General features: G+C 53.3%; 4 protein-coding genes and 1 long non-coding RNA gene across 9 annotated transcripts; 3 read left to right on the forward strand and 2 right to left on the reverse strand.

Annotated features, from left to right (window-relative positions):
* Window positions 1-58985: 58985 nt before the first annotated feature.
* LOC128900283 (green-sensitive opsin) lies at window positions 58986-63536 on the reverse strand. Its single transcript, XM_054181226.1, has 5 exons — window positions 63176-63536; window positions 61180-61348; window positions 59683-59848; window positions 59330-59569; window positions 58986-59117 (listed from the first exon to the last, which is right to left on the reverse strand). The coding sequence occupies exons 1-5, from the start codon at window positions 63534-63536 to the stop codon at window positions 58986-58988; spliced, it is 1068 nt and encodes a 355-aa protein (XP_054037201.1).
* Window positions 63537-72413: 8877 nt separating this feature from the next.
* Window positions 72414-81290, reverse strand: LOC128900334 (uncharacterized). The gene is made up of 3 exons (XR_008463274.1): window positions 80710-81290; window positions 76254-76473; window positions 72414-72902 (listed from the first exon to the last, which is right to left on the reverse strand). It is a non-coding gene; the product is annotated as an uncharacterized LOC128900334 (long non-coding RNA).
* LOC128900332 (promotilin-like) lies at window positions 78367-82565 on the forward strand. The gene is made up of 4 exons (XM_054181351.1): window positions 78367-78483; window positions 79998-80120; window positions 81514-81622; window positions 82438-82565. The coding sequence occupies exons 1-4, from the start codon at window positions 78367-78369 to the stop codon at window positions 82443-82445; spliced, it is 357 nt and encodes a 118-aa protein (XP_054037326.1). The 3' UTR covers window positions 82446-82565.
* Window positions 82566-87309: 4744 nt separating this feature from the next.
* Window positions 87310-100509, forward strand: LEMD2 (LEM domain nuclear envelope protein 2). Of its 2 annotated transcripts, XM_054181017.1 has the most exons (9): window positions 87310-89063; window positions 90378-90418; window positions 91121-91196; window positions 92448-92524; window positions 93175-93254; window positions 95610-95755; window positions 96814-96915; window positions 97007-97109; window positions 98309-100509. In XM_054181017.1, exons 1-9 carry the CDS (start codon window positions 87356-87358, stop codon window positions 98457-98459), a joined length of 2484 nt encoding a protein of 827 aa, XP_054036992.1. In that variant the 5' UTR covers window positions 87310-87355; the 3' UTR covers window positions 98460-100509. The 2 variants fall into 2 exon arrangements, with proteins under 2 accessions (XP_054036992.1, XP_054036993.1); XM_054181018.1 differs by lacking the exon at window positions 90378-90418 and having other exon boundaries at window positions 88940-89063.
* Window positions 100510-100621: 112 nt separating this feature from the next.
* IP6K3 (inositol hexakisphosphate kinase 3) lies at window positions 100622-121613 on the forward strand. Of its 4 annotated transcripts, XM_054181021.1 has the most exons (8): window positions 100622-101085; window positions 101323-101380; window positions 102354-102570; window positions 111207-111533; window positions 116486-116708; window positions 117734-117906; window positions 118639-118814; window positions 120051-121613. In XM_054181021.1, the coding sequence occupies exons 3-8, from the start codon at window positions 102357-102359 to the stop codon at window positions 120519-120521; spliced, it is 1584 nt and encodes a 527-aa protein (XP_054036996.1). In that variant the 5' UTR covers window positions 100622-101085; window positions 101323-101380; window positions 102354-102356; the 3' UTR covers window positions 120522-121613. The 4 variants fall into 4 exon arrangements, with proteins under 4 accessions (XP_054036996.1, XP_054036995.1, XP_054036994.1 ...); XM_054181020.1 differs by having other exon boundaries at window positions 100622-101380; XM_054181019.1 differs by having other exon boundaries at window positions 100622-102570.
* The last annotated feature ends 283 nt before the right edge of the window (window positions 121614-121896 follow it).

Below are 121896 nucleotides of genomic sequence, written 5' to 3' on the forward strand. Positions count from 1 at the left end.
TTTTTAGCTGGCTCCTGACACTGTATGAGGAAAGTAGGTCCCGGGAGGCTGGTTGTATTGGGATGTCTTGGATTGCAGTCTGGAAACAGCCAGTGGATGAGTCTCACACCTGCGCTGCTGGCCTCATCCGCTTCCAGTCTGATGAGCACGTCACAGGGAAGGGAGGAAACACAGTACCCTGGCACGAAACGAGCTGAGAAGTGCCCGTGCGCAGTCTCTCCCCTGTTCGGGGATGAGATGATCCTCTGCTCTTGAGGAGCCAGGATCTGGGGGGGGTCATCTCAGACCTGTACCTGAGAGGTACAAACCGAGGGATGCCAACGCTGCGGCTCCTGGCGGGGCTCTGAGCGGAGTTCAGCGTCGCTCCAGACTTCCCCTTCTCCTCTGCGGGCTCTCCGCAGTCTTCATTTCCACTAAATCACCTAAATCGGTTTCACTCAGCGGTGGGAACGCCACGTTCGGAATAGAATGGTTGATCTTTTATGACATTTACCGCCACTCATGTCAGAGCGAGCGCCTGTTTAATTCACTTGTTGCTATGCCATCCGTCAATCACGATAAATGTTATAACAGCAGCGTGTCACCGGAGGGGTCTGTGCAGGGATTGTCTGCGGGGGGCGTTGCATGGGCCCGAGAAATCATGTGTCTCCTCTGAATTTTTTTGGGAGGGGGACATCCGTGGCTAACCAGCCCTGTTGGGTCCCCTGCCTCAGCACCGGGCTGGTGCAGCAAGCTTAATTATTTGCTTGAAGGTTGTCTGTTTGCTTTCTTGGCTGCTCGTCCCCCGACTCATCCCACGCCCCCCCTTCTTCTGGGGAGCAGGAGGCTTCTGATGAGATTCCAAGCGGTGAAAGTCTGCGTGCGTTCGTGGCAGTTTGCATCCCCAACGGCCCGTGTAACGGCAGCCATCAATGACAAAAAGCCCAGCAGCAAAACAAATGAAGACAAAGTAACCTTAGGTTTCACTTCTTGCCCTTTGCAAGAAATTATATTAATACATCCGCAGGCTTGTGTGTAATAACAAAGATGAAATCCCAGTGACGCCTTGTTTGGGTGAAGGCAGGCTTACCGGAGCTGTTTGAGCTTGCTTTTCCTGTGAAGAGTCAGCATTTTGATTGATCTTTCAGCAAAGATATGAAAATGCACCAACTTCGTGTGACTCTTTATTTTTTGTGGTGACATTCTGTACGGCTTCCATGCGTGCCGGGTAAGATAAATGACACGCGATGATTCCCGCTGCACGTGGCTATAACTCCATGGGGTGATGCCGCTGACATTATAAACACCTGCTTAAAGCTCAGTATTTCCTGCAGCGCTCGAATGCGGATCCCAGCTGACTACCAGTGCCGAGCTAACTGGGGCAGGGAGAAGCCCAGTGCGGGTGAAGGCAGGGAACTGGGCTTTCAGCCCTGGCAGTGGGACGAGGCGCAGAAGGCAGGTCGGAGCAGGGTCCTGCTGGCAAAGGAGGTGTTGGAGCCCAGCGTGAGAGGTGAAAGCCCGGCGCTTTCCCCTGACTTCAACACGGAAAGTCTTTCAAAGGGCTCCTTTTCCCCCTCGCACAGAGCTCTTTATTCATGACAACTGTAATTAAGAGCGGAGAAGTTCACGAAATACTGATTGCCCCCAAACTCACATCTGTGCCGGTCTCTCGTTGCCTGGTGAAGGGAGGAGTGTCCCCCTGGGTCCCCGTTCCCCAGGGAGAGCTCTGGCTGCTGCCTAGGGGTGGTGGGAAGCTTTTGGGTGACAGGCTGGGGAAATCCTGCAGTTTGGAGCCAGCAGGCTCTCTGGGCTCTCCGCTTTCTCCTCTAACCCTCATGGGTGTGATTTCTGGCCTGGATGGGTCTCAGATTCCCTGTCTGTGAAACGGAGTGAAATTTTCCTTCCTTCTGCTGCGGTGACACCGGCTCCTCCAGCCCTGCTTGGGTTTTATTCTCTTCTCTGCAGAAGTGCTTAAAGATGCTTGCCCGTGTCGCAGGCTGATGGCTGGCACGCTCGGTGAGCAGGGACAAGGCTCTTCCTATTAAACCACGGGAGCGCAAAGGCAGCTCTCCACTCCCCCGTTATTATCCCGTATTTCCTCCTTCCCTCTCTGCCCTCCCAGGTGATGCTCAGCTCTGCCATCCCTGCCATGCCCTTGCAGCTGTGAGCGAACGGAGGAGCAGGGCTGGGAGACGCAGAGCCCATGCAAGCAAGGAGATGCTCAGCCCTATGGGGTTGTGTCTGCACCCCAAAATCCCCCCTTGTGGGGGCTTTGTGGGCAGGTGGCTGAGAACTGAGCGATGCCCCTGGGATTCAGCCCCACGGGAGCCGCTCTGAAAGCAGGTGGGAGCTTTGCTGGGCCAGTTGCCAGGGCTGCCGGGCAAGCTCCGAGGCTGGTGTGTCGCTTTTGGGGCAGGAGCAGGTGTTCCGTGCAGTTGCAGATGTTTTGAGCAAATCTCTAATGCTCACATCTGGGCTTTGAACCTCGAAGGCTCTTCTTAGTCATTGGCAACTCAGACATGAAGGTGGCTTGGGAATGAACTAATCAGTGTTTCTGCTTGGTTTTGGGGTCTCGGGTTTTGAGCCTCTTTGGGCAATGGGTTCTACTTTGCTCCCCAGACCCAAGAGACAGGCTGACTACCCCTTCCTAAATGAAAACCGAGACCCTCGCGCCTTGTCTGAGGTTTTACACCATCCCGGTTTCACGTGCTCGGCCGTGTCAACGCAGCGCTGCTGGGCAGCGGCACAGGGCATGGGCTGCTCCAGCATGGTGCTGGTACGGGGATGCTTATGTCCCCTTGACCCATTGCCTTCAGGCCCAATCCGCGCGGGAAGCCAGGTAGCCAGGATTTACCCCGCAGAGCTGCCGATTTATGGGTGCAGAGTGTGCATACCGGGGAAGTGGGAGGATAAAAGGGGCAGGGGAGAATTTAAGGGAGCGAGGAAGCAATCGCCAGCCTGGGCGGAGGGAGGCAGCGGGCTCCAGCCGGGCAAAGGGGGCTGCTGGACCAAGTGCTCGTGGCTGATTCCCTAAACCCTTGAACATGAGGATTTATAACGGAAATGCTGCTAGAGCAGGAGCCTAGCAGGGTGAATGGAGCTGCTTTAATGGATATTAAGTGATTTGCAAGCCTGCTGCTTGCAAACACAGCTGTAAATAGAACAAGAGGAGGGGGGAGCAGATGAAAAGAGGCTCAGGCTCTTTAGCGGTGTAGTGTGAAAAATGGGGAAAGGCTCCTGTGCAGGGCTCGGGCAGCGAGAGAAACAAAAGCCGTGGCATCTATTTTCATATCTTTTATGTCTTCCTTGCACTTAATCTTGTTTAGCTCTGCAATTAAATTTTAAGATGCATAAGAGTGTTCGCTTACACACTTGGATTCTTCGCAGATTGAATTATTTAATAGAGTGTGGAGCGGCTCCATGATCTTGGAGCTATGGCACCAAACGCAGCCAAGCAGAAAATTAATAAACACTGCCTGCCGTCTCCGCGCCTCCCGCGCTCCCCTCTGCCATCCTCCTTCTCCGGCACGCTCTCCTCCTGCCAGCCGCCTCCTCTCCACCCCCTTCTCCAGCCTTTCCTATGGGGTTTGCTCTCTGCTGCTTTCTCGTTTGGTTTTGCCATTCGTCCTCCTGCTCCCCCCCCGCCTCCAGTGTCTGCATTCCAGCCCCTCGGTTGCGTCTAGGGGCTGCTCTGCCCGTGTGTCCCATGGGCTGGAGGTATGTGCAGGCGGAGAGGGGATGTCCAGCCCACGTCGCTGGGAGTGGACAGGCTGCCTTGGACACGTGGGCTTGTTGGACTCTGTCTGTGCAGGAGCTGAGATGGCTCCATCCCCATCACAGAATGGTTTGGGTTGGAAGGGATCTCAAAGATCATTCAATTCTATGCCCCTGCCCTGGGCAGGGACACCTCCCACCAGCCCAGGTTGCTCCAAGCCCCGTCCAACCTGGCCTTGAACCCCTCCAGGGATGGGGCAGCCACAGCTTCTCTGGGCAACCTGGGCCAGGGGCTCACCACCCTCACAGCAAACAATTTCTTCCCCAGATCTCATCTAAATCTCCCCTCTTTCAGTTTAAACTCATTCCATGGCTCCCCTCCCTGATCCCGAGTCCCTCCCCAGCTTTCCTGGAGCCCCTTTAGGGACTGGAAGGGGCTGGAAGGTCTCCCTGGAGCCTTCTCTTCCCCAGGCTGAACCCCCCGCAGCGCTCTCAGCCCGCCCTCACAGCAGAGGGGCTCCAGCCCTCCCAGCATCTCCGGGGCCTCCTCTGGCCCCGCTCCAACAGCTCCGTGTCCTTCTGTGCCATCAGCCATGGCTTCGTCTGCGCTGGGGAAACCCCTCCTCTGCGAGGAACGGGACTGGCCTGCGCCTTTCTGCAATTGCGTGCTGTGACCTGGAATAAATTGCATTTTGAATGCCATTGGCTTTCTCTCTCTTCGCCCTCGCTCCCCAGCTAACAAAGTTGTTCTTTTCTCCCTTCCTTTCTTTTTTGGTAACCTTTCCAGGCAACAAATTGCAGGGGGCAATTATGCCGTGTGCTAAAGAGAGCATTAAGCCAGCCACAATTTCCGTAGAGGATGTTGCTCAGCAAACAGCAATACAAAAGCAGTCTATGAAATTCATCAAATTGCCTGTTGGATAAAGGCATACATTTACAGTGCACTTGGAGCCCCTGCGAATTATCTGAAGAGAAATCTGTTCGTTATTTCTTTTCCTTTTAAGTTTGCCTTTTTACAAGGAACCAAATAAAAAGGTTTGAAAATTGCTGCTAAAGAAGGGGTCTGGCCTCTCCTTCCTCGGAGACGCCGGCGGTTTTCCTCCGTCGATTCTTGGCAGGGATGTGCTTGGGGTTTCATGCCTTTTAATGCCAGTCTCCATCAGTCTTTTCCGCAGAGCTTCCCCTCCCGGCTCCTGCCCTTCACGCTGCTCTTGTGACGGCTGTCGGACGTCGCGGTGGCATTTCAGGAGGCCACCCAGCGTGGGTGACGGCAAACGGAGGCACCGGCAGGTTAAACCGCGTGTGCCCACGGTGCTGAGCGGTCTCTGCATCCCAGCACCTCCTTGGAGCCACCGCTGCGCTCCCCAGCGCTGCCCTCCTCCTTCAGGGAGGTGTCTGCTGAAGAGCAGCCTTTCCCTCTCCATAGCCAAGGCGGGAAGCTTCCTGCTGGATTGAATCGAGATTATTTCTAACCCTTTCCAGAGCGTTTTTCTTTTTCCAAAAGCTGCCTTCCGCGCTCCTCCCCGAGGCTTTTTGGCAGAAGAGGACTCGGATGTAGAGCTGTGGGGTCAGGCGGTGATGCTTTTCCCGGTCCCGCCGCAGGGTAGAAATAGGTCTTGTGCAATTGAAATTCTGGAGGGAATAACAGGGACACAGCAGAGAAGCAGCTAAAACACCTCTCTAATTGCTAATCAATAACCTAAAGAAATGTTGCCCTGGCTGAAACCTGCTCCCGGGGAAAAAAAAAAAAAAAATCCACATGATTTGTTTCGTGATTAGAATGAGATTTCATTTGTCTGGCTTCTGGTTTGGTTTTTCCCCCCTATTCTGTTCTTCTGGGCCCTTCCCACCCCCATTACGCGCAGGTTTATGAAGTTATCACCCGCTCCTCGGTTCAAAACCTCACCGAGAAACTTTTGGCTCCGCAGACAGACCGACACTAATCTTCTGTGTAATTGAATCATCATCGTGGATATTATTTGGCTGCTTCAAAACAGTTCTGTTTCTCAAGAAATATTTTTATTAGCTTTCCATGCGGTTACAGAGTGTTTTGGTTTGGTTTTTTCTTTTTTTTTTTTTTCTTTTCCAGTAGTAATATTATTTCCTTGCTTCCAAATGCAATCTACGGGGTGGGTTTTTTTTATTGATGTGTTACTAGGATTTCTATCTGTCTTAAAAAATTCTCCGCAGGCCTGCAGAGCTGTGACTCCCCTCACTCTCTAATGGAGGGTTCATCTCTCCAAGGACAAGCAATTAAGGGACATGACCAAGGAGATGTCTCTGATCTCCTAAACCGTGAGTTTGGAGCTTGGTTTGGGCCAGTTTGCAGCTCAAGGGGGGTTATCGCCATTCCCTGGGTGTTGGATGGGATTTCCTCCCACCAGGGAATTTCCCTGCCGTCAGGGATTGCTCCTGGGGAAGAAGAAACCCTGAATCAACCCAACATGCTTTGAGAAGGTTCATGGCAGCTTGGAGAGAAGAGCGAGGGCAGGCGAGGAGCTCCGGGGGGAGTCGTGCTGAGCTGCTGGGGGCAGCGGGAGGGATTTGTTCAATCCCGCGATTGCCTGAATTCATTTCAATTATTGGCAGCGCTTTTCTACTGAACTAAATAAAGTAAAATAAATAAGGAAAGCAGAAGACAATATAAGGCAGTTAGAGAAGATCAGTGGTGAATTGAATAATTCATTCAGGAGAGAAAAAGAGCTATTTGCAATGTCAGTCTTATCTTGATTGTATTTATAGACAGGAACTTTTGACAAGGAAATTACCTGTAAATTCTTCTTCTTTATATATATTTTTTTTTCTTCCCTCATCACAGAAAATAACGGGCAGGAAGATTTCCTGCAGAGTTTTGGTTTTTTTTTTTTTTGTTTTGTTTTGTTTTCTGAGGCGGTTTGATGGATTTCTGTAAAGAACATGAAATCTTGTGACCTCCCTGCGAGCCCAGGGGAAACTGGTGCTTTGATGGAAACCGAGATAGCGGCAGCTGGAAACTCAGGAGGAAAAGGAGACAAAAGTGTACCTTGGTACTTCCAAAAAAGGGATGGAGGCCACACGTTTGTGTTTCTTAAGCTGGGTTTTGGAGCAGGAGGGGTCTCTGGGTCTCTGTTTGCTGGTGAGTAAAGGTCGCTGCTCTGAGTTTTCATCTCTTGAAAGTGGAGATTTGAGGATGGGGGTTTTGCAGCACAGAATCACAGAATGTCCGGGGTTGGAAGGGCCCTCTGGAGATCACCGAGTCCCACCCCCTGCCAGAGCAGGGTCACCCAGAGCAGGTGGCACAGGAACGCGTCCAGGCGGGGTTGGGATGTCTCCAGAGACGGAGACTCCACCACCTCTCGGGGCAGCCTGTGCCAGGGCTCTGCCACCCTCAGGGTAAAGAAGTTCCTCCTCATGTTGAGATGGAACTTCCCATGGTCAAGTTTGTGCCCGTTGCCCCTTGTCCTGTCCCCGGGCACCACTGAGAAGAGCCTGGCCCCATCCTCCTGACACCCCCCCTTTCAGTATTTATCAGCGTTGATAAGATCCCCCCTCAGTTGTGTTTCTTCCAGACTGAAAAGACCCAAATCCCTCAGCCTTTCTTCATCAGAGAGATGTTCCAGTCCCCTCAGCGTCTCGGTAGCCCTTGGTAGCGTTGCTGGAGGCAGGGATGCTCCTGGCGGAGCGCCCGAGCCAGCACCCATGGCTGCCAGTGGGACTCTGCCCGTGGTCCGGGTGCTCAGCAGAGGTGCCGGGGTGCGAGCGGGGCTCTCGGCTTCCTGCGGCCCCGGGGCTGCTGGCGGGGAGGAGGAGTGGGAGAAGGAAGGGCAGCGGGGCCAGCCCCGACCCCTCCGCGAGCACGGCTTCTCCTCCTGCAAAGCTGCAGCCTGCCAGAAGTGTCATTTTCTTTCAGAAGACATCATTTGGAGTGAAAGACGGCTTGAGAAAAATTAATCCTGCTGAGTTCCTTTGACAGAGATAAACCCAGGGGCTTTAAAAATTTATTTACAGCTCCTGTGCCTCATATTTGCTCTCCCCCTTCTTGAGAGATGGGGGACTTTGGGGATCAAACTCCACTTTTCCACCCTAAAAAGTGACCCTGGAGTGAGCTCACAGAAATCTAGCAGATCTAGACAGACTCTGCTGATACAGAAGCTCCAGTTCTGCCTCTGAAGAGACGTTGTTGTAATTTGTTTTTTCGAAGCGGTGTTGGGGAAACGTGTGTTGTGCGCCGAACCTCCCATTTGCATTGAAGGGAAGTTATAATTTGAGCGAAGCATGAAATACTCGCGGCAAACTTCTTGTCTCCGCGAGCGCGCTGGAGCTCAGCCTCGTGTATAATTGAGTTGTTGTAATGAAGTCTGGGTTTGGTTCTTCAAGAAGGAATTTGTTTCGAAAAGAGTCTCTCGACTTAATTTAGATTTCATGCTATTTCCTAGCGCTCGCTGTCAGGATTGTAGGTTTTAGGGGCCAATTTCTCCCTGGGGTAGTTCCACGGAGGTCAAGTGGTGCCGGGATGTGGTTCTCCGAGGAGCTTAGGGATGTAATAACCTGCAAGTGGTCCCTTGGCAGTAATCACGGTGCTGTGGAGGCTCTAAGCGCGGGCAGCGCTGGCCACAAAAGCGGCGTGCTGAGCTCCGGCCCCGCAAAGCGCCGGGAGCTCAGGGATGCTGCTGTGTCCGTGGGTTGGTGACAACCTGGGGTCCCCAAGCAAACCAGAGCTGGGGGTTGCACGTGTGTTTACCCGGTGGAGCACGCTCTTGAGACGTCAGGCTGTCGGAAAAGAAGAGTTTTTCCCTGTTGTGTTAAAACTGAAATGGAGGAAATACAGGGATGGAAGGAGCTGACCCTCCAATGCCTCCTTACCAAGGGAGGCAACGCACCACCTCCGAAGTACCAGGCTTTTTCCCTCTGCTGCTCGTCGGGGGAAGTCCCCCTCCTGCAGAGCCGGGGTGAATACTTTACAGTCTCCGTAACTCATTAGTGTCTCTGAGCAAACGTAAAAGCAACAAGCAAACAAGCTCCCTTTCCTCCGTTTGTGCATTTTGGTTTTAAATATTACGTTTCCAGGGATAAACGTTGGCAGCACTTGAAATAAGATGTATTAATTAATGAACGGAGCACTTAATTTAGGTTTAATAGGATAATCCTTTGACGCATGTTACATAAATAGTAATTGAATATTAAGAATGCATTGCATGAGAATTAAGTACTAAGGGAGAGCGGCAGTTTCTCATATTGCATTCCTGTTAAAGGCGTAGCCCCAGCCTGGGTCTCCAGCATGGGAAAGCCGGATTCAAAGGCTCTGAAAGTCAATGCAGAAGCTGCTCTGAAATGTGTGTGGAGCACAGGGTGAGAAATTCAGGATTAGGCTTTTGTTCTTTACCAGTCAATGGCCTGACACGAAGCTCGGCTGAAGAGGAGGGACGTCCCTGCATTGACTTTGAGAGCGGCTGGGTCACTCCCCAGGTGAAATCTAGCCACCATCCTAAATACACGCCTAGGAGAAATATAATCACTAGTGGGGGGGATTAGCAGGTCTGGAGACGAAGGGCTGCTTCAGTGATTATCCAGAGCCGTGGGGCTTTCAGCCACATAGAGCTCAACAGCTTTGCCGGGTCTGGAAAGCATCAGACCCAGCAAGGAGAGGGTGACTGACCACCGGTGATGGGCAGGATGGGACCTTGACCCATCTCGACCTTCTTTGGAGCCGGAGCTGGGGAAGAGCTTTCCCTGGGCAGTGTGTCCCTCGGCCCCCGTGTCGCCCCGATCTCCTCCTCACCCACCGGCTATAGCAGCCACGGGAAGTGCCGTCCGGCATCCTTGCTTGCTCGCGGGGGGGAATCTGCCACTTTCATTTTATTCTGGGATTTATTTATTGCCGCTCGCTCAATTACATTATTGCAAAATGTGAGTGATAAAACCCTTAAATTACTTATAGCTCATCCTTGTTTAAGGGAATAATTAGTGTGCTTCTAAACAGGGAGCAATTCTTCACAATGGGAAATCTAGTCTTTAAGGCTATTTCCCCTGTAACTTATGCTACATAATTTAGCACGGATTACACAAGTATTTTATTCTGTCTAGCCCTAAAACTTTCCCTCCTCCCCATGCCAGTTTACCTCGGCGCTGCGGGTCACTGCACGCTCAAGGTGCTGCAGATCCTGCTTAGGGGACTTGCCGAGGGCTGTTCCAGCCGCTCGCGGCAGGGCAGGGAAACAATTTCAGGCCCCCTGAATTCTCCACTGATGGAGCAGCAAACCCCGAGACTCATCCCTGTGCTGCGTCCCCCCTGCAGCAGCCGTGCCAGCTCCACCAAAACCCCAAATGCGTCTTCTCTCGGCTAAACCTTAGCCTGGCACTGGAAGTCAAGTTGATCACAGAGTTTTTCTGGCTCTTATTTTAATTATTTTTATCCCTGGCCAGAAAAACTGCCTCAAACCTCAGCTGTTTGCCTGTGTCACTTCAGCCCGTCCGGGTGATTTATGCAGCCGAGGAGAGGGAGGTTATTTAGCAATTGTTTCAAAACCAGGTGCAGGGGAGCGGGGGGAGGCGGGGGGATGGAGATGGAGACATATTTCATTTGTGATTGGGATCCTGCCACCTGGGAGAGGCTGGGTGACAGGTAGGGAGAGCTGGTGTAATCCATCTCCTGGGCTGAAAGGAGCTGGAGCCCGAAAGCAAATCTCATGGCAGGAGTTTGGAGCTATCTCGATTCCAGCTGGAGACCACGGCTCAGCTGGCACGAGGTGGGTTCGGGGTGGGAGGAGAGGTGACAGCCCCACAGTGAGGGGGGACCGAGCGGGGGGAGCCTCTGCCCCGACCCGATGCTGCGTTGAAGCCGGGAGCAGGAGACTCACGGCAGCTTTCTGCGATGTGCGGCGAGGCAGAGCGCGGCGATTTCCAGTGCAACCCAATTCTCCCTCTATGTTAATTAAATGGGACAGGAACACGGACCTGGCTTCTCTGAGTAAGAAATCAACTGGAAGGTGGCTCCTTTCCCCAGCCCTGCTGCTTCAGCGGCCGGGCTCGGGGGGAGGCAGGAGGAGAAGAATATCCCTGGATTAAATCTAATGAAAATAAATATATCAGCTGTGCTTGCAGCAGACGGGGCCCCGTTTAGGGAACAGCAAGTCCAGCTCATTCTTCAGGAGCTGGAACTTTTTGCGCTGGCTCAGAGCCCGTTTGGTGGTTTTGCACAAAGTGTTTCGGGAGGTGCAGGAACGATGCCTGGGAGGTAGGTGAGACAGCCTGGGAGACAATGATAGATGAAGTAATGCTTCACGAAGCTGGCATATGCTTGATGGCGAGCCTATTATGCTGGATGCTAAATACCTAATGGTGATTAAGTGGTGGTGGTGCGGAAGGAAGGGGGCGGAGGACGGAGAGGTTGACTTGTCTGACAGCTCCCAGGGTTGCACAGAGGTGTGGGGGCTTCACGGGTCCGTTCGGTCCTTGGCTTTGTTATATGCGTATTTTTAAGTAGCCTAAGCAAAACAAGTATTTGCATAAATAGCTGAAAGTAAGAAAGTTGTTCTCCTGTGGTGCTCTCCCAGGTTTGGTTTCTTTAGCCTCCCATAATGGCTGGCTCAGGCTCCTCTCCATGGTGAGGAGACCAGGATCTGCCTTCTCTCCCCCATCATAGAATGGTTCAGGTCAGAAGGGACCTCAAAGATCATCCAGTGCCACCCCCTGCCCTGGGCAGGGACACCTCCCACCAGCCCAGGTTGCTCCAAGCCCCGTCCAACCTGGCCTTGAACCCCTCCAGGGATGGGGCAGCCACAGCTTCTCTGGGCAACCTGGGCCAGGGGCTCACCACCCTCACAGCAAACAATTTCTTCCTCAGATCTCAGCTAAATCTCCCTTCTTTCAGTGTAAAACCCTTCCCCCTCATCCCATGGCTCCCCTCCCTGATCCCGAGTCCCTCCCCAGCTTTCCTGGAGCCCCTTTAGGGACTGGCAGGGGCTGGAAGGTCTCCCCGGAGCCTTCTCTTCTCCAGGCTGAACCCCCCCAGCTCTCTCAGCCTGTCCCCACAGCAGAGGGGCTCCAGCCCTCCCAGCAGCTCCGGGGCCTCCTCCGGCCCCGCTCCAACAGCTCCGTGTCCTTCTTGTGGTGAGGACTCCAGAGCTGGACACAGTCACTCTTCCTACAAAACATGGAAGAGGTGACCAGGACGGGAGCCAAGCGTGGTCAGTCCCTGTCCCAGTGGTTTTGGAGCAGGGAGTTAAGACGTACCTGGGGCTGCCCCTTCCTCAGGTCATTAATTAGAAGTTTGCTCGTGCCCTGTCGTCATCTGCCGGACTTTGTTTGCTTAGCTGCACCCTGCCAACGCTCTGGGCTGTTTACATGTAGGGATTTGATTTCGGGTCCATCTCTAAGCCTCACAGTGTCTCGTGGTGACATTTCCCTTGCTAAATATCAGAACAGGGATATTTGAAAGCCAGAGCGAGGAAGGACAGAGCGAGAGATGCAGGGTGAAGGATGGGAAAGGGCTGGAGGAGAGGATTAGGGGAACAGTAATAGGAAGTGAAAGGAAAACAAAGTCCAAATCAGGCCCCGTGGAGGAATAAATACCAGGATGGTTGAGTGGTCAGGCGAGGCTCCTGCAGAGGCTGTGAGATCATTCAAAAAGCAACTAAATGCCTTCCTGAGGGATCCGGCTTACTGGAAAGAATGAGCCACTTTGGACCTTTTCCAGTCCCTGCTATCTTTAATAAATCTTCCAGCAACTTGAGCCAGCTGGTGGCTGAAGGCAGCAGCCAGGACTTCCTAGAAGAGTTGGGCAAAGCAGCAAGGTGTGGGGTTCCGAGCGGGTTGTTCGGTATGGCGTGGCTCTGCAAGGACGGGGTGCTATGGGGAGACACTCACTGCAAGGGAGGATCTCCCCATGAATCTCCGCCTCCGTCCCTAAGTGTCCCAAAAACCCAGACCCCATGGTGTCCCAGTGAAGAGCAGGGTGATGGCTGTGCTTGAAGCCATATGGTGAGTGGATGGAGGGTGCCGTCTCCTCCGCCGCGCCGCAGTGGTTCCTGGTCTGGCACTCGATGGTTGTGGGTTTTACCCTCCCTCTGCTGTGCTGGGACTAAGGCCCTGGTTGCACCCCACCGCAGTGGGAGGGTAACTGGGGGAGCTGGGCACTGTGAGCCTTCACAAGCGTCGTGGGGAGAGGTTGGAGGATTGCAGGGGTCACTGCCGGTGCGTCATTGGAAATCCAGCGTCAGTGAGGCTGGAGGCCCCCACTGTGCCTGTGCAGTTCTTGCTGCAGGACCCGCATTAGGTGTTTGCTTGCCCCCCATCTCCCCACGGCTTTGCTGACCTGCGCAGGGCTGAGCCCTTTGGGTCTACAGGCTTCTTCCAGGGGTAATTTGTGAGCCTGATGGCTCTGAGATAGAGCAATCGTGAATCAACCCCAAGGTCCTGGTCGCAACCCAACCTTGCTATGAGATGTGAGTGTCTCTGTGCATCTATCCTGGTCACCGTTTTGTTTTTTTCTTTCCCCCCCTTTTCTGCTCCCATAGGAACAAATTATCTGAAAAGATCTCAGGAAATGTGAAAACAATAATTATTCACTTCAAAATAGCAGTTCTGGGACACCTGATCTCCCCATCTCCTTAGAAAATGAGGCTGTGGCGGACTGACACCTTTCACAGCGCGGAGCTCGCAGGGAGGCAGTCGGGCTGGGGAACGCGCCCTGTGCTGCGGCGGCTCTTTGTGCCACCTTCCCCGGGGCTGCTGGACTCCTCCAGAACGGCCGGGCTGTGGCACTTCATCCCCTCGGCTTGTCCCCTTGTCCTGTGCCGAAACGCTGGGGCGGTGGCATGATGCTGTCAGCACCTGGGAGTCCCGGGGCTGCGGTTGGAGCGGCTGTCGAGCAGCCGGGGAGACGGGCAGGAGGCAGCAGGCTTGAAGTGCAATTTGCATTTTAATAAAGAAAGTTGTATTTTTTTCAGTAATTTGCATTTGAATCAACCGTGTTTCATAACTGAGCATCCCTCTTAAAGGGACGCTCTGAGCTTTACCTAACTCAGGGGGGAGGTTAGAGGAGGCTTTTACTCAGGCGGCTGAAACTGGGGGCTAATGATGTCACTTTTTTGCTCACAGGTGGTACCTCCTGACCCTCACCCACGTATTTCAGTCTGCTGGAGCATCCTGGAGTCATCGATGGTACTGACAGCACCTGGCAGGAGCAGGCAGAGTGGAGGTAGCACAAGGGAGAGGAGGGGATTTGCCCGGGCGCAGGGGGGGGGACGCTGTTTGCAACCTAAGCAAAAGCAGAGTTGGTCCAGGCATGCCCAAACCTGGGTGAAACTGTGAAACAGGAGCAGAGGGAAGCATTTTGAGGGAAACGTTCTCTGCAGAGAATGTAGGGAAATGATAAATTTTTAAAACTGTTTTGGATGAACTGAAGTATTCTGTTCGTAACGAACGCGACGCTTTTCTCCTTTCAACTCCTTTTTGTACTAAACCCGTTCACGCTCCAGCACAAAACGCAGGATCTTGAGAAGAGATGGCACTTCTGAAAGCAAACAAGAAGAAGATGTTCCGTTCTGAGCGTACTGGAGAGCTTCTCCCCTCCAAACGTAATGAACTTTTACTGCTGTTGAGAAGTTTCTATAAAAAGCCATTTTCCAATGGAAAACCCAGTGCACTGGAGGCCTGTTTTGCCGGGTCTCCGGGTGACGGAGCTGGAGTTACTCGGCGCTCCCTGTTCTGCCTCCTGAGCCCACCCGCAGCAGCATCTCCCCTCCCCATCGCCCGGGGGTGCCCAGGCCCCCCCCAGCACCCCGAGGAGAGCACTCTGCACGGGGCCCTTTGCCTGTAGTCACTTGTGTTTGCAGACAGTGAGTTTTCCATCAAAGCCGCTGCTGCCTTTCATCCCAGGGGAAAGCTGCTTGTGAGAACAGCCTTTTAACCACAGCTGATTTCGAGGACGCGGAGCCTTTCATGGTCCTACTTTTATCTTGGGAATGGGATGGGTCTCTTTGTAGGACGTGGATTCGAGTGCTTGGAGAGGGAGAGACCCATGGGGTGTGAGCTTCATTCCGCCCCCCCTGGATGCTCCATCCCTTGGTACCACGAAGATGGGCTACAGCACCTTCATGCTCTTCCCTTTGGAGCAAAAAACCTGCCTGCAAAGAGGGAGCCGGAGCTGCCGCTATTCATTCATTGAAGGGCAAAAAGCTCAAACGTTCATTTTAATGTTTAATGCTTTCTGAGGAGGTGAAAGCAGAGGGAGAAAGGGGATTGCTTCCTATTCAAGCACCTCTGTCAGATGCCGGGGTGTTTAGTTGGGAGGGTTGTGGGCTAAATCCCACCCCAATTAACTTCCGCACTACAGAGTGAGCCACGCACCCTCCAGGGAGATGGGTTCAGAGGAGGATTAGGCAGTGCAGCCGCTGAGCCGAGCACAGATATCGCTCATAACACGACTCGGGCGGGGGATACACATTGCTGCCGCCAACGCGATTGCTAGCCGAGGAGCTGCCGGGTCTCTCTCCAGGAGGTGATGGCCACGACGATGGGACCTGGCTGTTCCTGCTGAGCCGGGAGATGCCGAGGTGCCGCGGGGGTGCTGTGCCACCACCGCTCCTTTCCGTAAAGGATGGGAGAGGCGCGAAGGGGAGGTTGAGTAACAGTGGGTATAATTCACGTTGATTTCTTCCCAGACTCTTCATTTGCTGAACATGTCACCAGCCGTGTAGTATATGGGGTGTTTCGTATCAATTTTCTGCGATGCCAGGCCATAAATAAAGAAAATAAATGTTGCGACTGTTAATCAGTCGCTGCTCACCCAAATGAGTTCCCTATACATTTTCCTGTTCCATAATTACTTGTCACCTATTGCTAGTTTGTAACTTTTCGCTCTGTGATTCTGTTAGGTGGCTTTTTCCCCCCTCTTTTGACAGGATTAATCTGTTAGTTGGGCGGTTGTTTTTTGGGGGTTTTGTGTCGGGTTTTTTTTTTTCCCCCCCCTAGGCGGAGGGAGTTAAAAACCTATTGATTGGCAGCGGAGGTTTCTGACAGGTTAGAGCTGAGGGAAAACAACCTCCGATCAGAGCTATATTTTTAACGTCCAGAACAAATATTCGATGATAGCTGGCGCTGGCACTGAACAATTCATGCCGACGGACTTTTTGCGAGCACGCGTTGATTTAAGCCTGGCGTCGTCGCTGGGAGGTGGCTGCAGCGATGCTGCAAAAGCAAGAGCAGCTGCTGAATACTCTCCCCTTTTTCTCTCTGTCTTGTTTTCTACAGCTTTCCAATGCTCTGGAGGCGCTACGTCTTGCAGCACTCACCTCCTTGCCCTGGTCTGCCTTCACCCTGTGCCGGGATTTGAGTCGGTTGCCCCATTCTGCCACTGGGGAAGTGGAAACAAGGAGCCTTGCTCGCAGCCATCCTCTTCATCAGCCTCCCAGACGGGAATCCTGACTCCCCATCCAGCAAGCTGGGCCAGGAGGCGGAGGAAATCCCCCATGAGCGATCGCTTCTGGTGAGGACCGCTTGCAAATAGATAAGGTTAATGGATGAGAGACAGCTGTGAAAGCGTAGCGTAATTTTTCAGCCAGGCCCTCCAAGCCAGAAAATAGAACTAACTTCATCTCCCTTCCCCTTGCACCGGAAATAATTGTAATTTACACACTAAAGGGACAGATACGCTGGAACGTCTTGTGGCAGGAAGGTATTAACTGCAGCTGTCACGTGGAGCCGCCCCAGGGATGGGTATATTAGGGGGGAGGCAGCCGAGATGGCTTTTTGGGGAAGATTGTAGGGAAAACAAGCGCAGGTTCGTGGGGAATGTGTCCCTTGTGCCTCTCCGGGCTGCCTGGCAGAGCTGCCAGCTGCACGCGGGGATGCCTTGTGCTTTATATCCATCGAAACCTTCCCGTACATTCATTTGCCTGGCAGCCTTTGCTTTGAAGGCAGAATAAAAGACTAAATTTCTAATGCAGTAAAGGATAAAACACAATGGGGAAGTCGGTCTGCTATACAGGAGGAATAATAGGTCTATTAGGTGAATACATTTTCTGTGCACCCAGCCAAAACGTTTCATTAAAACAACGGGGCTCCTCCCTCCCCTGCTAATAAATTAACCTCTGCGGAAGGGATGGATCTGCTGAAAGGATTCATTTTCCGAAGCAAAACGTGAGCCTGCATCTCTCGGAGGGAGCGCTGCCGGGTCCTCCCGTTCGGGGGAGAGCTCGGGTCCCAGCTGGAGCCTCCGGCACGGAATGCTGGGCACTGGGATGGAGGCTCATCTCTGAGCCTACAGTAATTCATGTAGGGGAATTCCTCCTTCTTTTTGTCTCCTTCCTCCCCCACTCCAGGTCTGCGCTTGGTTTCAGAGAGTTGAATAGCTCTAATCTTTGCCCTGTGGGTCTGTCCGGGGTCCGGCAGCAGCCCCGAGGCAGGAGTGCGAGGGACTGCAGAGCCCACCCGAGCCTCCGGCAGCCAGCCGGGACAGCATCCTTCCTCCGGTGCCTCATAGTCTTGCGTGGTCCGAGGATGACAGATGTGGATTCGGGGCCTCTAGTGGGACTTGGAACATCCATCTGGCCACGAGCTTGCCACCGTTGACCGACCCTCAAAACGCCTCCGGGCCTTGGCACCTCCGAAAACAAGGCATTTTTGTGAAAGGCGCGTGGGATGGAAAATTGTTGTTTGTGTTCACAGAAGCCGGAGATCAGATGCTCTGAGCTGTAAAGCTGCCTCATCGCTTTAGGGCAGCGCTGGCAGAGGGAGAAGCGGTTGCAAAAGCATCTCCTGCAAGGATTCAGGGAGCTTTCCCTGCTGGAGCGGCCGCTGCTGCAGGGGTTTTGGTAGCTGAGCTTGATGTGGCAATTCCTCTTCCTTCCCGCACAGCTGGTCCCGGGGCCACCAGCGGCTCACTGAAGCCAAAATGCACAAACAAACCAAACCTCCTACAGGAGTTTCCATCGTTGTGAACGTCACCGAGGTCCCCACGTACCTGGGGACAGCGGCTGGCCACCCCCCTGGCGGGGGGACTGAGTGGTTATAAACAGAGACAAGGCTTTGCAGAAAGCAGACTCAGGCCGGTTGTTGAAATGATCTTATTGCAAGTCTAGTGCAGCCTTACATTTCTCCACAAATTATTTATCAGGATAAATAATTATATATTAGGGCCATAGTGGATGCAAATGATTTAATTAATAATACACGCTTCAAGAGTAATTTGCAATTTAAAGTGCTGTATAAAAGCCTGGTATTAGCAATACTTATTTTTATTTATTAATTGCTGGCTCTCAAAATCTCCGTGGTGAATAATTTCCCATCTTTTTCATTTTTTATTTGTTTCTGTGGCTCTGGGGAGAGGAAAGGCGACCTTGCAGTGACCTTGTATGGAAGGTGGTGGACCGGGGGTCCCTGGCCCTGGCGCGCTCTTGGCTGGGCTGTGACTTACTGGTTTTAATTGTTGCTGGAGACTTGGGAATTGGAGCCCGTGGCCTTCTGAATAGTTCTGGTTCACTGTTTTTAGCTTGTACCTCTTACCTGGGAATGCCCCGCTGCTCTCTTGAACTGCGCATTTGGCTAATGTTTGGTGAAACTCTTTCCAAAATAGGGACGCGGTGCTTGTGCCCATTCCTTCAGCACAGCAAAAATGAACCCTGGGTGGGATTTATGGCCTCGGAAAGCCCCGCCGCCTGCCTCGCAGCAAGTGCAGTGCTCCAGAAGTTCAGCCTCAGCTTCCCCCTCCGCTAATGCATGGAGACCAGGACTCCAAACTCTGCCTTTCTGGTCTGGGAAATGCAGCTCTCCCCAGGTATTACATCTGCCTTTGGTGCTGGAAGGGTCTTAACTGGTTTTCTTACGGAGGCAGAAAGGTGCTGAGCACTGGGAGGGCCATGATGAGGTCAGAAGGGGCAGGAATGGGTGCTTTTTCCCTTTGCAAGGCGTCTGAGAGCCATTCTCTCTCCTGGCATCCCGCGGGCAGGCTGCCGGGAGCTGCGTGGCAGCTTTGTCCTCTTTCTGCTATGGAAGCGCTTGGTGTAACATGCGCGTCCTGACACTTTGCTGCCTGCTTCTCAAAAGCTGGCAGAACCTGGTGGGCGCTGGGATCCGCGGCATATGGTGCGAGTCACTCCCAGTGCACCCAGCAAAAGCAGTCCCGGGGAAATGGGTCGGGGAGCGGAGGAGGAGGGGAGCGGTGCCAGCCCTGCCGGAGCCGACCCGTTGGCAGCCGCCGCCGGGAAGCCGTGCAGTAACCGCGGCAGTAACGCAGCCAGGCGGGGAGCTGCGGGGCGGCTTCGTGAGTGGGTCTGGCCACCGCTTTTGCTGTGGGGCTGCCAGGGGTTTTGCCGAGTCCCTGGGGTGGGAGCCCACCTTGGCAATGGGTGCCAGCCACCACCAGGTGCCAGGAGGTGCCGGTCCCTCTGGGTGCTGCAATGTCCCTCTGCTTGCAAGGGTGGCACCCGCTGTTGAGGACTGTGCCTCCGAGCATCCCACCCCGCGGGCAGAGCAGCAGGCTGAGGATGACCCAGCCTTTGCAAGCCGTACGTGCAACCAAGACCCCAAAAAAGTCAGATCCAGGTGCTCAGTGTGTCACGAAGTCCCACAGCCTCTGCAGCACTGCTCTCTGCAGGAGCCGTAGCTGCCGCTGTGCGGAGGATCGGTGCTGGCTCGGCGTGGGAGCACGGTGGGACTGCTGGAGGGTCGGTGCCGAGCACGGCGGTGGCGGCGATGCAGCTGCCGGCCCATCTGGCAAAGCAGCTGCCAGTGGGAGCTGGGGCTTTGCATGCAGACGGCTGGAAATAGAAACTGGGGAGAGAGGAGGCACCCGGCGGCGTGAGGCCGGCTGGGGAGCTGGGGGGAGGCGTGTGGACATAATCCAGCCATGCTTCATGCTGGTCTGGTGCTGGTGATGTGCTGACCAAGCTGGTGGCCGTGGGGGTGAGCGAAGTCACCCCAGGACAAGCAACAGCAAAAAAACTCTTGGAGTTTTGGCAGATCATAGGGTACCTGGCTGCTTCTCGGTGTCCCTTGGGTCTTCTTGGTGTCTCCTGGTGGGGTGGAGGGGGATGCGATGCTCCAGGCAGGGTGATGGTGGGACCAGAAAGAATCTTTGCAAACATGTAGCTTGGACCTGGGGCATACCTGTGCGCCCAGCACAGCACGCTGGGTGAACTGGCCTGCCCGAGGAGCGTATGGCAGGCTTAACGAACCTGATGTGGGTGCATGGGTTAAATAGCCCTGGTCTGGCATAAAGTGTTTTAATGCTGTTTCTGTGTTGGCAAGTTAAAAATGGCGCATCCTCGTGTTTCCAAAGCCCTGGCATGGACACAGCGCTGCCACTCGTGCCCTGTTGGGGGCCAAAAACCATCCCTCACAGGTAAAGATTTCCACGCGAGCAGGGTGCAGAGCTGCAGGTGTCTCGGCAGGGGCTCTGCAGGAGGCACAAAGCCTCGGGGAAACACGTGCATGGCGCACAGTAACATCCCGGCTTGCTAACGAGGATGCGGGACTGGCAGCGGACCCAGATGCCCGACACCAGCCCGTTCATCCCGTCCCCTCGGCAGCTCCTTCCCCTGAGCCGCCGCAGCGCGTCGGGGCACATGTGCCGTATCACGGCATGACGAGGACCCCCGGCTCACCTCCACGGGGCACAGGGGGAACATGGCGGGCGACAGGCCTGTCAAAGCGCTTGGGGTTAGGGCCCGTCACAGCCGGCGCGTTGACGTTTTCATTTCAGACAGCCGCCTGCCGCTCCTGCTCACGGCGCCGGGAGCTGGGGCTGGGACGCCACGGGCTGTCCCCGCTCGGGGCTGGGACGCCACGGGCTGTCCCTGCTCCACAGCCCGGCTGCCTGCGGGGCGCAGGCAGGGCAGGACCCTTCTCTGATCCGAGTCCTCGCGTTTCTCAGAAACTCAGCTCTGTCAGCTCCTGTCTTACTGGGCGATTTTTTTCCTGCTGTCGGCAGGTCCATTAATCCTCCAGCAGCTGAAGCACGGTGTCATTTTCCAGGCGGAGTTGGGGTTGTGAGGTCCTGATGGAGCCTGGAGGGATGTGTCTGTCCAAGACTATCCAGATCCAGAGCTCCAAAATTCCAGAGACCATCCCCAGCCATTTTCCAGGCAGTGCGGAAGGTGATTTGCCTCCTGCTGCCGCTCCAGCTGCTCTAGGGAGGCCAGAGATTAAGGAAAGTCTCTTTTTTTAAGGTAAGTTGGCTTTGCCTGCCCTAACTTTCCAAAGTTGGAAGCTCAGTCAGATTTTTATAGGGATTTGTCTTCTGCAGCCTGTCTTCTAGGAGCTGGGATCTCTTGGCTGGATCCTCCTTGCAATTTGTCATCCCAAGTATCATTTACCCTCCAAAGCCACGTCTTGTTTTTAATCAGTCTTTACCATTCAGGCACGCTGCAAACTGCTCCCTGGGTGGCAAAGTGTTATCCTTCTTAATGAGCGGGACTTGGGGGACACGGGAGAGCAGAGCAGCCCATTTCTCTTCATCACCATCGATAGATCAGAGCAAATCAGTTTTGCAACAACTTTAATAAATTGATTCAATTTGGTGAGCCAAAAAAAAAAAAAGAAAAAGAGGGAGATTAAAAAGAAAAGGAGGAAATAACACGGGATGCTTCCAGCAATTGTGGTGGACGGTAAATCTCTTCTTTATTACTCCTTTATTATTTCTAGAATCTGAAGTTTAAATAATTAAGTAGAATAAATGGTGGATGAGTATTATTTTCAAGTTTTATTTATTGGTTCGCAAAGGACAGATGTGCACAGAGACCCAGGCGTAGAGGAAGCTAATTTCTCCAGCGGTGTAAATCAGGGTGAGATCATTAACGTGAACACCATTTAAAGGAGATTTACACCAGCTGAGCATCCAGCCTCCTAATTTTAGGTGGAAAATATGGAAGACTACACAGATTGTAATAATTTTTTGTCCTGTCTTCTGTGCGATTCATTTATTTTCCAATTTAAAAGCGCATCAGGTTTGGGTTGGTTTTTTTTTGTAATTTAAATACATTTGTTGACAGTGCTGCTCACGCTAAAGGTCTTTTCGGGAGCCTGAGACTGGAAAAGCTCCGTGTGCCGGCGGGTTTGTGCTCGCAGCATCCGTGAGCTGGTGCCCTGGCAGGGGAGGAGGTGCTGCATCGCGGCCGGTGCCGGACTCCCGGTAGCCACACGAGCCACCAAATCCCGGGGGCTGCTGGAGGCAGGTCGGGGCCGGGAGCGCCGGGGGCTCTCGCTGGGGCAGGCTGAGAAGGTCGGGGGCGTTTGCAATGCCTGGGCAATGATTTCCCAGCGCCAAAGGCTTAATTCCTGCTCAAGTCTGATGTGCAGCTTCTTGATAATACCCACCTTAACAGCATATTCGTTCTCTTAAAAACCCCAGCGCACCCTTCTGTGCAGTCCCGAGTGCCAGACTCCCGAGGCACCGGGTTGTGTTCAGGGGTGAACATCTCATCGTGCCTTCGCTGTTCTTAATTGCGGCTTCAATCTCAGGTCACCACCGATCCACCGCACGCGCGGGGTGGTCTCGCCTTCCACAGGAGATCTCTGGCACAGCGATATTTTTGGCAGGCGAAAGAGGTAGAGGCAGTTACAGCAAGAGCAAGAGACCTCAGAGGAGCAGAGGCATGCAAGCTGGTATAACAGCGGGGCCAATTAAGGAGACCAGGAATTAAGTCAGTCTGACACCTGCAAGTAAATTAACCCAAAGGAAATACGACGTTACATAAAATTTCTGCTACGCGGGGAGTGACATACAGATAAAGCAGCCCTGTGAGCAGATAAATAGGTGGTTCTCTTCGTTATCCAATGTTGCCCGTGTGTTAAAACCAATTAGGACCCACCACCGGTGCAGTTGTAGCTGGTGGTGATGGGCACCGGGGCGGGAAGCACTGTCAGTTTTCAGGAGTCCCCAGCTCAGCTCACTCCGGGCGAGTTTCGTCACGCCAAGTCGCGGCATCACGAGGAGGAGTTTCTCGTGCTCGAGAGAGTCCTGAAACACAAACGCCGGGAAGGCGAGGCTGGGTGTGTGGCTCCGGCTTTTATGGCTTGATTCTCCACTGATGAGCTTGGATGGGGTTGTGGGAAGTTATTTTGTTCCAGCGAGATGGGGAGAGTCTCAGGCGTCGGGCGCTTGGCTTGGCTCCCTTCTCATCTATTACCAGCCTGGAAATGAAAAACCTGGCTGTGATTTGTAGCGACTGCAATGGAGCAGAAAAGCTGTTGACACCTCTGATCCATCGCCGTTCTTCCTTTTATTTCTGTGCTCCCCGGCAGGACTGGCAACGGGTGTTTGGGGGGTGCGAGAGAGGTGGCGGTTGTGGCCTTTTCAGCTCCATCAGTAGCGCTTGCACCACGCTGTGCTGCGAGGTTTGTTTGGGCAGAGTGAAGAAAAATTCGGGAGTTTATAAGATGTTTCAGAGGAGCGCCTGAAATTTGGGAACTGCCATCGCAAGGGTGCGTTTGCTACCAAATGAAGGAGGATGCATTATTGCCCTCGGAGATGTGTGGGTCTCGTTATCATCCTGCCTGGAAAGCAGGAGGGTGGGCTGCGTTCCTGTCTCTGCCAAAGTATGTCAAATTAATCTATCTAGCAGCTTCTCTGCGAAAATTTTTACCCAGCTTTGAAATGGGGACAGTCATCACCTGCCTTTTTTTAGAGGAGGTTCATGTGTTTAGGAGGAACTGTGCGGGGGACTGAGTTTTGCTCCCACGCTCGCAGCATGGGTGAGATTTGGTCCTTCAAAATGTCACTTGATAAACAACAAGTAATGATAAACACTTATTGTTATTCTCCCCCTTTTTTTTTTTTTTCTCCCCTCTGTGGGAGTAGATGATATTGCTAAGTGACCGAATACTCATTTGACCCTTGAAAATGCAAGAGTCATGTTTAATTCATGTCTTTTATTTATAGGTTTGGGCTCCTCCGGTTTCTCTCCTGCGATGCGCGGTTGCTGCTCCGGAGCAGAGGGAGGATGCTCGGCCGGAGCGTCTCTCGAGGAACAGCCTTGGGGATCACACCGCGGCAGGAACGCGATCGGGCACTGGGTCACCTCCCTGCAGGCTGATGAGGGCTTGTCAGAAGGTAAACGTGGGAAGTTTTGCAGCCAGATCGCATGGTTGGTTTTGGTGGAGCAACCGCAGCTCGCTGCCCACCCGCCTGCCATCGAATCGAGGGTTTTCCAGTGGTATCGCCATCAAGCAAGTCCCTCCAGGAGACCAACCCAGCAGGATGGGGAGGAAGGGGGCCGCGTCTCCCTGTCTCTCTCCCCACCAGCCCCACGGTGTCCTGCTGAAGTGGGTTGGAGCAAACTGTGCTGGGGGGAAGCTCTGCCCCGTGACCGCGGCCCAGCACAGCCGCGCAGGGAGCAGAGTGTGGCGCACAGATGCGTCAAGCTGGGAGACCATTAACCAGATTAATGAGGACGTGGATCTAAAAGCCTCATATCGATGATAAAAAGGATTGAGAGGCACTGGACAGAAACGACGTGGGCAGGGCTGGCTCTGGCGCAGCCCCTGGGACGAGCGCTTGTTGGTAGCAGGGAAAGACAGTCCTGGGACGTGATGCCAGGGGCACCCGAGCAGAAAGCAGGGAAATAATCCTTTCTCCCAGCACAGCGCTGGTTAAACCACTGTAATGCAGATAGCTGTGGGCAAAGCATCGCAGAAAGGAAATGGAGAAGCAGCAAAGGGAGGGAGTTGCAGCCTGGGGGAAGATAAAGGGTTTAGAAAGGATGGCTGTGAAGAAAGCGATTAGAGGAAATTAAACATGGACAGGCTGGAGGTGGAGGCTGGGGAGGGGGAATCTGGCCACGCTGGTGCGAGGGCACATTGTGGAGCGGGGAAATCGCTCTCATCATTGAACCGTGCAGGCACTGGGAAGAGAGAACGGCAGTAGACGGAGCAGGAGGCTTACGTGCGTCAAAGGCCAGCCAGGCGCTCCGGCACTGGGACCAGTTCTGGGCTGAAACCAAGCAGCACAAGAGCAAAGGGGTTGGAGGAGGCAGGAAGGTGTTAATTCCTGCCTGGTGAAGCCCTAATGTGTACACTTCGTGAATCCAAAGGAGCTTTTTGTAGAGCTCTTCTGCCTTTGGTTTTTCAACCTAGCGATTAAACATCCAGCATGGATGTGCCACTTCCCTTGGACAAACCTCTTGCAAGGGACAGACAACCTGAGGCATTGTTAGTTGCCTTGAACTTGGCTTCTTCAGCTGGGAAAAGCTACGGGAGATGGATGTATCGTCCCCAGTACTTTGGTGCGCTGGCTTGAAGCTTGCCTTGTCCTAGAATATCGGAAGATGCTGGAGAACCGATCCTTGTCGTACAAACATTGAGGGCCGGACCGGGGTTTGGGGACAGGTGAAGGTGCTCTCGCATGTCCCAGCAGTGCTGTCAAATGTGCTCCTGTTGCTTTGAAGAGGGAGAGGATGAGACTGGCTCCCGCATGCTCTCCGGCTCACTGCTGCTGCTCCTGGGAGGTACACGAGGGCACGATCCTAAAACTTGCTTCCTAGAAATTGCTGCCAGCCTGTGGGAGCTCTGACAGAGGCAGCGTCCCACCGTGCTGTTGTGCTGATCACCGGCGGCTGTGCCACGTCTCAAGAAGGATGAAGAACAACAAGGAGAGTTGAGAAGTTCACCGCGAGCCTTGTCTGAAAAAGATGCTGCTGGGAGGGGAAAGCGCCAGATCGTGGTTTGACCCCTGGTTCTCCTCTCCCACTGCCCCTTTTCTTCTTAAAAAATAGGAAAGAATTAAACCCCATCAGTGGCTTTTAAAAGCCAACTGAAAATGTCCTTTATTAAATTACCACCCTATTGATCTAGCAGTCATCCGAAAGGGGATTGATTGAGAACTTAAACAGACGCGCAGCCAGGCCAGACGTTCAATTAATGTGCATAAACAGGCAGTGGAGAAGCAATTTTCAGAATAAGTCAAGCAAAAGATCAGTCCTGTTTTGCCTTCCATGCCAAAGTTGCTTCTGTATTTATTTTTATGTTATTTCATCTTTTTTTTTTTTTACCCCGTCCCTCTTATGATAAGCATGTCGTCGAGAGGCAGCACTCAAAGCCCAGCTCACACCACGTATGGAGCCATTGCTCCCTTATTTCGGGCCTTGGAGAGGACATGTTTGCAGAAGGGTCGAGGAAAGCCATGTCGTCTCAAAGGACTCACACCTGAGGGTGTTTTTAGCAATGTAAATCCCAGGTTCTCCATTAAATGCCTACAGAGAAGGCAGTATGCAGGAGACCCGTCACCTGCTTTGAGTATGCACGTGTCTGGTGAACCTTGAGTTCTTCTTTTTCCAAGTCTGGGGAAGATTTGGGGGAAAAAAACGTCTTTATTGATTGTTCCCTTCCACCTCTTCACCATATGATAGTTCCATCTGGCTGCCAGGGGCAAAGCAACTGTGATGGATCTACAAATGTTCAGCTTCGCCTGTGGACATGGCTGAAGCATGGCACAGAGGAAACCATTTGAAGAAAAATCACTGCTCTGTGTCTGGTTGCTCTGTGAGTAAACCGCAAGAAATACTCTGGGTGTTTGTTTTTTTTTTCTCTAGACTCAGCAAAAAATCCTGATAAGAAATTCTGGTATCCGAAGGCCTCCAGCCCAGCTCCGCTGGCTCTGCTTCTGATCTCTCATAAGCCAGAGGTAGGTGGCATCACCCCATGCACATAAAGGGGGTCACCTGTGGTTTGAAGCGGCCTAAGGGGACCGCAGAGCCCGGCTGCCGAGTCCCGGCGTGTGGGGAAACCTGAGCTAAAGCGTTTCGTGGCTCCAGACAGACCTGAATCACGGACCTGGTGAGCTGGAGGTGCTGAGGTTTCCCTGTGCCTGATGCACCATCAGTGCAAACCTGCCGGTCCTTCCCTGGGGAGCCAACGGGACTTCGCAACAGTGACGCTGGGGACCTTGGTTGTACTGGTGGACACACTGGGGCAGAGCTGGATCCCAGTCCCCTCCTCTGGTTTCTGTTCATTCAGCCTTTGCTAAGCAGCGGCTGATACTCCTGCATCTCTGTCAAGCAGTAGAATGGGAATTTGCTGGGGTGAAGGACTCTTGATCTACTGCACTCGGGGAATACGGGCTCAAAAACATCCGTGTGAGCTCTTCCACCTTTCACTCTTGTCTTTGTCCTCTGCTCCTCCTGGTTGGGCAGATGTGGGGTCCCCGAGATGTCCATGGTTTGGGCACACGGAGAAGGATGCTTTCCCCTCGCTGACCTGTCTCCTCCTGCCCTGCCAGACTCAGCCGTCCCCTCGTGCTGCTGCTGCGCCGTGCGACAACGTGACTTTGTGCATCTCCTGCGGGAAGGGGGGACCGTGTCCTGACCTGGCATCACCGGTGAGTCACCGTGGCAGATAGCCTCCCCTTTCCATAACGGCATGGCCCCGGCGCTCGCAGCTCCTTCCCCAGTGCCGGCGGGAGGGAACGCACTCCGAGCTAAAGCCATAATTAGCAGGAGCTCGTTGCAAAGGCTGGGACCGAGGCGCTTTTCCTGTCTGTTACGTCTCGGGAAGCCTTTCATTATGTGGATGGAGAACTGTTATTCCTCTTCCCCTTTGCCAACTTGGGGATTTCCTCTCCCGGCTGGACTGTGCTGGTCAGAGAGCTGTGCCGTGCGGAGGGGTGAGGGTGCCCTGGGGTTTGCTCTCCTCCTCCTCCTCCTCCCTGAGGAAACACGGTTGGAGCCGCTCATGGCACGGGGAGGAGAGGAGAGGAGGAAGGACGAGGTGGGGCCCATGGGAGGAGAGTTGAAGGGATTCGTTCGGTCCATATTTGTTCAAGTCCAGTCACTTAGGAGCCAAAAAAGAGCTGGTGGGGCAGCAGGAGCGCAGCCCCTCACCAAGGGCTCGGGTCGGGGTGGAGGGAGGGTGAGCGGAGCGGGGGGCGCGGGGGTCCCGACCCATCTCCCCTCTCCCACAGGGCCCGTGGGGAGCGGCGGAGAGGAAAAGGAGCTGGCGGCTCCTTTTCCCTCTCTCATCTGTTTGATACAGTGACTTTTGAGGAAGATAAATTATTGAATGGGTGAAATCTTCTGTGAAGAGTAATAAAAATGTATCTTCAATTAGAATGTGCTGGGGCTTTTTACAGCACCTGAATGGGAGCTGCTCCTGCGGCAGATAGAGACCTCTCATCTCCTTTTCCTTTTCTTTTCTTTTTCTTTCTTTTTTTTTTTTTCTCTTTTTTTTCTCCCCAAGATCGTTGTTCCTTCCCTGCTCAAGAATGAGCTGTACGGGAATAGACCCGCACCCCAGCAGCAGGCAGGAGCCGTGCCAGCAGGGGGGAAGGGATGATCTCTTTTAAACCAAGAACTGGCCAGCAGTGAAAAAGGTATTTATTTTTTTGGGGTGTTTGTTTTTTAATTTTTAATAGCTCTGCTTTTTTCATTTTTGGAGCCAGTATTTTGGTTTAGTGCATTGCTTTGTCCCTCGTAGTACAGGCTGTAGCTTAATGGGATTCTGTGTTAATAAAAGAATATTCATTCTCTGTCTCTTACTTCTTCTTCCTTTGGTCATAGTCAAATGAGTAGAGCATGTCATTAACGGGCTGGGGGCACCGGAGCGTGCCTGGGTGCGATGGGGCCCCCATCGCTGGTGCGATGGCTCACTCCGACCGATGCTTGCATTCCTTTTCCTTGTGTCTTTACAGCTGTTGGGTTTTTTTTCCTTCCCCAAAAGGTGGTCCCTGCAGCGTTCCCACCCTTCCGGGACAGAGATGCCGAGCACTTGGCTTTGTGGTCTGCTGCTTCGCCAGGCGGCTCCTGGGATTCACCCAGTCACCTTGGGCAGCCCGAGGCGTGGGACGGTGAGTTCTGAGGCGCTGGTTTCGATGCTGCCCATCACCCAGCAGCCCGGCAAAGGTCTGTGGCTGCAGGACCACCAAGAAAAGTCACTGCTGGAGGCAAAACCCTCTGCCAGGGTCTCCTTGGGGTGCTGAGATCATCCCAACTGCTCCTGTGATGGCGAACAACCAAACCGCTTCCCCTCCTAAGGGTAAAAGCACCAAAGCTCGTCCGGAGCGGCGTCACAGCCCCTTCATGACTGTGAATTTGGGGGGCAGGGGGAAAGAAGTGATTTATATGTATAGTTGGGATTTTATTTGCATTTTAAATCACACTCTCTGCTAAACTAATGGACCCCCTATTTATAGATGACTCCAACATAAAGTGACTGCTAATTACTACAATTAATATAGCGTTAAAGGCTTGCCAGCCAACTCCACTGCAACTTGTATCGCCTACTCATTTTCAATTAAGGCACATTGACAAGTAAAATACGCAGTTATTAAGAGCAGAGCCCTGTTGTGTAATTACATTTTTTCTAAGGTCATCAATCTCCTGCAATATTCAGTTTTGCTCCCGATGGCCGGAGTGGAGACAGTTTTGAGGACAGCCCATCGGGGGACATTTAGGGAAAGCAAAAAAAGGTGGGCTTTTTTAGTTTCATTGTGCCCTCAGGTTGAGGTGTGCCCATCCTTGGAGGGGCATCCTTGGATAACCCATAGGACCGTCGCATCTGTGGCCAACGGGTGCCCTGCTAAGCACGTCCCTGCCGTGCTGCACCCCTGGGTGCTCTGCCTGCCTGCGAGATCTTTCTGTGTTAGGGTCAGGCAGAAAAGCCCCATGTTTGCGGAGCTCTCAAGTCAGCACTATCCCACTTTAATCAAGTTTCTGCGGTTCATCCCCACATTTATTATTATTTCCTGAGCTCTTTGGAGACACCCAGGCTGGGCTGCCTGTTGAATAGGGCTTTTTCCTCCCCCGTGACCAGGGCGCAGGACGGGAAGGGCTCCGGGCCGTACCCTGTGCACTTTTTGGGGTCAGAGGGAAAGCAGAGGAGCTGGGGGGGATGGAGTCCCCCCTTTGCTTCCCTCGCTGGGGAGCCAGAGTCTCCTCCTGGGCCAGGGATTACGGCGAATGCCAATAAAAAGGCTGAATCCTCAAGTTAGGTCTGTGTACATTAACACAAGCCCCCAGCGGCACCCGTCTCTCCCGCCCTGGGTCCAGGCCTTGCTTGTTCACTGGTTTGTGTACTTTTTGGCCGAGTGTTGGTAAAGGCGCTACCAGGCACGGATGGGGCAACCGCTCTGTAGAGCAAAAGGAGAATAAATAAAGAAAAGTCAGTATAAAAAGAGGCTTAACTGCGAACAAGCAAGCAAACACCCAGAGCAGCGAAGGAGCATCGGCTCCCTAATGCCTTCAGCAGCAGCTGGTGAAATCATGCGCAAAATATTGCAGCATTAGGGCACACGCGGCGACAAGGTGTAGCGCTGTGATTATAATAAAGACAGACACGGGCCTTTAACACTTTCAAGCTGATGCTTTGATTGACTGCCTGCGACGCGGTGCTGGCAAAGCTGCTGGAGCCTGCTGATTGCCGGCGTCTGCCCGCTGCGGGCAGCGGGGAAGGAGGGCTGGGGCGGGGGCCGGTGCCTGCACGGGGCTCCCCCCATCGCTGGCTGCCCACTGGGTGAGCTGCCGGGGGGAGCTTGGATGTGCTGTGCGAGGCTCAGGGTCTAACCCAGCTCCCACCCATCCCATGGGTGTCCGGGAGCTAAAACTGTTGAGCTGTTCCTCACCCCCCTGCAATAAAGTCCCTCGAAGGCTTTGCGGGTCTTGCCTGGTTTACGGGTGGTTTTTGGCATTCTGGGAACTGAAGCTGCTTCTCTGAGCTCTGTCTCCTCCCTTTAGTCCGTGGTTTGGGTTTTGTCTCTGGACGCTGTGGAGTTCTGCATCTCCTCCGACTCCCTGGGCGCTTTCTGAGCCAGAACCGTTCGCCACAGCAGCTGCTCATCTGTGTCTAGCCGGGTATTATAGCACTCCGCTGATTCCATAACTCCAGGGTTTAAGCATCCAGCATGGCCCTTAGCACTGAACAGCATAAATCTCCAGGTCCTTGTTTGCCTCTGGCTTTATTGACACAGGGAGGAACGGCCGGGGCCACGTGTGAGGAATAAAGATGTCTGAGGAGCCCTGTGCGGAGGGATGGCCAGCAGCACATGGTGTTTGTTTGGGCCTTGGGACACCTTTCTGCTGCTCCCTGGAAGGGGATGGCTTCTGCCTCGGATGGCAAATGCAGGAGTGGGACCTCATCCAGCCCTGGCTCACCAGATGGGGATTTTTGATGTTTAGATCCTTGCAACGCAGCGGGAATTTGTAGGGACTGCACCGTGGGGTAGGACTGCTGTACGAACAAGGCTGGATGTTCTGGTGTCTCCCCTGCAAACGCCGTGTCCTGCAGAGATGTCCCGCGAGAGCCGGGCATGTGGCTGTCAGCACAGCTCAGCAGAAACTCCCCCAAACCCCGTGGCCCTTCCCAGCCGGCTGCCCCCTCCGCTCCCCATCCCCAGCGCAGTCCTGGTGTTCCCATGGGCTGGAGCAGCCCAGCGGTGGGCACACGGGCTGTGGCCGTGGTGGCCATGCTCTTCCCTCGTGCCCTCTTGAGGTTGCCGTGAACTATGGATGGGCCCCGGAGAGGAGCAAGACGGGCCCGGCATTCCCCGTGCTGGGACAGGTTGCTCTCTCGTTGGTTTGCCCGGCGTTTTGCCTTCTGCAGTAATCCCCTAGCTCCCCTCTATCCCTCCCGTACACACAAGCACGTTTGCTCTTTCATAGACGGGAACGGAGCCCCTGCATGGGCTGTAGCAAGCCTGGCTCTTGAGGTGGGGGCAGCCAGACCCGAGCGAGAGGGGCAATGCCACCCGGGAGCACGGGCACGGATGAGGACCGTGCCCTGGTGCCCGAGGAGGCAGAAAGCCCGTCCAGCAGCCCAAGGGGTGGTAGGGTGCCCCATCCCTCCCCATCCCTCCTGGATGTGTCCCTTTTCACTGCTTTGTAGTAGCTATGGATAAGGTTTTCTCAGATTTATGGCGCTTTTGAGGAGGTTTCTAGGAAGAGATGCCTTGTGCCCGCTAAATTACCAACATCTCTCTCTCCTCTCCCCAGGGCTCAGCTCCATGGCTTGACTGACACAAAAGCGTTCCAGCGTCAAAGACTGAGAGAGACAAACGAGCAATTTGCCAGGAAATTATCCTTTGGGATTCCTCGTCTCTCCAGTCGGTTTAATTGGGTGAGCTCAGGGTGGCTTTAATTGCTGTGCTCAATGCGCAGCTTCACCCCCTCCTCTCTTTTATTGTCCCCCATCTCTCTCCTTCTCCCTCCTCCTTCCCGGCACCATTTATCTTCCTGCTCCTACAGTATCTCCCCTTCTTGTTTTTTCCCCAATATCTCTTGGAAATGGTGACAAGCTGAAAGCTGAAATGCAGTTCGAGTCCCTCACGGCTGACAGGTTCTTTAAGACTTTCATGCTTCCCAGAGGGTGATGAACTGGCGCAGAGGTGCCTTGGATTCGCCTGGGGGATTTGCGATGGCTGCGGCAGTGAGCGGCAAAGCATCTGTTGTTGGTTGTGTGCCGTTTGGTGAAGGTGGTGATGTCCGGAGGGGTTGGGGGCTGTGTTTTCACATGAGTCACCCCTCCTGCCCGTGTCCTTTGGGGCTGGCATCTCCCAAATGTGCCCTGGCATGGGCTGAGGTTGCAGCAGAGGTTGTAACAACCCAGTATGGGACTGGGAGCCCCTGGCTGTGGCTGGAGCATGGAAGATGCTCCCTTACCCCTGTTCCTGCTTCCCAGTTGCTCATAATATTCTCAAGGGGTTGGAGACCACGTGGGGTTGGTGGTCATCAGGTTGGCATATGGCAACTGCGGTGCACAAACTACACCCACTCAGTTGGTCTTGGCTTTTGCTTGGTCTCATCCCAGAATTACCTTCAGGGCATTTGCAGGGTCAGATTCTCAGCGGTGTGAATCAGGAGCATCCTGGAGCGCTCCCTGCTACGGGAGGGTGGTACAGCAAAGGGCTTGCCTAAACGGCACTGGGGAGGCCCGCAAGGACATGGGGGGATGGAGGCAGTTGAAGTCCATCTTCCCCTCCTTCCTCTGTGGCCTGGTGGCCTTCTACTTGTTGCCAACATCTCCCTCCTCTCTCCTTTGCCTTCGCCAGAAGACCCCCCCTGCTCCCCCCGCCCAGCCTGGCTGCAGTGCTCCGCTGCCCATGAAGGCAAAGCTCATTGCCGGGGAGTTCGCAGCGCGTTTCAGATCCGTGTCTGAATTTTATGTAGTGTTTGGAAACGAGAGGGAATAAGCAAGCCCACTCCGTGGCCGGCAGACGCCAGATTTGTGGCTTGCTCGTGGTCCCCAAGGACACAGCACGAGCATCCGAGCAGCACATGCAGCACTGTGATGAATGAGGGATAATTTAAAATGGCAGCTGAAGTCCAAATTCTGTTTGTAATAAATACATAAACCAGTTAAAAATAAATTGATTAGCCAAGGATATCCTCTTAACACTCTTTAAACTCTAACATCTGTTTGTTATAAATAATTCAAGCGGTAGATATTAATGAGGAGGCCAGGCACGGTGGGAGAGAAGGCTGCTCAGAAGCTCCGCAGAGACGCGGGGCTGCCAAGAACCAGGGGCCGGAGGCGCGGCGGTGGCTGCGGCCACGTCTGTGTGCTTTCCTGGGGGCTCGCCCCGTGCGTGGCAGCAACACGCGTGTCCAGCCGCGTCCCTGTTGCCAGGGGTGTGATGGCAGAGCAGAGAAGCTGCGCGGCCGGATGCGCGCGGGGTGGCACACGTGTGCTTGGCGTGCTCCCGCCCGGCACGGCACAACCTGGTCCTTGCGTGCGGCCACACGCAGCCCCGGCCTACGTGGTGCTGTGTCCCTGCTGATCGCGGAGCTTGTTGCATTCGGTACGTGCGCACTGTGGGCGCGGTTGGTGTGGAAGTTGCACACACATGTGTGTTCTGGCACATCCCTGTCCTGCTGTGGGATCCCGGGGAGCAGGGGGGTACCCAGCCTCCCTGCCCGGGCTGGCCGGTCCCCACCGCTTTGCCTCCGGCAGCCCTGGCTGCGGGCAGCAGAACTGGCTGTCACAGCCTGATAATTGCCGGGTTTCTCCTTTTTTAATCAGTGCTAACAGCTGCTGTGCCCAACGCACGAGGGGCTGCTCCTGGCACTCATCGTGAGCCGTCAGCCCAGGAGCGTCTCCCCGATGAGTCGAGGAGCCAGCTGGAATCGGACCAAGGCTGAGAGTGAGTAACGCGCTGGGGGGAGTGGGGGGCACCCGCAGCTCCAGATTGGAGGGACGGGGATGAGGGATGGACCCTCTGGTACCCAACCAGGCTGCTCGTGGTCCTCCAGCTGAGCCAGTGCTGATGGCGTCGCTCTGTCTGTGGGAAGAGCAAATCCTTCAGCGTGGATACGTCAGGAGAGGCTGTACAGCTCCCAGTTCAGCCAGTTCTGCGCCGGTCTTGCAGGCAGGGCCAGAGCTGGATGGGACCAGAGGCAGGCGAATGCTGGAGCATCAGCCCAGGCAAGGAGCCACGTGCCAGGGTGACGGGTGCCCTGGCGGGGTCTGTCCTGCTGCAGTCTCCGGGGCTGTGTTTCAGTTCCCCCTCTGCAGATGGGGAGCAGGCGGGTGCCCGTGGGCAGGGACGTGCTGCGGGTCGCTGGGGCAGAGCTGGCTCTCGGTGTTAAGGGTCTGAATCGCTGCGGTAATGAGTTGCTCAGTCTGACAGTTGGTTAGGCTGGTGGTTCCGCTGCTGTCCCACGGCTGTGCTGCGGTCGCAGAGCCACATCCCGCCCAGCACCTCCTGGACATCTCCCATGGGGTCAAATCGAGTCTTGGTGTAAGTTTTTATTGCTTCCTGCAGTCCCTGCTCCCATGGGCTCCAGCTGCTGTTGGCTTTCAGCTGAATGAGCAAGAACCAAGTTTACTGCCCTAAAAACTTGGTTCCGAATGCATTGATTGCCCTTTCCCTCTCCAAGCTAGCGGATATGTTGCCCGTGAAGAGAGGACATCCAAGGGCTCAGCGCTCTGCCATGGCTTGTGGGGACAGGACTTTCCCAAACTACCTCTTGGCGATGCAGTGGTGCTTGCACCGAGGTTTCCCCCTTGCGCACGTGGACCTTCTTGTGCAAACCTGGGCATCGCTGCACTGTGAGGCCACCCAAACCCAGCAGCAGCTGGGGCGGTTTATTGTTACTGTGAAATAGCGGCCGATGATTGCAGTGTTAATCAGGCTCTTTATGGCCCTCTGTGAAGCTACCCGCATGAAATATTTTGCCTCCTGTATTTTCTGCTGCTCTTTCAAGCTGTTCGGCTTCAGCCGTAGGGCCAGCCAGCAGCCTCCCGCGGGAGCAGGCATCCCCATCGCTTTGGGTGGCTTGTCCCCTGGCTGGCATCTCCCCCAGGGAGCAACAGGGTTCCCGGCAGGAAAAATGAGTGAAGGGTCTCAGTCTTGCCCCTGAGCCTCTGAGGAGGACCCAGGCCTGGCAGACGGTCAGAGGGACAGAGTGGGCGGGAGGGAGATGGGCTTTGTGCGTGGTTGTCACCTCCTTGTCCCCCAGGTGTGAGGCTGGTCTCTAACTCGGTTCCCAGCCTGCCGCCTCCGAGCATCGGTCCCTGCCGCTCCATCCTCCACCAAAACAGCTCCCTGAGCTCCCGAGGCTGCGACGAGGTGTTCCTCCCATTAATCACCCCCTCCCATCCATGTCTGCCCAGGAATTAAACTCATTTGTCACTGCTGCCCTGTTCCCCCCAGCCCTCTCCCAGCGCGCTCGTCTCGCAGGGCCGGCTGCTTGTGGCAGCCCCACAGCCTGTGTGTCCCGATGTCCTCAGGCACCGCAGGCGTTATCCTGTCTCCATCTGCTTAGAAACATCCTAGGGCATGCACGGAGCCATTTCTTCTGGCCCCCACCTCCACAGCCCCATCACAAGTTGGGACCCCCCACGACTGGCCGCGTTCAGAGGCAGCCCCTGAGCCCGGCGCTCGCTGACGCCGATGCACCAGGGCTGAGCGAGCCTGAGCCGACCCATTTCCTCCACAAAAACCCACTGGCAAATGCCAATGAGCCTCTTCTATCCTCCCTTTCCCAGGGCTGACGTGGCAATTTGGCCTGAGTTGTTCTTATAGCCCAAGCCTGAGCGTTTCACCCCCCCGTGCCCCACGCCGAGCCTCGGCCGGGAGCGTCGCCGGCAGAGTCACGGGTTCGTTCCCGGCCTCCTCCGTCCCCCCGTGCTGCGCTACCCCGCCACGCTCGCTCCAACCCGCTCTCTGCTGGCATCGCTCTCTGCCTTGCAGCACAGCCCCTGGGAACGTTCCCCCGGCAGCCAGCAAGAGCTGCTCGTTAATTAGCCTCCCGTTACTCCCGAGCATCCCCTGCAATAACACACAGCTCCTGCCTTTTAACTACCTACAAGTAATCACTCAGTCTCCAATAAAAAGGGAAAGAACAAGCCCCTGGTCGTGTTGTTAGCAATAATTTTCCTGGCTGTTAACCTGCTCCCGTACTCTTAATTTTTCTCTGCGAAGCCCCAGATGCGGTGGGGAAGGACGGGAGCCAAGCGTGGCTCCGATCCTGCCGCTGACTTGCTGCCAGCCGGCCATCCCCACGCATTTAGCAGTTCCAATTCCTCCCTGCCCATCCCACGGACTGATTTTTAAGGGCACGGAGGGTGCATCCATGTGGGTCTGTGCAAGGGAGACTCCCCGTTGCCGAGGCTCCGAATTTCTAGGAGAAAAGATGGAAAATGTGAATGACTGCGATGGAGGTTTTTTTTGCATTAGTCCTAGAAATCCCGTATCGGCCTCAGAAAGGCAGTCGCTGCCCCTAAGCATCATAGAGCACAAGGAAAATACAGTCCTGTCCGAGATGTCAGCCTTGCCGGGCTGTTCCTAACGAGCTGGCTGTTTTCTTCTCTTGTTGCCTGTAAATCCCCGACACGCTTAAAGCTTCTCTCCTGATAGGGAGCCTAACGCCTGAGCCCTGAATAAACCTGCTCAAACTCTCCGGCTTAGCACGCCGAATGTAATGTTCTTAGCCAGCCTCATCGCGGCAAATCTCCATATTTCTCAGGGATAAACACTCACCTCTCTCCTCCCTCCGTCTTCTGCTTTAGGACTGATTTTCCCGGCGCGGGTGCGGCGTCGGGCTGTAATTGCTGGAGGGATGCTGAGGCCACCAAAAAAGTCTCTTTGTTTCGCCCTACCCCCTCTCTCGCAGGGGGGTCTTTAACGGGAAAGGGTTTTACAAAGAAAAGAGCCGGGGGAAATACCCCGGAGCACCTTTCAGCGGGGCTGGTCCCGTCCGGCGGTGGAGGTGGGAGGATGCTGGTGAGCCTGGCAGCGAGTGACGGCTGCTGAGGTTGCTGCACCGTGGACACGGCGATGCTGAGCCCAGGACTGGGATCTCCGTGGGCTCCCAGGCATCGCCGTACCAGTAAACAGCCGTCGGTGGTGGTGTGACAGTCTGTCCTGGGTGGGCTGCTCTCCTCTGAGGTTCCTACCAAGGGTCTGGGATCACTTGTGCTGGCTCAGGCAGGAGCTGCTCAGTTTTACATCAATTCACCTGCATTGCTGGTGCTGCCTTTTGAATTTCAGATACAAACGGAGCTGAAATCCCCACCCTGGCTGATGCCACTGCATTTCCCCAAGCTGCTACCGGTGTGGAAAACCAAACAGGACTCAAAACCCGTGCACCATAGAAGGCTGCGTCGAAGCAGGGCCCAGCTGAGCAAGCTCGGAGCCATTCTGGTCTTGCAAACATCTGGAGTTGTGCTGTAAAACAAGGTGTGTTGGGGCAGGGTTCATCTGAGGCTGTTTCAGCAACCTGGGTTTGTCCCAAGAGAGCTGCCGGGCTGGCACGGTGCTACCGGGGGGCCAGTAGTGGTCTCCCTCCTGATGCATGGGGGCTTGTGCTGCTGCGTGGCTGCAAAAGCGGTGGGTTGGAGCTGTGGCCACGGGCTACATTTGCCCATGGGCCAGTGATGCTCACAGCTCTCCAGCCCCATCCCAGTGTGGAGCATGGGTGGACAAGGGGGAAAAGAGCTGCTGGAAGGGGAGAGACTGGGGGGGCTGGTGGGAGGAGGAGAGAGACGGGCAGGGATTGTTCCTAAAGCACTGGGGGGGGGGAATGAGGATGTAAATCACCAGAATTGGCAAGGGACAGGCCATAAAGTAAAAATAAAAAGGTATTATAATTTATGATGCACAGTAAAAATATCCTGGGAACTGGGTTATGAAGAAGAATTCATTCTCTCGCCAACTCTGCGTATCTTTAAAGATGATAAACGACATTATGATTCTTCCTTATATCTGAGAGCTGGAAAATTCACTCCACCTTGGAGCTCTGACCACGTCCCCTCCGTGCTCCTGCTCCCCAGGTGAGACAGGCTGCTGAGCCCTGACCTGGCACAGTCACCCTGCGGGGAGCACGCAGGTCCCCCAGAGCTGGGCTGGGGACGCCGCTCTTGGAGCGCCGTGCCTGGGGTGCCAGAGCAGAGCAGCCATCCGCCCACACAACGCACTGAGTTGCGTGTGGCCTCGGCATTGCGTGTGTACCTGTGTCTGTTATAGGGCTGCAGCCAGGACTTCTGCCAACGCGTCTGGGGGCTGTGTGTCCCTCCCAGCCGCAGACACAGATCCTCCTGCCCACCTTGAGCGGGTGCTGTTGTCCTCTGCGTGGTGCAGATGGTGTCCAAGTGTTTCCAGATACCACGGCAGAGCTGATCAGAGGAACCCCTGGATCACCATCCTGTACAGGGTGTGAGTATTTGGGGTGAGTGGGGGAAATTTCCTTTACCCCGTAGAGCCGTGGGGCCTTTGAACCCAGACCCTGATCCAGAGGGAGAGGAGGGCGAGGACCACTTCCAGGTGATGGAGCTGCTCAGCCACGTGCTGGGGCTGGCTCCGACTGCAGCGTCAGGAGTTGGCCTCTACCCAGCTAAACACTGTGGGGCAGCATATAAATGTGGATTAGTTGTTCACAAGGTGGATTTAAAGAGTTAGGAGAGGAGAATGAAGCCAAAACTTTCGTTAAACCGGCACAGGCAGCCTTGGCATCTCTTCCCTCCCCTCTGCACAAAGCCAGCCCGCTGGATTTCTTCTTTGATAAGAGCCCTTGATGCCTCCGTGCCTCCAGGCACTGAATAAAAGGCTTTAATTACCCACTGCCAGGCACCGGCAGCGCTGCTGTCAGCAGGGAGGTGCCTTCTGCCCACACCTTGGGAAGGAAAAACTTCCTACAAAAGGAGCCATTCCCGTTTCATGTGCAGAAGAGTCCTCTCCTCCGCCGGCTGCTCTGGAGCTGGTGGGCAGAGCCCCTGCTCGGCCCTCCACACCTCCAGGATGCATTTTTCAGGGAAGTGGTTTCCCTCTGCTCGCTTTCTTCCATCTCTGGAGTAATTTCTTGTCCTTCCTAAAGGATGTGGCTGCAGCAGAGCAGCTCGTGCGAGCTCCTTGCATGGCTGGGGCATGGGCTCTGTGGGCTTCCTGCCTGCGGGTGGCTCTTTATGGTGGGGTTTCAAGGCACCACCTTGCTGAGTCCACCAGTACCGACGCCTTCTGCGCAGTGGTGGACACTGGACCTCTCCCGGCGGTGCTGTCTGCCCCGGCACAACGCGGCTGCATGGCGCTTGCAGGCTGGCCGTGCAGCAATGCCTCCCGCTAACGGGTGGGCATCCCCATGGATGGGTTTTCAGTGGGATAAGCGGGATGAGATGGAGCCTGCGCCCAGCAACTGCATCACCCCAAACTCTCTCGCTGCCCCAGCGCAGGGAACAGCAGGTCGCTTGTGCCTGGCGAGGCAAGCGCTCAGGGGACTCCCGTCTTTCACCAAAAATTCTTATTAGGAAGGAGATAATAAATGTCATTTTTATCACTCCAGGTGAGCGCTGCGAAGGTCAGGAGCTGTCAGCTCAGCTGCCTGCCGACCGATTCACCCGCTTGGGCTGGCTGCGAGGCTTCCTCGGCACCTGGAAATTTCCAGCCTTTCCCAAGCCCATCGGCAATGCAGCCAGCTCCGCCGGCGGCGGCCGGCCGGGAACACCTCCCTGGTGCTCCCGCTGAAGGCCTGCTGAGGGATATGGTCTCCATCCCTGCAGGGCGGAGCGGGGCCGGGAGCGAAGGCAATCGCTTCCAGCAGCAAATCCTCATGGGGACCCACAAACCCCGCTGCTGCCAGGCGCCCTGGTCTCTCCTGGATCCCCTCGTCTGCTCGTGCAAAACCTATTAAGCCAAGAAGAGCCTCGAGTATTCCCCAAATGAGTCATTAACCAGGTCCTGGTAACAGGTGTTCCTTTAAAAAGGCCTCCGAAGTCTTCAGAAACAAGGGGAGCGGGAGTGCTTGGCTTTAATCATACACCAAAAGCAGATTCATTTTCACAGCGGGATGGCAAGCTGCCTCTTCCGATAAAAACACACAGTACCGTGGGGAGGTGTGTGCTCCGGTTCCAGCTGCAGAGGGACCGTGTGCCCAGCCAGCGCTCTGCCTTCACCACTTGTAGTTTCTTAATCTAGTTTTGGAATATTTTATTACTGCCGGCTCTCATCTGCTTTTTGTTTGGCGTGGCGCTCCTTCTTCCCTCCTCCCTTCTCGCTCCAATTAAATTACGTGCTGCAACCCATGGCTTTCACCTGGGGCTGCTCCACCTTCTGCTCATCCGTCTCGGCACGCGATGCCAGCCAGCGTGGCGTGCCCGGGGCTGGGGGGCAGAAAAAGGGACTGTGTGGCATCCTCCAGGCCATGGTCCCTGATGGAGATGCTCTTCTTTTAGGCATTCCAAACCATGAGAGTCCCGGTGCTGTGCCTGCATCCCAAGCCCTGCTCTGATGGGCACCTTCACCCCCCTTTGGGTTCCCCGGCCCAAAGTCCAAGCACGGGGGTGAGTTCAGCCCCGCCGGGGGAGTAGCATGAGCCGTCTGAAAGCAGAATCGGTGTTTTCTAAGTTGTATCAGAGAATCTGCTCCTGTCTCTGCAGTTATCCTCTAAAAAAAGTCGTTATTTCCAAGCAAGTGATGGATGTGACAACAGGAATGCCCCCCGCCGCCGCCCCTCCTGCTGCCTGGCTCTGCCTTCCCTGCCCCAAGGTTTTCGCCTGCTTTTGTCCATCTGCCGCAGCGAGGACGCTGTTGGGGACAGGCAGTGACGCTGCTGGGGCTGCGAACTCAGCTTTTGATCAAACACTCCCCATCTTCCCGGTCCTTCCCTGAGGACCGCAGCCCACTGAGCACGAGGGACCGATGTGGTGTGCTGGCTCCGGCTGCTCATTCCAGCAATTACCGGAGTATCCGTGCGGTGGGGGAAAGATTTAGGAGCTACAAGTGAAGAGGGGAGGGGGTGGCTCAGGCAGGGAAGGTGGATTTGGCACCGTTCATGCCCCTGCAAGGAGGTGGTGGAGCCAAAATGTCCTTTGAGCCCTGCATTTAAGCCCATCCGGGCCATCCCAAATGATATTGGCTCTATTCCCCATTTCCTGCTAGCCGGGAGCCCATCCCCAAGGAGTCATGGCTGGGCTCTGCTGCCTTCCAGCCATGCGAAGGGGCTGGAGGTGGCTCCCCATGCCACACTCCCGTCCCCATCCCCTGCACTGCTGCTCCCTGTCTCCGCCGTGTTTCCACTTTGCTGCTCGGCATCCGCAGGCGCGGGTGCACCCATCGATTCCCCGACGGCTGCGCAAGACGTTCCCATGCAGCCGGTGCCGGAGCCGCCCAGTGAGTCCCCCTGCCACCCCCTCCTCCGCTCTCAGGGCCGTATCCCCGTGGGATGCACCCCTTGGGGGCTGATTTAAGAGCCACGAGGCTGCCTTTGCATAGAAGTTATTAAGAAGTCACCCAAAGCCACCCATCCCGCAGCCTGTCATAACCCTGGGGGTCCCTTCCCGGGGTCTGGATCCTCTGAAATCGATGTCGAAGGTGCGGAGCAGCTGAGGGAGGCGGCAGGGAGAGGCTGTTGCGATGCATCGGCTTGTTTTGGAAAGGGGCTGTGGCCACTTTTCTGCAGAGAAAGATGGAGAATTTTCCGCATTTTTATTAACTTGAATTTTAGCTGAAGAAACGAGAGGGGGTAAAGACACTAAGGATGTTTGGCAGCTGAGCGCAGACCCCTTCCTGCCTCCCGATGGCTTCTCAGCCACAGGGATTCGAGCTTTTGATTTCATTTTGCTGCCACCAATAAAACACACGTCGAAGGGGAATTGTGGGGCAGAGGGAGGGAGGGAAGAGGAGCATCACGAGCTGGGAACCAGTGCAGAAGCGGAGGGTGGGGACCAGTCCCATCGGTAACGGTTAAAGAGGGAGTGAGTAATAAACAGGGGTGGTGGATATTTGGCAAGATAAATGGTGCGCAGAAAATACGCTTCTTGCAAACTTCATGGGGATAAAAATGATTTAAAGAGACGCCGTCAAGATAAAAATCATATCTATTCAAGAACAGCTCCTTACAAGTGTTATTAATAGTACCCGAGATATTGTTACGCTGGGAAGGACTTTAAAATATTGTGTTTGCTTTCTGCTGTCGGCGCTGCTGGGTTTAATTTCTGCAGTGCGCTCGGCCGAAGAGTGCAACGCTGCCTGGGCTGCTCGGCGGCGGGCGTTGGAGCGAAGGCGAGATGGCAGGGTCACACAAGCCCTGGTTGCCCTGAATTCAGCTCCTCGGCATCCCTGGGGACATGGTTTTGGGGTGCGGATGCATTTCTGTGCCCTGTGCTCCAGCCGTGAGCATCTCCTGCATCCCGAGCCACCCTTGCACGGTGATGATGAGGGCTGGGTAGACGCAGCGGGTACTTTGCTGTGTTCATCCTGATGCTGCCGGACCCTTACATGGAGCCTTTCCCCCCTGGAACCCCATAACCAGAGCCAGGCTGGGGGGAGACATCAGTGAAAGCCTCCGAGCACCGTTGCCTTCCCCGCATCCCTTGGGAAGCTGCGCTTTGACTGCTGGATGAAAGGCTTCTCCGGCATCACAGACCTCCTCCCGGGGTGTTTAATTACAGGCTGTGATCCACTTGTCTCCTAATCTTCTCTTCGCCAACATCAAGGCGCCGCTCATCCGGGTCCCCAGGCCCCACTCGTCAGTGCTTGCGGGATCTGTGTCTCCATCGCGGTGGTTCCTCCGACGGACAGGGAGCAGGGAGTGGGGCAGGGGAGCTGGAGCTCCTTTTGGAGATGTTGGCTCCAGCACAGGAGTGGGGACAGGCTGATGTCCCACTGTGTCCAAAGAAACGTGTAGGGGAATCTCTGCTGCAGTTTGATGGAAACTTGGCAATAGGGGAAACCGAGCCGTCCCCAGTTTCTCCTGCTTCCCCCCAGCCCGGTGGCAGGGGTGGCTGACTCCACCACCCCATTTGCAGCTCCGGACTCGGAGGCTGGGAGGGAACGCGGGGGTCGGAGGGATGGGACGAGGTTGAGCTTTGCTCCTGCCTCTTCCCAAAGAGCCCAGACTTCCCCCTCTGCCTCCCTCTCCGCTCCTTAACCCTCTGCAGAGCTTCTCCTCCCGCCCAGCCTAAATCGCTCCATCTCTGACCCCCCCGTTACTCCTTTCCTTGCACCCGGGGGACGGATTGTACCTCTCCTCTCCCGCAGCCCTCCTGCGTCTTGGAAAGTCGTGATCGTGTCTCCCCTCTGTCTTCTTCGAACCGCTCAACTCCAGTGCTCTCCATCCCTGCCCGCGGGTCTCCCTGTGCGTCTGTCCCCCCGTCCCAAATCATTTCTGTTGCTCTCTCTGGGCTCGTTCCCAGCGCTTGACATCTTTCAGCCACGTGAAGATTCATTTTTGCTGCCTGGCCCGCTGGTAACGCCGGGAAAAGGGGGATCGCTGCTGTATTTTAAGCCGACTGGCTTGAAAGCTGTGAAAGCAGAACTGAGAATTTAATGGCACGTTAAATATACGGCTGATTGTTAGGTACAATTCTGATTTCAAAGCAAATATGGGCTTGGGAATTAAGGATGAAGATGAGTTTCACTACAAGGTAAATAAAAATTAACTGATGGTGATATAAATATACCCGCGGATTAAAAGCGGGCATGTGTTTTTTGAAATACACTCAATTAGAGAAGTGAGAGTTTGGGGTTATTTTTAATAAAAGCTTCATAAACATGGCAAAATTTCGAGGACTTACAAACAATAAAAGTACCCCCAGCTCCAATATCTAACTCTGGATGTTTATGACTGTTTAGTGCTCCTCGCATAAAATAAAAGCACCGCCACAAATTAAGCCGGTTGCTTTTGCTGCCTCTTGTCCCTGATCTCTGCAGGCGGCTCTAAACCCTGCCCGGGAGCGAGGAGGCAGCGAGGGGACACCGGGACACCCCTGGGGACGATGCCTGGCTCGCTGCGAGATGGAGAGGTGGCCCGAGCTGGGAAATGGGGCAGAATGGAGTAATTGCAGGAATTAATTAGGCAGGGCCACCCCTCGCATGCAAGTCCCTGGGTGTGGGTGCAATTAAGCATCCCCCTAATGATGCTCTCGCGGGGTTTATTTATACTCGAGGGTGTTTGGAGTGAGGACTGACGGTTTCCAGCCAGCCCTGTGCTGGAGCATTGATGTTACTGTAACATAAACACGTGGAATAATAAAAATGGCCTAAACCAGCTTTTTACCAGCTAGATTTGCATGTTGTGTCTGCAGCACTTCTGGAAACGTGCTTCTGGTTTGGGTGCCGAAGTGGTACCCGGCCCTGGCTCTCCGGCAAGGAGGGCTTGGGGCTTGCAGGGTCTTGCCCGGCTGAGGCTCTTTCTGCAGCTCGCTTCGGTCCGGAAAAAAATCCCGAAGATGAAGCAGGAGGGAGAGAGAAAGAGAAAACAAGAACAAGAAAAACTCCTGCTTCAGGGAACTGTCGCTTCTGATTGTTACCAAACTTCCCGCAAACACAAAGCAACAAAGAAGTGAAACGCGGAGATAATTAAGGACGTAATTGTACACACACAACTGCTTAATTAAGCTTTTCCTCTTTAAACCTGACAGAATCTGCTTACAAGGTGCGAGCGCGAGGGGAGGCTGCCCATATGCTGGGCCATCTGCACCGCAGGCGGGGGAGGCGAGACAGCCCCATCCGGGAGGAGGTGGCCCGAGAGCCGGGGAAAAGAGCATCACGGCCCCGAATCCAGGCACATACCAGTGGCTGTCCCTTGGGAAGGACACGGAGCTGTTGGAGCGGGGCCGGAGGAGGCCCCGGAGATGCTGGGAGGGCTGGAGCCCCTCTGCTGTGGGGACAGGCTGAGAGAGCTGGGGGGGTTCAGCCTGGGGAAGAGAAGGCTCCGGGGAGACCTTCCAGCCCCTTCTAGAGCCTAAAGGGGCTCCAGGAAAGCTGGGGAGGGACTCTGGAGCAGGGAGGGGAGCCATGGGACAAGGGGGAACGGTTTTAAGCTGAAATAGGGGAGATTTAGATGAGATCTGAGGAAGGAATTCTTTGCTGTGAGGGCGGTGAGCCCCTGGCCCAGGTTGCCCAGAGAAGCTGTGGCTGCCCCATCCCTGGAGGGGTTCAAGGCCAGGTTGGACGGGGCTTGGAGCAACCTGGGCTGGTGGGAGGTGTCCCTGCCCGGGGCAGGGACATAGAACTGAATGATCTTTGAGGTCCTTTCCAACCTAAACCATTCTATGACTCTCTGCCTGCCGGGGATGGCACTGGCAGGTCGCCATCTCCTTTGGCTGCTGAAAAGCATGGAGCCATCCCAGCTCCAAGCTCCTCTCCCCCTTTACCCCCACAGCATCCTCCTTCGTGGGATGTGGGGGATGAGGACAAATGTACAGCAAAGATTAATAAAGAAAAAGAGAGGGGGACACCTGACCCGAACTCCCTCTTTCTGAGAGGCAAATTGAAGTCGTAATGCCGTTAGGAACATGATTCAGAGTTTATGAACATGTTTAGTTATATTGATTTATCCCCGCAGCCCTCAAGACTTCTTGAAAATAATTAGGGTTGACATTGCCAACGCTGGAGCTAAACGTTGATATCATATAATGAAAATTGCATGCCTTGGCTCCGCCTGGCAAACGCAGCGCGTTAAGGCAAATACCAACATCTGCAGATTGCGCCTCGCACGGCTCCTAAATCAGACGCTGCAGCTGCTGGTGGCACCCAGGAGGACACGTGGCCATGGGACAGGGCACCTGGAAACCCCGACCTGTGGCTCCCGCTGCCTCCAGCCCACAGGAGCCGGTTGTCCGAGGGGCTGTGGTAGCCCCGTGGCCGCCGGGATGGCCCCACACCTCGTTCCATCCCGCTGGGATGCGCAGCCCAGCCCTTCCCAGCCCTTCCACCCAGGGCTGCACTGCCTGGGCAGACATCTCCGTCAAGCACTGCTGCTTTTTCTTTGTGATACAGTAGTTTTATTAAATGTTTTCCTTAGCGTGGCTCATAACAAGATAGGACACATGTACCCAGACTAGGAAGGTCTATTATGACCTAGCCTGGGGCCAGGATACGTGGCTGCAGCTTTAGCACACGTGCTCTCCCTGTTAGGGCAATATTTGCTTGAGCTGCCGGGGAAGTGGCTCCTCGTCGCCGAGGATGCCCTCCCTCGAGCTGCTCGGGTACTTTTAGATAAAACCCCATCAGTTTTCCAGCTCAGGGGTATCAGTTTCTTTCACCACCACCACTCTCAGCAATGGGCATCGTGCCTTAACTCAGCCCCCATGGAGGGGCCACCAGCGCGTGCTTTGTCCCCATGTTTGGGGTGTCACATCTCACTGTCCACCGCATCTGGGGCTGATTCCAGAGGTGAGAAGCCAGCTTTGGGATCGCTGGGATGCCTGTGCACGCAGGCAGCGGAGCAGCACGTGGGGAACGGAGACTCCGGCGCTGGCTTTGCAAGGCGAAGCCGGCAGGATCAGGGGAACAACTCAATTAGGCACCTGACGAGGCGAGGAGAAATGAGACAGGTTGTGGCTGCACCAGGTACGCGCTGGGAGAGGCAGAACTGGCATAACAGGAAAAAGGCCTGGATCCTGGGAATATGCATCTTTAGCGGCAGTAAGCATAGAAGAGATGACAAAAGATGCAGCTCCACTCGCCTCCAAAAAAGCTTGGAAGAGCCAGTGTGAAGCGGCTGGGGAAGGGCACGAGGAAGGCGAGGAGAGCCCAGCTGGGGGCAGGGGGGTGAGGGAGGGGGCTGGCAGCCCTGGGGGCTGGGGTGGGGAGAAAGGGGCTGAGCCCCAGCTGGGGTGATTTGGGGATTAGCAGGTGGCCGGGCACACCTGGGGCTTCCCCCTTCATAAAGGGCTGGTTGAGCCATGGAGGAGGGTTGCAGGGAGAGGAGCTGGTGAAGCCATGGGGAGACCTTGGGGATGGCAGGATGCTCATTTGGGTTGGCTCATATAGGACCCGCTCGGGAGACTCCAGCAATGGGGTTGGGCACTCGTTCCTCCAGCTGAGCTCTTTCTGTGCTCAGGGGCTGGGCTCGAGCATTTTGGTGTGGGCTGAGCTTGGCTCCAGAAATCGGTTTTAATTATGTGCCGTGCTCGGTGCCGTCCCCGCGAGCAGGACTGTTGGCAGAGCCATCGCTCATCTCACCCGGGTTAGTCGCGTCCCACACGCGCCTGCTCTTATCTTGCTGTTTATTGCTGTAAATTATTGAAGTCGGAAAGGCTGACTCAGCAACGGAGGCTGGAGGAAATTTTTACGCATCTATCAAAGCGCCACGTCCCGCTCCTGTCTGTGTTTATTGCTGGCTGTGTCACCTTGCGGTGGGCTCGTCCCTGGGCTGAGACTGGCGGTGGTGGCTGCATGAGTGACTTGTGCCTCTCTGGGGCTGCCCGAAGTGGGGTGAAATTTGATGTATGGATCCAGCTCCGCAGCAGGCAGCAGCCCGCGTTGTGCCTTGTGGGATGCGGTGGTAGACCGGTGCACCAGGGCCACAAGCGTGGATGAACTGGGAAGCCAGAGTGGGTAACCCAGAGGTGGGGGTGTTGCAGCTGGGTGGAGAGAAGGGGTAAAATTTTGTATTATTTCTGCAAGAAGAGGGGGAAAGCCTTGGCTGCAATGGGAAGTGTCTGCTGGAGACCCCCTGCACAGCTGGATTTTGGGGGTGCTACCGCCCTGAGACGGCGGAGGGCTCGGGCCAGGCTGGGTCAGGGTTGGGGCTGCCCCGGGGCTTTGGGGAAATTTTTTTGAGCCAGCTGCAAAATAAGAAACCCTCATCGTCTTGGGGAAATGCGGCTCATTCCCAGCACCACGGTGCCTGCCCTGTGCTGCTCTAATCCTGGCACTCAGCCGCGTGTTGCCATCGTGGAAGTGCTCCCCTCCAGGGATGCCATGGCTCAGTGTCCTGGGGGCTGGGGGGGTCCCGGCGAGGGGAAAGCTTTGTTTGTCTGCTTGTTCCACTTTAATTTATTGAAGTGGCGTGGGGACCTGCTAATGAAGTGTTGAAGATGGATTGTGGCCGGCTTCTGTTACATGGGGCTCGTAGGATAGTTAATTACCTTGGGAAGCTTGAACGCAATGAATACTTCATAAAGCAAAAGCCAACAGTGAATTATTCATTATCCATTTATCAGGGGCAGCTGTGATAAACCCTCTGGGACAGGGACTGAGCGTGGGGTCCCCTCCTCAGCCCTGCGCAGACATGGACCCGCTCATCTTCCCCATCGGTGTGGGACCCACGGGGTCAGGGACCCTATGGGCTCCTCCAGGGAGGGATTTGAGGGGGAATCTGTTCCCTAAAGCATTGCTCCATGTGTTCAATCAAGTGCTGAGACGCAGCAGGCACCCCAAAAAATTCAGCAAAGGGCTGGGGAAGGTGGGTTGGAGACATAGGGGGGGAGCAGGGTGGGTCATCTCCCTGCGAGGGGACAGGAGGGCAGGTCATCCACATCGTGTGTTCCCGAAAAGGACGGGAATTGTCCCCCCACCAACTTGAATTCAAGGTGGCAGCTTGGCTGCTGCTGGGGGGGGGGGTACAAGGGTGCCCCGCTCCGGGGGCGAGGGAGGGAAGGAGCCGGGCACAGTGGCATTTCTGTACAGCTGGCTGGCTCAGGGGGTGGCAGAGCCCAACCAGGGAGAAATTAAGATCCGTCCTGAGCTCTGAATCATGCTTAAGGAGAGAAACCTGGGGAGAAGGGGCCATGGTGGAAAACTCGGGGGGTGGGTAAAGCACAGGACTGGACCCCTCTGTAAATACCCGCTCGGTGCCATGGCCCGCACGGCTGGATGGTGCCTGAGCGGGGACTGGGCTGTCGCATCCCGGCTGCTGCAAGAAATAGGCTTTGCTGCCATCTACCTCTCCTGGGCTCCCCGGCAGCCGGCCTGGGGCCGTGGGGAGGCTGCGGGTGCCGTGGGCTGCTGGTGGGGCTCGGGGCTGCCCTGCTGCTCTTGGGAGTCCCGAAACGTCCTGACCTGAGACTGGAATGGTGCTGGGGAGGTTTACAAGGGGCGCGCTTTGGTTTCTCCTCTCCATCCTCCCGCTTCGGTCAGCGGTGGCTCTTGCACCGTGGTCTTCCTCCAGCGCCAGCCTCAAGGCTGCTCGCTCCCCTCCAGCGCGGGGTGTGCGTGCCTCCCTCGTCTCTGTGCCTCGGGGGGGGTTTCATGGGGGACAAAGAGCAAGAGGAGGGGGAAACATCCCCTCGACATCCCATTTCATCAAGCATCTGCTGCCAAATTGCCGTGTCCTTCCAGCCTGGCCCCCAAGGGCACCAGGCTGTGCTGGGCACGTTTCGGGGCTGCTCCACACCAAGCTTCAGCGTCATCCGAAGTGAGACGTGGCTTTGCTCCAGCCCTGCCAGGCGAAGCAGCATCCCCTGCCTGCGCGCCCTGGGTGCGCTTCTCCCCGTTCTTCCCTCCCTACTTCCCGTTTAATAAATTTTTTTGGCACAGGGAGGGCATCCCACGCTGCACATCTGCATTGCACAGCTGGCAGGGCACATCTGGGTGGGATATTCCCATCAAGCCCTTGGCTGAGCCTGCTCCCTGCCCTGTCTCATCCCGCTGGATGGAGGTGAAGCAGCGATGGGATGTCCCGGTCTTTCCCCTCCCGTGGCATCGTCTCCGCTGCTGCTTCAGCACAAAGCCAGTGGCAGTGCCCAGTTCTGGCCATCCCCCCCTTTTTTTTTGTGCTCAATTTGTAGTTTTGTGTTATCCCCGAAATCTGTGCTCCTGCTGATGTTCTCTAGACCTTAAAGAATATTTAACCACCTGTTAAATTATTTATCCCTCTGAGGTTTCATGCACCCGGGGCAGCTCACAGGCCTCCTGGAGAATTAACTAGAGCCATAAATCAAAGAGACAGTTGAGAAATTTCCCATTGCTCGTGCTGATGGCGGCCTGGCCCCTGAAATGCCGCTTGCAGGTTGGGAGCCAGGCGCTGCCACTTGCTGCTGTTACTTGTTTAGGAGCTTGTTAAATTTAGAAGTTAAATAGACTCCAGGAACCAGATGAGACGCACCAAGTGCTGGCGATGGGGGAAATTGGGTGGCTGCCACCCCCTGATACTGCCTTTTAAGGTGGGTTTTTTTCAGGCTTTGCAAAGCACCGCCATCAATCCAGTTGGGAGGGCGAAGGCACCTGAGGGTGGTTCGTGGGCTGCAGCGGGGTGTTGTGCTGTAGGGGATGGGGACAGCAGTGCCACCTGCTTGGGGGGTGGGAGCTGGGATGGTGGCAGCTGGGACGGTGGCACTACAGCAGCTCCACGTGCATAAAGCGCAGGGGATGTGCCCGATGCAGAGGGGGGTGGCGTGATCCCCCGAGGGGCTGTGGGTGATGTAGAAAGGGGATGGAGGAAGGTCCCCGCCATCCTTCTGCGATGCTCGAGCCACTCGGGAAGTCTCCTGCGCTTCCAAGGGGGCCGATGTGCAGTGTCACTTCCTTCATTTGGCAAAGCGAGCCTTGCCCTGGGCGTCCCCGAAGGCTGCGGGAAAGGGTTAGGAATGAAAGGAGGCACAGGGAGGAGAACCCCAGCGAGGGATGAGGCTGCCAGCCTCGTGGCTTGTTCTCGCTCTGCGCCGGCGCTGAGCCGAGGATGGGGATGCGGGTGGTCTCAGTGGGGCAGTGCGTCGGGTTTTCCACGGGATGCTCTTGCCCGTGTGCTGCAGCAGCAGCAGCCGCCCCGCTCGGGCACGCACGCAGAGGCCGTGCAGTAAGGCAAGGCAGGGGATGAATCCTGGCGCTCTGATGTCTCTGTGCAGCGTCACAGGGAGTGAAATGTGTTTAGGAGTCTCCGCCGGGCAGGGCCTCTCGGTAAACAAGCTGTCGCGCTGCTGGCACGTCCTCGGCAGGGAGCCGGGATGCGGCGGTGCCCGCAGAGCTGCGCTGATGCCAAGCAGCACCCGGGGCTGGGGGGGGCTGCACTGCAGGGACATTCCCATCTCGCTGAAAATCCTACAGATTGCCCTGTGCCCCGAGGTCTGCAGCTCGCTGCTTCATGTGGCTTCTGTGTGTTTATGGCTCTTTTTGTAGGCTTTGCAGTGCCTGAATGCTCCCGATTGCGTTGCGGGGGCGAGTCGGGGGTGTCTCTCCTTCTCCGTGCCCGCAGCAGAAGCTGAGGGGGTCTGTGTGGACCTGGGAGCTCGGGGTGCCCTGGGTTTGCAGGAGGTGGCTGTTCGGCTGCAGCGCTACCAAGACACCATCCCCTGCCAGCGTGGGCTCTCCACCTCCCAGAGGTCCCAAGCTGGACATGGTTGTCCCAGCATGGGTGGGGGGGGTCTCCATTTGTAGCCCCTACCTCAACAATGCCCTTTCCTTTGGGTCCCTCACCTCATCCCCGTGCTGGAATCCTTCTGCAGGGTGGCAGACAGGCGTTCCACCTTTCCCGAGACATCACGGCTTTCTCTGCCATCAGCGTTTTTCCAGCAGAAGCCCCCTGCATCGCTGCTGCTCCCCAGCAGAAAGGAGCTGCCTCGGGAGCCCGCTTTCGCTGCTGACCGCAGCGCAGACCACTTTGGTGACGCCTCTCCCTCTGCCATCGAACCCTCCTGCACCATCTCGGTGAGATTTCAAGCGTTGTTTGTCCTTATTCCCTTCCTGTGTCAAATCTCAGTCCTACCCCAAGGTGCACGGTGGTGCCTGGCATAAGCCCAGTTGCACCAGCAGCACTGGGGTCCCCAAGGACTGGAAGCCCCCTTCCCCTCGGGACCAGGGCAGGGTGTCCAAAGAGAGGACCAGGCAGTCAGAAAAGCCCCGATCCCACCTTCCCTAATAAACTAATTAATTTGCCTCCCCGTGCGACGACGCAAAGTTTCAGGCAGACCCCAGAGAAAGGGGTTTCTCCCCTCCTGTGCTGCCCCCAGCCCTTTGCAGCACCCCCCCCCCAGCTCTGTCCTGCTGTTTATCCCCCATAGAAATGAGAATTTCAGTTTACCACGTCTGCCTGGCGGGCAGCAAGCCACCAAGCGAGCGAGAAAGAGCCTGCAGCAGCCAGCCAGAGCGAGCTGGGAGAGAAAGTGCTAGGTAATAGAGGTATTTATTAAAGGAGGGAGGAAATTTATATGCTATTCCTGCTTCTTCAGCTCTCAGTCACCGCCAAGGGGAGAGGAGGAGTGGGCAGCTCGCGCAGGAAATAGCCAGAAGTCTGTTTTCTGCCCATTTGTCAGTCTGATGAACAAGAAAAATATAGGCGGTCTTGATGAAGGAGAAATAGAGAGTCTGGAGGAGGCTGGCGCGTGTCTCTCCACGGCCGTTCGCAGCCACCAGCAGCCCCAGGTTCACAGAGAAGCCACCCTGGACCCCCCCGGGCTGGGGGGCTTGTGCCACAGTGGGGTTGGGGGTCCCAAGGCTTCCAGTTGGTGGCAGGGAGCTGTGAATGGGAGGGCGGGGGTGAGGAGGGGATGGATGGGGTGGGGAGGAGATGGGAGATGGGAGAAGGGGATACAGGGAGGAGAGCCCTGGCGGTGGGATGGGGATGGTCTCGGTGTCCGGAGCCATCCCCACGAATCCACACATCTCCCCTTTCGCAAGGGCCCCCCTGGTTTTGGTTTATCGAAAGTGCTTGGCATCCACCAGAGAAGAGCAGTAGGGAGTGAAAAACCCACCAAGTATTAAGTGCTAATAATTCCCTACTTTTATTTGCAGTTATCCACCTACATGAAAGAGGCTGGGTTTTTGCTGACACTTTCTTGCTGGGAATTGAATGCTGCCTGAATCATCCATCCAGGGCCATTTGTTCGTAAAAGTAAGGAATTGCTGTTTGAATCTTTTTATTGCTGCTAACGTGACACAGGCAGCGGTGATGGATTCGGGGAGCCTTTGCACAGGCTGGTGATGGCCATGCTGGGAAGTGGCACAAACGTGGGTGCTCCTGCACCCTCCCGGGGTGGGGGCAAACACTGCCTGGGTCTCCCCGGGCTCAGCTGGAGAGGGCTGTGTTGGGCCTGTGTCCCTCTGGCATGTCCCCTGGCACTGGCTGGGGGATATCTTGTCCCCTCCCAAGCTTGAACCCCAACAGCTTTTCCCCTGAGATGCAGCTTCTCCCCATGGCACCGGGGTCCACGCACCCCACAGAGGGGTTGGGGTGGGATTTGGACCCCCCCAGCCCTGTGAATTGTGATGGCACGGAAGGAAAAGAGTTTGGGTTTTTTGGTTTTTTTTTTTTTTTTTTTTTTAATCTTATCTTGTTTTTTCCAGAGCTGCTGGCGTGGCCAGACAAGGAGATGCTTTTCCTTTGGCAGAGACAAATAGACGGAGCCAGACCCTTCGGCATCCCGGCTGCCGCTCCTGCACTCAGATGTGATAAATATCTCCCAGGAGAAACCCAAGAAAGCCATGTCCCAGCCTGAAGGGGATCGGCCGGGGGCAGGATGAGCGCTGTACGGTGTGGCACCGGGCCAGGACCCCGGCTTTAAACCCTGCAGCCTCACACCCCACCTCTGTCCCCGGGTTTTGGGGCAGGACCCCAGTCTGTGCCCTGCAGCCACCGCGGGACAAGGACTGAAGAACGGCCCCTTGCTGAGATCTCCCCCCTCATCCCTGGGGACGTCTCCAAATTAGGGATGTTATTAACTACAAGCTGCTTTTCCCCGACTGCTGCTTGCACAAACGATAACTGATTTAAAATGAATTGAGCCAATTACTGCAGTTTTCCTAAAACAGATGATGGCAATACTCGGGTAAGGAGGAGCAATCCCAGCTGCAGTGGGGATAAGAGTTAGACACTGAAATGCCCTTTGGGCCCAAATTTCCAGCTGTCTCGGTTTCCTGACTGAGTCTGGCTCCTTTCCTCAATTGCACGTGAGTTTAGGTGGGAGGGGGCAGGGGCAACCTCAGGCTAACGGTGCCGGAGAAGGTGCCGGTACCTGCTCTGTGCGCGGTTATCTGCTATGAATTATAAAATCACAGAATGGTTTGGGTTGGAAGGAACCTTAAAGCCCAGCCAGTGCCCCCCCCTGCCCTGGGCAGGGACACCTCCCGCCAGCCCAGGTTGCTCCAAGCCCCGTCCAACCTGGCCTTGAACCCCTCCAGGGATGGGGCAGCCACAGCTTCTCTGGGCAACCTGGGCCAGGGGCTCACCACCCTCACAGCAAACAATTTCTTCCTCAGATCTCATCTCAGTCTCCCCTCTTGCAGTATAAAACTGTTCCCCCTCGTCCCGTGGCTCCCCTCCCTGATCCCGAGTCCCTCCCCAGCTTTCCTGGAGCCCCTTTAGGGCCTGGAAGGGGCTGGAAGGTCTCCCCGGAGCCTTCCCTTCTCCAGGCTGAACCCCCCCAGCTCTCTCAGCCTGTCCCCACAGCAGAGGGGCTCCAGCCCTCCCAGCATCTCCGGGGCCTCCTCCGGCCCCGCTCCAACAGCTCCGTGTCCTTCTTGTGCAGAGGACTCCAGAGCTGGACGCAGTGCTCCAGGTGGGATGTAGTGATGAGTGATTCTGGAATGGTCCTTGCTGATTGCAAGCAAGCAGTGCCTGAAAATATCAATGTATTTGTGGAAAAGCAGACAGAAATAACTCCCGAATGATTTTTTTTTTTCCAAGGGTGGGACCTTGGGGCTGGGTTTGGGGGTCTCCCAGTTCCACGGCGCATGTGGGCATTTCCCATATGGGAAAGGTGTGGGTTGTCCAAGGGCTCCTAAAGGGTAGCTCCTGCCCCAGGATGTTTAACCAAATGGGTATTCAGAGCTGTGCCGACCCGATCTGCTGTGCCCAGATCTGATCTGCATGTGAAGTTCATCAAACTTTAAAGAACAAATAATTGCCACGGGATGTGTTGTCCTTGTAATATGAGGAGCTTTAGTGAAAAGGAAACATAATGAAGATGGATTAAAGCTTAACTGTGTGAACATAAGTTAAAGAATCTTGAAATTGGGTTCCCATTTGTCTGCCTTTGCAAATCATGGGAGATATTGACTCACTTATGCCAGCGGCGGAGACAGCACGCCCCGGTCCCAGCAGAGAAGGGGAGGAGGGATGTGTGACACTGGCTCCCCGGGATGGGGATGGGTTGAATCCTGCGTGGCTCCTCAGCTGACTCTGTTTGCCACGAGGTTGGAGCCCTTGGCAGTTTTGGGCAGGGAACGCAACCACTGAAGGCTGAGCTGAGGAAGAGTCGGGCATGACTTCCTCAAGGATGGCGAGTGGCTGGTACCCAGCTCTGTCTCGCCGAGGATGGTGGGACCGAGCTCCAGCTCTTCCCTGTGCCCATCCTGCTCCCCGCTTTGGCTGCGGCCCCCCAGCCCTGGGTTTCCCTCTGCCCAGAGATGCCCCTTCCATGCAGCCCACCCAAAAGCCTTTGGAATTGAGATTAGATGAGCTGTTGCAAAAATCAATTAGTGATAAAAAAAAGCCTGTGGGCAAGGCGCAGAATTGTGTTGTTTTATTATGTTGCCATCTGAGCAGTAAAAATACAAAGATGTACACGTATAGAACAATCTGAAACCCTGGGTCAGAAATCTGGGCTCCTGCTGCTTCCCTCTTAATTTCTTATTAAGTGATATATCTTCTGATTGCTTTTGTCAGCTCTCTGAATTTAATAACTGAACTAACCATCTTCTGCTATTGTTCGCATATAAGTAAGTGTTGGATCAATAAAGAACATCTTTAAAAGCCCCTGGATTTGAAAAACGAGGGGAGCATGGCCTGGCGGGCAGTTGCAAGAGAATTATGACTTCACACCTCCAAAAAATGGCGTTTGAAACAAGGAGGGAGGGAAGAAAAAGAAAACCCCTTGAATGAAATGCTTTCTGCTGTGGAACGGTTGAGTCAATGAGGGCTGGATGAGGTTTTCGCTTTTGGCTGCAGATTGCCTGGCTGCTGCGCTCCTCCCGTACCCCTGCCTGGCCAAACTGTGTGATTTTTAGGGATTTTAGGGAAACCAGTGCTTGGGTGCTTTAATTTCTTAGAGGGGATTTGCTTCAGGAGAGGTGAGCATCATCATCAGCTGCTGTGGGGCCACCTTAGATCAGAGAATCGTGGAACGGTTTGGGTTGAGTGGGATCTTAAAGCCCCCCCAGTGCCACCCCCTGCCCTGGGCAGGGACACCTCCCACCAGCCCAGGTTGCTCCAAGCCCCGTCCAACCTGGCCTTGAACCCCTCCAGGGATGGGGCAGCCACAGCTTCTCTGGGCAACCTGGGCCAGGGGCTCACCACCCTCACAGCGGATAAGAGAGGGGCTGGCGGCAGCAGCAGAGGGGTTGCTCTCTTGGCATGGGTTTCTCTTTTTTTTTTATTTTTTTATTTTTTTTTTTATTCCCATCTGCAGCCTTGACCCCAAATAAAGCAGCTCCTCCTTTGCCTTGTGCCTGATGACAAGCTGCCTGCACCTCAGAGCATCGCTGGCCAGCCCAGCTCGCCATCCGGCATCTGCACAGCCTGTCCGGGCAACGTCCACCTCGAGAAGGCTCCTCGCAGCAGGGTGGCTGCGCCAGGGAGGTAAAACTATCGTTGAGGAATAGTCTTCTCCTTTAGCGCTCTTCTGCTGGAGATGGTTTCCTCTGCAAAGCACCCTCGGGGCTACGGGGACAGGCCGGGTGCTCCTGACTTCCCCTGCCTTTGCGAACGATGCTCGCTCGTCCGCTGAGGTGTCGCGGGGGTTGGCATCTGGTTCGTGGCCGGTGACGCACCTGGCTCATGGGTGGTGACGCACCTGGCTCATGGGTGGTGACACACCTGGCGAGGCAGCTGAGCGAAGGTGGGGATGGCCAGAAGGCATCGCTACCGGCATCTGCCATTGCCCAGCTAGCCGCGGCACTCAGCTCCATCCCTCTCCTACCCGGGGGGAATGCGGCTGCAAAGCCTCAGCCCACCCCGAGGTGGTCCCCGGCTCTCCAGAGCTCCCCGTTAGGGGTCCTGGGCTGCTGTTATCCCCCTCCAGGGTCAGCTACATCGTTGCGAATTCCTCCAGCATCCCTGTGCAGCAGCGAAAGGCGAGCAGCTCTCACCTGTAACTGCAGCATTTAAAAAATCAGAGAAAAAAAAAAAAGAAAGTAAGTGCGTGGGGGGGGATACGCAGCCAGGCACCATGTTCTGGCGTGCGGTTATGGAGGGTTGCGTTCCCGTGATATATTGCACTCCAAAGTCCGGGGGGTGAGATAAGCAATGCCGGGGAGGCCTCCTTCGCGCGCGGCGTGTTCAATCACTCGCTATAAAGAAGCCCCGGTGCCTCCACTCCTCTGCTTCCCCCTCGCTTCAAAGAACAAAAGGAAATGGGCTTGTTGCTTTGTAGGCGAAGGAAAGGAGGCTCCCGAGACCCGGGGAGAGCGAGCCATGAATTATTCAGCGCGGCTGTCGGCGCAGGAGTGGGGCCGAATCTTGCTCCTGCGGTGATCCCGGCATCGGGCGCTGGCCAGGAGCCCCGAATTCGGATGGGTGCAGGTGCAATCCTGCTGGGTACAGGGTTCCCGGGGAGGTGGGGCTGGGGGCAGCATCCTTCCCACCCTCCCCGGGGCACGGCTGCGCTGCTGGTTTGGAGCAAAAGGTGGTTTCTAGTCCTGCATCCCCATCCCATGGGAGAGCCTTGGGCTTCCCGCCGAGTTTTGGTTGCTTTGGCCCAAAAAAAAGGAGGGAAAACGGCTGAGAGGGGGACATGCGTGTGCCAAACGGGGAGGGTGGTGGGGGGTGAGAGCCCCAGGCAGTGAATGCGCCTGGGATCGCTCTCCAGCCGGCTCGGTAACAAATTCCCTGACACAGGGAACAATATTTCCCTGACTCTGCCAATTCCTTAACGACGCCGACTGGAAGGGCCCCGCAGGGAGGAGAACTTGAACTCTGCAAAAAGCCCTTCTGCTGAAGCTTTATTTAAGGCTGCGTGGGGGATGCTGAAATATTAAAGGACGGAAAGATAACGGCTGGCGGTAGGCTGGGCCGGGGGGGGGAGCGGTGCAAGCGGTGGCAGCGGCTGCCCTGTCTGTGTCTCTCTCTGCCTCTAAACCCCTTCGGTGCTCCAGCTAACGGGGCTGTCACCTTGCTGGGGCCGGTCACTGCTCTCCCCTTGGTGATCCAGGTCCCCTTTTGCGTGGTTTCCGAGACGGCTCCGGGTTTGCGTCTCCACCAGCAGCACTGCGCTGTCTCGGCTGGACACCAGCATCTTGTGGCCGCAGCCCAAGAGAAAGGACAAGGACTGAGCACCTGTGGTTTTTCTCTGTGCTGCTTCTGTTTATTTCTTATTTTTTTTAATCCCTACTTCTTGACTGTAGAAGTCCTTGTGCTGACACGATATTATTTATTTATAAAATATGTACAGGAAAGCGCTCGGGTACCGGTCCCACCCTCCAAGGTTGGCTGTGTGTGCCCGGCCGGCAGGGGCGGAGGTGAAAGATGTTCTCTCTGCCTCGGAGTTGGGAGGAGGAGGAGGAGGAAGGAAAGGGCTGAGAAAGATAGAGACTTCAAAGTACGTGAGCAAATATTTACAGGTTCCAAGACACAAAAAAAAAAAAAAAATATATATATCTACAGTGTTGTCTTGGGGATACGGGGAGTCGGGCTTGAAGCGAAGCCCGCTCCCAGCTCCGTTTGTTATATTGATTTATAAAGACTACGGGTACTGATTTCCATCGGCTGTGCCGGCAGCTGGGTGCGCGGCTCGGGCGAGCCCCAGGCTCGGGTGCCGGCAGGGGCAGCCGGGACCGCTCCAGCCACGGGTTCATGCTTCTGGGGTTTTTGCGATGGGGTCTGTACGCTTTATTCTTGCAAATGAGGGCCAAATGCTTCTCAGCACTCCCTGGAGCGCCGGGCGAAGGGGATGCTGGCAGGGAGCGCGTTTCAGAGCGGCAGGGAGGAAAATCCTGCAGTTTGGGGTTTCCCACTGGCCGCTGCTGATTTAATACGATGCGAACAGAGCGGGAGGGGTTTGCTGACACGTGGACGGTCCCCAAAAGCTGGCCGGCTTCTGGGAGCTGGGGAAGGGACCTGTGTCAGCGTGGTCGTGCCGCGTTGGCACCGGTGGGTGCAGGGGTGCCCCAGCGAGCGTGCCTGGGGCTCGGGGTCTGCACATGGCGGGGGGAAGCTACCGCGGTACGTGCACAGCTAACGGCTTGTGCCGGGGAGGGGGTCGGTGCACGAGGGGGCGACTGTGTGAAATGAGACGGTGGGTGCCTGGGTGTCTGTCTCGGTCCCCGAGCTCGGCGGGTCGCCCCAGTTCAAACTGTCCATGGTCTATGCAGGTGATACTTGGCTGGAGGAGACGGAGGAGACCTCGGTCTTGCTCTGGGATACAGCGGAGGAGACATCGTCGTCCCCAAAGGGGTTCTTGCCGCAGCAGATTGTGGTGATCATGCAATTACGGAACTGAAGAGGGGAGAGAAATGGAGAACGATGGCACCAGGGATCAGCGGGGACGTGCTGCCATACTGAGAGTCCCCCCGCAGCCCCGGAGCTTGCTGCTCCCCCCAGGCTGAGATGCCATCCCTTATGGGGAGGAGCAAGGTGCCTGCGGTGACCCCAGGCGTACTGGTAAGCCAAGGGCTGGGGCTCACCCTGCGTGACACGGGGCATCTCACCTGTTTGTTCATGAGGACGTAGATGATGGGGTTGTAGAGGGAGGAGCTCTTGGAGAAGAAGGCAGGCACCGCCATGAGCGTGGCAGTGAAGTCCGCTCCCTTGTTGGTGAAGATCCAGAACGCCACCACGGCGTAGGGCGTCCAGGCCAGCATAAACCCCAGCACCATGAGGATCACCATCCGTGTCACCTCCTTCTCCGCCTTCTGGGTCGTGGCTGACTCCTGCTGCTGGGCAGCTGCCTGCGGGCAGGAGGGTGGTGAGGGGCACCCCAGAGCTTCCCACCCCCAGACCCACCTCCCTGGTCCTGCCCCAGCTGCACACCCTGTCCCTGTTCGTCCCCTCCCAACGTTACCTCTCGGACTTTGCAAATGAGGCGCCCGTAGGAGAAGAAAATGACCACGACTGGGATGATGAAGTGGATGATAAACATGTAGAGGACGTAGGACTCGTTGTGGTAGTCAGGGTTGTGGGTGTAGTAGTCAGGGCCGCAGGAACACTGCATCCCCTCCGGCATGTATCTGCCAGTGAGAAAGGTTAGGATCTTCCCCAGGACCCTCCCTGGGAGTAGTGTGAGAGGGTTCAACCTGAGGACCGAATTCCTCAAGGATGGAGGATGCTCGAAGAGTGACAGGCATGTTTTGGGGCGGACTCCTCCCCGGCTTCTCCTCTGGCCATCATCATTGGCCCTGCAGCGCTTGGCACCCTTGGGGCTGGCGCAAGCCGTGCCGACATGTTGCACTTGAGCGCGGTGCATGTGTGTGTTGTGACACTCGCTCCCTCCCACGGGGAACAGGCTATTTATTTCCTTCCTACGTGGCTGAGCACTTGCCTGCCCCGAGCCACCTGCTCTCCCTCTGCCCATGGAGGGATGCCAAGCAGGGACTAGAGCCACCAGCTTGGTGGGTCCAAGCTCTTGAGGGTTTTGCCCCTGCTGCTGCACGGGGTTCAGGGATACACAGCCGGTGTCTGGAGGAGCCCTGGCTCAAAGGGATGCAGCCCAGGACTGCTTGGGAGCCAAGGACTGGCTGCTTGGGCAGGGATTCAAGGCTGGAGAAGGACCATCTGGCTGTGCCTCATTGCAGGTGGGTGGTAAAGGGGCTTTGCTGCCCCAAAGCCACATCCTGCACGTGCCCAAAGGGCTGGTAGAGGTTTGCGGTGACCTCCAGGGCAGCTCTGCAGCAGGGTGTCAGGAGGAGCTGGGGTGGCAGCATTAGAGGGATCATCTCCATCTCCTCGGCTCTTCCCTTACACTCCGGATGGCCTTTGGCTGCTGCATCAGATCCTGGCCAGGGATGTGGGTGCGTGTAAGAGCCAGGCATGGGCTTCAGCTGCCCAGAGGACACTCGCTGAAGCCTAGTGAGCAGCCTTGGTATGAGCAGCCAGTGTTGCCTCTGTTTTTGGTGGGGGCCATTTGTTGGTGGGGGTCTGAAATGCACTGTGGTGCTGGGAGCAGGACAGAGAGGGGTGCTGGGAAAGGTGCTGCAGGGCTCTCAGGAGCAAAGCTGGGGTGGCAGCATGTCAGCAAGGCCAGGTTTGCCACCCCAGAGCAGCCTCGCCTGCTGGCCTGGTCATCCAAATGCTCTTTATGGTCGGCAGAGAGAAACGGGCTCTTCACAGCAGGGGCGAGACGAGCAGTGCCTGTGGAAGCCCCTATTTGTCTGCTGAACATCAGGGGAGCACGAAGCTGTAAATGCCGAGCCTATGGCTGCCTTTGGTTAGGGGACACCAAGCCATCAAGAGATTGAGAGCTGAGGTCCCATTTCTGTCCTGGCTCGCCCCGTTGCCCCTCTGATCCGAAGCCCAGAGAGTTTCATGCCTGAGCTACATCCTCCCTGACCCTTCGACTCACCTGGACCAGCCGAAGAGGGGTGGAGCAGCACAGGAGAAGGCCATTATCCAGGTAAAAGCGATGCCTATCATGGCGTGGGTTGCGGAGAAGCGGAAGTTTCCCATGGGCTTGCAGACGACGATGTAGCGCTCTATGGCCAAGACGACCAGGGACCAGAGGGCAACTTGGCCTGCGGGAGGGAGAGAAAAAGAGAGCGTACGGTGGTGGTAAGAGCTCCTCTGGGCTTGATCTTCCCTTCACGGTGGCAGAGGGGACCGAGGGGTTGGGGATCAGCCAGGGATAACCAGCATCCTATGGAATAACCGAGAATCTCCCAGCTGTAACGTGCAAAAAGGTCTGGGAGCGTCTGTGCCGCAGCAGGATGCTGGTGGCAGAGGAGGGGACATGACGGTTTTTTTAATCATTTGAAACTTGAGGGGGTGAATTCCACCTGGGCGCGAGGAAGCGCAATTTCCGGCAAAGATGCCAGATGCGTCCAAACCTGTTGATGCCGTTAGATGTGTATTTCATGAGTCTTCCGCCGGTGCTGGATCGGGGTGGGGGGGGTGTACGGGGGAGGCTGTGTGGGTGGGCATGCGTGCACATGTATTTATAAGGGATAATTAAACTTCAGGGGATTGGGAGCGTTTAGTCGGTGCTGTAAGCCTGCTAATGCCCCCAGCTGTGATAATCTGCTGATAACTACACCCTGTGCTAGGATTCGCTGGAGACCCGCTGCTCGCACAGTGGCTGCTTCCCATCAAACTTCCTTCCCTCTGAACTGGAGACTCCTTGCTCTTTACTGGATGCACACATTGGAGGGGCAAGTAATGCTGCCTGAAAGCCCACTTGGTCAGAAACGGTGCAGACCCATATCATCTTCTGACCCCAAAACCAAGCCCATCCTTGGCTTCAATCAGAACATTTAGCTTTGCTTTTGCCTGCCAGCATATCCATCCTTTTTTTTTTTTTTTCTTTTTTGGCATTTCCCCCCCCTCCCAGATCAGCATCACTGCAGGAAATTGAATTGCCCATTTAGGGGAAAAAAAAGAAAAAAGTGAAGTCCTTGCAGTGGTTATGGATCTCTGCAGCAAAGATTAGCAGTTGTCAGATCCATCACGAGGTGTCGTGCGGGCCTGGCTGGCTGCGTGGGCACGGGGTGCAAAATGAATTTTCCCTGTTTTGCACTGGGGCTTTCTGCAGGGCGAAGCGTTAGCGGCTCTCGTGTCCCTGAGAAGCGAAATAAGGAAGCTCCCAAGGGCACCCAAATACGGCTGCAACTGGGACAAGAGCTGAGCAATTGCTGCAAAGCCTGGGCCTGGATTCCCTAGCTCTGTGCAATCCCAAATCTTCCTTCCCCTCCATGCTGCTGCTCTTCTCTTCTGAGTAAGAGCTGCCACATCTTCCTTTTGCCCCTAGATAAGCTGTCACCCTTCTCCTTGTCTTGAACTCCTCCTCTCCATGCCTGTACCCCTTCCGTGGGGTCCTTCTCCCGAGTTGTCCCTCTCCTAAGGTATGTCTTTTCCCTCCCCGAACCATCCCAAATGCTTCACCTTTTCCCAAGAAAAGGCTTTTGGCAAGGATGCTTGACGTTGATTGAAGGACATGGTGTGGTCATCCCCAGCAGGTCACTGCTAGCCAGGCAACTTCAGGGTGAGACCCCCTGAATGGACACCGGGCAGCGTGGCCAGATGACCCCAGACTTGATCCTGAAAAGAAGGATTCCTTCCTGGCGTTCATTGCCTGGCAGCTGCCCTGCTCTTTGTGAGATGGGCGCTTCCTGGCATCAAGATCAAACTTGGATAAATCTCTTTTTATCCCCATTTTTAAGCTGCGGGGAAGCAGCACCTTGCATGGTGAGCGATGGCTTTCTGCACAGGAGGGACGCTGCATGCATCGCAGCCATCCCAATGGCACGGTGAAGGGCTGGAACTGGGCTCCTAAAGCCCTGAAGAAGCAAGACCACCCACTCCCAAGCTTGGCCCTTAGACCCAAGCTCCCATTCCACAGCCCTTACCTCCCAGCGTGGCGAAGAAGCCCTCCACAGCACAGCCAACGGGGCCGAAGACAAAGTAGCCGTTCCAGGCAGTGTAGAAGGTGACCGTGAAGCCAAAACAGGCCATGAAGAGGTCAGCCACCGCCAAGTTGACCAAGATGTAGTTGAGCGGCTGCCGGAGCTTCTTGTGTTTGAAGGTGACCAGGAGGGTGAGGAGGTTGATGGGCAAACCGGTGGAGATGAGGAAGAAGATGTAGCAACACACGATGCGGTATTTCCAGGGCTCGGCTAAGTAATACTGGGGGTACTCAAAGGGGCTTCGCACCACCCCTGTCTTGTTGGACATAGGCACGTAAAAATTGATACCTTCCGTCCCATTCATTCTGCCAATGTTATGGCAGCTACTTTGCTTTTAAGAGCTTTTCTTTTTTAAATCAAATGCTCTGATTTTGTAATTAATTAGGCTTCAACCCCAATTAAAAAATAAAAAGGAAGCCCCACCCCCCCCAATGTGGAAAAATACCCAACTAAAGGGTCCTCCCCCCTTCAAAAAAGTGAATGAATTAATAAGAACGGCAGTAAATCCCGAGGGGACGGGAGGTGGTGCGGTGCCCCTGCTCCGTGTCAAGGGCTGGCAGTGCCCGCGTGCCTGGGGAGGTTTTATACCCTTCGGCCTCCTCGAGGAAGCGCGGGGGGAGGCCGGATTAGGGGCTCGGCTAACTTTGTATGACAAGGGCAACGGGATTGAGAGGGGTTGATGGTTTAAGCACCCTCTAAGCAGCCAGTTGGCCCCAAAACCTGCATTAAAGCGTATTAATTGCCATTAAGTGTTTAATATTGTTTAAGGAGTTGGGGGGAGGAAGGGATGGGGTGGGGAGCCCTTTGGAAGAGGAGGGTGGTGAGTTGGGGAGCGGCTGCTTTGGGTGATTGATGGGGAAATGGGTCCGTGCTCAGGTCCAAGGTGGGTCACAGCCTTTGGGGTGTCCCTGGCGCGGCTGAAGGACTCCATGGGAGCGTTGTGGGAGTGGGGAGTGCCCAGCTTTGCCCCACTGACCTTGGGGAGGTTGCTGGGGGAAGGCTGGACCAAGCTCTGCGGGTTGGAGCTGTGGGCTTGGCTCTGGCTCTTTGGCTGCTCTGTGCTTTGGGTGCCTCCTCTGCCTTGCCTCCTCCCTGGGCTGAAGGATATACGTTATGCAACTGATCCTCCAAGGATCTCCGGCAGGGATGGATGGGGCATGGCCAGCCTGGGGGCTCCCTGTCTCCTGGGGAGCTGCTGGTGCGTGTTTCCCCCCTGATCCTCCTCCCCATCCCAGCAAGCAGGAGACCAGTCTGGGTTACAGCTTTGCAAGGATTGGTGGGGTTTAGGGAGGGTCCTTAGCCACAGCTCTAAAACCAGCCTGACAAAGTGCCGCTACTTGCTGGAGAAGCAGCACCTGAGTGTCCCTGGGAAGAGACGGTAAAGCCTCAGCAATGCTGATGTCCTGAATTCCCTCCAGAGACAGTGCAGAGACACCAGCACCAGCCTGTAGGCACACTGGGAGGGCAAGCGGGTTGGAAAGAAGCTTCTCCTGATCTCTTAATGCTCAGTTTGGGAGGTGGGATCCCCATCCCAGCACACACGAGACTGTGAAACCCTTCTCAGCAGGGTCAGTGCCAGCTTGGAGCACCAATGCTCCATCCCAAGCTCTTTGCCCATTTTTTCCTTCTGGGTCATGGGTGCTTCTTCTCCAGGAGACCTGCCTAAGGCGTCTTAGTGAAGCTCTTCCATTAATCTCTGACATCTGGTGGCGTTAATGGCCCTGATCTGTTAATGCGGTAAGCTGTTAGCCTCTTTCCCACCGCTGCCCTCCACCAAGACAAGGTGGAGGGAAAAAGTCAATGCTGTCTTGCTGGATGAATGAGGTCTTCTGCAAGACTGGAGTGTCTCAGAGCTGGAGGGCAGGAGCGGAAGGCTAAGGGGTGTGGGATGAATGATGTCCTAATCGCTGATCCGTCTGTACAGGTCCGAGAGGAGCAGAACTAGGACGTGGCAAGAGTAAGTGGGTCACGTAAACCTCAGGTGCCCTGGGACAAGGAATCCCCGTGGGATGGCTGTGGCTCTCAGATGTATCTCACCACACGTCCCGTGTAACCGCCAGTCATGAAATTCCCAGTCCAGGTCTTTTCTAGTCTGACCACAAGCTCTTCCTTGAGGGGAAAAGTTTCTTGTGGAGAAGTCCCATGGCCTTACTCACAGAGTTTTCCCCTGAGGTATTTCACACAGAATCATCACAGAATCACAGAATGGTTTGGGTTGGAAGGGACCTTAAGGATCATCTAGTTCCAACCCCCCTGCCCTGGGCAGGGACACCTCCCACTAGACCTGGCTACTCAAAGCCTCATCCAGCCTGGCCTTGAACACCTCCGGGGATGGGGCATTGACAACTTCCCTGGGCAACCTGTTCCAGCGCCTCACTACCCTTACAGTAAAGAATTTTTTCCTGATATCCAATCTAAATCTACCCTCTCTCAACTTGAGGCTGTTACCCTGTGTCCTATCATAACACTCCCTGGTAAAGAGTCCCTCCCCATCCTTCCTGTAGGCCCCCTTTAGGGACTGGAAGGCTGCTATAAGGTCTCCCTGAGGTCTTCTCCAGGCTGAATGAACAACCCCAACTCTCTCAGCCTGTCCTCACAGCAGAGGGGCTTTAGCCCTTGGATCACCTTCGTGGCCCTCTGCTGGCCCTGCTCCAACAGGTCCATATCCTTCTTGTGGTGAGGACTCCAGAGCTGGACACAGTACTCCAGGTGGGGTCTCACCAGAGCAGAGTAGAGGGGCAGAATCACCTCCCTCGATCTGCTGCCCACGCTTCTTTTGATGCAGCCCAGGATGCAGTTGGCTCTCTGGGCTGCGAGCGCGCATTGCCAGCTCATGTTGAGCTTCTCATCCACCAGCACCGCCAAGTCCTTCTCCTCAGAGCTGCTCTCAAGCCTTCTCCGCCCAGCCTAGATTTGTGCCTGGGATTGCCATGCCTCTTGCCATTTCATGCCTCTCCTGACCATAGCAAGGCTTCGGGATGTACAAAAGTTAGGCATGGCTTTGCAGAATTAGTTGAATATTAAAGGAGAAACCAGAAAAGCAAATACACGTAAACAGCCATGTACAGATGTGCGTCTCAGCTCCAGTGTGTTCCTCCCAACTTCCATGATAGAAAGCACCTCTTTTCAGCTAAAAGATTTCACTATGATGGCCCACCTTCGAAGGACTTGGACCTTGCTGTCAGTGCCAGCAGCATCTGAAAGCGCTGGTGCTTCTCCAAGGTTTTGTATATGAACATGGTTATCTCATGGGAAAGCTAATTTTCATCTCCCAGAGAGTAATTTTCACCTCCCATCTCTGTGAGACTTTCTGCCACATCTTTGTGGTGTCCCATCTTCTCCTAAAGAGTAAAGGGTTGTGCAAATGAAGCACAGCTATGGGGAGAAGAGGCGTAACGACAGTCTGTTTTGGGTGGTGGTGGGAAGGATCAGCAGTAATTTTTGCACAGATTTTTTTTTTTCCTTGGCCAGCGCAAACCCCCTCCACTCCCTCTTTCAGCCAAGGTGTGGTGCAACTTTGGCTTCATGCCTGGTAGGCAGAAACCTTTCATACAGAGGAGTGCCAACAACTGGACCAAGAGGACTTTCACCTGACCTTCAACTAGGTCTGGACCAAGACCCTTCCCCTTTCTAGGAGCTGAACACGGAGCAGGTAAGCCCAAGTTGCCTCTGTCGTGCTAACAGGAGCCGGTGGATTTAGATCTCTGCAGGTCAGTGATAGCCGGAACAATGCCCAAGGCCTCGAATAAACTCAGCAGAAGAAAATTACACCGGAGAGGATAGCTGGTTCCTCCAGGACGTGTCCTGAATGCAACCTCGGTTCCCTCTGCATCTCTGTCGCAGAAATGGAAAGTGATGGCTTTAATTTGGTGTCTCTTAGCAGGGAAACTTTACGGGCGTCTCCCAGAGAGCTCTCAATTGTCTTCTGTGCTGCTCTACGACAAAGGCAGCAGTAGCAAAATGCAGGCCCTGTTTAATGCGAGAGGAGAGCCTGGCTTTCTTTGCGTTTGTCCTTAAGAAAAGGAAGGGTTTTGTTCCTTCTTGCAGGTTTGTTTTTTTTTTTTCTGCTTTGCTAAGCTCTTTGAGATGAGATTGTCTCTTATTCATTGTTTGTCAGCACATTGCGTGACGGAGCCCTGAGCTGCTCTGGGCTTTCATGTCCTGTGTAAAGCAAGAAATGATAATTATAATCAAATAACTAACTTGCACTGAGCTGATACGGTTGGTTCGCTGGGCTGGAGCGACAGGCAGAGCAAACCACAGGGATGTGCCTGTCCCCATCCCTCTGCGAGGCTCCTCATTGCTGGGCAGAGGCACCGGGGCGATTTGCCCGAGGGCACACAGGGAATCACTTGCAGAGGGAGGCGTAGAGAAACACAAAAGCGATAGGAATCAGTCATGAAGCAAACATCTGTGCCTAAATTCTGGTGATGGACTAACGCACAGGACCCTGAACCTTGGCCACGAGCACCCACGCTGAATGCAAAACGGTGCCGAGCTCGCTTTTGTGCTTCTGGCTGGTTTTGTAACGTGCTGCCCTGAATCTCCCTTCTGGAGGGGCTCCTTCCTCCCGGGTGGGGTGGAGAAGCAGGAGGAAGGTGCAAATACTGCGGTGCCTCCCGGTACCTCCAGCTGCCCTGGGAAGACCTCGTTTCCCCATATCAGATAGCAGCCACGCGTGGCCGCTGCGCTGAGCCGCTTACGCCGGGCTTGTGAGCCCCCTCGCCAGGAAAGGGGTTAAAGAAAGATAAAGCTGGAGCGTTATAGAGACCATATGGAGGGGAAGAAAACCCTTTATCCTGTAATTGGATTCGTTCCCGGCGGCTCCCGGCGGCGCTGAGGCTGAGTGGAGCTGACAGGTCGTGATGGGCGATGCGCTGCCAGCCGCCCCGTCCAAAGCAGGATGTGTGTGCACAAACTTGTAGATCAATCCATTAGAGTGGATCAAATAGATTTAAATGTGTGGCAGGGAGAAGGAGGACACAGATGTATTTACAATTTGGTTTGGTGGGCCGGTCCTCCCCCAGCGGGGATTAACTCGGCCATGGCTGGCGGCTCCGTGGAGGCAGCCGTGCCCTCTGCCGGCAGCCGCTCCTCCGGGCTTGTATGGTCGCATCCATCTAGGACAAGGATCTGGTGGTGCAGAGGAAAGTTATTTGTACCACGCCCTTGCTTCTTTCCCAAAAAATAAGGGTGAACAGAGCCTGTTTCCTGCCTTGCTCACAGCCCCCGATGGGCTGCACTCATGGGCTTTGGGCAGGAGGAACCCCAGCTCCTGTTTTCTGGGCAGGTTCTCCATCCCAGCTCCTTCTCCAGGCTCTCCCCACCAGCACAGCCTCACAGGGGGGATGCACCAGAGCCAGAAGCTAGCTGGGAAGCAGCTAGAGCTTCACCGCTGCCAACCTCACCTCATGTGCATGGTATTCACAAGCAGGCAGGCTGCTGTCACCTCCCAGGCTTTTCCTCCTGCTGCTGGTCCAGGTAACTTCCCTGCAAGCACTGTAGGATTTCCTTGGAGCGATAGAAAGTCTTTGGGACCTGTCATTTCCTTGCCAAGGAGCTGAGCAATCCCGGCTCAGCTGTGAACCTGCACTGCTCCGTGTGGTGCTGTCAACACTTTTAAAGAAGTGATAAACCAGGGCTGTGCGGAGTAGGCAGGTTTGCAAGACAGTCTCACCGGCCACGCAGCACCGGGGGACGAGCAGCCAGCACAGCCCAGCAAATCCAAGCAGCGCAAGTATGTTTCATAGAATCACAGAATGGTTTGGGTTGGAAGGGACCTTAAGGCCAACCCAGTGCCACCCCCTGCCCTGGGCAGGGACACCTCCCACCAGCCCAGGTTGCTCCAAGCCCCGTCCAACCTGGCCTTGAACCCCTCCAGGGATGGGGCAGCCACAGCTTCTCTGGGCAACCTGGGCCAGGGGCTCACCGCCCTCACAGCAAAGAGTTTCTTCCTCAGATCTCATCTAAATCCCCCCCCTTTCAGTGTAAAACCCTTCCCCCTTGTCCCATGGCTCCCCTCCCTGATCCAGAGTCCCTCCCCAGCTTTTCTGGAGCCCCCTTTCTTTGTATTTCTCTGTACTTTAGCAGCTGTGCAAAGGAGCGAGCCATTCTCTGACGAGGGTGATGGCCAGTGCAAGGCAGAAGATGCCGTCTGCTCCTGTGACATCTTCCTGTCTTGCAAAATGCAGTCAAACCCCTGCTGGATTTTGTTCTGTTTTATGGGCTATTCGAGCCAGGTAGGTGTTAACAGGGGGAGCTGGGAGTCAGGGATCTGTGTCCTGCTCTTCTCTCCAAGCTCTGCTTTGCTCAACCAGTGGCAGGTGCTTAACTGGGACGCCAGGGAGACAAGAGAAAGGCATTTATTTAATTCCAGAGGGATGCAGGAGCACGGCACCACCACCTTCATTCTGCATTGTCCAGCAGCGCCTGCCGTGGCCCAGCTTTGAAGCAGCTGAGCGGTCAGAAAAGCGGGTTTAGGCAAATAGAAATAATCCAGCCCTCTTATTTTTAATTTGTAAATCTCATTTGAAGTTGAACCCTATTATTCCTGAGGGCCTTATTGTGGATGCTCGTAGCCCTCCGCAGCGATGCTTTATACACGCTGTTTCGTTTTGTCATAACTGGGTCAATTTTTTTTTTTTTTTTTCATTTCTAGTGCAGAGCCCTTGGTTTTCTCTGTGGAAGCCCGGAGACTGCTGTGACGTGGCCAGCTGGGTTATAATCTTTTGGGAAACAGTACAGAGGAAATCTGGGAGTTGCTTGCTTGTTTTCTGCTTTCCAGCAGGGTTTGGCTGGGCTGGCTCCTTGCCCTGATGCCCCCACAGGACCACAACAGCCAACCTGGTGTTCCAGCTCCCAGAAAAGCCACGTCCTGGTGGTACTTTGGGTCTCCCAGGGACAATCCCTCATGTCACTGCCCTGGCCACGCTCTCAGCCAGCAGAAGAGCCCCGTTCCCTGCCTTTTGCCCCATTTTGAGGCCCCTGTTCCTCTTGGTGGCAGCTGCGTGTCCTGCATTGGAATTCGTTTTTGTTCTTTTCTCGCTATCCCTGCTTTAAAGCCTGTTAGGGATTTGCTCCAGACCAAACGTGTCCTTCTCTCCCTTTGCCCTTCATCCTGTAATTGGATTCATTTCCTCCATCCAGCCCATCCCGGGCTTCTCCCCATCCCTTTACGTAACGATGCTCTGGGCTCTGCCAAGCCCCGGCGCTGGGGGCTTGACCTGCAGCCACTGGAACCAGCGGAGGGATTTGCACCGATCGATTCCTCTTGCACATTGAATCCCACATTGGCGCAACAAACCTTTTCTTTAGCAGTTCCTTTTGCTCCCTTCCCGTTTGCTGCATCTTTTCCTTCCCACCTGCGGTGTCTGCTCCCTCCAAGCTCTGCATGAGCCCCCGGAGCACGCGGTCCTGTGAGAGGAGGGGTAAATGCAGCAGCTCCGCACAGAAGAGCAAAGCCCGCGGCAGGATTGTCTGGAAAAATGATTGATTCCCCCCCCCCCTTCATTAATATTTATTTTCCTTAATTCCCAGTCTTTACTGTTTAGCTCTCTAAAGCCTTTGTGGTTGAGAGGCTTTCACCGAGGTTGCTGTTCATCACCTCAGCAAAATATCCCTGAATTAAACAGGCATTTTATCAAATTCGAGTCCTGTGCTGGAATCAGACTTTAGGCTGGATGGGCCTAAAAGTCTTTGCAGATCTTTCTGCTGGAGTCTGAGTTTTCCATTTGGTTTTCCTGGCCCCATGTCCCAGCCGCGATGGATGTGCTGCTGTGTTTCGCTAATACCAGGTTTTTCCCCTGGGAAACGCTTGCCAGCGAGCACATTGACTTGCCATGTGCTCTGTCTCTTTTTCACCCTGAAGGCATCTGACCCTGTTTCCTTGTTGCCTCGAAGAATGAATTGGTGCCTTGAAAGCCTGAAAGGAGATAAAGCAGCAGCCAACTCTTCTCTCCTGTTGCAGATAAACTGCTATTAACTGCTGAGGGTTTCTGTAATGAGCAGGGTGACTCGCCATTGAAAGCGTTGATAAATCCTGGGCATCCAGCATAATCCAGTCCACAGTATCAGGAAATCTCTTGGGAGCTGGCAGCGTTGAGCACAGCAATGCCTTTTTCACGCTGCAGTTCTCCCATGGGCGGATAATCTCCATGGACAACAACTGCAAACGCTGGAGGTCGGATCCTGACTGCTGTAACCTCCCCTTTTCTTCTCAGCAAAAACGACCGCTGCAGCCAGACGGGGTTTACCTGCAACGGTGACCGCGGGACTGGGTTTTGCATCCCGTGTGCGAGCGAGAATATCATACATCATCCTCCCGCTGATTTGACAGTGCGAGCGGCCCCGCAAAGCAGCGATTTAATGCACTTCTCGGTGCCTTAGCGTTTCGTCTTGCTATGCTTAACCTGATATATTGTTGTTTGATGCGGGAACAGTAGGGGGGGTAAAAGGAGGTAATAAGAAAATAAAAGGTCAGTGGGTGCCTGGTGTGTGTAAAGGCTAAATTGCTCTTTCATCAAATCTAATAAATATTCCCTGTGAGTGGGGTAGGGAGCTCCTTTTCTGAAATGCTAAGTGATTTCCCTGCCTGAGAGCGTCAGCCCAGGACTTGGATTATCAGATGCGGGCAGGGTTTCCCACCGCCGGCCCCTGGGCCACCACCAGCCAAGCCCCGCAGCACCCCGGGGGGCCAGGGCAGCAGCGTGTGAAGGGAGAGCAGCCACCGGGAGGGAAAAGCCAGCCTCACTGCAAAGGAAACTGCATTTTTTTTTTTTTTCTACTGTTCCTAAAAATATTCCTGAGCCTTCAAGTGAAAACACGGTGGTTTGGATTTGAAAACCAAAATGGAAACAGATGAGCTGCATCCCAGCTTGTTTTCTCACCTCCTCTCCTTTCTCTCTTTGCTTCTTCCAGATTGGGGAGAGAATGGTAAAGGAGTGACCAAAAATGAAGAAAAAAAAAAAAAAAAGCACGGAAACATGTTTCTCTTGTGGTTTGTTTTTTTTTTCCTTGTTTGAGAGCCTATAAAGTTTTATAAGCACAGCAATTGGTTTTAAGTGAAAAAGGGATGTTTTTATTTTTATTTTTTATTTAATTCTAATGAAAGACGATTGTTAGGGGATAGGACGTGTCTCCACCACTGGTAGAGAAGTTAAATCCATCCAGGCTGTGGCCAGAAACATGTGCTTTCCTCTTTCTTTTGTCCTTCCATGGAGAAACGGAGGCAGCAGGCAGAACTTCCAGGTGTCCCCGATTTTGGGGTGTCCAGGTCACCTCAGGCCTGGTTCCCAGAGAGGCTTTGGCATTACGGGGTGCAGCACTGGTTTATCAGGCTCTAAATGCCCATGGGCAGCTCGTGCAGGTGCGTTGCAGACCCAGAGGCGCTCAGCGAGATGCTGAGGATGTAAATCGGTGTGATCCTACTGGAGCTGGGTCCGCTGCGAAGATGCTGCTCCATCTGGGTGTCTCTTGGAGATGTTTGTGCTGAAGAGCTCCAGAGCGTTGCATTTACAGGTAAAACGAGATCACTGGATCCAAAAGGTGGGCGGTGAGATGCTCCCTACCCTCTGCCGCACATCCAAACCTTCACCTCCTTCCCTGTGTCCGACCTGCACCTCATCCACAGCTCGCTGCCGTCAGCAAGAAGAGCCTCCAGTCGCTGGGTTGGCTGTAGGAACCCGGCAGAGTGGGAGGAGAGAGAAACAACACGAGACAAATTCCCCGTTAATCTAAGAGATCATTATTTGCTGCTGGAGCCAGGAGGGTCAACTGGTTTGGGGAGTCAGCAGGAGTTAAATCCTTGCTATTGATTCTTGCCCAGCCTGGCTGCGCAGCCCTGAATTCCCGTGAATTACACTGCCGAGCAGTGGGGAGAAGCTGAAGTGGGTGCCAGGCAAGCATGGGGGATGGGAGGGGGAAGCCTGCGCCCTTAAAATATTTATGCCGCAAATTAACATGTGTTTTAGGCCTGTGATTCTTCAAATATTTATCTAGCGTTAATATTTTGAAAACCGCATTAAAATTTGCCACTGGTGCTTTATTCATTAGGAGCGTTCGGCAGCCACAGACAGCAGCGCCTGCTAAATCTGTAACGCGTCCATGCAGAGACAGCAGCTGGAGGATGGAGCCTGGGCCGGGAGAAGGAGATTTCTGCTCCTGCTTCCAAAGCAGGGAGCCTAAAATGAACTAAAATGAACTCCAAAACCACACTGGCTTCAGCTATGTGGCTGCAGACGTTCGGTTCAGCAGAGAATGAGCCGTGGTTTTGACCCATCTGACTCCAAGCAAAAATAATTTAACGTGAGCAGGGTGAGACAGATACTCCCGTGAGCAACGGGAAAGGGAACTGGGGCTGGGGGACACGTTTTTTTCCAAGTTTGATGGCTGCTGTGGGGCTGGTGGGGCTGTGAGAGCCTTGTGGACTTGCACAAAGTTGTGTCCTCCCTTCCCATGTGTGCCAGCCCCATCCAAGGAGGTTGTTGGAGATGGGGGAAGAGTGGGTGATTTGGCCCACGGTGGCTGTCAGGGCTTGTGCCGCGGCTCTGACGCTCAACCCCGAATTGGAAGCTTTGCTGGAGGACCCCCCCATCGCCTGACCAAGAGCCAGACGGAGCGGCAGTGCAGGATTTCGGTCCCTCACACTCTCTCCGCCCGCTGCGTTAGCTCAGGGCTGAAATTCAACTTCAGATTCCCATTGGCTTCTATCTCCTGTTTTTTATGCAACCCGCTTGCCAAAATACCCCGAGCACAGAGAAACTTGGAGGGAAAAGTACAGGACATGGAGACAAATGTTCAGTGTCCCTGGCACAGGGAGCTCATTTCCCCTTGATTCCTTGACACTGCAATTGATACACGGCTTAATGGGCTTCACTGCTACTGCCAGTTTCCTCTTAAAATTACTCCCAATTATGGCGAATGTTTAACTTTTAGGTATGAGCAGAACTGCAAGCAACTCCATTTTGTACATCATATTTTTGTTAAGCTCCTAACCTCTGCTGCTATTTTGCTTCATAAAACAAGGAGAGTTTCAGGGGGCCTGCAGATTGCAAATTGTTACAGGGAGTGCAGCAGGACAGAATTTTTTGCATTATGATGCCGAGGAGTGAGATTTCCAGCTGTGATTTTTATTTTCATTTATTCTCATTTTGCATTGGCAACGGGGACGTGCCAAAAGCTGCTTTTACGGACTGAGCAAACCTGGAGCAAAAAGGTGCCTGTTGCTTCCACTGAAGAAATCTTGGGAGTCGGGTCCCGTATTTTCAGTTCTGTTTCCTTTTCTTTTTGAGTACTCTTGCATAATTAAGAGGTGAACCTGGCAGACAGCATGCAGCTAATACAGATATGATTAATTTTAATCTTCCCTTTTTATTTTAAAGGTTATCCATCCCAATGCAGAAAGCTGCATCGCAGATGGATGGGAAACCTGCCAGCCGGCCACATTTTTGAGGTAAAAGGGGACAAGACATGGGAAAGTTTAGTGCTTTGAAAAAGTGACCTTTCTTGGTAATTAATTTGTCACTTCCCAACACCATCTGCTGACTCGTCAGCTGCATCCATCATAACCATGCGAAAAACACTGGAAAAGTCAATTAAAATGGGAACTGGTGTCAAACGGCCTTTGCGCAGGTTCTTTAGCAAAGGGAGGAGGGGAAAAAAAAAACCACCCCACTATCATGTAACGTCCTTTTCAACAACACACGTACACATGGTCCCAGGGAGAAAAACTATGTTGACCTCTCTGGAAGTTTTATATCTAGGGCCGCTTCATTGCCCGGCGATAAGCTGCAGTAAATGCGCAGGGATCTGGGAAGCATCTTAGTGATTGCCACATTTTTTAAGGAGGGGTTGGGCCCAAATTGAGCGTTATTGACTGTAGTAACAGCAGCGAGTCCCTTGTGAGGACCAACATGTGCAGTGTGTACACGTCGTATTGACTAGCGGCGATGGAGCTAGGTGAGAAAAGTCATTTTACGGGCTTGGGTAATAGCTCTTTTTCCCCTTGTCTCCAGCAAATAGTGCCAGTGCTTAGCTTTCAACCAGCCAGGCGGGAATGCCGCTGCTCACCTCTGCTACAACACCCCATAAAGCCATTTGATGGAGGAGGATTTCATTGCTTCCCCAACTCATTTTTTCCTCTTTCATCTCGCCTGGTTGCTTTCAACTTTCCTCGTGCGTAGCCACCCATCTGGGAGAAGCACCAGGACGTTTCTGGCCTGATCCCAACCCCTCCAGCATCAGTCTGACCGTCTTGAGGGGCCAAAGATGAGCTCGTACGCAATTCGCTGCTTCTCTCTGCACCTCATTTGTCTGGAGAGAGATGTCAGCGCACAGTTTTGTGTCCCTGAGGGGGATCAGTATGTCCAGGACTGGGAGATGGCGGTAAAAGGGGCTGCATGGAGACTCAAAATGGACAGATAAATCCCCCAGACTGCTTTGACATCTCCCCACTTGTCTGCTCAGTTTATAAAGCTTTTTGGTGAGAGATTTAGCATGTATAATTTTATTTATTATTTTAATATTTAGCTTTAGATCCCGCCAGGGGATTTATTACCTTAAATCTATGCTTTTTGGAATGTTTGTGGGTCAAACTTCATTCTGCATTACGCTTATTTTGTGGCACCATGGTTATTATTGTGATTTGTCCACATTTCAGTAGGAATATAATTAAGACACAGGCATCAATTTACCACTGGTACGCTCTCATCAGAAATGCTTTATCCTGGAGGGTTCATGAGCTAAATAGAGAAGCTGGGAGAGAGGAATTTTTCCATTTTATAGCTGGGGAAACCGAGGCAGAGATGCTCTGTCCAGCTGCGGGACCCACTGAGAACGGCTGCCAGCCTAAAGAGAGAAGCCTGGGGAGAGAGGAAAAGGGATCTGCCTGGAAACGAGAAACTCCAAAAAATCCAATGCAGATAACAACGTTCCCTCTCTGGCAAACCCGTTTCCACGCACACCAGGTAGCCGTTCGTCAGCTCCGCTGGAAGCGTGGCACCCGCGCAGGTAAGTGATTGCGTACCGGTGCCTCTACACCTATATAAAGGGTGGGAAAGCCAGTGGGAGCATCCAGGCGTGATCAGGAGCAAGGAGAGATCTGACCTCCAGCATCCCGCGGCTGCGCTCGCCAGGTAGGTGCTTGGTCTCTGCTCCCAGTTGCAAGCTCTGTGGGGTGGGCACCTCATGGGTGCTGAGATCGGCGCTGGTGTTACCAGCACGTGTTGGCTTCAACCGAGAGAGCTCTGACAAGAAAGAAGAAACAAATCGATGCTTAAACAAGGGGAAAGGTGCTTTGGGCTCATCCCCCATCGTAGGAGCATCGATTCCACCAGCTCCTGCCTCCCTGCTTGTTGTGAGCACCCAGCAGACACCGCAGTGTGCTGCAGAGGCGCAGGGAGCCCTGGGTGCCCTCTGCACTCGGGGAGCTGCTTTGAACAGACAGAAAATGAGTCACAGACAGTTCCTATTGACAGTAACGATCTGATTTTTTTTTTGGAAGACAGCTCAGTAGATAAACGTACTGTCTTGTCACTGTGCTCACGCCAGTACCAGGTGGATGTTCACCCCTCCTGCCCCCAAATTGCCATTTCACCCCATTTTACGCATTTATAAGCAGAGCTGGGAACTGCTGCAGCCGCCCCATGCGACCGTGGTACTTTGTTGTGCTGATGCTGAACTTGGGATCCTCCTGCTTTATGCTTTCTCTTTGTAGCTGGGAAGCAGATTCACTAACAACAAAGTACGTATCTGCCTGGAGAGGCATTGAACTAGAGATCTCAGGTCTGAAAGACATGTCCTGCTTACAAAATAAGGACAGCACATTCAAAAATTATATTTTTTTTGACCGGAGTGATGTGTGGGGGTGTTTCTCCAGGGGAAGAGGGAGCGAATCAATTCACAAAGGGATAGTCAATAAGAGATGAAGGAGGTGACTGGGTTTATTTCTTTGTATATGGCAGTATTTTATTGTGGTGGTAGAATAAATGAAAAGGCATGAAAGATTGATGCTACTGAGACAGCACCGTGTTATCAGCACATATGCATATCAACATGTTGTATTACAAGGGGAGAGCCCGAGAAATCCTCTTTTGATCACTGCAGCAAACAATACATCTCGCTGGGTCACAGTTGGCAGCTTTTGATGATGGGTGGGCAGGGGGCAGATGGCACCGGTGCCACCCTAAAGCGGTGCCAAGGCAGAGGAGAGGGGCTATAGCCACCGTCAGCCCTCCCCTGGCCTGGCACACAGCGGAGGGATGTGACTGGCAAGTGCTGCAGAGGGGAATATTTATTAACTTCCACTGGCCTTCAGTTCAATACTAGCTGATATTTATGGGAAATCTAATTTAGGGGTCAAATTTGACCTAACAATGTCTTTTCAATAACGTCCAAACGGAGAGGTTTCTGAAACTAATTAAGGATCAGGCTCCAATCAGGTGGAGTAGTTAAGCTGTGGGACGAGACTTCATTAAATTCGTCCAGAGAGAATATTTTAATATTTAAAGAGAACATTTAATGTTTACGTAAGTCCTCTTCTGACGTGAAGTCGCTGTTAAATCACCTCAGAAGGTAGTTTTTAAAGCCTTTTATACTAGGCTTTTATGGAGCCGGGCAGGCAAATGCCCTTCCCAGCTCTCCTGGACCCAATGAGGTTTATTAAAAGATTCAGTCCATCAATGCGGGTTTTCAGGAGTGAGGAATATGAAAACAAAATTTAACAAAACATCTGTCTTAAGGCTTTTCTCTCTTACAGCATCACTCTGTCTCCCTTGCTGTCAGCGGGATTGATGGGAGCGTTTTGCTCTGGATGTGTGCGGGTCTTAAACCACTACAGCTGGAGGGCTAAAGCTTGCAGAACAGAGCGAGTCTTTAACAGTACTGAAGGGCTGGGCTTGAAGTCCCTGGAGACATTGCTCAAGAACAAATCTGTTTACAGAAAAAGGTTTGAGAGGAGAAGTGTCAGTCAAGACGCTTCTATTCTCAGCTCAGGAGCAACTGGAAGAGTAAATATACCTCTGTTTAACTGGTGGATAAATTGGATTGCAGCTGATCAAAAACCAAAGGGATTTCTTGTCAAATGGCCCTCCCCACTATCACCCTGGTATCTTCTTTCCTGTGTCATTCAGACTCTCACGATGGTTTCAAAGAAGGTGGTGGCCAGTTTGCTCTTGGTGTACGTGGTGTCTATGCTGGCTGAGCAGACCGAAGGCTTCGTGCCCTTTTTCACCCAGAGCGACTTCAGGAAAATGCAGGTAACCCCAAGAAACGTACTGTAGGGGCTGGAGTCCTGAATTAACCAGGGAAGGTGTTAATTCTTCCCTAATCCCCCAAGCTCTGCCACCACACGCTGTGCCACTGTCGTCCCCGTCATCTGCCCCTTCTGCTCAAACAGATACTGGCAGTCCCTCACTCGTCCCAAAGTTAAGGGCTATGGGAGAGGGCAGAGACAAGTTTTAAGATGTGAGACTAGAAAGGAAGAGCCTGGACTCCTTTACATAAGCACTAAAAGACCCGCATGGGTTATCATCTGCAGCTGGTGGGGCTCGGTTTTCTTTCCTCCGTGCTAGTGGCTGTAATTTTTACAGAGAAGCTGCAGCTTTCCATCACCATGCTGATGGGTCTTTTTGTTGTAACAAATAATTAACCATCCTCCAGATGGTTGTCACCTCTGGGATGTGCAGAGAGGAGAATGTTTTTTCTTTTGATGTGAAACTAATACTGTTGAAAGGTGTCAGGCAGGCAGCCTCAGAGACTGCATCTTCTTAAACACAGCCGAAGTGAGCTTCCCCCGCACGACGCAACCCGTTGATACTGGGGAGAAATCTTGTTTCCAACACCTATCCGCTTGCTGGACAGCAATTGCTTTTTGTGGGGAGCACAATCATCCTTTAGCCTCGTTGAGGAAGATGATGGGGACCCACGCACGGTCCCCAGATTGATTGTTCTTACATCATGACCCTCGTAGCTGTGTGTCTGCTAGTGATTGAGGGTCTTCTAGATGTACATGGGTGAAATCAGTCTTCCAAAGGCTGCCTCTCCTCCTCTGAGCATGCATTCAAACAAGCGCACAGCAAGCAGTCGGTTTGACACTGAGCACAGCTTTCACTGCATTTTACACGTCCCGTCATGTCTGTCATATCCCAAAGCAACTTTGGCTTTTCTCTTTGGGCTGGGAAGAAAGGGAGGGTCCTGAAGCCAAGTTCAGCCCCATAAATGGGAAAGGACTGACGTTACAGACCTGGCTGAAAGGCTGGTAATGCATAATGTCTGCACAGAGCTCTCCATTTGCAATGAAGCTGTGCAGGCTTTGATTCAACTTCACTGCCACTGCTACAGAACACAACCAGGCTTCTGGAATAGCTCTGCAAGGTCGGTATATTTGGCTACCACGTCCTGCTGACAATCTTATCTTGCACAGATCAAAGGAGTCCTCTGCAAGTGTCATGTTTGCTACAGATCTTTACATGCAATCCTGTAACCCAACTTTACACCCAGCATTGCTGCCTCTGGGGCATGTCACAATTACAGTCCCCAGGGCGATGCTGGCTGCAGTTGATGGGTCCCTTCCCAGCGAGTTGTGGCCCTGGGGAAGGATGCTGCACTGGCTCCAGGCAGTGGTTAGACCTCCAGTCCCTCTGGCTTTGAGCCCAGCTCCACAGGCTCCTGGCTGCTGGACATCACACTGTTGATATGGTGCAGAGTGGGTTTGGTACCCAGACAATACTGCATCCCAGCATCACTGCCCCATTTTCTCTCTGCTGTGAAGTTGCAGGAAAAGGAGAGGAACAAAGGAGGGCAGAAGAAATCCCTGACCTCGCTGCAGCAGCTGGAAGAGGAAGGCTTCTCTGAGCAATCCGGTGGAGATGTCAGCAAGGTCAAGACCATCCAGGTATGTTAAACCATGCGACTCTAAGCAGCCACGAGGATACACAGGGGGACAAGTGGCCCAAGAGTCAGCCCACGGGGCCTGGATACAAAGGAGTGTTTGGCGGTGCTGTGTGAGAAGACAGTGGGTGTTATCAGGGAGCTCACCAGACAATATTAAGGAATATCACCCACTTCCTGACAGGCAACTGAGCAAGGCTGCATCAGAGAAAAGACTTATCTCCACCCTATAAATTATCTGGACATTCAGCAGCCTGGTCACCCTCACCAGGCTTCTCCCTCGGTACAGGGAAGATGGAAACAACATGAGGTCGGTCTTTGCCATTCAGTGAACACCAGGCAACTGCAAGGCAGGAATTTGCAGCTCTGCTGCAGCTCTGGGTTTAACTTGTCACTTTTTCACCCAGCTCCAGATTAGCTGCCCGGTGTCACCTCCAATCTCACAGTCCTATGCACTGGCAAGACCTTATTTATAAACTTGGGCCCATACAGACGCACCTCCCCCCCCCCCAGCCAAAAGTCTGTATACAGAGCAGAAAATTGACAATTTTAGGGATTTAAGTGCCAGTCTAAGCCCTCAAAGGCATGCTTACCCGGTTAGCCAAGTCTGAAAATTGTTCTTTTCCACTTGAATACAGGGAACTCTTTGCCCTGTCCGTGCAGCTGCTCCCTCCGCCAGCAAAAGGAGCGTGTAGGTCCATCCCAAACTGCGGGAGAGACTGAGCGGGACAGGCAGCGGGGCTGGCTAGGCTGGAATTTGGCCAAGACGCAGGTTAATGTGCAACTTACTCTCGCAAACGTGGTGCACCAACAATCAATAATAGGATTTAAACAGCAAGGATTCACAGTTCAAAGCATTAAATGACTGGCACATCCCAGTGTCTAACAGTCCCCCACTGCAACCGCAAGCCCTCCTGTGCCTCCAGCCATGACCAGAACAACTCTATTTACTTCGGGTACATCTGAGCCACAGCTGGCTCAAAGTCAGTCGGTCTGGAGGCAGGATGATGTCTCATCCTCAGTCTCTACTAAGGCAGGGTGCTTCACCAGCATCAGTAAAGCTGATGGCTTGAAGGGTCAAGGTGTGAGATAGTGGAGGATTATAAGGTTCAGAAATTATTTTCTTCTTTACAGTCTCTGTTGCCAGGAGGTAGCTTTATCTGTGTTTCTGAGTCAGCCCATAGATGATCCAATGCATGAAAACTTCGGCACTCTGAACAGCACAAGATTGCGTTGACTTCAAAATGTTGCTTTTCCCTGTATAAGGATCACCCTCTTCCCTTCAAATCAGCCCTAGACCCTCTACTGACCTGAGCAAAGTGGGGTCAAAGCACCCTGACCTGTCTCCCTCTGCTCTCCTCAGCTTTTCCTTCTGACTTTTCTGGCTTCCTCCACAGCTAGCTGTTCCTGTCAGAGCTGGGATGTGGCTCACCCCAAGGCAGCTGGAAAAATACCAAGATGTCCTGGAGAAACTGCTAGCAGAGATGTTACAGGACACCCCAGACGGTACTGTCAGGAGGTTGATTTCTGCCTTGGGAATTCTGCCTTTCCCTCCTCTCACCAGCTCATCATCACAAGATATTTATATTCCTCAGAAGGGCTTTTGTGTCATGTTTGCTCACTTTACGGAGTCCTCAGATACCCCACCAGCTCTCTTGCACACGCTCTTCTTCCTGGAAGGTTATTCACTCTCTTAGGGTGCTGTCTGTGCCCTAGAGCTGATATTGACTGTTAGCAGCATTGCAACACTTCCCAGCAGCTCCACTTGCTGCGGCTTCCCACTTCCCCACTCCTCCTCCCGAAAAGTCCTCTGTCTTCAGGCTGCAATTTCCAATGGAGCTTATAATGCAAGCTACACCTGCGAGGCAGCTCAGCACCCACAGTCAGGCCTGAACACCTCGCTCCCTGCACAGGGGCTTACCACTAACACTTAATTACAGCTAGAATTAGCTGCAATTCATGGTGTTGAGTGCTAACAAATCCAGCCCTGGGCTTTGATTTTAGTGTACGGGAATTGCAAAAGAAAATACCCAGAGGCAGTATGTGATGCAGCTATTCCCGCCTGCAGACTTGAGGGGTGGTGGAATGGGTCTCGCTGATGTTATCTTTGGACTTTTGTCTTATCTGGGCTTAAATGTCCCAAAAAAGAGGGTCCCCTCTATCCCTGTGGGAGTCGTCATTCTGCTTTGGCTGTGCTGATTACAGTTTGCCTTCCAGCTTTTTAGTTGGGCAGCTGAGGAGGATGAAACAATATATAAAGCCTAGGAAAGACTGAATGACAAATTTAAGGACACTTGTTCTTTCCTCTCTTTTCTTTTTAGCTGACTGATATCTGCAGAATCAGAAGAGAAAGCGATGTCGCCTGCTGAAGCTAAAAGATTCCACTTATGTAAACGAAATCTGTAAAAGAGATTAACAAAATCCGAGGTGAGATAATAAAGTACGCAGCATAATTAAATGGAGGATTTGTGCCTTCTTTTCTGCATGCCTCTCAGCCAGATGGCAAGCAGCAAGTGTGGGAAAGAAGAGAGGGAGGGTTTCCAGTTCTAGAGAACATCACCGTCCTTTGAGAAGTGCAAAGCATGTTGCAAAGCCTGAGTAATTAATCTTTGTGGACTAATAAGTTTTAGCCCTCCCTTTTGGCAATGAGGGAAACCGAGGCAAGTATTTACCGGATCTCCTGGCCAAACTGGTGACACAGGAGTAGGATGATGAGTGTTGGATGGGGGACTCGGGCATCCCCACCAGGATCCCTGCTCTGGACGCGGGAGGGCACCCTCTCCCACGCTGCTGGGAGAGAGCAGGAGCCCTGATTTGCAGTTCCTACCTGTGCTCTTACCCAACCTCTTACTCACCCAGGCGATATAAATCTAAATAACATGGTGAGGAACACCTCACCCCATGGCTATGATGCGAACAGGCACAGTGTGTGTGAAACAACACAGAGCTCCGGCCTTATTTCTGCCTCTGAAACAAACCTAGAGGTGAAATCGCAATTCCACTTGAACATATTGCTCTCCATTTACATACCTTTGGCTTATTTTAGAGCTGCTCCTCTATATTGGCAGCAGGAAATCCAACATATGTAAAGTAAGGACGGATGAGATCAATGGTATGTATGTGCATATATCCAATTTCAATCCAATTTTATCCTCCCAACCTAACACAAATTCTGTTCTCACTGTGGTTCATTTAAATAGCTGTGTTTGTGCTAGAACAACACTCCTTGGTACGTTCTCTGCTGCAAGCCATCCCTTAGGAGAAAAGAAATCTCCCAATGTATAATGCAACATCCAGCATGGAGTGGATTCCAGCTTTAACATTTGATTCAAAGGCACACTCCTAGTCCAGGGACTGATCAGCTCAGTGTAACTCAAAGTTTGCAGGGATTATTGCTGAGGCAGGCTGAGCTATGAAATCACTATAAATGAGTCTGAGCGGGAGGAAGATAGAAAATAATACATTCCATTAGGCTGAAAGTGAAATCAGCTGCACGCATTGCTGGGCTATAGGAGCTCAGCCAGTGCAAATCAGTCTGCAGTGGCGTGATACCCAGGGAAGATCTGGCATGGAAATCACTGGAGGAGCTGCACCACATTTACGCGGGCGTCCAGCAAGACCAGAGACAAGACTGTTTGCTTCAAAGGGGGCATGTTGGCTTGTTACTTCCGAAAGACCCAAACCTTTACCCCAAGTTTAATTTTGCCCTGCCACGGGAAAACAAGGAGAATTTCCCCTTGAGGGGCAAACAGCTCCTAAAAGCCCTACATAAGCTCCATGGCAGGTCCGAGTTGTGTCTCCAGCATATCCTTTTGCCCAGCTCTTTCACTCAAGTGGTTTTCCAGGCTGACAGCTCCCCTGTGCTATCTAGGAAGGAAAGTTTCCCAGTGACAGCAAGAAAGAAAGCGAACATGAGCCTCTTGGATTTGCTTCCTGGACCATTTCCCACCACAGTGATGGTGGGGCTGATGCTGCAGAGACTTCCATAAGGAGATCCACCAATGTGACTCTGCAGGGATGTCTCCCTTTGCTCTTACATTTTGACCCAAGCAAGCTGTAACAGCAAAGGTTTGCTTTTACCGTGGCCGTCGGTTCTGCCAACGGCTCTTCCCAGTTCACCCAGCTATAAATGAGTTCAGGGATGTACAGTTGGTTGTGACAGCAACCGTCTTGCTCTGCAGCAACAACCGTGCAGTCCAAAGTACAAGGGGCCCTTCAGCTTTGGGAAGTAAATTCCCTCCAGACGCAGGGCCTTGAGTAGTGGGAAAGCAGCAGATATTCTTCTGCTGGAAGGAGAAGATGGATGGACCCCAACCATCCTCCTAGGCACAACTCCCACTGTCAGGGCTATATCTCTTGTTAAGAAGCAAAATGGTCTCCAAGTTGCAGGACAGACCTGTATCCCCAGTGCCCTGGAAGGCTGCTTTGGCAGCCAGCAGCACCAAAGTCCATGTCTGCAAGCAGGTAGGAAGAACTTTCTGCTCCAGAAGCTGAACAAGAGTTTTGTGGCAGGATGAGCAGATGAAAAGTTGGGGGAAAGAGGCAGGGAAAGGAGGAGCAGGAAGAGAGAAAAGAATGAAATCAGCACTGACTTTCTAACCTAATAAGAAGCTCGTCAGGCTGAGGACATGACATACGATCGGGAGGATGAGAAGCGGTGTTCTTGGGTCACACCTGTGCCGCGGCTGTGAGTGACAGGGTGTTAAATTGGCGCAGTCGGCTCCCAAGTAAGATTTGACACTTCCCCTGGTGACATATGCAGGACTGTCGTCCAAATGCCATGGGATAAGCAGAGGGGGTGGGATGGTGGGCTTTTTTCAGCAGCCCCTCAGTCAGGGGTGGAAGGGTTCAGCTGCTGCCCGTGCTTTTTGGGGTGCAGCACAGTCCCCTGTTCAGGCACCTTGTGAAGACGGTGCAGATCTGTTTCTACCCCTCTGCTTATAGCAGTCCTGCGTTGATACTAGAAGAGGAGAAGCAGACGGCACAGCACGCCTGCTCTTCCCATTTGATATCTGAGTCACTGCCAGCAGTCCTAAGGCAGCTTCTGGGCTAGCAGGGAAGGTGGAGGCTGTCCCCTCCTCGCTGTCCCATCTTCCCACATCCCGCTCAGGATATTTAGAGCCAAGATATTCAAGAGCTGCACCGTGGGCTGGGAAACTGGCTTTTCACAGCCGAGCATCTCTGAGCATCACAGCCCATCTGCAGCATCAGCTGGCCTGTGCTCGCCCCGGCAGCCTCTGCTGCTGCCCGGAGCTGTGGCGATGACAAAGGGGCTGCAAAAAGCAGAAAAAAACGCCATCAGCCTCATCAGCGTCACTGTGGGCAGGGTGACAGGAACAAATAGGTGCTGGTCCGTGGGGATATAGGCTCTGAGACAGAGGGCTGTCTTCTCCTGCTGCCTTCTCCGTGGTATCCAAGCACCTTCCAGGATGCTCCCAAGGGTTGTCTTGCTAGGGAGGAAGGGAGAAGGGTTGTGGATTTCGCTCCACAAAGAAGAGGCATCTGTTCCTGCTGAGCATCGGCACCGCCAACCTCCCTTCTGCGAAGGCATCACAGCTTTTCTCCAGTTCTCGAACACAACTCCCCTGTTCTCCACTCTGAAGGTCATGCAATGAGGCTGCTGGGCCAAACTCTGTCCTGGGGTAACTTCCGTGACAACCAGAAACACAAGAAGTTGAAGGGTTGGGTTGAGGGTTTTTTGCTGCTGTTGTGCTTTTTCTCCAAAGCAACAGGAGCTCACTTAATTCATGAGCTTGTATCAGCTCAGGTTTAGATGCCAGCATGCATCTGCGTGTCTAGGCAGAGCTCCTCCAAACCGAAAGCTGTGAGCTTCCAAAAACTGTGTACTAAGAGCATATTCTAATTCTATATTTACATTAGACACTGCTCCAAATTATTAGCTGTCAGTTGTGCTTTCTAGTTAGTGAGCAGAGGGAGGCTCGGCTTAGCACGTTCACACTTCCCAGCGGAACCAAGTATGCTCTTTTGATGGGCTCCCCGGCCTCTCCTAAGCATGTATTTGTTGTTGCTAACCAGATTAACAAACCTCAGCATCTTGTTGCCGCTTTCTTGCATAAATCAGGAAGAGCGAGGCGAGCTTTGATGATGCCCTGAACAAGAAGGGCACAGCAGCCAAGTGAGCATGAAAGGAGGGGTATCCCTAAAGAAGTTTTTAGGTCACAAAGGCACAGTTTAGCATTTCCAGCCTCATGGCAGCAAGCGCTGGGGGTCCGCGCCGAGTTCTCATGGAGCCCCCGCCAGTTCCCACTTGCTGCAGGTCCCGCTCCCGAGGGACCGCGAAGTTTCCACCGCTCCGGTATCGCACGTCAATCACAAAAACAGCGATGCGCAGACAGCCTGCACCGCATTCATCACTACTTTTTCATTATCTTTAATTAAATTCTGATATTACGCCACAGTATTTCAGCCACTTTCATTACTTTCTTTACAGGCGGCGGCAGGAAAAAGCAATTACTGTACATCACTGCCTTGCCAAAATAAATTTTCAAGTCAACGCTTGGTTTTGCCTTTTTAGGCTGCAAAGTATGCAAGGAACCTCCTTCCCCGGCAAATATCCTGAGGACCCAGATCCTGATCCTGCCGAAAGCAGTGGCAAAGCTCCAGCCCGCTTGATGGGTGCCAGTTAAACGGCTGTAACTTGGCAGCGATGAGAGGGATGAGGAAAAAGTGTGTGGGGGGGGTGGCAAGTGGCTGGCAAAGACACTTCTTTCTCCTCATAAGTGTCCCTAGAAGTGTCAAAACATCAGCGTAACTTGGTCGGAGTAAGGTGAGGGGTGCTCAAGCTCCCTGCTTACCCCTGAGCAGGGTGCTTTAGAGTGATGGGGTGGCAACAATGGCCGGCCTGAGATGATGAGGCAGCTTTTGCACCTTCACTCTCCATTTTTCCCCACTTTCCCGCCTCCTGAGATGAGCAACAGATCCCACAGGGCACCATTCGCTCTCTGAGAGGGTCCCCGACCTCCCCAACATGGCGGAACCAGCAACCCTGCCTCCCTCCACATGAGCGGTGTGCGGGGAGCAGCGCTTTCCCTCGACCTTCTCAATATGGCCCTCAACCCCCGCCTCCCTTAACAACATGGCGCCGCGGAGGCCGCCCGAGTTGCCCTTCTCAAGATGGCCGCCAGCGTGGGACGGCACCGCCGGCCCCTCCCAAGATGGCGGCCGCGCTTCCCTACTGACAAAGCGCTTCCGGTGGGGCCTGGTATCAACGCCGCGGCCATGGCGGAGCTGACAGACGCGGAGCTCCGGAAGGAGCTGATGGCGCTGGGTTACCGGCCGGGCCCCATCACCGCCACCACCCGCAAGGTCTACGTGAAGAAGCTCGGCTGCCTGCGGGCCGAGGTGGCGGCGGCCAAGCGCAGGGGCCGCGCCGCTCCGCCCAGCCCGGCCCGCCCCTCCGCCAGGCCGCAGCAGGCCTCGCCCTCGCGGCCGCGCTCCGGCTACAACCCCGCCGTCGGGGCCGCCCGCGATAGTGAGGATGAGGCGGAGGATGAGGAGGAGGAGGAGGAAGAGGAGGGGGGAGGGGGGCAGCCGCCCGCGTCCCGCTGGGGGACGTCTGGGGATGGCGGCGGGCTGGCCTGGGGGGACTCCCGGGGGTCCCCGCCGGGCCGGGGCGGAGGGCTGGGCCTCGGGGCTGAGGGAGGCCTGTCCCGGAACAGCTTCGGTGGGCTGAGCTCGGCGCAGTGGGGAGTGTCCGTAGAGAGAAGTGGGGGTGCCGGGGCCGGGCTGGGGACGTCCCTGGGGGGGGCTGGGGGGCTGAGCTCCCCCTCCCCGTGGGACACGTCCATACAGAGAAGTGGCGGGCTTGGGGGCGGGCTGGGGGCGTCCCTGGATGGAGCTGGGGGGCTGAGCTCCCCTTCCTCCTGGGGTGTCTCTGCAGAGAGGAGTGGGGGGCTTGGGGCTGGGTCAAAGCTGTCCGTGGATAGGTCTGGGGGGCTGAGCTCCACATCCCACTGGGAGACGTCGGAGGAGAGAAGCGGGGGGCTCAGCACCCGGCTGGGGACGTCCCTGGATGGGTTTCGGGGGCCAAGCACCACGTCCCAATGGAGCACGTTTACAGAGAGAAGTGAGGAGCTCGGCGCTGGGTCGGAGCCATCCCTGGATGGGTTTCGGGGCTCAAGCTCCTCCGCGTTGCAGTGGGGCACCTCAGCAGAGAGGAGCGGGGGGCTCAGCACAGGGTTGAGGCCAAGCCTGGACAGGTTTCGGGGTTCCAACGCCACGTCCCAGTGGAGCACATCCGCAGAGGGAAGCGGGGGGCTCGGCATCAGGGCTGGGTTGGGGACATCCCTGGATGGCGCTGGGGGCCTGAGCTCTGCATCCCCCTGGGGTACCTCCGCTGGCAGGAGCGGGGGGCTCAGCTCCAAACCCCTTTCCAGTGATGAGATTGGGGGGCTGAAACCCAGGAGCCGTTGGGGCACGTCAGGAGGAGGAATTGGGGGGCCGAGCTCCCGAGCTCAGTGGGAGACAGCAGGGGAAAGGAAGGGGCACTCCTCTAACAGCGCGTGGAGGCGGGAAAGCGAGGTGACACCCAGCACCCACTGGGGCACATCGGCGGGACCTGGGGGGTTGAGTTACCAGTTTGGGAGAGGGAAAGAGGATTTGGGTTCCAGTGTTCGGAAGGAGGTGGACAGGGAGCTGAACCCCAGCAGCCGGGGAGGGGGGCTGATCCGGCGCTTCCCATGGAGGGCTACAAGCGACGCAGGGCTGGCGTCGGGGAGCCGGTGGGGAGCAGGACAGGGAATAACCTCCCGCACTCACTTGTTGCGGTCAGCCCCAAAGCAGCAGACGGAAGGAAAGGGCAAAGGCCTCGAATACTACCTCTCCCAGTTCCTTTGCCTCGCCAGCTTTGTGCTGCTGATGATTTTTCTGGGCATCCTCATGGTGAAGATGATCGGGTCAGGCTGGCTTGACAAGAGAGAGGAGAATTGTACGTGCACTGGTTTGATCCGGTTTTTAAACTGTATTCACCTTTCTTTTCTGCCTGCCCTTTATTACTTCCATCGCCGTCACATTCATCATTCTCATTGCCGTAACCTGCCATCTCTGCTTCTGTCCCCATTTCCATCTCCCTTTGCCTGTGGGAAACCTTGTTAGTCAGGGAAAGTAAGTCAAGTGTGTGCTTTTTTTTTCAAATGAGTTTGGCCTTCGGTTTTTCAAAACCATGGGTTTTATGGAGAGTGACATTCCTGCTAGGCCAAGGATATGTTTCATGATTGTCCGTTGTGTAACATAATGTCTGTGTAATTGCCCGTTGAGTGCTTTTAACGTTAGCCTCTGCAAAGCGCAGCCCTTCCTGGCCTTTATCCTGCCCACGTGAGAAGTACAGCGGTTGAATTGGTACTTCGGCACTCCAAGCGTAGCAGAGCTTCGATGAGGAACGAAAAGGGGCTTCCCCGTCACTCAGTTTTTTAAAGCCGAGTTCCCCAACTAGAGCAGATGGAAATATTGTCATTTCATGGCTTTGAACTGAAAGCAGAAGGGATTTGGGGTGTGGTTGGGACGGTGCGAGTCCCGAAACTCGGCACTCTGTGCCTGTAGGTGTGTGTGTGCTTTGCATGGGCTGGGAAAGCTGTTTCCTGCTGAGTCAGAATAAAACTGTCCAATGTCTGTGAATTTCTGAATGCACCCTTTACAACTTGGTTAGATATTTTGAAGCAAGGAATCTTGCGGCGCAGATGCCAATTCTTTAAATTCCCAGAGCAGAAAGTAGAGCATGGCGGACCAGGGCCGGCGTATATCCAGTTGTCGGGGTGGGAGGGAGCTGTTAAAGCACAGGCCGCAATCTGCAGGGCTAACAGCTCCAACTGAAATAAATCCTCTGCTTTTGCCTTGAGGAGGCTTGATTTAAATCCCTGTTATCACCGTGATATTTCAGGTGACCGTGGCGTTCAGCGAATGGCGTTACTAGATTGTAAAAGATCGGTGTGAAGCAGTGGGTTGTGGAGGAGCACAAAGTGTCTACTTAAAAGGAGCTATTAAAACATTCAAACCCCAGCTTTTACTTTCCAGCTGAACAGGATTCATCATTTGCACCCATTTAATTTGTTTTGCTTTCAGTGCTGCCTACCAAAGCAGCGCTTTGAATGCGCTATTTGCATAGCAAGGTGCTGTGTAGAGTGAGATTAAGAATAGCAGAATCAGGCTTTAAGGTAGAGCCTTTTTTAAAAAAAAGATAATTACTTTCTTGATCAAAGCTCTTGTTTTGCAGCCAGCTAACTTGCCCTCCCTTTCTCTCTCATAGTTAATCTCTTGCCTGTGGATTGTGACAAAAGAACGGATGATGTAAGCATATATTTATTTATCTTCAAGTATTGTGGATAGGGGATTCTCACAGAAGAGTAATTATTCTAGGTAACTTCCACCAATATCAGTATCACTGTAAAATTATTAGTTCTGTCCTTTTACAGAAAAATTGTGATTTGATGAGTTGGAATTAATGGGCCAGATTAAATTAGGACTGTATATGAGACTCCGAAAGATAAAAATTTAAATTCCCAATTATGTGAATCAATTTCTTTAATAGTTGTAACAGAAGAGATATTGGTTTGCAATAAAGCTGCGTTCAGCTTTAACAATGCAAGATTTAATCCAGCTAATTCCCTGAACTCCACCGTGAAGTGTCGTACAGCCCCGTGTCTTTTATCATAATGTACTGTTAGGAGAGAGGAGATTTCGTATTGGATTCAGAGTTACGGTTAGTCTCCTGTGATGTTCTGGAGGCAAAGAATCGATCTGCGGTTGGTCAGATGGGATGTCGGGTGACGCAGCCCGGGCAAGTTGGTGGCACTTTGGAAGGATGCACTGTCTCACTTTTGACTCAGAAACTGTAGATCTTTGCTGCAGGCGTGTTTTAATTTGAGCTAGAGGTGCACGACTGAGCCAAACTCCCACCGCTGGTATTTTGTGTTGGTATTTTTAGCTAGTCTGACCACTGTCCTGTTGCTGCGGGTCTATTCATGTTTTTTACCTGTTTCTGACTTTCAGTTCTGTGAAGCTAAACAGAAGGACACAATAATGAACGTGCTGCACGAGTTGTATAACTACTTGTCTGTACAAGCTGGTAAGTTCCAATTGTCGTTATAAAACACTTAGGAGCATTCGGCAAACTGCCTCTCCCAGCTGTCTGGCCATTTTTAACCTCAGTTTGAAGAGAGGGGTTTATGGAACAGTCAGTTCCACTTGAAGAGCTCTGAGTAAGTCAGGTAATAGAAAAATAGAAAAAGATGTGGTTTATTTTTATTCTGAATAGTGCTTAGCTAATGCACTTGTATCACCATGCTCTTGTGGAGTGGTCCTTATTTGCACTTGATATATTGGGAGTTTGAGATAGAAATATGCAGCTTTGTGGTTCTTTTCTACCAGCATCTTGAAATTGTCTTCAAGACACTCAGAGCCAGTAAGCGTAAGCTGATGAGTTTTTACAAATAAAGTTAAAGCGACTTAAGAAATTGCCAGCTTTCTGCTGAAATGTGGCAGCTGATTATGTGAGTGCGTCTCTTTTTCGCTCAGAACAGAACAAGGCAGGCTCTCTTAGCTCAGGAGCGCAGTAGTTCGGCAAGTCTCTACTATGTGTTAGTGAATCTGGTCCATAACTGGCATTTTGTGATGGAGAAAGCTGCTAGAAATTCAGTGGATGAGTAAAAACTTATTCAGCAAGATGTATAATAATAGAAGCACTTAAGTTCCATTTTCTAGATTTCGGACCTCAATAAGGCTGAATCCTTCAGATACTTAAGCTTCGCGGAATTTCTGAATCTTTTCAAATCAGACTTTGCACCTGTGAAATTTCCGCCAGTTTTACATAGTCTCTTGGCATACTTTGGTCACCTTTGTGAAGCTAAATTTAGAAGACTGGGTTCCTCGCCAGCATTTCTCTGCCTGGGTGGAAGGTAGAGCTGTGATTTAGGCTCCTTAGAAGCATTTTTCAATGCTGATCCTTAACTCCCAACACCCCAGTCTTTGATACCTGATGGAAAGAGCCCCTCTGCGGGGCATCAGGTCAGAGAGGTGGTTATGTACTCTGCAAGGGGGAGAAACAGTAATTTTTTTTCCCCTCATTCTGTGTTGAGTAGCTCATACACTGAAGCATGAGGTTTGATTGCCCTTATCCAACCTATATGCAGTGGCTGAGCGTTTTATTAGTAGTCACAATCTTATCTGCCTACAGTATAAATCTTACCTTGTAATCATTTTGCACAGAGCTACAGCTGATTTGAAAGGCTAGCCTTTCCAGACAGTTCAGCGTATTTCTGAACTGTTTGAGGGCTTTTTTTTCAAAACATTATTTCTATTTGACTCTTTTTTTTACCAGGTAATTTTGAATGTGGAAACCCTGAAAATCTAAAAAGCAAATGCGTCTGGGTTAGTGAAGCGAGGGATCACGTGGTGGTGAGTAGGCTGTGAACAGCTATTGTTATAACATAGTGCTTACTCTCTTATAAGGCAATAAATAATAGATACTAAAGCAATTCACCATGTGTTTTACTTCCTCATCCTGTTTTGATTCTTTCCCATATCTCTAGCTTCCCCTTTGGCCAGTCCTGTTCTCAGCAGTTCTTTTGAAAATAATTTTCTCCTACATCTCTGATTCAGCCCCTGTAAATCTAACTTAATGGTTTGTTGTTTCACCATAGCCATCCGTCTTCTGAAACCAGAAATTTCCCTGTGTCGAGGGCTGGGCAGAAGAAGGATTTTTCTATACCCCAAAGTGTCAGAAGACGGACTGCTTTGATCTAGCATTCCATTTCTTTCGTGGTAAACTGTCAGTAAGATTATGTTGTATTTAGTGGTTAGTCTTAACAGTCTGGGATAGTGTTATTTTACGGAGTGCTTCATGCATCATCTACTGTAGTCAGAAGACTTTAGTCCAGGCAAACCTTCAGATTTAGTTCTCCTTCCTCCACTTTGCAGAATTATGATTAGGATCAACCTAGGGACAGACCGTATAGAACAAATTCTCCCACTACTGTAGTGAAATAATGTTGTTCAGTATTTAAAATGAATGGAGAACTAATCTTCTTATGGATTCATTTGAACAGAATGTTACTGGTAGTTCCACGCAGAAGTTCGAAGCTGCCCTGCACTGGATACTAAACAGTAACAAGGATTTAGGAATATGGTAAGTGGAAGCCCACTGTGTCAAAGTTATGTTTCTCGGTGTTGGCTGATATGTAATTTGACATCCTCTGTGGTGTGCCCTAAAAGCTCCCGTACCTCGTTAAATTTCAGAAAATAATCTGGGATTGGCTTTGTCAGGGCTTGCTGGGCAAGCTTCCAAATGAGAAGTACAGCCCTGCAGCACAAATTGGCAACTGAGCTCATTCCTTGGGAGTCTGTTTCCCAGCCCAGTGTCCCACTGAGGGACATTGCGTTCACGAACGCGCTGTCTCGCAGATGAGGCATAAAACTGAGGTCAGGGCTGCTTGTGGCTATCAACAGTTGTGTTGTGCTTCCTGCAAGGTTTAGAAGTGGTGGTCCTGGTGTCCTGCCCACGGTCCTGTGACTACAGCACGCTTGTTAAACTTGCCCATATACTCACTTTTCCCAAGATAACCTTTTTTTCAGTACCGATGCTATAGACAGAGCTTCGGTATTGGGTGGAGCTGCATCCTTTGGTTTATTGCACAGCAAAGCACGCTCTTCGGTAGGTAACATCACCCATCTTTAGGATCCTTTGGAGCAAGTCCTGAGGAGAAGGAGGGGAAAACAGGTTGTCGAATGGTATCTTTTCTTTAGTGTCAGTTGTCTTTCTGGCAGAACACATAGTACCTGTTAAAATGAATGGTCTGACTACGTAGGATGCTGGTCGTCGTCATCCGTGGGGCTTTTTTCTCTTGGGTTTCTTGGCTAGCAGTCTCTTCAGTACATGAGAAATAGCAGAAATACTTTTTTTTTTTTCAGGTAAAAAATACAACATTCAGGCCATAGCCTAATGAAAGACTGTTACCCAGAGTCTGCAGAGATCATTATCTTCCTCTGGGAAGTGTGGGCTGCCTCCAGTCTGTGTTGACTCTGAAGTCTACCACTTGTTTGCATTTTAACATTGCTAAATGTATCTCTGATTAAATGAATTGTAACAGGAGTAACGCTGGAGTTGGTGTGCATAGCTTGTATGAATTCCCACTGCTGGATTTTTCCGTAAAAAAAATTTCTGCAGCTGCTGCTGTGATCTAAGGATCAGACAGTGTCTACTGCGTTGATTGCTGGTGTGTGGCAAATTCCCAGGACAGGACATAGTTTCCTTAGTGGCAGGTTTGGATTTGTAGGTGGGCTGGGATCCAGAGATTTCAAATTCGTATTTTTATACAGGAGCACTGCTCATGTCAGGAGCCGTGTGATACAATATACTCCCATTTTTTTTATTTTCATAATTAGCAACTCTGCCGGCTGTTCACCGAATGGATCCACTTTCACAAAGTCTGTGTGGCATGCAGAATGAGTGTTCGGCGTGCTTAAAAACCTGCGTGGCATTTTTAGCAAACGCTACGTGAGATTGTTTTTCTAGGTGCTAGTCTGAGAGGCAGAACTGAAAATGAGCTCTGCACTGGGTGATTCTGCTGCATATTTTAAATATTTTCATGGAATTTGGGTTGTAAATAAGACAAGGGGGTGGGAAACAACTGTGTGTCTCCAGCTACTGTAGAATCCAGTAACCAAATACAAGCTGTCAGCAGTTTCTGAGCTGTGCACTAGTAAATTGAGAAAACGTCTTTGTCTAATAGATTATTCATTGCAAACATAGAATGAATTAGTAGCTTGAAAAAATAAAATCCCCTTTAGTCCAGTTCCTCTGAATTTGATGGCTCTCACTTGGATTACTTGATGCCTGTTGGCTACGAGTATCTAATAAGGGAACCGCATCGGTGTAGATCTGTATATAAAGAAGTGAGTTAAAAGCATATCGGCTAGCACAGCAGGTGTGTAGAAGTGATTTTGCAGGAGGATGTTATCGATTTTGCCATGAATGCTTTCCGAGGGTGTGTCTGTTCTCACTGCAGATACAGTTGATGCATTGTCACTTTTCTAGCTAAACTGTTTATGCTCATCTGTGCTGAGGAAAACAGTGCAACCTCCATGGACATTCGCAGTCTCCCTCAACTGCTCTCTCTGCAATTGCTGATGAGTGACTCAGTAAACATTTCCATTTCTCTGTGCTGGGAGGTGGGAATCCAATTTAAAGTTTAATCTTCTGCACGCTGAGAGGTGCTGTCAAAGAGTCTGCAGAGGGAGACTTCAGTTTACCAGTGGGAGTTCCAGCCCTGCTGCCTTTTCTAAAGCCATATCCATTCCTTGCTAAGCAGCCAGTCCCAAAATGTTCTGGAAAGAGGAGCTGCAAGGATGGTGGTGTATTTTCTATGTGGTGCGCAGAAGGAGTTACTGCATCCACAGTCTGTTTGTTCTCCCTGTCTTGATTAAAGACTGCGGTTGGAGTGTCTGCTCTCTTCAGTGAAGATTTTGTGCCTCTTTCCATCAGGCTGAAAGGCAGAGACCTTTCGGAACCGGTTACCAAAGTGGAGGATGTGTTCTGCCTCGAATCGGCCCATCCTCAGATGGGGCTCGGCTGCCGCTTCCGTCGGGCCATGGTCACTGCCATTATGAACCTCTTCCTGTTTTTCTGGAGTAAGTCATCAGTGTTAGTAATCAGCTACTCCCCTTCCTAGCTGTAGAGATGAACTTGCGTGCGTGCACACATTCTCCCAGCCATATGAAATTACTAATAGAGGTGAAATAAATCTGCTGATGAGTTAATTTCTAATTAACCTTTGTTCTGGCAGCAGAGGGCAGAGGGAGACCTGTAGACCTGCTCTTGTGCTGTGAGTGCTTTAACGTTTACTTTAAATCAGCGAGCTGATTAGCTCTCTGGGTATTCTTCAAGTACCCATTACTATGGTCTGCAAAATAAGTATGTTGACCTACCTAAAAGATTCGGTTTTTCTTTCTTTTCTTGCACTAAGCTGCAAAGTCTTTCAGCCTCTTTAATAATGACTTGTAGCATTTCAGTGTTAGAGGTTTTATTGGAATAGTCTGTCATGCCCCAGCTGAGACAGAGGTCTTACTGAGTGAGGTGATAACGAGAGATGAGTCTTGACTAGAAGAGTTTATAATCTACCCAGACAAGGTGAGGGTGAAAGGGGATAGTTATGTTTATTGTAGAGACCGAGATACTAAAGTTAGCTCATGTTGTAACGGGGGCATTTGTCAATGCTAAACCTTCAATATAGATCTCCTGAATTTCAGGCTGGCGCTGGAGCCCCAGGCTTTATTTCCTTATCAAGCAGCTATCTTCGGAGCAGTGGAGCTTGACAGTCTTCCTAAGTGATTATTGTGGGGGAGGCCTCTATCAAAGAGGTAGCTCTGGGACTTGGAGAATTGAAGCCCTGTGGTTGTGCTGAGCTTTCTGGTGGGGGGAAAAAAGCTCCATGATAAGGCCTTACGACCACCTTTTCCCTCAGTGCGCGCATGGCCTTCTGCTGCAGGTGGTGTCGGTACCAAGGTTTTCGCGGGGCGCAGCTGGACTGATGATCAAAATGAATTGCTTGGATTCAGTTCCAAGCAGGCCTGGGTAGCAGGGAGTGAAAGCTGCCTGTGGGGAGAGGCAGTGTCAGAAACAAAACTGCTAGCATCCAGCGAGTATGCGTCTGTCACTTATTGAATTTTGTTTGTTTTTATTCTTCTAGGTCTGATAACTCTTTGGGGGATCCTGATCTTCCTTAGGTATCGCTGGCGGAAGATGGAGGAAGAGGAACAAGCCATGTATGAAATGGTGAAGAAGATCATAGGTAGACTCCAGTAGCTGTGTAAATGCAAGTATCCCTGTTCTTCTCTCTGCAATGTTGAGGTCTCTCACCATTTTGTCCTCCTGCCCTCCAGCTGTTGTCCAGGACCACTATAAGGAATGGGAACGGAATTTGGAACGTTACCCCTATGTCGGCATCTACCATGTTCGGGACAGCCTCATCCCTCCTCAAAGCAGGTGAGCTGAATTTTATTCATTAAGGAGGGCTGTCAGCATGATGTTGTCCAGCTCAGCTAAAAAACGCAGTTACAGAGCAACGGACCATGAGCAGACAATTGATGGGAAGCTGGACTGCGAGAAGAGTCTGTCTGGCCTTTCAGCTTTTAAAGGATTTTGACATAACTCAGGCTATGTCTTAACCTGCTGCAGATTAATGTGACAGTCCTGGGGCTGATATTTTGTGCAGTCACACAGGTGTATTGTCATTGTTCTATCAAACAGTAATTGGATTTTGTTTTGCTTGGGCATGGAGCATCTGATTTTTCTCTCCTTCATCTAATGTGTGTAGGATGCTGTCCTCTTTCTCAGCTGTCATACCTTATTCTCCGGAGAGGTGCAGTGCTTTTCAAAGCAGAGCTTCCCATGAGGTGAAGAGGGTATTGGGAGGCTTTTCTGAAGCAGTGGTGTATGTTGCTGCCTGGAAAGTTACCAGTTCAAGTTGGGCAGCTTTGAAAGGGAGGTGGAGTGAGATGGTCGCTTTTGGCCCTTTTTAGCAAAGGAAGTGTGGTCGAGATAGTTGCTCCGTGGGTGGTGGGGCCAGGGAGCTGCAGCCTGGCTTTCACTGGTTTATGTGCCACTTGTTCCATCTCTGCAGGAATGTTTCTTGTGTTTTCGTTAAATGGAGCTACTTTGTTCTCCTGACTGCACAGATACTACGAGTGCTGCAAAGTCTTAAACATCCTCACTCTTTATCAGTCACAAAACTCCTTTTCCTCCTGGTGGTGATTTCAGCTGTTTTGAGCTGATCTCTGTGTGTGTGGTGCCCAGAATTACTAGACACTGATTCAAAACTGGGGTGAACTCCAGTTTGTCCTCCCTGGTCTGAGAGATCTCTGCATGCAGGAAAGGTGAGGGCAATTTGCTAATCGAGTCCCTTTTGCAATAGGAATTGAGCTTGAAATTCAGCGCAGTCATCAATTACTGGTACTGACAGAGGGTCTCGTCTTCCCTGCCCCCCAGGCAGGACCTGTGTTTTCATGCCCTGGCCTGAAATTGCTTCTAAACCAGAATTCTGGTTTAATCTCCTTTACTGTCTGCACACAGGGAGCAGGAGGCAGCTAGCGGTAGCTTGATCAGCAGCCGCAATTGCTGTAAGCAGGAAAGCACAATGAGGATATGATTCTAATTTATTTTCTTTTTCTTGCTGCTCCTTGCAGAAAAAAAATGAAGCGGGTCTGGGAGAGAGCTGTGGACTTTCTGGCTTCAAATGAGTCACGAATTCAGACAGAGTCGCACAGAGTAGCAGGAGAAGACATGCTAGTGTGGAGATGGACTCAGCCTTCCTACGTCTCGGATTCAGAGCACTGAAGAGGAGCAGAAGTTGAGCAACTGTTGATACGGACCTCTGCAAGGGGACAGTCCCTTCTCTGGTGGTGGGAAAGAGCAGGTCACGGTCCTAATCTCCTAGGGTTGGGGATTGCACGTATCTATTTGCTCTTCTTCCTGAAAATCTTCACCCACAAAAGTTCAGGGCAATAATGTTGGCTTGGAAAGAAGATGGGCTTGAGCTGGTGGGAAGCTAGAATTGCACCAAAGTTAGCCTTCCAGCAAATACCTGGCTTCCGTAGGCAAGCGAACCTAGAACAGTTTTTTAAAAAGAAAAGAAAATGCGGACCTAATATTGAGTGACTTAAGGTCTTTCTGACAAAGCTTAGGTGTTTAAAATTTGACCTCAATTCTGCAAAGGCCAACTGGTGGCAATGTCCATCAGGGAATGTGTTTAAAGAAGATTAACATTTCCCATGGAAACATTAGGGTGGCAGTTAAGATGCATTTTGTTACAATTTGTTTTTATCTGTACAAAGACAGTGATGAAAGCACTTGGTGCTTCCTAAAGAGGAAAATTTTTGTGTTGGCTTCACCCTTATAAATGGGGAAGTTGGGGGGGGAAAGTCAGGTGAAGGTAGTCCTAGAGGGAGGGCAGTCTGACGTGCCTTGGTGATTTGGGCTGGGTTGGATGGGGTGGAAGAGCGGTTGTGACCCTGTTACACTTTTAAAGTCTGCAGTCTCTGTGCTTTATGATTTCTGGGGGGTGGGGGGAATTTGGGTGGAAAATAAAAGCTATAGGAAGCTTCTGAAAGCGCTTTCTTGTGGCTACAGCCAAAGGGACTGCTTCATGAGCTATTAAAAAACAGCTTTGGAAAGGTTATTAGGGCTGAATGTACATGTTTATCCTGGGCAGCTGCAATGTGTGTGCTGTGTGTCAGAGCAGAGATGTGCCATGCGTGGAGTGTCACTACAGGGATTGCCAAGTCGGTGTTTCTGCAGCCTCGCAACAGGTACAAGGAGCAACGATCGATCCTCTGTTCACACTGCAGGCATCCTGCTTTGTATCCCTAATCTTTTGGTTACTTAAATTTCTTTTTATGTCCAGCAAACGAGTGTTTGTTTCCAAGAAAATAGCACCAGTATGTGGCAGTTTAGGCTAGGCAGAGATACTGCTAATCTGCTCTTCCCAATATTGTAAAACAGCTGGCCAGCTCACCACTAAGACAGCAGGGACCAAATTAATTTCTGGCGTAAGCTAGTAAGAGCTGCAGCGTTGATTTGAACCCGTGTAACCAGTGGACGTTGTTCTCCTTGGCGTCACGGTACAGAGTGAATGCTCTCCGCATGGAGAGCTTCCTCTCCAGGCTCTGGGTTGGCTTAGGACGGCTGCCGAAGCCCTCCTCACCAGCCTGCAAAGCGGGGGCGCCGCGTACAAGGTGGGTTCTTCGTGCCAGTCCCTGCGCACCTCCTGCCATGAAGCCTGCACTTCTCCGCCCCACTGCTGCCTTTGGTGGGGTTTTCAACCTACGGACCCGGCAGGCTGCTGCGGAAGGACGGCAGAGGGTCCTTACTGCTGGTGCTCATCAGCCAAAACGAGTGGAGAGAGCAGACTTCTCCAGGAACAGAACACGGGGAGGTCTTTCCCATTGGATGGGAAATACCCTGCCTGGAGTTGACTCTTACCCCATATGTTGGTTTTGGTTGCAAAGGCAGGGTGTTTGAACAGAAGAGGGGACTCAACAGCTGTCTTCAAGACAATGACCAGCTTCTTCCACTCTTAATAAAGCAGGGGATAACGTGAAGGCAGCCTTGATTCTTTTAAAATGTTGTAACAAGATCTTCGCTGCTGCCATAGAAATTTTTACAAACACCGGTGCCTACATTCTTAAGCCTTTTTAAAATATTTGTGGGGTTTGGGTTGGCTTTTTTTAACCGTCCAAATCCAGACGTGAAGAGTCAGGCATTGCAGTTATCTTTTTTTGTATTAAACTTGTTTTTTGTAGCATAAATTTCACTGGCTTGGTGCTGTTTATTATATGTTCAATTCAGCTATGTAAATCAATATATAAAATAAATTTATTACAAATAATTTGTTCCCTTTATTTTTATTGAGGAGTCACAGATTGTTCCGAGTGCTTTCGCTCAGGCAGATCGAATAGATCCTGCTCCGGGGACCTCGCAGGTTCTAAGAATAAGACTGAAGGTGGCACGGGGATTGCGTGACAGCCGAATGAGACGACGTGGATCCTTGTGACGCTCGGTGGCCAGCTGCAATAACCAGCAGTCTCACGTGTTTGGTTGCAAGTTAAATCTGTGTTTCGGGCATAGCTGGCGTTAAGCAGAGGTGTGTTTGAAGAGCAGTTAGCTTCTTTAGCTGCAGTTTGTAGAGACTGACAGCTTGGAGGACGGTTTAGCAGCTGATCAGTATTCCTGTGGCCCGTAATAAAGCAGTTTATTTAAAGCAGGAATGAGATGGTGCAATAAGTCTATGGTAACCGAGGGTGCCTCAAGCTTCGTGTGTTTTGCACTTGTTTTCTGAAAGGCAGGTCCCTGGCGCGCTGAAGTCAACAGCCGCTGCAGAAACCCTTGACTCTGGTCCAAGCTGCTGATCCTGTGTGTTGTGGCATCCTCAGGCCGCGGTTAACTCGCCTGGTTTATGGGACAGGTGATGGAATAGGAAGACTGGGAAGTAGTGAGGGAAGTGTTGGATACAGTGCTGGAGTGGGATGGATGTCCCTTCCTGCCCTTGCTCCCAGGCTGTTGCTTGTCACTGGATGTATCGCTTCCCTCCTTGTGTCCCAAAGGTTAATGCGCTTTAAGCAAAGCCATCACAAAGCACTGTAAAAGGGGGGATATTTATGTCAAGGAAAAGGGCAAAAAGTCAACTCCGACTATTTTCCAGATCCCCAGGGTTTCCAAGGTTGCTTGGTGAGTAGGAGACATACAAGCGCATCTTGCTGGTAAGTCTGAGTTGTCTTTAGTGTCTGTTTCCTTGAGTGTTTTCAATTCCACTCTCACCTGAGTGTCGGTGACTCAGACCGTGTGCTACCGCGAGTTTCAACTTCAGAGTCTGCTCCTGAAACGGCACGAGTCGTCCGTGAATCATCATTGTGTAATCACTGTGGACATGGTTGACTCACTCGTGTTTGTTTAGAGAGATGCTTAATTAATCTCATAATGTGGGTCTGGGTGACGAAGGAGGAGACTTCCACGGGCAGGGGAGGAGGTTGGCTCCGTGGCAGTCGGTGGGAGCTGGCTGCCGCGCCTCTGGCGTTGGGTTGTTGCTAAGGTATGGGAACAAAGGGGAACGCAAGGTTAAATCTCTCCTCCGAACCTGCGTTCCCGTTCAGATGCTTTTACCCAGTCCAGGTTGCTAAGTTACAGCTGAAATATATTCAAGGTTAGGAAACAGTCTTCGGTTTGGTGTAATTACATGTGCCAGAGGATGTTTGCTTTCAACCAAGCTGCCACGATATTTTCTGTGATAGTCTTGCCCCCGTGTCCCTTCTTCCCTTTGCTGTCTTGAGAGCAGAGAAGACTGCTTTCATGCCACGCTCGCTGCCAAGCTCCTGCTTGCTCCAAACAAACTGTATGGATAATTTCTGTGGTACCAGCAGTTTTTCCCAGAACCCCAGGCCCATTCAAAGAAGAGGGACTGGCTGGGTTCTTCATCCCGCTGCCCTGCTCTCCTTACAACTTGCCTTCACTCAACCAGTCACTAACGTCCCCCTCCCACTTTCTTGCAAAGTATTAAGTTTCTATAAATAAATTCCCCAACGGTGGGCTGATAAAGCCGTCGCATCCCTTTACTGTCAGGAAGGAAAACACGTACCAACAAGGAATCTAAAATAAAATTTGCCCTTTATCTTTTCATTTCCTGCTTCCATTTAAAGCCTTTCACATTAAATGTTTTGTCTCCTGCTGACATGACAGCTGATGCTGTGCCTTATTTATGGGGCGCGGAGTCAGGGCGCTGTGCCAGTTCTCCTGGAAAGATCAAGGCGAACCGGAGAAGAAGGAGCACGGCCAGCGAGTCCTGCCCGAAGGCGCCTCCCTCCGGCACGGCCCCTGTCTGAAGCAATCACTCCGCCGTGCCTCCCCCCGGGATTTCCACCGTGGCTTCCTTCAACCTTTAAAGAACAGCCTCCAGGTAGGTGTTTGCAAAAGGGTTTTTGTGCATGTTAATGAAGGGACCCTCGCTCTTGTGGAGAGCGAGGTGCGAGTCCTGTCCCACCTCCCTGCCCCTCGGGGGGCTGCCAGCAGAGCAGGCTCCATCGCGGGGACCAGACCTCTGCGCTCACCTCACAGCAGCACTTTAATTTTGTAGGAACACTTCTGTAAGGCTGGTGAGGTCTGATGCAAAGCCCACGGGTGTCTTTGAATGAGGAGACCCCAACGGGTTGTGGAAACCTTGCTTGACTTCGAGCTCGCCTCACCCAGGGACAGAGTGTTGGCTCTGCACTGCAGGAACCCCCTGAGCTCCCCCTCCCGCGGCTCCTGGCGGAGCAGCAGTGCCCTGGGGACACCAGAACCTCCGCTGATGTCCCCTCTGATGGAGGAGACCACCTGCCCCGTGTCACTTCACAGTGACCTACTGTAAGGCTAGATTCAGTGTTTACATCCCAACTTCAAAACAGCTCTCGGCATCCAAACAGCAACAGCAGAGGAAAACACCAAGGGTGGCTGGGAGCAGGGCTGGGCTCGCAGGCTGCGGTTGAGCTAATTCCACGTAAACCAGCTCAGAAATGGATCCAGGGATGGTCCCTGTGCTCCCTCCAGGAGAGCAGCTCCTGCTTTGCTCCCAGCTGGGGTCCCAAAGGTGCCACTAGCAGCAAGGACACCCTGACAAGGGGTTACGTGTGTGTGTGCCAGCCACCGGGTGAGGCTCCAGCACCCAGCAGCAGCACGAAGGGCATTTCCATCCCAGCGCTGGCTCGGGGCAAGGGGCTGACCCAGCCTGGCTGTCCTGGTGTCACCGTGCCATTGTGGCAGCTCACGTCCGGCACCGCTGCCCGCCTAGGGAGAGCGTGGAGGATAAAGCGACAGCAAAGACTTAAGGATGGTGCAAAGCCTTTAGAAATGGAAAGGGGAAAAACCCACACCATTGGTATCTGTGCGGGATGGGAAAGGATGGGCACAGCACAACGGGGTCAGCGTCAGGTCCCTGCGTGTCTTGGGCAGTTTTTGTTGTTTTTCTTCAATGTCCAAGGCAATCCTCAGTCACGCAGTTTTATTCCAGCTCTCCCCGCAGATAGAAAAGTAGTGGTTTAATAGGAGAAGGGCCCTGCACGGGTCATGTCAGGATGAGGCCCGGTGGTGCTGAGGTTACCCAGGGGCTGGGGACCGGGTAGCCCTGGCTCACTTCAGCCTTGGCATCCTCCTCTGCAGATGACAACCTGCCCACCCTGCCCCGCGTCTGGGCCGGGCTGGGAGAGGTTTGGAGCCGGGACCGAGGCGGCAGCCTGCAGGCTAGCCAAGGGTAATAATATCTTTGTGCCCGTAATTAGTTCCTAATTAGCATAGTTTTAATATGAGCCAGGATTGCTCTCCCCTTAGAGGGCTCTGCTTTTTACAAGAGGCTGAGTAATTGCCTCTGCGGCTCTGCGGCCCTTCGGCAGCGGCAATCAGCCCGGCTGCCTGCGCGGGGACCCCGCAGCCGCTCCCGGGCTCCGGCTCGAGCATCCTCCATGCGCTTGTTTTAATGGAGCGATAACTGCAAAGGACATGTCTCCCGGCCCGGCAATACACCCGACATAAAAATGAGATTGCTTCAATTAACACACGCATTAAAAATACATACGCTCTCCGGCAGGACGGGCTTCTGCCAAGGAGAAAGGTGTGCGCCGGTGATGTGCTGCAGCAGCCGGACACCCGTGCTGGGCTCCCTGGGGCCACGGGGCAAACCTGGGTGCCCGGTCCTGTCTCTCACTGAGCCCAAGGGACCGCTCCCCCGCCCCCAGCATGGTCCCAGCCCCCTCCTACCAGCTCAATAACAATTAGATTTAAAGCCTGGCGTGTTTGGGGATTGCATACTGGCTTGGCTTCTCTTTTTGGGGGCTTTTGGAGCAATGTGCCGTTGCGGGTGAAGATGAGAATAAGGGATGTCGGGACTCGCTGCTTGCCCGTGCTACCCACGTGGCAGCATGGGGAGAGGGAGCCGGCTTGGAGCCCTGCCCTGTCTGTCCTGGAAAAGGAGGAGGAAACGCCAAGGCCAGCTGGACTTAGGGGATGGGAAGAGGGAGAAGCAGATGCTGGGGACCAGCATGTTCCTGCTGCTGGGCTGGTCTGTGATGCCGAGCGGTGGCATGTGGGGACGCCGTCCTGTGACGCTGAGCCTTTTCCAGCTGCACAGGAGAGAGAGCTGGTGTCTGCATCCATCACCCCTGGCTTGCCGAAGGGCAAGAGGTGCTACAGCCCTGGGACAACTTGGGCCATGTCACCTGTGTCCCTGTAGCAGGAGAGCCAGGGGTTTTGGTGCTAAGCCCTGTCTATTTAAGCTCAGGCGGGATGGAGAAGGCAGCAGCCGGGTCCAGGTCTGCACCAGCATCCCCAGGTCTGGGTCGGCCCTTCCTCGCGTCGCTGTCCCCTTTAACGGCACCTAAACCCACCGAAAACCTCTCACCGGGGGTATGTTATCGAGCGCGAGTTCTCCACAACCCTACAGCAGCAACATTTAAGGATAACCGACAGCTCAGCCGTTTGCCGAGGGGATGCGACCAGGGATGATGCTGTAGTGAGGGGCATGCAGCGGGGAAGGGGAGGCCATAAGCTGTTGGTAGGGGGGGACGCACCGTGGCTGGCCTCGCAGAGTGCCCACGTCAGCTTTTTTTTCTTCGGAAACCAAGCTTTTATTTTAAAAAAAGCACTTTCCTGATCTAAAATACCAGCATACAGCAGAGTGAAGTCAGGGCTTGGGTATCAGGGGGTCTGTGTTTCATCCTCGTCTTTAATCTCAGCCTCTGCCCCTGACCATCAGTTCGATCCCTCTGGTCTTCGTGAGCCCGTTTTCTCCCCTCCAGTTAGTGAGAATTACCACATCCATCAATCGTTATCTCAACAGCAAGCTTTTCTTCCCAACCTCCTGCCGTTTTGCGGCAAAGCCCCTCCCAGCGCCTTCTCCTTCGCAGCCTGCGGGGCCCCAGTCGTGGGCACTGATTTACTAACGTCCCCCGGGTTATCACTGGGGACTGGTCCAGAACCCCCGGCATGGGGGGATGAGAGCAGGCACCACCCCCTGCTTGTCCTGGGGGATGCCTGGATCCCCTAAATAATAGACGGGTTGTGTCTTCTTGGGATGGATGGGGCTGGCATGGCGTGTCCAGGGCAGCCGGCCCTTGGCATGTGCTGGAGCGGACGCCCGGCAGTGGGTGTTTGTTTCTCCCCCGGGGGTGGAGGGGGTCCGGAGGGGGACACACACGCTGTCCTTGCCTCACTGGAGGAGACAATTCGGCCCTGGCAGGAAGCTCCCTGGGACTTTTCCATTCCCCCACCGGTCCCAAAGTGCTGCGGTGTCGTTTTTCCCTGCACAAGGCTGTTGGCAGGGTCGGGGCTGGGCGTCTGCGGGCTCCGCTCCCTGATCCGCTCACCTGCTGCCCAGCTTCGGTCAAACCCTGCTCTTGCCCCGTGCCTTGCCCCCCTTGCTGTAAATAGCTTTTCTTTGCCAAAAAGACTGGTGATTCGGTCTGTCCCGCAGCATCCCGCCTCCTCTCGCCGCCTCCCTCCAGCGCTTGCAGCCCCTTTGCCCGTCCTCCCCTGGGTCACCCCGGCGTGTTTTCCCCCTCAGGGAGCAAACAACCGGTGGGTTTGTCTGCTGGGAGCTCTGGGAAGCCGGTGTCCATCCCGCACCCACCGCCAGCTCCCAACCTTCCTCCCCAGGGAGGCGATAAACGCCGGCGGGGCTGAGCCAGGGAGGCTTTTGCGGGTTGTACGGTGGAAAACACACCGGAAAAAAGCAACAGTTGTTTTCCTGGGCAGACTATTGCACAAGGTTAGCCGGAGCGTGGCCACGCTTTCTGGAAAGCCTCGCAGACGGCCGGCCCCTTCTCTTTCCATCCTTAACCCTCTCGCACAGGCGGCATTGTTTTCCTTTTGCCACCCAAGGGTGTCTCTCCCCCCCTTTAAAGCTCAGCTGTCAGCTGGACATACCAGGCGCTTGCCAGCACCGACGGCAGCAGTCAGGTGATGGCCCAAATGCCCGCGGGCTGCCCCCGCTCCTTCATTTCTCACACTCGAACCACGCCGAGAAGCAGCAAGAAACGCAGCCCCGGCAGCACCCTGAGCCCCGGCAGCGCCCCGAGGCCACACTCGGCACCCAGCCCCCGCCGGCCACCCACACCCAGCAGGTGAGCTCCAGGGCGGCTTCTGCATCAGCGCCGGCCGCCTTCCAGGGCAGGATGGACAGGGGCGGGATGAACAAGGGCTTTGTTTTGGAGCGTGGGTGGGATGTTATTCGGGAGGCTCCAAGCATGTTGCTTGCGGGAAGGGCTGGGAGCTGGGGTGGGGGGACAGCTGGCACCCGGAGGGGCTGGTGCGAGCCTCTGGAGCATCCATGGGGTCTGCAAAACGTGAGCCTGGTGGCTTTTGATTCTCCATCGCACTCGTGGCATTGCTGGAAAGCATGGAGAGGCTGGGCAAAAAGGCAGATGGTGTTTGGTGGTGTGAAAGGCTGAAATTGGGCAGGGGGTGAGGGCACCTGTGCCCTTTCCCACAGGACCCCATTCCATGGCACTGCTGGCAGCCCCAGGCTTGCTATGGTGGTCCAAAGGCACGTTCCCGCATCCCGCCGGGAAGCCTAGCCCTCGCCAGCCCCGCTGCCGCCCCACACCATCTCCCGATGCCCAGGCCAGCCCCGGAGGGGGCAGAGAGGTGGCAGCAGCCCCAGATAATGCGACTCCCATCCCTCCCCGTGCGCCCCCATCCCCTTCCCGCAAAGCAGCCAAATAAATCCTTCGGTGCAGCAAACCCAACCTTGGCATCTTTTTCAGGAGGGACCAGTCATCGACTTTAGGAACATCATTTTCTGTCAGGAAAGGAAACGTAAGATAAAAGAGCTGAGGGTTTCTGCGTGTAAGGATTTATGGCAGGATGGTTGGAGCTGGGTTTCTTGCCGAGAGCTGAGCTTTTCGCTCCCAGCATGATGCTGCCCCGCAAGTAGTTCTGACTTTGGCTGCAGACGAGGGAAGAGCAGGAAAGGCAGATTTGGAGGTTCATTGAGGGTTGTAGCCATTTGCCTGCCCCTGCGAACAGCCCGAGTCTGCGTCCAGCCCTGCCGGGATGGGTTCTGAGCTGGAACCAGTAGGATTTTCCTTATGGCCAAGGTGTGGCGGAGTTTGGAGGGACGAGGCTGAAGGGAGACGGGGCGATCGGGCTTTGCCCGCACCTCGGGCTGGGCTGGGCTGGCACCCGGTGCAGGACCTGGCTTTGAATCCAGGTCAGCTCCAGTGCCAAGAGCTACGGCCATGCGAGTCTCTTCAAATTAACAGCTATGCTATTTTCTTGCCTTTAATACAGCAAAAAAAAAAAAAAATTAGCAGCCCCCTGCAGTGCTTGAAAGCCGATGCTGCGCAGGGTGCTCTGGGGAGCCGGGTCCCCCAGAGGTAAAGGTGTTGCACGTGATATATAAGACTAAGAACTTGGTCCTGTGCTGACAGGGCACTTGTTTTTGAAGTTTTTGCTTTTTAATATTCCAAAGTATTTCTGCTAAGAGGACCCCAGCCCTTGACGAGGTTTGGGCTTTTCCGCGCGGGTCGGGCTGTCTGGTTTTGCCCCCAGCGCGTCAGACTGGGTTCTGCTTGGGCTGGGATGCAGCAGGCACGAATTGAAGAGGAGAGAATTTAATCTGCTCCATTTCTTTTGGCCGCGTTTAGAGTTGGGAGTAAATAACCTGTTTAGCTCAGACTCTTTTTGACATTTGGCCCTCGGTGGGAGCGGGGCGGGCGGTGACGGTACCTGGCCATCGGTGTCCCCGCGGGCCCCTGATGGTGCCCATCAGCCCGTCAGCTCCTCGACACACATTCGTGGTCCTTAAAAACGCAGGTCTGGCTCAGGCCAGTGATGCTGCTGCGAAGGGAAGATGGTGTGTTCCGACAGCCACCGGGGAGAACAGCTGGGAGATGCAGATGTTTTAAAATATTTACTTTTTTTTTTTTTTTTTCCCCCCCCAAAGAGGGGAATTCTCTTTATTTTCCTTCCCCAATATTTTCTGACTCCTCTTCATCCGCAGTGCCTGGGTTGCCTTTTTATTTTTATTTTTTTTTTTTTTCTAGCTAGGGGAAAAATAGGCAAGGTTTCTGGTTTTGTTTTTGAGGATACAGATTTATCTGTAATTCCGTGTATTTTTAGTGACGTAAATATCTTTTGGCATTTGCGATAACTTGAGCTGGCAGAGGTGATTTATTTCGAGAGTGTCTTGTTTCAGAGGAGCTCAGAGCAGCTCGGTAAGTGTTTGCGGTAACATTTATCTGCTCCGAATGGACGAGCTGCTTCAGAGCATGAACCAAATGAAAAGAGCCCCTTTCTCGTACTGCAAATCTCGCTCCGAGTTTTGCTTAAGGGAAAACAATAAGAGCCTTATCAAATTCTTTGGAGGGTGGTTTTCCCCCCACCACCCCCCCCCCCCAACCCTCTTGGCGATGCCAAGGTTGCCAGAATTCTGTGTGTTACGTCAGCCGAGTTTTCAGCCTTGGACTGGCTCTGAAGCCATACACGCCGGTTTGCAGCCCTGTTGCTCTCTCTGCTCCAAAGGGGTGTTACGACAAATCCGCTTTTTGCTTTTCTCTCTTTTTTTTTTGTTTTTTTTTTTTTCAAAGGAGGGATAAGAAAAACCCCCACAAACCTACAGCTTTCAAGGCAGAAATCCTCTTCAAAAGTTGCCACGACTTCACAAAATGCTAAATGCTTTTATTAACTTCTAGAAAAGCTCTGAGGAGCTGCTTTCTTCCCCGGCTGAAAAGCCCTCACCTGAGCGGCCGGGGCTTTGTTCCCTCTGGCTGGTACAGGCTGGGAATTGCAGAGGAGAAATTCCTCTCCAAAGAGTGACGAAAGAATAGGAAAACGTCAGGGAGGGGGCGGGGAACCCCACAACCCCTTTGGGGAAGGTAAAGGAGCTGCTCCGGGTGTTCCGGAGGTTGGAGTGTTTTTTCTCCCCCTTCCACCTGCTTCATCCCACTCCTCCAAGCGAAACGCAAACCTGCGCCGAGGGCTCGTTTCTTCGGCGGTTTAATTGCAGCAGGAGGAGGGCGAAGGGGAAATTCAGGCAGCAGAGCTCGGGCTCTTTGTTGCAGGGTGAGGAACACGCTGCCTTTCAGTGGGGAAAGCTCCTGGATTGGGCTGGAAGTGCCGGCACTGGGGAAAAGGCTCTGCCCTCCCTGCAGAGATCTGGCAGCGGCTGCCCGCCGTGGGAAACGCCGGCTTTATTCCTGGCGGGAGCAGGGAGATACCAGCATCCCTCGGCTCTTCGGTGTCTCCCGGTCAAGGAGGGGGTGACGGTGTTGGCATCATCTTGCCCGGTCCCAGCAAGGCTTGGGGTTGGCAGAGGTGGTGCCGCTCACCCAGCAACACATCCTGGAGGCTTTGCTAAAGAGAAATGGCTCTTCCGAAGACGTTGTTATCAACTGCGCTGGGTTTTTTCTAGCAAAAATTGGATGCAAAACTCCCCAAGCCAGGCTGAAGGTGGAGGAACAAGGAGAAAGTCACCCATGCTAACAGGGACAGGCAAACCAGGACTCTGCACACCCTTTTTGAGGGCTGCAGGAACATGGACCAGTCCTCAAAAGGGTGATTTTATTTTTATTTTCCCCATTCCTTTTAATTTGGGGTCTGGCTTGTCTTCCTCTGATTTTACTGCCTCGATGGTATGAAGCCAGATGCCTCTCCAGTGTAAATATTAGCTCAGCTGCCTTTTTGTCATCCCCAGGGGCTGTGGGGTTCCCCTGCCCCGTGTCCACCAGAGCAAGAGCCACCCAGGGGCTTCTTGCAAAGAACAAAGTGAAGGGGTGGGTGATGCTGGGTGCTTGCAGGGGAAGCCAAGGCAGTGCAGCACAGGTGCGCTCCATGTCTGTCAAAATCAGAGAGGAATTTCTCTCGGGGGCTGGAATCAGGAATGGATCTGTTGGGCTGCAGCAGAGAGAGAGCGCGGGGGAGCCGGCGCTTGGGTGCAAACCATCTCGGTGCTGGTTTGACACATCTTCGTGCCACGTGTTAGCACAACAGAGGAAACACTCCTGCTAATGCTCTGGTGTTAAATGACAAGGGAATGTCCCAAACTCAGATTTCTTTAGAAGGTGCAGAAAATGTTGATAACCCCGTCAGCCGCGTTAAGGGGCAAGGGACTGCCCAGGGAGTCCAGCCGCTTTATTAATAAACCTCCTTTGGAAGGAATGTTCTAGCTTGGGAAAGACTAAGACCATCATTAGCACTGTCTCGTAAGGCAAACTGGGGCTGTTTCACAGCAAGGGGTGTCATTAACACAGCGTATTAATAACCTGGCATTACCAGCCCAAGGAATGCCCTGATCCAGCTGCTTTGATGAGGCCACCGCATTAACCTGATAGCTCTTCTCGATCATTCCCCTCTCTTTCTTTTGCTCACAACAGGTCTAAATTGCGTGGTTTCTGGACTCTCTGCTTCAGGCTGGGGCTCCCTTCCAGCCCCTGGGCACCTGAAGGCCTCATCCCACCGGGCTGCGCCCTCGATACCCGGCCCTGGCTGCGGGATGCCGGCGCAGATGGTGGCTTTGTAGTGGCTCGTCCCCCTTTCTCACACTCCCCCATACCCTCTGTTTTGCAGACACTGTCGGTGAAGATCCAGCGTGGGTGTTAACTGGCCTGGCGGAGTATGTCCCAAATCCCACTCCCGATCTCCCTTTGCTGCTACTAAAGGGGAGCGACTCCCCCGTCCGCCTCTCGCCCAGCACCATGGTGGGGCAGAGCCCTCTGGAGCCCAGCGAGAGCCGGACCGCCGTCCTCCTGGAGCCCTTCGTCCATCAGGTGGGCGGCCACATGAGCATGATGAAGTACGACGAGCACACGGTCTGCAAGCCCCTGGTCTTGCAGGAGCTGAGCTTCTACGAGTCACTGCCCTTGGCCATGAGGCAGTTCACGCCCCAGTATAAAGGTAAGGAGAGAGACTGGGGAAGGAGCTAAGGGCCAGTGTTGTCACTGGGATTAGTCCTGAGACTGGGAGAAGGGCTGGTGGGACTCGGTCGGGGCTGGCTCTGAGGTATGGAGCCCCGTCACTCGTGCGCGTTTTGGAGAGCAAGGATGCTTCCCGCATGAGTGTGAGCACAGGAGCAGGTCTGGGAGGGTTTCCGGGGTCTCTGTGGCTGATGGGGGGAGTCTCTGATGGCTAATAAGGGATAAGCGCTGGCTGATGGCACCAGGAGATCCTCCCCTCTGCCCATCCCCTTGCTGCCATGGTCAGCCTTGGTAACGCAGGGGATGCTCGTTATGTCAAGCAGGGATGAAACAGGTTTGCTTCCAAGTGGGACAGGCATGAGAAGGTGGAGGCTGAGAGCATGGACACGATCCCTCCCAGGGAGCCGCGAGCCCGGGCAGCGCAGGAGCGAAAGAGGGCAAACACAGAAAAAAACAGAGAACAAGAGGCAGGAATAGGCTGGGGTTTCCCATCAGTGTTCGCTTTGAGGATTGTGCAGGTCATGGCCGCAGGTGGGTTGGTCTGATGGCATGTGAATGGCAGCACTGAATAGGTGCAGGGACCAGGACAGTCTTGTTCCAAACAGGATTCACAAGATCTGATACATTACGTGCCCTGTTCAGTAGAGCGTTGACTTAGCATCCCTGATTAAAAAGGCTTTCTGTACCCAGGGCAGAGCTCGGGGTGCCCACGTGCATGGTCCCGTTGCTCCAGGCCTTGGTTTCGGAGGAGGTGAAGGTTTGTGTCAGAGACAGAGGAGTTGGGGAGAGCAAGGAAAGGGTCAGGGTTGGCACCAGCATGAGCTGGGGGAGAGACAGTCCTTGGGGCCACCATGAAACACCGAGCCTGAAGAAACAGCCCAGAGTTGTCTCAAGCATCGCTTTGGCCGGTTGCTCCACCTTAGCCAAGCCCCGCTCCCCCCAGCGCTCCTGTAAGCCCTGGTCCCTGGGAAACCAGAGGCACGGACCACTTAGCTTCTTAAAAATCCCATCCAGGTGGCTGTTCAGCCACAAGGGAGACATTCTTGGGACAGGGGAGAGCCTCCCGCCCGCCCCTCTTGCTGCCCGGTGCCCCCCATCGCTGCCCGGTGCCCCCCATCGCTGCCCGGTCCCCCCCTTCAGTTTCCCTGTCCCTGACTCTCCTTGCCCTGCACCACTTTCCCAGCTGAATTTCTCAACCGGGCTACTGGAAATCAGCACTCGGTGTCTGTGGGGGTCCTGGCATATTTTTTAAAGCCATCCTCCCTCCCTCCCTCCCTCCCTTTCTTATTCCCTCACTATTTCTGCTTTTACTGCCAGACTTGTGCTGCTCGTAAAGCTCCCGACCCTGGATTTTTGCGAGAGGCGAGAAGCTCAGCTGTCACCTGAAAACTTAAAATATCTTTTGGTCCTTCAGCGTTACAGAAAAGAGCTCGAAGTGTCAGCCGCAGTTTCGATGCGCTTCCAATCCAATCTCTCCCTTTCCCAGAAAGTCAGGGGCCTTTGCAGATTTATGGGACCATATTAAAAAGATGCTTAAGAAAGAAAAAAGTCTTCCTCTAAGCAGTTTTCTTTAGCGGGGGCCAGGGTTTGGTGACAGAAAGCTGGGCCCTGCTCTGTCTCTAATAAAGACGTTAAGCAGTCCCAGCTTATCAGTTCAGGGGTGGCCTGTTTATTAATACCTTTTTGTCTTCTTTTTCTCTTCCATTGCAAGTCCCAGTGAGTTTTGCGACGAGGGGTAATTAAATAGCAATTCTTCTCCAATTTGGCATTGGGCACGCACATTTTTAATTCTGATGATAACTGTCCCGGCCCTGACCGCCGGGGAAAATTACAGAGGTGGAACGTTTTCCCACGAGGCTGATGGGGGAGATGAGCATCAGGGAGAATAATCCGGAGGTCTTCATCACCCACCCCTTCACACGTGTCCGTGTTCCTCATCTCTATTCTTAGGCTGCAGGGGGGGGACACACGGGGACGGCTCGGGGACCATTATGTAATGGTGACATTATGTGCGGCGGTGATCAAATGTCACCATTCAAATCGAACACGGAGTCGGCCGCTTAAAAAGAATGTCCACCGCTCGCTTAAGCGTTTCAGGCAGGTTGGTGACCTTGGGACCGCCTTTGCCCTCCCCCCCCCAAACCCCCCCCATCCCCTCGCAAACCTCCGCCTGCCCTGAGCGGAGCCTGCGAAGGGGACGCTGGGCTTGTTTTCAAGCCCGGCTCTGCTCAGATTTCTATTGCACACGGCAGTGAATACACGCACATGTAAATTTAAAAATAAACCCATGAGGGCAGAGCTACAGAGGATGACCGGGATGCCGCTAGCATGGTGACAGCAGCCGTAAATACCCGCTGGTGCCGGACAGGAGAGGGCTGGCGGTTTGGGTGACACTAAAAGGCCAGCAAAGAGAAATACCTAAATACACCTTTGCTCCCAGATAGCTCCTTTCCTGTTGCGATAGAAGAGAAGGTCAGTAGCCATCTGTTACGGGTTTGGTTTGCACACGTAGGTCACCTGCAGGACATATGCAAACCCCGTATGGAAGCACATTAGGAAACAAAAGTCTTTTTCAGGCTGAAATGTAGCTTTTTGAAGGCATAGTCTTCAGCGGGAAGGAGCGAGACGATCACATTCCCTGGCAATTTAACTGCTCATCCTTGCCTTTGAAAATCTCCCCGTTAATTTTCATATTAATTTAAGATACTTAAGGACTCTTAGTTTCATGCTATATATAACGTTTTTAGGGCCAGATTGTCAGCACTATGCAAATCAGCGCAGCCCCATTGACTTGCAGATATGTAATTGGGGCAGTTTTTAAGGTTACAGGCTGCTACAGCGCCGTAACTGAGGCGGAGCGCTAGATTGGGAATCCAGGACTCCGTTCGCCTCGCAGTGACTTTTTAAAAATAAAAAGGCTTTGATTTAGGCAAAAGATAGGCTGGCTTTTTTTGCCGGCCTACGTCCCGTGAAAATTCAAAGCAGGCATCCGAGCTGATAGGAATTTCACTTGCTCTCAGTTATCTGTAAAATGGGATTTTTACGAACGGGACTCAGTGAAAGGTGGGTAACGTTGGAGCCCGAGGAAGACAGAGCTCCCCGTGCTCACCATCACCAGGAGCAAAGGACTGAGATGGCTAAAAATATTACTTACCCCCTAATTAAGGTTTCCAGCCCCCCAGCTCCCTTAGCAAAGCAGCCTGTGTGTATTCCTCCCCCATTGCAGTGCAAAATTAGCCGATTTAACCAAGCCTGCCATGGCACGCTGCTCGGATTAATGCTGATTTTACAGCAAAATGGAACAGAAAGGGCTGTGGTACCTGAGCAGGGGGGCTGTACGGAGGGGGGCAGGGAAGTGCATTCGAATACAGCTGGAGCTGGAGGGTTACGGGGTGCAGGACCCGGGCAGGGACGGGCAACCCGAGTCCAGCGGAGGTGTCTGGTGGCTGCAGACACACCGGGCTGCGGCAATTCAGGCGATGAAAACCTCCCTCTGTCAGCAAAAGGCAGCAGGCAGGACTCCGCGCGCACGCAGACAGAGGGGGCAAATCCTTCTGCCTGTGTTTGCTCCCCATAATCTCGCTTTACATGGCGAGGAGGGAGTTTGCGTATTTATTTGCTTTGGCAAATTTGCTTGGGAGAACAGAGCGCCCTTGTTTGTTAAGCTGCCGAAATGCATCTCCCCGCAGCGCCCAGCAGACCAAGCGAGGATCCCCCGGGGACAGTTGGATAAAACCCAGCTCCGCGTGTTGCTAACGGGGAGGGTGAGGGGGGGCTCTTTCCAGTGATGAGTTTTGCTGGTCCAACAGCCTCCACCGTGCTCTTTTGGATCTGCCTTCCTGCAGCGAGACTGGAAAGCAGCAGGGTACGACTCACGCGGCTGGCATCCCCCCCGAGACCCAAAGCGGGGATGCTCTAAAAATGCCTCCGCTGCTTTGAGAGGCTCAGGCAGCCCCGACGGAGGGCTGCAGGAGCAGGACTGCGGTTATCAGCCTTTCCCAGAAAGGTCAGAGCCGGCTGGTACGCCAGCCATGGCCATTCCTGCTCTGTCATTTGAGACGCGGAGGCAGCCGTCCCCGTGGCGCGGATGGGCCGAGGCTGGGCTAAATCTGTGATGGGCTGAATGGCATCCGAGCCCTGTGATTCCCGCTAGTGTCAGGGAAAAATCGCAATGCTAAAATACACAATGGCGTTTTAAGCACTTAAGGTGGAAAGTCATAATCCCCGCTCATGGTCATATTCCCCCTCGTGCCACAACACGGGGCATGTACGGGTCTCTCCCATCAGCCGTTTGGGTGGTGCTGGTCCTTGGGCGCTTGGGGAAGGACACGACTGTGACAATGTTCGGGCATCACGTACGCGGGCAGCGCTGCCAGCCCATGCCCATGCCTCTGCCCTTACTCCTGGGGCCTCTCCAATGAAAAGAAGGAGTTGGCATGCTGGTTGTCTTTGGAAAATTCCTAGTCCCCAAACCCTCCCTTTGCTTCCTGCCAATGAAAAGCATTTCCAACCTTGCCCTGTCTTAAAAAGTGAGACCTAAATCCCTTGTCATAAATAACCCAGGAGCTCCGGGTCCAACGCAGGGGTCTTTGCTGGGTCACTTGCGGCATAGCAGAGCCTAGAGGGATGGAGGACAAAGGAACATGATGTTCAGAGGAGGCAGGTTTCAAGCCCAGCCTCCAGAGGAGGGAACATTAGAAAAGCCTGTGGCTGTTTTCCAGGGTCTCAGACTAATGTTGTTTATTGGACCCCAAATCAGAGGGGGTTCAGTGGCCACTAAAACCCAAGGAGGCAACTGTCCTGCTGCGTGCCAGCCCTCTCAGGGAGGCTGGACCACCTCGGGCTGGTGCAGATGGTGGCCAAACCTGTACGGTAACCCACAGGTTAATCTCACTCTGGTTTGGTTTTTTCCCCTTTGTTTTTTTTGTCTAGGCATCGTTTCCGTGCACCTCAAAAAAGACAGCCTCGGCAACCTGACCCTGCTCGCCAGCCCCAGCCTGCAGACGGAGAGCTGCGGCCGGCTGGATAACGCCATCAGCGACTCCTCGGTGACGATATGGCACAAATGCAAGTGGGCTGCCAGCACCGGCACCGGCAGCGAGCACACGTGCGTCAAGTGGAGTCACACGCAGCTCACCAAGACCTTCAAAGACAGGTGAGGGTCTGCCGCTCCCTGCGCATCTCCTCCTGGTCCTCGCCTGCCCCTTTGGGTAGGGTCTAACGGGGATGGTTTTGGTGGCACAACTCCTGGTTTAAAGCAAAGTGAGCTAAAGCAATGCCCAGCCAAGGCGAAGAAAGCAAAGCCCAGCTTGGTGGCTTCATGGTTCATCTCTTGGTGATGGAGTGGGGCAGATTTGGCTATCGCTGAGATGCCGTTACTCCAATATGTGCCTTAAACTGCTTTAAACCTGCTTCCCCGGAGCGCCCCGTGCTCCAAAAGGAGGAGAGGCCTCAGGAGAAGAGCCACCAAGCACACAGCACACAATGGACGCCCTTCCGCTGGTAACCAGCCAGAAGCAGCAGCCTCGAGGATGGCTCGATCCTGTCCTCGTCCCAGGGGAGAGCTGTCTCTGAAAGGCATCGTGGTGCTTGCAAGCACACCGTGACCTTAGGGCTTGCAGGGGCTTTCCGCAAGACATATTCCCTCTTAAACTGGTTCAGAGAAGACCTAGGTCAGCTATGACTGAAGGGTGCAATATTGCTACCGTGAATCCGCTGCCCTCGGCGTGACGGGAGTTATGGTTTTTCAATGAGAGAGAGCAAGGAATGACCCTGCTAGGAGAACAAATCTCTGCTCCCTCCTTGCCCTCCTCGAAACCAGACCCTCTCTATTGGGAATCGTTCCTATTGTGGGACAATTTGCCTGTGTTGTGCCCGTTAGGGGGATAAATAGCGATTCCTGGTCATTGGTGCCATGAATGGCGCTTTTCATAGGAGCCAAGCACACTTTGAAATGATAATCAAAGAAAATATTGGCATGCAGCAATAGCAGGCTTTCTGAAAATTACTTTTACGGAGTAACAAAGGGTCTCCACAGGTTGGACATGATGAATATGTTTCCTTTGAGAGTCCCTGAAAATTCACCTTATCAAGTTTGAGGCTCTACAAAAGAGAGGGGGGGAGGAATATTCTCTTCTGGAGCTTATAAACCAAACGTGTTCTTTTGTGTGTTTTGTCTAGCTGCCCGGGGAAGATGCTATTGAGGACAGACCTTCAGTACCGCACAGATTCACTTTTGGAAGATGCGAACAGAAACCAGCCAGAAAGAAACAGCTACAACCCCTGGGGACTGCACTGTCACAGGCAGCACCTGAACCGCATGTCCTCCAAGCATAATGAGAACAAACTTCATCGTATCCTTTTTCCTCTCTCGCCTCCAGCCTAGTCTTGGCTACAAATAACAGCTTATCATCGATGCATGTTTTATCGCAGGGGGTAGGCATCCCTCCTCTGCCCAGTCCCTGGGAAAATACAGAATATACAGAATATAGCTGCTCTGTTATCCTCTCCCACCGCTCCGTTGGACTAGACGATCATTGGAGGTCCCTTCCTGCTGAAATATTCTGTTCTGTTCTATTCTATTCTATTCTACTCTATTCTATTCTAAAAAGAAGCCCCTAAACCAAAACCAAAACCCACTTCCCGTAAAAGGTATTCAGCGTAAGCCAAGGATCCCCTTGGCATACATTTAAAAACACGACTACAGAGGAATTAGCAGCTGCCTCGCCTTTTATTTTCCTATTACACTTCATTCCCCCCCAGTCATGTGAGTAACACAGCTTAACAACTTCGCCCACACCCGCCGGAGCGAGTCCAGCGCTGAGGCAAGGTGTCGGGTTGACAGCCCAGGGCTGTCGTGTCACGAGAGAATGGAGCTGGTGGTGCTTTAATTGGTAGGACTGTACTACAGTAAATTAACTGAAATTGGCAGCAAGGGGCCTCTAGCAATGACATGTTGGTAAAATTGGCTCAGAAAGTCTCATTACAGTTGTGAGCTATTACGGAGAGCGTCAGCAGTTGCTCTGATTTAAGACCTCGTTCAATTAGAATTTAAAAGTATTGGGTTTCCCTTAACTCAAATTCAGAGTTTCTATTGCTTGAAAATGTGGTATCAAAATACAACTATCCCTGCATCCTGGACTTAAAGATGGGAACCCGGCAGCACGGCGATGATGCCTCGGAGGAGAAGAAAGCCCGGCACATCAAGAAGTGTGCACAAAGCACCTCTGCGTCTCTGGGCGTTCGCATCTGTGGGATGCAGGTAAGAGGGAGCCTCGGTCCTTTTGGTGTTTGCCCGACACACGGCTTGAAACCAAGCTGGAAATCTAAAGGGACTCTTCGTTGGCGTAAATTGAAGCGGTTTCATTCCCGTCTCCCTCCAAATACAGGCTGTAAGGACTGACCACTCGGCTGTGTGTCCTGTCCTCAAACAGGAGAGGACGCTTAGGGAAGAGTACGGAACATGGCACATACGGGGGGTGACCCTTGCCCGTGTCCCCTCTTTGGCTTCGGGAGATTCGGCTGCATGAGCACCACCCCGCACCACTGCCACCAGTGTGAGCAGCTGGGACCAGTTTACCCCAGCTGAGAATCTGCCTGTAGACGGACACAGATTCCCCTCTCACGCTCAGCCCTTGGCTGCTGCACAAAAAAGAAAAACCAAAAAGCATCCCTTGCCCCGCTCGTGCGAGGGCAGAGCTGTCTCAGCCTGTCACCGCAAGAGCGAGGGCTTTATTTTGTGCTAAATATTGTGGTTCCTCTTGCTCAGAATCGCTGCCCTTCCTCCTGGAAACCACACATTTGTTTCACTCGCACTTCTCAAGCGGGTTTCAAAATGTTGTTCTGCTGTGCCTGAAGGATAATTATGACAATGATGATCGTAAAGCACACATACAGCGGCATAAAGACTTGGTGTCAAAACCCGTGTCCCTTTCTGGTCTTTGACATCCTTCTGTCGAGCAAATTATCCTTTAAATTACAACTGGCGTGTGAGCTAATTCTAAATTCACTCCTTCATTTCTTAGTCGGCGCTACCCGAGCCTCACATGCAAATTTCTGTCTACTTCTTGTCTCTCTGTGTTTAAGAAAGCAAGATTATTGCTACCCGTGCATTACGTATTGCGAGAAGGCACAAAGCTGGGGTCTTCCTGTGCCGCTGCAAACTCCTACCATCGCCAGCGGGAAAACGCTGTAAATCACTAGTGACGCGGCTATGACTTTACGGCTATTTGGGTTTCCCGAAAGGGTGATTTATAGCAGTACAACAAGAATCTGCGCTAGTGGTTTAAATTGAATAGTTTAAATCTCCAGAAAAGACAGGCGGTGGGGTTCAGCGAGAAGCCTGCAGTACCTTGCCAGCGTTGCTAGGTATGGCCAGACTGCAGAGGATCCGTGCCCCGTTCCTCAGCGTGGCTCTGAAGTTTTTAGGTTAGGGCGAAATCTAGACCTTTGGGAAAACCGACCAACTGAATCTGGATTGTTGCTCTCTTTCCTCAAGGTTTACCAAGCCGACACTGGCCATTTTCTCTGCAAAGATAAGTATTATGGCAGGAAACTCTCACCGGAGGGATTCAGGCAAACCTTGCGCCAGTTCCTGTGCAACGGTAACCACCTCCGAACGGATCTCCTGGAGCCCATCATCCTGCGGCTGAAAGCTCTGCTCTCCGTCATTAGGAAGCAAAGCTCTTACAGGTTCTACTCCAGCTCACTTCTCATCATTTACGATGGACAGGAGCACAAGGAGAACACGGCACCCTTGGATAATCACCTTCACTTCCAAAAAACAAACTGCACCACTCCACATGGCACGAGTCACTCCAGAGTCGACGTTCGCATGATAGACTTTGCCCACACCACTTTCAAAGGCTCCAAATGCAATCACACCACTCACGACGGGCCAGACCACGGCTATATCTTCGGCCTGGAGAACCTTATCAAAATCCTTCAGAATATCTCAGAAGGAAAATGACACATTCTGTGAAATAGCCTGGATTTACTAGTGACCGATAGCCCTGAAAAGTACCGCATTGGGTCAGTTGTATGGGACCCTCACAGCTGCTGGATGTCACGTGCATGGAACGAAGAGCACGGACAGCTTGCTAGGAAAGTGCAAAAAAACCGCTACGTGCCATTACTGAACTCAAGCGTAAAAAGCAAAGAGCTGAAAGAATCTGTTCTGCCTGCAATCCATCAGAAGATTTATTTTCCTTTCTTCTTGTACTGCTGTCCTTGATTTATTTGTGAGCCAAAAGAAAGCATTACTTGAAAGAGTCTTAATGATAAAATAGGACCTGCTCACCTCTACACTCAGGAAGCCAAGCGGGCTAAGGAGATATTGTGCATTTGAGTGAGACTATTAAAGTGAGCTGGCAGGTCGGAACAGATTGCAGCGTGACTTCCAGCTCACGCTCGACGCTATGGGCTGAAGGCAGAGACAACGAGCGGGAGAGAAAAACGCGCCCCCCTGACATCCAGGCTCCACCTGCCCAGCGCCGCGAGACGGCCGGGTGTTCTCCCAACGGCGCGGGTGGTGAAACGGACGAGATGCCGCAGAGGTTCTGCGCTGCTTCAGGCGTAAAAGCGGCGGGGGGGGGCCTGAGACCAAGGACTCGACCTCGCAAGGGTTTAATATCCCTGCGGGATTGTTAACAGTTTCCAGAAACTTTCTAAGCAAAGGGCTCCATAGGGGCTGGGAAGTAAGGGAATGCGACGATTCTGTCAGATATCAGTCACAACAAACTTTCACATCACTGGATTTTTGCTTAAAAAAAAGAAAAAAAAAGTTAAAAAAAAAGTGTGAGATTGAGTCAGGGACTAGACACTAAAGGTCACCTAGAAATTCTTTGATACAAATATTGTGTGTGTGTTTGGAAGAGACAATAACAAAAGACTCAAAATGTTTACAGCTTTTGTGGACAGATTTTATTATTACAGAACAAACATAATTCCTTCCTGCGTGGTGTGGGAAACGTGACAGAGATGTCCTTACACAAGGAACAGAGTTACACAACCCCATTACTGGGGAGTGGGGATATAAATAAAGTTGTCTAAGTAACTCTCACCTGATGCCCATCTCTTTTTCACTTCCAGAGGATCCTTAAGTTACGTTACCTTTTGCTTAGGGCTGTATGTTTTGAAAAAAGCAGTTGTTTTCCGCAGGTTTAAACACCAGATCTCAAGGGAGAGCCCTCCACTTGTATTTTACTGCATACAGCTGGTGAATTGCTACAATTTATAGCTGGAAAATTTAAGTCATCTGGCCCAGCTGCGTATTTTACTTGGCCTAAAGTCCATCAGGGAAGACCTCATTATTTACTGGATATTGTTCACAGTGTTGCACATTT

The sequence above is a fragment of the Rissa tridactyla genome, chromosome 21 (assembly GCF_028500815.1).
Source record: "Rissa tridactyla isolate bRisTri1 chromosome 21, bRisTri1.patW.cur.20221130, whole genome shotgun sequence".
Taxonomy (NCBI): Eukaryota; Metazoa; Chordata; class Aves; order Charadriiformes; family Laridae; genus Rissa; species Rissa tridactyla.

Bases quoted from the DNA above. Each gene is read 5' to 3' on its own strand.
- LOC128900332 (XM_054181351.1), top strand. From the start codon at position 78,367: ATGGTTTCAAAGAAGGTGGTGGCCAGTTTGCTCTTGGTGTACGTGGTG. The intron at 78,484-79,997 runs GTAACCCCAAGA...TCTGCTGTGAAG, and splicing joins GCGACTTCAGGAAAATGCAG to TTGCAGGAAAAGGAGAGGAA. The intron at 80,121-81,513 runs GTATGTTAAACC...CTTCCTCCACAG, and splicing joins GCAAGGTCAAGACCATCCAG to CTAGCTGTTCCTGTCAGAGC.
- LOC128900283 (XM_054181226.1), bottom strand. From the start codon at position 63,536: ATGAATGGGACGGAAGGTATCAATTTTTACGTGCCTATGTCCAACAAG. The intron at 61,349-63,175 runs GTAAGGGCTGTG...TCCCTCCCGCAG, and splicing joins CTTCTTCGCCACGCTGGGAG to GCCAAGTTGCCCTCTGGTCC. The intron at 59,570-59,682 runs GTAACGTTGGGA...TCCTGCCCGCAG, and splicing joins TCATTTGCAAAGTCCGAGAG to GCAGCTGCCCAGCAGCAGGA.
- LEMD2 (XM_054181017.1), top strand. From the start codon at position 87,356: ATGGCGGAGCTGACAGACGCGGAGCTCCGGAAGGAGCTGATGGCGCTG. The intron at 93,255-95,609 runs GTAAGTGGAAGC...TCTTTCCATCAG, and splicing joins AACAAGGATTTAGGAATATG to GCTGAAAGGCAGAGACCTTT. The intron at 97,110-98,308 runs GTGAGCTGAATT...TGCTCCTTGCAG, and splicing joins CTCATCCCTCCTCAAAGCAG to AAAAAAAATGAAGCGGGTCT.
- IP6K3 (XM_054181019.1), top strand. From the start codon at position 102,357: ATGCTGTGCCTTATTTATGGGGCGCGGAGTCAGGGCGCTGTGCCAGTT. The intron at 102,571-111,206 runs GTAGGTGTTTGC...TCTGTTTTGCAG, and splicing joins CTTTAAAGAACAGCCTCCAG to ACACTGTCGGTGAAGATCCA. The intron at 111,534-116,485 runs GTAAGGAGAGAG...TTTTTTGTCTAG, and splicing joins GTTCACGCCCCAGTATAAAG to GCATCGTTTCCGTGCACCTC.